The sequence below is a fragment of the Chionomys nivalis genome, chromosome 10, assembly GCF_950005125.1.
Source record: "Chionomys nivalis chromosome 10, mChiNiv1.1, whole genome shotgun sequence".
In the NCBI taxonomy this organism is placed as follows: Eukaryota; Metazoa; Chordata; class Mammalia; order Rodentia; family Cricetidae; genus Chionomys; species Chionomys nivalis.
The window spans coordinates 26,066,774-26,175,184 of NC_080095.1; the positions used below are offsets into that span (position 1 = coordinate 26,066,774).

General features: G+C 48.2%; 2 protein-coding genes across 3 annotated transcripts; one reads left to right on the forward strand and one right to left on the reverse strand.

Moving 5' to 3' along the window:
* The first annotated feature begins 605 nt into the window (after positions 1 to 605).
* On the forward strand, positions 606 to 23,039 carry Gpr68 (G protein-coupled receptor 68). 2 transcript variants are annotated; one of them, XM_057783262.1, is made up of 2 exons: positions 606 to 836; positions 20,492 to 23,039. In XM_057783262.1, exon 2 carries the CDS (start codon positions 20,586 to 20,588, stop codon positions 21,711 to 21,713), a length of 1,128 nt encoding a protein of 375 aa, XP_057639245.1. In that variant the 5' UTR covers positions 606 to 836; positions 20,492 to 20,585; the 3' UTR covers positions 21,714 to 23,039. The 2 variants fall into 2 exon arrangements, with proteins under 2 accessions (XP_057639245.1, XP_057639244.1); XM_057783261.1 differs by lacking the exon at positions 606 to 836 and adding an exon at positions 11,430 to 11,868.
* Positions 23,040 to 27,754: 4,715 nt separating this feature from the next.
* Dglucy (D-glutamate cyclase) lies at positions 27,755 to 105,410 on the reverse strand. Its single transcript, XM_057783260.1, has 13 exons — positions 105,234 to 105,410; positions 75,887 to 76,012; positions 69,690 to 69,840; positions 66,876 to 67,074; positions 62,953 to 63,103; positions 61,696 to 61,818; positions 58,428 to 58,628; positions 51,712 to 51,972; positions 49,160 to 49,259; positions 46,505 to 46,653; positions 43,972 to 44,091; positions 35,236 to 35,387; positions 27,755 to 28,654 (listed from the first exon to the last, which is right to left on the reverse strand). The coding sequence occupies exons 2-13, from the start codon at positions 75,984 to 75,986 to the stop codon at positions 28,505 to 28,507; spliced, it is 1,857 nt and encodes a 618-aa protein (XP_057639243.1). The 5' UTR covers positions 75,987 to 76,012; positions 105,234 to 105,410; the 3' UTR covers positions 27,755 to 28,504.
* Positions 105,411 to 108,411: the final 3,001 nt, after the last annotated feature.

The window sequence follows — 108,411 nt, forward strand, 5'->3', positions numbered from 1 at the left end:
TTCATTAAATAGCTGTGTGGCGTTGGGCAAGCTATTTGACCTCTCGGTGCTTCAATACCTCCTCATATAAACGAGAAAAATAGTAGCGTTTGTTTAGAGTCAATCAAATCAACATGTTTAGCTGCTTATAGCAATGCGAGCTGTGACTATTGTTATTAGTATTATTTGGGAGCATGTAGGGCCAAGGACATTAAGTTTTCCTTGATGTCTCCATAAAACCAGGGAAGGTCATTCATGAAGTCCCTGGCCACCCCTGCTGGCTCCGGGAGCACCAGCTCTGGGATCCAGGAGGCCAGATTTAGGGCGCATAGAGAAAGGCTCAGATATGTGACACCCACCACATTTACTGAGTGGCCACTAATGTGCCACTCATGTTGGAGACAGAAGGTGAACACAGAAAGGCTACTGCGCTCTTCACCCTTCTCCCGGCTTCCCATGTTGGATTTCAAGCGCGCCTGGCTGTGCCTGTAGTCGAAGAAGTCCCCTAGCTCTTCACTAGCGAGGCTTCCTTGGCAGAGTGAGTCTCTAGGTCAGGATGCTGGCTGGAGGAGGGTGGGGGATGCTGCACCTCCGGGACCGGCGCGCGCTCTGGCCACCTCGGCCCTTCTAGCAGGCGCCTCGCCTGTGGCCTGCGGTCAGTGTGAACTGCAGGGCGTGGGCCGGCAGGTCTGGCTATGCCTGAAGGGGGTTAGGAGCTGGAGGAATCTCGCACAACGTGGCCCAGGCTGGCTAGGAGTAAGAGACCTGTGTGCCTGCAGGACTCCCCGACCTCTCCGGGCGGCGAGTGTAGGGCGCCGGAAGACAGCAGGACCGCGTCCCAGACTGTCGCCGCGCAGGTACGTGTCCCCCGCGAGCCAAGCTCCTTCTTTTTGCCACGGTCTCGGGTGGCTTGCGCGCCAGGACCGGGAGAAGCGCGTGGAGGGGGGCGGGGGGGCCTGCGGCTGGGTTGTGGGTCCTGCCCCGGAGCGCACACCGCGGGGTCAGGCGTGCAACCGCTTCCCGGCGATAGATGCGGGTGCGCCCGCGCGCAGACGCGAGTACACGGCAGAGGCGGGCACACCCCCAAACAGTATCGTCGTGCGGTGGACCCGCAGAACTGACTGTGACCGGATGGTGTCTGCTTTGGAGTGCTGGCGCCTCCCGGTCCTCTCCTAGGTCGGGTATCTCCTTATGCGGTCGCCGCTGGGTTTAGCAGCCGCCCCCGCGGCTGGCTCCGTGGCCACCTGGTAATTTCTTCACCCGCAAAAAGAGTGTGAGACCCTTAACCCTTTATTTCCCCAGCTCTGGTGATCCAGAAATTGCACTGGGGTCCTTTCCCAGAAACTGTGTCCCTTCTTCCGGCAGATTCTGGTTACATCTTATACTGAGACCCAAACAGTTACCATGTCCTCACCTTCCACTCAAGGGAGGGGGAAGCTGGCCCACCGCCAGTCAGCAGGAGCAGTACCAGCGCTTGCTGGTCTGAACCCCCAGATCCCCTCTGGAAATCAAATAATCCAGAGAGAAATCTGTGTCCCAGGTCCTGTGTCTGGATGAAGGGATGGGTGGACAAAAGCGAAGCAAACACCAAGGGAAGCAAGCTTTCTGGGGCTCAGCACTGATTTAAAAGGACAATGTCTTGATGCCAATGTGCCCAAATGGCTGTGGGCATGTCTTGCTGTGAAGGGGGGCGGGATACCTGTGGGTGGATGAATCAACCCTAGAGGTTAGTGAGGTGACATGCGGCAGTCGATCTTGTTGGAAACGACACAAATCTGAGATAACAGACAAAGCTATGACTTGCTTCATTCCTCCCGCCCCCACCTCCATCTCCACCTCTCAATACAGAGGTGAGTGTCAAAGAGCGAGAGGGGAAATTCCCGAGCCCAGCGGGCAATGCCAAGCGGCCAAAATATGGAAGGGAGTCGTCTGCCCAGTTCCGGAACTTCACCGCTTCTTTCTGAGCCACCTCTTCTGTTCGTTGGAGTTCTGGGCTCCTCCTCCTCTTTCTTATTCTTCCTGTTCACCCTTTCTCCCCTACCTGCTCCCCAGAGGGCTGCATGATTGCAACGCACATCTCCAGTCCAAAACACCCTCATTTTAAGCTTCAGTGGGCCTCTCAGAGAATGGACATGCCACTGGAGTTCTTTCTAGTGTGGTGATGGGACCACACAAGCTCTGACCTCCGAGGTGTAGAGACCAAAGCTGATACCCAGCCCCCTCCCCTGCTGCACTTTCTAGGGACTAGAGTCATAACAGTTAAGTCAGAAGGACAATTAAACTGGGCTCTCTGGGGCTCTCAGCATTGAAACTCCTGTTTCAGCTGCTGACCTCAATGGATATTCTTTTTCTTTCCGAACCCTTGTGTTTTGCAGGGAAAACAGAGATGATAATACCCTTGCGTCAGAGTCCATACAAATATTAAAATTATATAGCCATGCACGGAGCCCAGTCCATGGTAGACCCTAAGGAGATTTAGGAGACAGTGATACTAACAACATTCCCGCTAGTCACTGGAGCAGAGCAAACCGCAAACTCAGCTAGGAACTGCGAATGGGAGGAAGAGGCGGTCAGTCAGGCTGTGACCTTAGTAGGTCAGCTACACTCCAGTGGGTGGCTCCTCATCTAGGAGAATATGGGCAGCGGATAGGATAGGAAGTGTGTGTGTGTGTGTGTGTGTGTGGCGGGGGGAGTTAGGTAGTTTGGGGTGGATCCAGGAGGAGTTGGGGGAGGGGGGAAGAGTAGAAGCGAATGCGACCAAAATACGGTGGATGAAATTCTCAAAGAATTTCGTTATGTATTTTTAAAGAAATAAGAAAACAAAAAAGATACTCAGAACATTTGTTTATGTTGCTCAAAAGACTGTGATTAAGGAAGGGCTCAGAGGCGATCTCTGTCAGTCAGCGGGATGGCCCCTCTGCAATGGAGTCGCAAACTTGTATAGCAGGAGTCTGGACCCAGCTGTCAACTGGAGGTTCATCTGGGGCTGTCAGCTCTTATCTTGATTGGTGAGCTCCCTCCAGTACTTAAGTTTCAGTTAACCACTACCTCCAGAGATAGGGAGTAGGAACTGTCTGTCCCCTTAGACTGGACCCCGAAGCTAGAATAGTATTGCTTCCACTTAACTCCATTGGCCAGGCTATCACAGAGCCCAGCAGGATCCAGAGGGGCTCCTACTCCTTGCCAGATGAGTGTTAAATTGCAGCCACCTTAGAGTCACCACAAGTCTTCTCTCCTCTTTCCTTCCCTTCTCCTTCTTCCCCTCTTCCCCACCCCCACTCCCCTCTGTCTTTCCAGGTCTGATGTAGCCCAAGCTGGTCTCTGTACCAGGTTTTTTCTTTTTGGGCCACCACCCAGCTCCTAGATTATGACACGGAGACTTAATATTAATTATGAATGTTCGGCCTTATCTTAGCTCTTATTTTAATGTTTCTCTTTATCTATTTTTGCCTCAGGGCTTTCTTCCTTTCTTTCCTGCTATCTCTGTGTCTGGCTGGTGGCTGTCTGACTTCTGGCCTTGGGCTTGTCCTTCTTTCTCCTCGTTCTCTTCTTTTTTTCTCTCTCTCTCTCTTTTTTCCTCTGCCCACCAACCTTGCCTATCCCTCTCCTGCCTAGCTATTGGCCAGTCAGGTTTTTGTTTTTTTCTTTATTAAACTAGCTAGTGCCTTAGGCAAGGCGAAACAAATGCAACACATCTTTACATCATTAAACAAATTTAGCACAAACAAATATAACACATCTTTCCATCGTTAACAAAGGCAGCAGAAACAAATGGAACACGCGTTCACATAGATGAAGTAATATTCTGTGACGTAAACAAGTGGAGCACATCTTTGCCTACTCAAAATAATACTCCACAACAGGTCTCAAACTAGCTGTGTGATAACCTTGGGCTTCTGACCCTCTCTGGTCTATGCCTTCCCAGCACTGAGGTTACAGGTGTAGGAGCCGTGCTTGGTTTTATTCAGGGTTAAGGACCGAACCCAGGGTGTGTATTACTAGCTGATCTTTCTACCTACTGAGTCAGATCTCCAGCCTCCCTCCCTCCCTCCCTCCCTCCCTCCCTCCCTCCCTCCCTCCCTCCCTCCCTCCCTCCCTCCCTCCCGCCCTTCCTCTCTCCCTCTCTCCCTTCCGGGTGCTGTGAGTTGATCATCTTGTGCAAAGATGAAGGATCTCTTCCAGGTAAGGACCAGCAGTGTCACAAAAGCGCATGTCCAAGACACCATAGGAATCAGTGTCTCTGGTCTTGAGTCAGGACTGAGGGGGGTGAGCATCCTATGTGTTGGTTTCCAGCATCTGTTTCTCAGGAAGTCTCCAAGGCATCAGTCCCCACCTCTGGCAACCTCATGCTTTCAAAATCAAGCGGAAGAAGATAAAGAGTAACCTAGATTTGGGAAAAGAGAATTTAGCAGATGGCCCTAGGTCAAGTACGATGAACATCTTTATGGCTCCCAATCCCCGGGAGAAGTCTCGCTGATTTCAGGAGGCTGCAGCTGGGCTTGGATGACTGTTGTCAGACATTTATTGGATCATTAATTGATGGCCTAGAGCTCTCAGGATGGGTAGGCAGGAAGTGTAGGGGGAGGGTTGCAGCAGACTTGGGTTACCATGGCAACCTTAAGGCCTGGCGTTCCTCTGGCCAGAAGCTAGAAGGATGCTCAGACAGATTTCAACTCCTCAAACCACAGACCCTCCTGGCTTGAAGTCGGGTTGGGTGACAGGCTTCTGCTGTGATTCATAGTCACCAAGATTCAACCCTCCACACCTTTAGAATAGACTCACGCTCTTCCTGTTCCCTCATCCTGTCTCCCCCTACTCCCCATTTGTTAGCTTCTAACCTCGGTTTTGGCCACGTACATCGGACTTCAGGCAGGCTGCAGAAGAAAGGCCCACAGTCGCTTATTCACGCAAACTCTTGACGGAGTTGGTGTACATTTTCCTCGGTGGAAAACGAAATGGACCCAGGTCCTCCTTCTTCAAAAGGGAGGTGGGAGGCCGTGGGTAGAGCTCAGAGGTAGAGGTCAGAGGCCTAGCGTGCAAGGGGTTGTGGTGTCAGGGCCCAGCAGTACACAGGAAACGAAGGAGGATGTGGGCACCCAGAAGTCACCCCGTACAGTCCCAGGAATGGCACTGGCAGTCATGAAACATATTGAACTTGGGCTTCATCATGAATCCAGCACTGTCGCTTCTCAGCTGTGTGACCCTGCGTCTCACTTAGGTGACACAGCTGGAATGAGCGTGTCTTCCCCACAGGGTCACAGCCTGTGAAAGGTCCGGCACCTTGCACCTGGTTGTAGCTCAAGGCACGCAAGCACCCGTCCCGTGTACCCGTAACTTGCACTCGCCTGTCATTGGAATCCCTGCCACACCTTTTTCTGTGTGAGGGGCCCTGGCCCAGCTCTTACAGTCATAATGGGAGAACAGGCTCACCTCTAGAGTCACAGCTCAGTCAGAAAGGACAAAGCAGTCCCAGAGAAGGGTGGAGTGAATGGTGTAGGAGCGGACGGGAAATTGGTTTGGCCTCTGGGCTCGGGAAGGGCTGCATGGAGAAGCTGGTATTGAAGCTCCACCAGGAAGCTTAGGTATATGGCATACCCACCCAGGGGAACTGCTGAGACACAGCCTCCCAGATTCCATCCCTTAAAGAGTGTGTGTGTGTGTGTGTGTGTGTGTGTGTGTGTGTGCGGACATGTGTGTGTGGTGTGTTCAGAGCTGGAGTTACAGGTTGTGAGGAAGGAACATACACTCCCCACTCATAATACTAAAGCCTACTGACCAGAGGATTGAAAGAGAGGCCAGTTATATTACAGCCTTGCAAAGCTGGGCACCAACCCAAAGGAGTAAGTGACCAGTGTGCCAATCGAGGGTAGAGAAGAGGTTTAATAACCTGAACAGGGCTGCTTTCCTCCTTGTCCTCAGTGGCTGAGCAATGGGGCGGGTACAGACTAACATGTCACCTGTCACTTACCCTTGTCTGTTTCTCAGTGAGGGCCCTAGTGGGTTTAGCACATTTCGCAGCCTGCTTGCTTGCTTGATTTGTTTGCTTGTTTATTTATTTTTTTCAGCTTTTCAGGGATGTGACCTCTGTAAGTCATGAGGAAATCCTGGCTGTTGATAATTTTCTACTCTAAATGTCTAGTTCGGGTTGGGGTACTGAGACTTGCCGCCATTAGCAGGGAGCCGAGCTTTCTGTGTATATGTTTCTGGGCCTCAAGATACTTTGGTTTTGAAAATGGACCCTATTATTTTTCTTGCACAGCTATTTATGAATATCCAGCTTTTGCTGTTTCTGTTATTGTTTTTTTCATTCAAAAATATTTATTTTTATTTTATGTGTATGGTTGTTTTGCTTGATTGTATGTGGGTACACCAGTTGTATGCTTGGTGCCCTTTGGAGGCCAGAAAAGGGTATCAGATCCCCCGGAACTGGAGTTGCAGATGGTTGTAGGAGTTGAATCTGGGTCATCTGGAAGAGCAGTCATTGCTTTTAAGTGCTGAGGGCCCAGGGTTGTTTTGGTTCGTTTGTTCATTTCTTTGTTTGTTATTTGAGACAAGGTCTCACTATGTAGTTCAGGCTTCCTGAAACTCACTGTTAGACCAGTGGCCTCACACTCACAGAGATCCATGTGTATGTGCCTCCCAAATTCTGGGATTAAAGGCATGCACTGTCATGCCCAGCAAGATGCTTGCCTTGTTGCATGGGTTCTGGGATTCAAACTCTGCTCCTTACGATTGCACAGCAAGTGCTCTCAACTACTGGGCATCTCTCCAGACCCTTAAGAGATTCTGAGTCTGAGTCCAGGTCAGGGCACACAGGGGTTGCTGATACAAGTGTCCTCAAGGTCAACAGTAGTGCTTTTGAATACCTGGGAAACAGGGTGGCCTTCAAGACTGGGGAGAAGAATACGGAGATGGGGGTAAGGAGTATTGGGGGAAGAGGAACAGAAGTTGGGGAAGGGGTGACTTAAATGTTGGGTCACCCAGCACAGGGTGCTGAGAGACTGAAGAGTCTCCTCCCCTTCCCTCTCCAAAACTCTGCTGCTGCTCAGGGCACAGCTCAAGCTTGCCTCCACCCAGAGGCCCCATCCTATATGTACATTGATGCGCTGGTCCATGTGGCCTTGTTTTACAGCTTTAGACCTTGTCCTGATTGGGGTAGGGATAGAGGGAAACATCTAGGTCTCTTTTCTTCTTTTCCCCAACCCAGATGTCGAGTTCCTCACAAAGTATTACCTTTGCAGAGAATTAAGTTCATAAGCACCAATTAAGAGAATTAAGGAACCAAGGTTGCTGCTAAACTGATCTTAAAATAGAGACTTTTTTGGGCCAATTGAGTGGACCCCGTTTGTCATAAGGGTCCCTGAAAGTGGAGAAGGAGGGAGGAGAGAGAATCCATGCTGACAGGAACAAACAAAATAATGAAGCAAGAGCGTTCGGTTACATGACAAGTTCTGGGAGTGGAAAGTTGCCCACAGCCTAGCGATGTTGGAAGCTTCTAGAAGCTGAAAAATGAGGTGATCTCTTTGAACTCCCCCTCAGAAGGAATACAACCTGGAGAACAGACTGATTTTAATCCACTAAAATCCATATCAGACTCGGACCTCCAGAACTGTAAGATGAGAATTTGTTTTAAAGCAACTCCATGGCAATCTGCTTCAGGAGCAATGGGACCAGGAAAGCCCTGGTCTAAAGTCTTATGTGGAGTCAAATGCCTGTGTTCAAATCCTAGCTAATGTGCTCTCCAGTTATGTAGCCCTGAGCAGACTGGTTTCTGTCTGAGTCTCATTTCCCTCATCTATAAAGCCGGGATGACCCCGTAGCATAGAGTTGATATAAGAATGAAATCAGGCGTTGTAGTGCCCACCATTAACCTCAGCACTTAGGAGACAAAGGCAGACATGCAGATATATGTGAGTTCAAGGTCAGTCTAATCTGCATGGTGAGTTCCAGAACAGTTAGCTGTCCCTGTCTCAAAAGAAGAAAGAAAAGAAAAGAAGAAATAGAGCATACAAGCTGTCTCAGCGGGAAAGGTACTTGCTAGGCGAATCTGGCGACAGAGTTCAGTCACTGGAATAGATGTGAAGATGGAAGAAGAAAATCACCACCACGGAGTTATCTTCTGACCTCCACCCATGCACCGTGGTACATGTGCCTATGCATGCACACAGTATTTTTTCTTAAGCTTAAAACCAGAGCATGCATTGGTGGACAGCCACATCATCGGTGGCTAGTATAGATATTGAGGTCCTCCAGGTTCTTCCAGAACCCTCAAGGAGGTGTTGGTGCTGGACACATTGGGAACTGAAGAGTCTTAATCTTTGGAGCCATCCTTAATACACACCTGGCACCTATTGAGCCCATGGCACCACCAGGAATCTAGGTGACCTACGCAGAGTCTCCTTGGCTACAAGCATGAGCTCGTTAACACACAGCTACTGAAGACACAATCCAGGAAAGGCTCCCTGCAGCCAAACTGCAGATGGCTAATTACAGGCATTGCTTACATTGCCAGGACTCCCGGGGAGCCCCTCAGATCCTCCATCCTTGTTAGCTTCAAATTAGGGAGTAATTTGAGTTCCTCCAAACCCTGATGGTAATACACAGTGTTCCATCACCATTTCCCAAGTCAGTCTGCCCAGTTTCTGCCTTGACTTGCCTCATCAGATGGAGGGATGGGAAGTTCTAACTCCAGGCTTAGTATCATCAATCTGTCAGTCCATCATCATCATCACCATCATCATCATCACCATCATCATCACCATCATCATCATCACCATCATCATCATCACCATCACCATCATCATCATCACCATCATCATCATCACCATCATCATCATCATCACCATCATCATCATCATCACCATCATCACCATCACCATCATCATCATCACCATCACCACCACCACCACCACCACCACCATCATCATCATCATCATCATCATCATCATCATCATCATCATCATCATCATCTCACTGGCTCTTTTTCAGGACTTACTAAGTGCCAGGCATTTTCCTGGGTCTCATCGTCTCCGAGCTTCACGAAGTTGTAGACTATGATTCTCAAGGTTTCAGGACGTGGAAGTGCTCACCTTGACCTCCAGGTCTGGGTCAGAGCCTGTGCTCCTCCCTCTTGAGCTGGCCTCTGAGTGGCTGTAGTGTTCGTTACTCCCTTGGTGCTGGAGACCTTACGAGTAGACCCCAGGGGGCTATTTATCCTGCCTCTCAGCTGCCTGGATTCCTGGGGAGATGGTGGGTAACTCAAGGTCTTGTGACCTAGGATTCTCTCTCGGAGCAGACTTCTGCATCGAAGCAAATGGCAGCCAGTAGCTTCCAAAGCAGTCAAGGAAGGCTCACAACTCTTCAGGGGCAAGCCCAGAAGCAGGTGTCTTTGCTATGACAGGATAAGGACAGTCAGGGCTCAGTCCAGTGGGGTCCATGGACGGCAGTCACTGCCACCTGGCTGGTATAGTGCAGTGATGTGGCAATGCTTGTCTGTAATCCCAGCGTTTCCACCTTTGAGCAGCAGGATCATGAGTCCAGGGCCACTTTGGGCTTACATAGTTTCAGGTTGAGTTACATAGGAGACTGTGTCTTTAAACCTAAGTGGGGTGGGGTGGAAGGACCTGGTCCTATTCAGTTCCATCCTCCTATCCCACCCTGCCCTGGGCAGTAGCTGGTTCTCTTTGGCTAAAGGGCAGAATCCTGCAGGTAGATACAGGGCGATACTTTTCTTGACATTACAGCACTGTGTGACAGGCTTGTGTTTTTATAGAACTGTAGGTTTTATTGAAGTTTGTAAAGAGCAGGAGATTATGGGGCTTCTAGGATTCCTGAGACCACTGTAGTATCACTGCTGAAGGAAAAAAAATCCCAGCACCTAGCAATGGCTCTATTTTCTCTTCCTACATGGGCATGACAGAGGACGTAGACTAAGGAATCCTTCTACCAATGTGTCTGAGGCTTGCTGGGTTTGCTGGGGTGCCTATTCCAGGTGAAGATTTGTGCATTGGCTAGCAGAGGTCAGGACAGTTTTCTGTCCCTGGTGTGTGCCTTCACTGGTTCCTGAAGGTGTGCAAGGTAAAGGTGTGGGTGCAGTGTCTGTGTGTCCTGTTAAGCTGGGCCACCCTGGAAGGGAGGTGCTCTCTGCGACCTGGGGGTGGTCAGGGAGTCTTATACTCTCCCCTTCTCCATGTGACATCATGGAAAGACAAGTACACTCTAGACCCCAGGCGTGACATCCGGTGCTGGCAGATGGCGGCCCCAGAACAAGTGGCCGTCTTCCTGTAACATAAGATCTCCAGCTAGCCGCTGATGCAGGTGACAGCTGATAAAGGCCCGTTACGTGCTGGCATTTCTTGGAAGGATCCTCGGCTAACACTGTCCAAGAGCAGCTTGTTCTCTGGACAAGATAGGTCCCCTACATCACAGTGATATCGTGTCCCTTGGGCCCTCTCTGCGTGGTGTGCCCAGGCTCCAGGTATAGCTTGTGATGGGCTTCCAAGGGCCCTGCTTTGGAGGACTCTGTTGCAGCCCCTGACATCAGCGTCAAACTTCACTCACAGCCCAGTTATCCTTTAGTGGTTAGGTTCTCTCCACAGCCTCTGGGCCTCGGGGCCCCAAGTTTCCCCACTTGTAACTGAGGGGCTGGACTGGAGAACTTCCTACAGCTTGGCCTGTGTAGTATATAGTGTGCAAATGAACACAGCAAGGTTTCATGAGCGCTCCCAGGAGCAGAAGGAGTTCACGGGTGGGGTCCAGCACTTGGTTAACACTTGGGGTCACATATCCTATCCTGCCCAGGCTTTGACCCTAATACCCCAGTTCTGTGGGTCTGTGGAGCAGGTTCTATTTGCCTATCTATTTTAGTATTGACCAGGGAACTTTGCATAACACTGATGCCTGGACGATTCTGGATAGGGTATATCCATATCTGTACGTATGTATGTATGTATGTATGTATGATGTATTAATAGGCTCTGAAGTTTTCTCTGACAAGTGTGACCAGGGCTGAGACCCACTAACCCAGATATTAGTTGCCGGGAGGAAGGATTTGAGGTTATGAGTGCAGTCCCTTGTCAGTTTGTCCTTGCCTCTGATGGCCTTAAGCGAGAACCACAGTGCAGACCTGAGGGACTCCAATGAAAACCACAGGAAAGAGGTTCAATGTTCGGTGCCTCTTGGTGCCTAGCATGCACCCGAGGTGGTGACAGCTAGAAGTGGAGTGCCCGATTCTTTCTAAGCCCCCCAACCCCCAGGCATCAGTATTAATTCAAGTTCGAGTGTCTGCGGCGAGGGTGCTCCCGGACTCCACCTGCAGCATGCGGAAAGCCGAAGGGATGGAGGGTGTGTGGAGGGATCCCTGCCACCCTCATCCTCCTGCTGGCGGGCGGTTCCTCAGCAACGGCCCAGCCTGACACCAGATTGGAGTTCACATGATTCTGCCTCAGCTCGGGAATGGGCAGCCTCCAGCTGGGGATTTTCTAGATGAACCGGGAAGGTTTTCTGCAGGAATTGAGAGAGGGAGAGCTTGTCCGGGGGCAGGGTTGTCCGTGTACTGCCAAGCTGAGCTGTAGGAGTACAGCTAGTTGAGGTTTGAGGGTAGAGCTCGCTAGACGGGCTGAGTCAGAGCCGACTCTTGCTGGGTTCTTCTTCAGAGACGCGGGCTGCTGAGGCTGGACCTCACTGCTGGTTTCCCGTCAGCCCTGGCTGTAGACACCCTGCTGCCTTCCTTTGTGTTTCCAGAGGCTCCAGAAAAGCCAGGCAGTGTGGGTATGGAACTGGATAGCTTCCAAAGTGGCCCGCTTGTGGGACAGAAATCAGTCTAATAGCCCAAGACCTGTGAATAAAAAAATGAAATCGAAAATACCAGCATGCATGACAAACATCAAGGTAAGCATTGTCTGGGGGAGTTTATTTCTCAGTCCGTGTGTGTGTATGTGTGTGTACAGGGCCACACAGTCAAGTGTATTGCTTGCTATAGCTTGCTATTGTTTGGGGTCTATTTTTATTGTTGTTGTTTTTTGTTTTTTCGTTTTGTTTTGGGGTTTTTTGTTCGTTTGGTTGGTTGGTTTGGTTTTTGGTTTTTTGAGACAGGGTTTCTCTGTGTAACAGCCCTGGCTGTCCTGGAACTCACTCTTGTAGACCAGACTGGCCTTGAACTCACAGAGTTCCACCTGTCTCTGCCTCTTGAGCGCCGGTATTAAAGGTGCATGCCACCACTGTCAGGCTTTTGTTCTGGATTCAGAATCATCCTGACTTACTGTGTAAGCTTCGGGAACTAGTTCAGCCTCCCCAGGCTTCAGGTTTTGTGAAATGGGTTAGCAATACCAGCCCCACCCAACTTACAGGAATTTGGTAAGCTTTAATTGGGCTGACTTTGAAACTCTCATTGGACATTAGAAATAAGACTCGGTTATCTGTCATTGCAGGAGTGAGACTATTCGGGGGAAAGGTGACAATAGAAAGAAAGAACATTTTATTTTTGTCCTTTCCCCGGGGAAACTTCCTCTGAAGCCAGCCTTCATAGGACAGTTGGGTACCCTCATCCCTCTGGAAACAGCCCATGTAAATGTCTGGATGCTTGGTCAGCCGAGGAAAGGGAAGCAGGCATACTGGAAACAGAAGAATGAGTGCTGGGGGAGGTAGTCATTCGGGTTCCAGGAGAGATCCAACCCTCTGGAACGAGCTTCTCCTAGAGATGCCTCCTCCCTGTCAGGGCTTCATCTCTTCTGGTCGTTTAAACCCTTGGTGGCTTCGACCCTGGCTCACATGTGTGTAAGGGTCTGCCCCAGCTGTGAGTCACTTTGTGCTGTAGTTCTCAGGTTTTCAGTTAGATGGTAGAGAGCTGCTTCTCTTTTTTTCTCCACCACGGGAGACCAAGCACTGGGTGCAAAGGTAAGCTGGTGAGATAACCTCCAGGAGCAGGAGCTTAGCCCAGAGCAGAGCCTACTGGCCCCTGTAGTGGCATCTTTGAGGCATGGAAGCCAAAGCTGGTTGCTCAGTGGTGCCCCTGATCAATGGCTAGAACATAACTTGTATAGGAAAATCCAGGCTGAACTTTAAGGCCTGACCTGCATATCTCAGCTGTTGAGTCTCCAGGAGGCCAACTCACTGCCGACCCCCAGAGTTCTCATTGGTGATATAGAATGGAAATACAGAGCTGTGCTTGGCCAGGAGAGGGTTCCATGCAGTTGGAGCTAAGATTTTTTTCCACTCCCAAACACTTCTGTGTCCAACATGGTGCTTAGTTTGTGAGGATGAATTGTCTTCTGGACTCCACGTAGGTAGATTCCAATGGATAGATGGACGGATGTCTTCCGTTGGAGGCTGCTCATCCTCAGATGTTGTAGGGGTGTGAGTTGACTGTGACGGGCTCACCGTCCAGCTAAGGCAACCCCAGAGATCCCCCCTTCTCACTTTCCTATTTCCGTTAGTGACCCAGCCTCAAAATTCACACCCTTCCACCTCATCCACTCAATCGCCCCCAACCTTCTCCTTCCCCAACTGCCCCTCGCTCATCAACACATCCATCAATATATCCACCCATTTATGTATCTGCCCACTCACCTGTGTTCCCATCCATTCATCCACTCACTACCTATACATCTGCTTCCCACCCAGCAACTCAACTCACTTACCCCTCTACCTACCTATCCATCTAACAAGTCATTTTTGAGAGGCTTGAGGACCAGCCATTGAGGGACCTTTCCATTTCCTCTATCTTTCAATTTCTTTCTATTTTGTTGGCATTCTACAGAGTTTCTTGTCTCCTCTCTGGCCATGCCTGCCTCGTACTTACCTGCTCTCATGTCAAGCTGCTTTCAGTTCCCCAAAGGTACTCATTCTCTCCCTCTTGCATTTGACGGCATGCACATATTTTCCACAGGCAAAAACTCCCCGCTGTTTGGGCAGCCCTTCCTCTTTCTCTTAGCCTCAGTCTGGCTGTCACTGCTCAGAAAGACTTCCCTTTCTGCATTAGGCTACCTCCGAAGAACTCCCACAAATCCTGTGCTCTTCCTAGTTTACTTCATTGACCTGTTCTTCTCCGTGGGAATAAAATGAAGCTGGCTGTTAGAGCCAGGATATAGTGTAATGCCTTCCATACAATGAACATTCAGTGACTGTTCTAGGAAGAACGCTTGGATAATGGATATGGGTGGGTGGCTGAGTGGATGGATGGATGGATGGATGATGGATGGATGGATGGATGGATGGATGATGGATGGATGAATGGATGATGGATGGATGGATGGGTAGATGATGGATGATGGGTGTCTGGCTGGCTGGATGATAGATGGAGGGGTAGATGATGGATGGATGAATGAAAGGATGATGGATGGATAGAGGGGTGGATGATGGATGGATGGATGAAAGGATGATGGATGGATAGAGGGGTGGATGATGGATGGATGGATGAAAGGATGATGGATGGATAGAGGGGTAGATGATGGCTGGCTGGCTGATGGCTGGATGATGGATGGATAGAGGGGTGGATGATGGATGGATGAAAGGATGATGGATGGATAGAGGGGTAGATGATGGATGATGGGTGGATAGGGAAGGGATGGATGAGTAAGTGAATAGGTGGCTGGGTAGATATGGGTGAATGTTTGGACAGCCAGTGTATGACTTGGTTAGATGTGTGTTTTGAAAGATGGTGTTTCGGTGGTGAGTCACAGACATGAACCTAACTTAAGGCAGTTACACTGACTTCAGGAAGTCTTGATCAAGCCAACCTTAGGTGCTGGTGAGAGAAAGGGAGAAAGGAGCAATGCTTTCAAAAACTTAGGAGTTGAAAATTCTAGAAGTTGGCAATTAAGGCCATGAAGGAGAGGAGGGAGGAAGCTAAAGGGCATCCATTCAAGGTGAGTAACTGGGCAAGTGGGGATGTCTTTTCTAAGAACAGATTAATGGAGAAAATGTGGGACCTAGTGTGGACCCCACTGGGCTTGTCCTGTGAGGTGGCAGGGGTGGTTTATATGTAGCCTTCAGCCTAGGGGGAGTTCTGGGAGCCATCAGGCTGTAATGGGATTGGAATCATGGAAAGTGTGCATGGGCTCACAAGAGTGAAGCAACACTAAATGTATGTGTAAGAGATGCCCATGCATCCACCAGATGCTGCCTCTCATGGCAGTAATCATTGCATGTGTCTTCCTGGCTTCTGAGCTTGGAGGTTCCCCGGGGGTGGGAGCTCTGGGCTTAGAAGTTCCCTGGGGGTGGGAACTCTGGGCTTGGAGGTCCCCTGGGGGTGGGAGCTCTGGGTTTAGAGGTTCACTGGGGATGGGAGCTCTTTCTTGTTTTATCTCTTAAGTTCCCCATGTGTGTATCCTGGTCTCACTTGAACACTATACATGCTCCTCAAATACCTGTTCCATGAAACTTGGAAGTACTGGACTGTTGGACAAGTAGCTTTGTCTTAAAGAGAAACAAAAACAGGGTTGTGAAGGTGGAAGCAGAGTACAGATAGGAAACCCTAATAAAGGGCAAAACATTTGCAAGCTAAAGAGACAGCTGCAGGAACACCTGCAGTCACCATGCCATGAGGACCCCTGGAGCTACTCCCTCCAGACAGAGTCTGGAAATGCCCAGGGCCTGTGCTCCTGTTCTGCTCAAAGTTCCTGCTGGGTTTTAAGCTCCTTCTAGCAGCATCTGCTCCCTGCCTCAGGAACTCATAATGGGAGGGGTATGCTCAGAACCTGAGCCTGTGGCCTTCGAGACTCTTCTGGGACCTTGCTATTCAAAAAGTGTGATCCATGGTCCAGCAACCCTGCATCTTCTGCATCTCCTAGCAGCTCATTTGAGATGTAAAACTTTTGAGAGCTCCTTTCTCAGACCTAGCCAGTTTGGAAACTCAGGAGTATGAGAGTCTGTGGTTTCCTAAACCTCCAGTGGATTTGGATGCAGTCAGTTCAAGAACTGCTGTTCATTTTGTTCCACAGTGAACATGGGAGGTGCCTAAACCTGGCTGCAGTAGTGCTGCTTTTTAGCTCTGCAGACTTGCATATTTCTGCCTTTGGTTGCCAGAAGTAGCTCGTTGCTGGCTTAGGAAAGAGGAAGCTACAAACGTCACCCGGCCCTACCCCACCCCACACGTCCATACACTCACCACTAGTAAACAACAGACTTGGGGCCCAGTGACTATCAGGGAATTTCCAAGACCTGACAGGGCATGCCTCAAGGAGGCTTCGTCTGCTCTGATCTGGGGAAGCCTGGGCCTGTGCTCCTCCGCCCTTTTATTTTCCATTTCAGGTCCCCTTTATTCACTGAGGCAAGGTCTCTCAACCCAAATCAGGATTCCCTGCAGTAGCTGGCCAGCGTCTTCTAGGGACCCCCATCTCTGCTGCCCAAGCCTAGAGTTACAGATGGTTTGCCATGCCCACCTGGCATTTACCTGTGTTCTGGGGGTCTGAACCTTGGTACTCAAACTTGCATGACACATGTGTGAAGGTCAGAGGACAACTTGTGGGATGTGGGATTTGAACTCAGGTCGTTAAGGCCTGGTGGCAAGAGCCTTTACCAGCTGAGCCATCTCGCTGGTCCAAGTCTCCCCTTTGGAACCCGCTTTCCTCACCTGGAAAGAATGAGCAATGACTCTTACTTAGTCATTCAAGAAGTCCCTAAATAGTTCACACTGCTGGGGGACATCAGTGAGAGCTGGGAAAACCTCTGCCGTGTTGGAATTTGCATCCCTTCGGAGCCTGGCCGTCAACAGTCACACAAGTTAAATAAATGAGACGTAAATCGGAAAAGCTTGTGAAGCAATCAGTCAGGATGATGAGATGGAGACAGGTGTGTGGGTATACATGTGTGTGCAATGTGTGAGTGCACACGTGTGTGCGTGAGTGTGTATGTGTGCTGTGTGTGTGTGTGTGTATGAGGTGGGTGTCAGGAGAAGCGACAGTCCAGAGATCTCTGGCAGAGCAGGAACAGGTGCTGTGTGGGGGCGGTGCCATAGGAGGAGAACTCTAGGAAGGAGTGACCAGGCAAGATCCAGGTAGAGGGACCGAGGCACAGGAGGCTGCCATGTGGCTGTCAGGTGGGTTGGCAGGCAAGGTTAGGGGAGCTAGAATCAGGGGGGTCTGCTGGGTTGACAAGGGTGCTTGGTTTTCAGTCTAGGTGTGGGAGAAGCTGCTTCCAAGTGTGTAAATCAAGGAGATGACGGGCTGCTTCTCTGGAGAAGGGATGTGACTGACACAGAGCCTGAGCGGGAGGGCGGGGGTGGGGCTGGGTGGCAGAAGAGTTCAGGTGGAGAGGAGAGCTGCATAGAGAGCGAGCGGGCCTGGAAGGACTTCTGAGGAAAGAATATGAGTGCGGTGAGGAGAGGGGCGAGCTAGGGTAGAGGAGGGACTGGGCTTTGACTCTGCTAGGGGGAATTGGAATCCGGATGAGAGAAGAGGTGGCTTTGGACCAGACCTATTTCCTGCTCATTTAAACACGCATGAGGATTCCGGCCCCTTTATCTAGGAGAACTGAACACACAGTGGTCTACCTTGTCCCAAAGGCACACATCCAACACCTCCAGGAGATGCCTAAATTCACAGGTGGGGAGCACTGACCTCTGTTTACACTATGAGTTATCAAACATGTACGTATTTTACCCTTGATGTAGTTTAATTTGTATATTAGGAAGATGTGAGCAATAACTAGTAATAAAAAGAATAATTACAATAGTATACTGTAATGAATTTATGTGAATATGGTTTCTCTCTTTCAAAATATTGTTTTTAGACAAAATTTTACTAAGTATTTAGCCCAGGCTGGTCTTGAATTCACAATGATCCTCTCGCCTCTGCCTCATAATTGTGTAGGCCCATATTTCTATATTGTGTGGCAGCCAGGCTCTGAAGCCATAGGCCCCACCTGAGGTGGTCACATAGCCCTGCAGACAGGCTGTCACCGCCCTAACAAAGGGTCAGGATGTTGTTGCTCCTTTCTTTGTAATTTGGAAGATACCTGATAGAGATGTTAATTCAAGCCTATGTGACAGTTAGCATACACAGCAGACAGGTAGATGCAGACGTGACAAAATGTCATTCACCTGGTTACCTAGGAGACAGAATGCTGGTGTATTTCCCCACTCAGTTTATGTGTTGGTATAAAAGCTGAAAAGAAAAATTCTTCAGGATGTGAACTCAGGACTTCATGAGGGACCACTGAGACTCTTCCTCCCGATAAAGCCATGTGAGCTGTCTCTTTATTCCTGTGCCTCCACACCGGTCCAGAGAGTTTATGTTGGGGTCTGGTCGAGAGAAATAATTTATGGCCCGGGTTAGCACTGGACCCTGTCATAATTGTTGAGATTGTAGATATGTGGCCTTTAATCTCAGCACTTGGGAGGCAGAGGTAAGTGGATCTCTGTGAGTTCGAGGCCAGCCTGGTTTACAAGAGCTAGTTCCAGAACAGTTAGGGCTGTTACACAGAGAAACCCTGTCTCACAAAACTAGAGAGAGAGAGAGAGAGAGAGAGAGAGAGAGAGAGAGAGAGAAGGAGGGAGAGAGAGAGAAAGATTACAGATATGTGGATATGTACCATCATCCCCACATATGTGTATGCAATATATGTGGCAATGGTGTTTGTTTATCGTTGTTTAAGTTATTTAAGGTGACTCAAGGTGTCATTGAGATCCCCTACTTTAGCTTCTCAAGTTCAGAATACATTAATGTGCTGCACCCACCCGTCTTTTTCCCTCTACCACTGTTACCCTTGGTAACCACAGGTCAGAGCGGGTGACTGCGTAGTTAGCTGCAAGACTGAATGTAACTTCAGAGAAACTCCCGTGTTAGTCCTCAGGGACCCTGGCACGGAGCTGCAGGGTCCAGATTTCTCTGATCCCCTTCCCAGGAGTCTCTAGCTCCTTTAGCCATCTCTGCTCTGGTGGTCCCGGGCCAGGTGGGAGCCAAGGAAAGATGGGAGGTAGTGGTGGAAAGAAGGGCTGAGGTGGAAGGGGAGGCATGGCTCTGGAGAGTCTTGGGGTCTGTTGAGACTTGGTCAGGGTCTCTAAGAGGCTTCCCTTCAGGAGCCCAGCTAGCCCTCAGCTTTCTGAAGAGTGCACAAAGGCCAGTATTGATCTGCAGAAATCACAAAGCAGAGTAATTTAGAATCTTCAGTCAGGTAGACTGTAGATTCTCAAGAGGAAGGAAAGTCAGTTCTTGGCTAGGGGTAGAATGGGAAAAAATCTGAGAGACCACAGTGTTGTGTCTCCTTCCAGACGACCTCAGCATGAACACGCAGGAGGTCTGTGACAGTAAGTTTCATCACAAGGCAGCAAATACTGTACCTAAAACGACTTCTTCAAGGAAATAAAATGCCAGTTGAGCAGAGGGGATGTCACACACTATCACCCGGGCACTGAGGAGACTACATGCATGGACAAAGCTGTTCCAAAAACAATCCGACAAATAAAAAGAGGAAGAAAAGAAAAATATGATGTAGCCCCAGTGAGATTTTTCCAGCTGAGAGAGAAGGGTTGAATCAATAGAGCAGTTCAAGCCTTTACTGTTTTGATGTGTTAATTTATCAAGTACACTGGAGACAAAACATCGCATTCTACACTTAGATTGTTGTGGTCTGGAGTTCCATTTGTTAAATTCTCAACTCGGGAGGCAGAGGCAGGTGCGTCTCTGTGACTCTGAGGCCAGCCTGGTTGACAGAGAGAGAGTTCCAGGACAGCCCTAGGCTACACAGTGAGTCCCTGTCTCAACAAACAAACAAACAAACAAACAAACATTCTCGATACGATCGATATAGTCCTCTCACTACTGCAGTGAAGGAGTGAGCATCTTCGAGTCCCCCTTCGTCCTTGATAAACACTGCAGCTGCCCATCTGCCATCTGATTTGGTCCCGACGGAAGGGGGAAAGTGTTTTTAATCCCTAAATTCCAGATGAAGAAATCGAGGCTCAGAAAGTCTCACAAACTTAAGCAAGGGATTGGCTCTGCCTTGACCTTTGCTTATTTTGATCACTAGTCCAGAACCTTGCCCAAGATCCCCTGGGGAGATGAGAGAGGAGACACTTGCTGAGGGGTAGCAGGAACTCGAGTAGGGCACTGTGATGAGAAACTGGCCTTTGTTTCTTGCCAAAGCTCAGAAGGCTGTGGACTAGGGCATGTCTCTTCATATGGAGAGGTCCCTAGAGTGGCTGTGGCCTCCGTGTTGGGCCTCGTTCTACAGACCTGTAACATTCAGACTGTTATTGTGTAAGGTGATGGAGCCCTGGATACTCTCCTTTGGAGAGCCAGGCTGAGTTATGCTCCCAGGATCTCCTCTTTACCCCCTTTGCTTGCACCAAGGGACCATAAAAATAAATAAGGGACAGGGGGTAATTAGGGAAGCCAGAGATGGGGAGCCATAAGCCACACCTCGGTGTTTTGGTATATCTTGTTCAGTTGCACTGGAGCTGCTTGGGTGGCGGAGCTTCTAAATGAACACAGCAAGTGGAACGACACCTGGCACACAGGTGTTTCCGTAGACCTTAGCTGTGATTATTTAAAGCCTTTTCTGCCTTCATTTGTAGGGGTTCACCTACCGCCGGTGACTAACAGATTGGACACACTTGAGTCGCGTATAAACAAGATGGCAACAGAGAGATTGACCCCATCTCAAACTCTATGAGGGGTAAGGCCCCTTGTGGCCCAAAGATGGGGAACATCACCACAGAGAACTCCTCACTAACCTGCCCCATTGACCACACCATCCACCAGACACTGGCCCCAGTGGTCTACGTGACCGTGCTGGTGGTGGGCTTCCCAGCCAACTGCCTGTCCCTCTACTTCGGCTACCTGCAGATCAAGGCTCGGAATGAGCTGGGAGTGTACCTGTGTAACCTGACCATTGCGGATCTGTTCTACATCTGTTCCCTCCCCTTCTGGCTGCAGTACGTGCTCCAGCACGACAACTGGTCCTATGGTGACTTATCCTGCCAGGTGTGCGGCATCCTCCTCTACGAGAACATCTACATCAGCGTGGGCTTCCTCTGCTGCATCTCCATCGACCGCTACCTGGCCGTGGCCCACCCCTTCCGCTTCCACCAGTTCCGAACCCTGAAGGCTGCCGTGGGTGTCAGCGTGCTCATCTGGGTCAAGGAGCTGCTGACCAGCGTCTACTTCCTCAAGCACAAGGAAGTCATCGAGGACGAGGACCGGCACCGAGTCTGCTTTGAGCATTACCCCATCCAGGCCTGGCAGCGTGGCATCAACTACTACCGCTTCCTCGTGGGTTTCCTCTTCCCCATCTGCCTGCTGCTGGCCTCCTACCGGGGCATCCTGCGGGCTGTGCGCCGCAGCCACGGCACGCAGAAGAGCCGCAAGGACCAGATTCAGCGGCTGGTGCTCAGCACCGTGGTCATCTTCCTGGCTTGTTTCCTGCCCTACCACGTGCTGCTGCTGGTCCGCAGCCTCTGGGAGGCTAGCTGTGAGTTCGCCAAGAGCATCTTCAACATCTACCACTTCTCCCTCCTCCTCACCAGCTTCAACTGCATAGCTGACCCGGTGCTGTACTGCTTCGTCAGTGAGACCACTCACAGGGACCTAGCCCGCCTCCGAGGAACCTGCCTAGCCTTCCTTACCTGCTCCAGGACAAGCAGGACCAGGGAGGCCTACCCTCTGGGTGCCCCTGAGGCCTCTGGGAAAAGTGGGGCCCAAGGCGAGGAACCTGAATTGTTAACCAAGCTCCACTCAGCCTTCCAGACCCCTAACTCACTGGGAGTGGGAGGGTCCCCCACAGTTGGGTTGGCCTAGCTTGAGTTAGCCTTATGTGAGGCTAGGCTAGGCCTGAGCTTTCACCAACAGGCCTTGTGGTCTGGAACTTGCGTGGTGGCTGTCTCCCACATTGCCATGTACAGGTGCCTCTCCCCTCAGGAAGGAAGGAAGGAGCCGTGGTCCTGGGCCACAGTTAGGTCCCCCTGGTTCCTGGAAGCCGGGGCACTGCTGAGTGTGTGAATGAGCCCTGTCTTCCATGTCTGCTGCCGCCTGGGCTGCAGGTGGGAGAGAGTCAGAATTGTCACTCCAGGAAGTTTGCAAGGAGCAGGGCTGGGGCATGGAGGAGGGGAGCAGGAACCTGGGCGTTCGCCTGCTGAGCCTTACAGTACCACTGTCATCATGTGACACCCGTCCAAACGTGCTGTGGTCTTGTGTGACACAGGAAGCTGTATTGTCACTATGAATGCTTGAGCTCATCTCTCTAGCAAGTCTAGAGCGGAAGACTGGTTAAGGTGAAGTGTGGGTGTAAGGGCTGGGGTTCTGGTGTGGATGGGGCAGGAACAACAGCAGAGTGGCTGTCCCAGAGAAGCTCCAGGACCAGACACATCTCACTCTTACAGGGCTGGTTGAATAAATCCCCCAACCCCAAGGACTGATGACAGTTAAACCCCAGGGCTCCCTGGGGAGATGCCAAGGGCCCTTAAAAATGTCATCGTAAACCTCAAGGAAGAGGACTCGGGCCTGAGGCTGAATCCCTAGCTGAGTTCTTGACAGGGCTTTTTCTTAATTAGCTTTCCATTTCCATCTGACCAGAGTGCTAGACCCGAGAGCCTGAGGGAAGAGAGGGAGAATATAAAAATTGCAGGGTGTCCATGGCAACTGTGTGCCAAGACACTGATACCAGAGTCATGTGACTGCTGCCAGGAACTCCTACCCTTTGCCCCACACACTATAGAGCATCCAGCAGCCTTTGGGAGGAGTGTGCCAGTTTCCCAGAGTTCCTAGGTACAACTAAACTAACAAAACACACACATTGTCGTGTCTCTTGACCACAGGTTTGGGCTCGAGCTCCACTCTGGTATAAATCTTGTAGGAGAGTTGCCAGAGGGGCCTGCATGCCAGAACAACGCACACCTACCCCAGCCTAGGACCTTGTGGGGCAGTGCTGATAGCTGAGTGGTCTGCACCTTTTCATTCCGCAGTATCCCCCAACCTCGTTTTGACCTGAAATTGCGAATTCTGACTGGCTTGGACTGGAATGAGCTGAGCCTGGCCCCCTTACTATCGAGAGCTGCATTTTTGTATCGTCGCCTCTCTTCTGCTGAGTATTCCTGTGTTGGACTGTGAGGTGGATTTATGTAGTAACTTCAGTCTGGAAATAAAGCAAAATAACCAATCACAGCAGAGTTTGTGCAGTCCTTATGGGCAGGGGCCACGCCCACACCAGGGAGATCAGAGTATCCTTGGAAGACCCCAAATAGGAAGATCCAGGGGTTGACCTTGCAGAAAACTCAGGACAGCTTGGGGGTGCTACCCTTGAGCACCCGTCAAATGGTCAAGTCCGAGCCCCCGAGTGCAGGAGGGTCTTCTCTTCTGCCTTGAGGCAGGGGTCGTGCTCCAGCGCAGCACGCTGTCGCAAACGCACCCTGGAAACATCTGTGCAGGGCGTCATCACAAATCCACCCACCAGAGACTTGAGGAGAAAGCCCAGCCCTGTGGTTTGGGGAATGCCACTCCCTCTGTCTTTGACCACTTGGGACTCTGTATGTTGAGCAGCCGCCCCCACAGTGAGGGTGAGCCCCCACCAGAAGAAGGGCTTCTTGCGCTCATCTCTCTGGCATTTTCCCAGAATCGTCATCAGCCTTGTTTGGAGCCACCCACCTTGTTGGCTGGCAACCTCTTTCAGGTGGGGCAAACTCTCCACAGCGGCAGACTCAATGTTTATCCCGAAGGATTGCCCACATCCTACTGAAACACACATTTGATTTTGACCACTTAATCCCTCTGTGGGTCAGGCTCCTGGAGTTCTGGGGTGTTATGGAAGGACAGATCTCTCTTCCAAACAGACTAAGCAAGAACGCTATTAGGGATTAATACTGCTTTCTCTCCTAAGGGCTGGGAGGGAAAGTCCATCTGGTTTGGACCGAAGGTGACAGAAGCCGTTAAAATTCCTTTCCTACTTACTAGTGTTGCTTAGTATGACAAGGGCTCATCTTCCTGTTTACACACACTGGCCTGTGGGTTGGCCAGAGAAGAGTGGGAGAAAGCTCCAACCCCATCTGCTGCTTGCCGTCGGCTCGTGCATTCTAGAGGAGTCAAATCTGACCCAACTGCTTTAGGCATCTGGGGATGGGGATTTCCATTCCTGGAACTCCTCTGGTTTCCGGGTCCAGGGCTCTGGGGGAAATGGTGAGATTTCAGTTCCATTCTCTTTCAGTTAGCAACTCTCAGAGGAATACTGCTATATGGGACATTATCTGTGTTGGAGCAGAGAGGTCACAATACCCGGCATCCTCACTGCTAAGTACCTCTTCTGGGTCCCTCAGTTCACCCTCCACAGACACCAGCAGTGGCAGCTAACTCACTACTATGCAGACAAGCCAATCCGAGGACACCGTAACTCCTAAGGACCCCAACACAGAATCACTTATTACTGGCTCTGGCTGTAGCTGTAACTATTAAGGTGCAGGTGTTTGAAGACACTCCTCAGTGATGAACCTTCTAACTCAGTCAAAACTAGATTGAATTGGAGCAATAAGTAACCCCCATCCAAATCACAGTGCCGTAAAACAGGGGCAAGAGCTTATCTCATAGTTAGCCCTGGGTTCAATCCTTGGCCCCAAATAACAAAAATAAAAATAACAAACATAAATGACCAGTACAAGTTTATTTTATGTTCATAAGATGTCCAGGGAGAAGGACCTGAAGAGACGGCTTCCTCAGGAGAATGTCTCCTGTGCAAGCATGAAGATTGAGTTCAGTCTCTAAGATCCACGTTTAAAAAAAATAGCCAGGTATGGTGGCACATGCCTTTTCCCAGAACTTGGGAGGCAGAGGAAGGCTGATCTCTGTATGTTCAAAGCCAGCCTGGTCTACAAAGTGAATTCCAGGGCAGCCAGGGCAGCTACACAGTGAGATCCTGTCTCAACAAAATGAAACAAGACAAAACAAAAAAACTCTCAAAAAACAAAAAACAAAACAACAAAACTTAGCCAGGCTCTGATGCCAAGTCTGGAGTGGTAGAGACAGGTGCTAGGGGTTTGCTGGCCAGACAGTCTAGCCAGATCAGTGCAGTAGTTTGAAAGAAAATGCCCCCTCCCAAGGGAGTGGCATTATTAGGAGGGGTAGCTTGTTGGAGGAAGTGTGTCACTGTGGAGGCAGGCTTTGAGGTCTCATATATGCTCAAGCCACACTCAGTGTCTCAGACCACTTTCTGTTGCCTGCACAAAATGTAGAACTCTCAGCTACCTCTCCAGCACCAAGTCTGCCTATATGCCGCCATGTTCCACCATGACGATAATGGACAGAATCTCTGAACTGTAGCCATCCAATTAAATGTTTCCCTTTCTAAGAGTTGCTATGGTTACGGTGTCTCTTCACAGCAATAGAACCCTAACTAAGATGATCAGTGAGCTCCAGTCTTCTCAGGGAAAGACCTTAGCTCAGAAAGGAAGTGGGAAACCATTGGGGAAGGCATCCAAGGCCAACCTCTGGTCTCCACATTCATGTGCATGTGCACACGCCTACACATGTACACACACAACACACACACACACACAGAGTATTCTTAAAATTTAGTAGACAGTTGCTTTCTGGCAAGCCTTTTCCCAAGTGATGACAGATTCAAATCCGTCCATGTCCATGAATGAATTCTGTTACTGTAAAGATTGGTAGAGAGGTGTCACTGGCTTTTCCCTGACGAGTTAACCCATCTGGGCAGTTCAGAAAGTTGGGACCACTCCTAGGAAGATGTGCCCATCTTAACCCATGCTAAAGGGGTAAGAGGAGCAATTATCCCTTTAATGAGATACTGTATTTTTTCCTTCCTAGAATTCTTGTCTCTTAGTCCCAGGGAGCAACCCTGAGGTCCAGCTGGCTCTGCGCACCCTGAGTCCTGACTCAGAAAGATACAGCGCTCCTTTTTCCTCTTTCCTTTCTCTCTTTCAGGTGCTGAGTAGAGCCTACACGTTCTTTTGCTGTTCCTGCAGGCTTCCTTACTCTGTCTCTAAACCCCCACTTGCCCTGCTACCATCTAGTGTCTGCCTGCCACCATGTGGAAGACCTCCATGCCAGCTTAACTTAAATGACTTCCTCTCCCCTCATCTTTTCCATCCCCAATCCCCCAGGTACCTGCTGAGATTTACAGTTTTCCTACCACAGAGTTTTCTTTTTAAGCTCCAATAATATCATCCTCAAGTTCCCATTTGAGTCTGTGGGACAACCCAGAATTTTCCAGAAGCAGTTCCATAATTGTGGGATTTCCCCTGCCCTTCTACACAAGTAAGAGATGAAATGTAGAGAGAACCTCACATGCAATTATGGCCAAGTATGGAAGTGTTTGATAGCCCTATTACTCATACTCAATTAGCCTGATCCTCATCACACGAGTCCCAGCTGCATGGGAGGCTGGGAAATGTAGTTTTTATAAGTGACAAGCAGAGGAGAGTTGAGAGTGAGCCAATCTCATCTGAACAAAATCTACTTCAAATGTGCTGTCTGCATCAGAAGCTACATGATGTCATCTACCTTGCCCTAAGGACCACATTCCTCTGTTTCTGTACTTCTGGCAAGCGCATCACATCTCTGATGTAGAGAATACACAATTTGGTAAGAAGCCACACATTCTCCATTCTGTCTAGAGAGCAATGAACTGCATGGAGAGGCCAGTGGAAGCCATGTGTAACAGGCAGGAAGTAGTAGATGCAAGGGGCTGGGCCAACTTGGGGTTGGCATGCCAGGGGAGGCAAGAAATGAACTCAGGGGAATGCCTTTCCTAACTAAGCAACAGGATGTCAGCTGTGCAGAGGACATCAGGGACTAAAGAGCTGGCCCACTTGGATAGAGCATGCTACCTCAGCGACCCAGGCCCACCAGCTTGCTTGTGAGTGTGTCCTGTTTCCCAGGATCCCTCTCCTCAGCATCCTGGAAAGCCCACAGATTCTATTTGCCTAGCAACGGCTGGAGCCAGGTCTATATCCCACCCTGGGTGACACCACAGTTCCCTGAAGGTCATCTCTTGTTCTCCTTCACTTACTTTCAGGTGGTAGCCATCTCAGACATGAACACAGACCTTCCTCCTAAGAGCAGACATGATTAGAACAAGGTCTGAGTGGGAATTTACAGTGTGGGATGGAAAAACTTTAAAGCCAGGTCCTGGGAAGCCGAGCACCAAAAGTCCTTGAGTTAGACATTGTGAAGGGGTCTCCCCTGCCCTCCTTTGAACCTCACCTCAGATGAAAGTGCATCTGCCTGCAGGGAATGGCATTTGGGTTCCCCACTCCAAGTCTACGAGCCCTCTCTACCTTCTCTGAACTTAATTGGGTCTTAGCCTTTTTCTCAATTAGCTCAATCACCTCTCCATACAATTCTTCCCACAGCAAGCATAACTAATAACGAGTCTGTTCTTCAGCTTGCTCAGTGCTGGAGTAGAATTCTGGTATTACTATCGTAAAAGTCAAATCCACGAACATCTTCCCCAAAACACGAATCCTAAGGTTGTTGGCAGCCTTTCCGTAGTGATGGTCGTTTCTCTTGTAGCTGTCTGTCTACCTTTGTTTTTAATTGTCAGGTGTCCTCTTGATCACAGTCCCTCGTGGTGTCGAATTTGTCGTGAACAAAAATGATAACTCAAAGAGACCTGGGCAGCAAGGCTGCAGAGCCAAGGTGTGTTTGCTGGGCTGTGAGGACTCAGGTGGAGAACTGGCCCTCATTTTGAGTGTCTCCCACAAGCACAGGTTTGGACCCTAAAGACATGAACCCTGCAGGCGAGAACCCTGGCCAGAATAGCAGATGGAGAGCAGACACTAAAGTTCACACTAGAGTTACTTCTCTCTTTACATTTACACTTTATTGGAGTGTAACGTCTATACTGTGTGTTCCTTCTTCACAATGAATGTTCCCCTAAAGAACCGTACCTCACATGTTTAAAGAAACGAAACAACACTTAGTAGGCTCAGATCCCACACAAGTTGTCATCTTGATGTCAGGATGAAGCGTATAACGGGGTATGGTCAGTGGCTCAGTTTCTGCTTTTGCTGAGAAGTGTCAGGTTGGAGGTTGTGAAAGATCAGGATGAGCTCTGAGGTCTGCCTGAGCCCTGAGCAGGTCTGGCTCGTCTTTGAGCTCTACTGGCAAATATGGATTTCTTCCCACACAAAGAAGGCATAGAATCTGGCTAGGGTTGTGTAAGAAGGAGTGATTAGAACTGAGGGACAATGGGTGCGATGCCCGGAGGGACCTTGTGGGGAGATCCCCTTCAAATAGTAAATGTAATGCTGTTAGAAAAAAGCACATTTCAAAGGTATACGCATTTTGTTAGTCATGATGAGTAAAAGTCCCAGTGTTTTAACCCAACACTCCATGTGTGGGTGTGGGCATTCCAGCCTCTCTTAATTAGCCCAGGTCACGGCAATGCCTGTTCTTATGTTCTGCCCTGCAGTTAACTGTTGACGAGTTATTTCTTAAGTAGCAGGCAGAAAGATTCTCAGAGCAGACACAAGGGTGGCTTAAAGAAGCCAGGATGAGAAATGGTTAGAGCAATGGCTCTGGTAGTCCTGCCTAGACACAGGCTGACCACTGGGTAGGAAGCTGGCACACAGACAGCATGCTGGTCACTTGTGCTCTGTGGTGGCATCCACCAGCTTCTGGATCATCTCATCATGAACACCGAAGAAAGGCAGCCCATCTACTTCCATCCCCACAATGCCTGAGATTCCACTCCGGACTTGGTTCTGCACCAGGATGCCCAACATTTTTTCTTCCTGGGAGGGAAAAAAAAGGAGATGAAGAAGAAATAAAAATCAGGTGGGGGAAGGAAGAAAGGATTGCATGAATCTCTAAGTAGAGAAAGAGCTTTGGATTGAGATCTCTCCATCTCTCTCTGTCTCTGTCTCTCTGTATTTCTCTTGGTCTCTCTCCCTGCCTCTGTCTCTTTCTCTCTCCTTTTTCTTTCTTTTTTCTTCTTCCTCCTCTTTTTTTTTTAAAACAGGGTCTCTGTAACCCTGGCTGTCCTGGAACTCACTACATAGACCAGGCTGGCCTCAAACTCATAGAGAGCCACCTGCCTCTGCCTTCCAAGAGCTGGCGTTAAAGGCATGAGACACCACACCCGGGAATGTGCCTCTTTTTAAAAAGTAAAATTTGGGGTAAAAATATTAACATACTGGAAAGCTCCTTATGAAAATCCAAATTGAAAGCTTGATGTGATGGCTCACACCTGTCGTCCTAATACTTGCAAGGCTGAGGCAGGAGGATTACAGTGCATTTAAGGCCAGCCTGGATTAAGCACTGAGCTCCAGGCCAGCCTGGGCTACAGAGTGAGACCCTATCTCAAACAAGAGCAAAGGATTTAAACGGGTCAGCTGTTTCTTTGGGCTCTTACAGTCACATGACTGCATTTCACGCCCTGGCTGAGGTCTGCATGGTCCTAACACATACCTGAGGTGCAATCCTCCCACCAACCCAGTCCCTAGACATGCCGTGGGTGAGCTCCATGGGTCTGTTTGCGGCAGAAGGCCCTCCTGACACACCACTGTTATCCTCCTGAAGGGTGTGTGTGTATGTGTGTTGATGTGGGAGTGTCATTTATCTGTTGCTTTCATTGGTTAATTAATAAAGAAACTGCTTGGCCTTTGATAGGCCAGCCCTTAGGTGGGTGGAGTAGACAGAACAGAATTCTGGGAGAAAGAAAGCTGAGTTAGGCGGTCACCATAGCTCTCCTCTCTGAGATGGATGCTGGTTAAGATCTTTCCTGGTAAGCCACTTCGTGGTGTTACACAGATTACTAAATATGGGTTAATCAAGATGTGAGAATTAGCCAATAAGAGGCTAGAACTAATGGGCCAAGCAGTGTTTAAAAGAATTACAGTTTCAGTGTAATTATTTAGGGGCATAAGCTAGCCAGGCAGCCGGGAGCCGGGGCGGCAGGAATGCGGCCCGCGCTCTTACTACAGTGTGTGTCCTGGTCTGCTTTCTATTGCTGTGATTAACACCATGAGTAAGAGCAATGCAGTGGAGTAAAGGGTTTGTTTCTGCTTACAGCTCTCAGGTCATGTTCCATCGCTCAGGGGAGTCTCAGGACAGGAACTCAAGGCAGGAACCTGGAGGCCGGAACTGAGGCAGAGGCCTTGGAGGAGTGCTGCTTAGTGGTTTGTTCTCTATGGCTTGCTCAGCCTGTGTTCTTATACAACTCAGGACCATCTGCCCGGAGATGGAACCACCACATTGGCCAGGCCCTCACACATCAATCATCAATGAAGAAAATGTCCCACAGGCTTTCCTGCAGGCCAGTCTTACGGAAACATTTTCTTAGTTGAGGTTTCCCCTTCCAAGATGACCCTAGCTTGTGTCATGTTGACCACCCTCAGGAAAAAAAAATCTAACAAGCACAACACTAAATTCTGCTGCTGCTACCCCCATTTTCCACCATGGATATGGGAGCAGTTAGAGGGAGAAGAGCCACGGAGAAAATGCAGCAGGTCCCCAAGAGGACTTTGAGGTCACAGAGATCTGATGTGGCAGTGTCTTAACCGCTCTGTGTCTTGGAAATCTCTTCTGTAAGATGGGGGCGTTGTTGATATTGGTGGCAGCATGCTCTCAGAAGCTCTTGTGAGTATCAAATGAGATATTGGAGGTAAAGCATCCAATGTGGCACTCAGCACACAGTAGGGATGATCTGGTTGCCAACTACAGTGGAGAAAGCCCAGAGCTTGCTCTCCTTAACTCAGTTGCTGGTTAAGGGGTAGGGGTTGGTCCACCTCTTTTCCTTTCCCTCCCAAAATAAGGCCCCAAAGAACTAACTGTCTAAGTCACGAACGTGGCTGTCCCTGGTGAAGGCAACAGGCAGGAGGGGCCAAATCAAACACCTTCTCCTTCCTTCCTCCACCAACAAGAATGAACCAAAGAGATCTAGAGCAGAAATGTAGACATCAAAGGCTGCCACCTTCCTGGTGAGGCGGTGGCCATCCCTTCTCCATCAGTTTTCTTAAGCGCCTGCTGTGACAGTCTCTGACCCAGGGATTCACGGGTAAATTGACAGGCTCAAGCCCCCAAGGTGGTCCCAAGCTAGATGAGTGAGCAAGGACTCTATAGAGAGTCACAGCACAGAGAACATTGAACTTGGTTTACTAGGGGGAACCCAGGGAATGCTTTCTGGGAAATTATTACTATAGACTGAAGCTTTGTAACGCTTCGAATTCAAGGCTCCCAATACCATGGTATTTGAAGATGGAGTCTTTGGGGGGTAATAAGGTCATGAGGGTGGAGCTCCCATGATAAGACTAGCACCCTTATAAAAAGACGAGGGACCACCTGCTTCCTGTCTCTACCACATGAGGATACAGTGAGAGGACAGCCATCTGTAAGACAGGAAGAGCATCTCCACCAAGGCACCGACTCTACTGGAGTTAGGTTTTCGTCTCTTTAAGAGACAAGCCACGCCCACTCCCGGCGACCCCCCCCCTCCAGTCATCTTAGATCTCTCACTGTCCCCTGTGAGCGCGCGCGCGAGGGGATCTTGCAGTATTTTTAAAAACTGGCATCTTAGTGTTGGACTTCCCTGCTTCTAGAACCGTGAAACTAAGAGCCAGCTGGTGAGGTCTCCCAATCTATGGCGTTGTGTTCTAGCAACCTGCACTGACTGAGACACAGGGCAACTGATTGACATTCCAGGAAATTCAGATTAGTGAGCCGCGCCAACAGCCTTGCGGACATGCACCCCAAACTTCAAATACTTGTGACAGGGAGCTGGGGAGACGGCCCAGGCGGTAGAGTGCTTGCCATATAAACATGAGACTCCCGACCTCAGCACTCACGGAAGAGCCGGAAGGCAGAGACAGGAAATCCCTGGGACTTGCTGCCCACCCATTCTGGCTTAATTGGTGAGCTCCAGATTTAGCAAGAAACCCTGCCTCAGAAAATAAGGGGTAGAATGATTGAGGAGGACATTTGATGGTAGCCTCCTGCCTCTGCATATATGTGAGTACACATGCAAGTATACCACAGACATGTACACACATGAATATGTATATACGCGTGCGCGCGCGCGCACACACACACACACACACACACAAATACACACACACATACTGGGGGAAGTGTTGGCAAGTGTTTTCTGGAAACTATCTCCTTGTTCCTGCAGTGGCCTTTCTGTTCTACCCGTGGGTGAAGGCAGATGCTCCCCCTGTGAGAGGGAGGTCCAAGCACATTTCCACACAAGCACTTTCTCAAGAGCCCTGGCTGGGGCTACTAAGCCCCCACAGGCATTTCCCACCCTTTGTTTGGGCTCCATTCTCCCACTTTTCTCACTCATTACTCATATCCTCTCTTTAGGGGGCAACGCATGTGGCGCCATGGGGCCTTTTCCTCCCAGCACACTGCCTGCCTTCACGGTTCTCGTCCTCCTGGGACACGGAGAGGGCTGCGGGCTGCGGTGTCCTCAGGGTGAGTGTGACGAGCCAACAGGTTAGGAACTGGCTGGCACCCAGCCGCTAAGAGCCACAGGGACCGATTGCCTGGTCCCTAAGAGCTGAGCCAGTTGCCACTCCCAGCAGATTTCCGGGAAGGACCACAAGATCTAAGAGGCTAAGTGGAGGGGGCAGCTCCTCCCGGCGGCGGCGGCGGGAGCGGAGCTGGAAGCTGCAGAGCTGTCCAGGCTGAGGCGACAGTGAAGCGGGGGAGGGGGGTCGGAGGACTATAGTGGCATCGGGGGCAGGCGCGCGGATGGGATCACTGCGCTGATGGAGTCAAGGTGGATGGAGATAGAGGTCCCAGTGGGCTTAGAGGCAGGTGGTGACCTGCTAATAATTCTAGAGCATGGTGGGCTGATATGTATGGGAAAAGATGTCATTTTTAAACAAGTTGGGTTAAAAAAAATTAAATAAAAATGAGTTGCAAAGTCGGGCATACCTAGAGTTCTAAGTACTCAGGCAGTCGAGACAAGGGTTGCTTGAGTCAGGATTTCAGACCAAACAGAGAGAGAGAGAGAGAGAGAGAGAGAGAGAGAGAGAGAGAGAGAGATCCATCTGGGCGCCCATGTTACTCTGCTGTATTCCCCAAGTTTCTTCCCCAGGGGCCTGAGTCCTCGTTTCCCAGAAGGAGCCTGAGCCTGGCCCCCAGGAGCGGCTCAGCAAATGCACTTCTGCTTTTGCCTTAAAAACACGCCGTTCCATTTCCTCCTTGAAAACGAGGCATTGTTAATAACTTCTGAAAAACTGGGCATCCGTGCCAAGAGGAGAATTTTCCATCCCCAGAGGGTGAGTGTGAAGCTGTGGGGGTTGGCTGGGTGGGGTTCACACTTTGTGTTTGTGTGACTCAGAAAGCATGTGGGAGGCTGCCCCCCATGTTTTCCAGTCCAGATGCAGGAAGCATCAAGAAAGAACAGAAGGCCCTCTGGGTTTCCCAGGAAGACAAGACCATTGCCCCCATGAAAATGCCACTTGAATCTCACACCCATATCTCCCCCCATGCCTCAGCATCCTAAGGAGCTGAGAAACTTCTGGGCTACCCGTGGAAAGCCCAGAGTCAGGATCAGAGAGACCCCAGTTCCTACTTCAGCTCTGCCTCTTATTGGGTGGTCTTGATACTACCTACCAGAGCTCACCAGCTCCCTATTCTGCAGAAGTAATAATACCAACCCAGGGAGATACTGAATTCAACAGCGGGAGGAAGAGACAGAGAACCAGGGAACAGAAAATACGCAAGACAACGTGAGAAAAAGAAAAGGGACTACAGGAAAAGAACCTCTAGACATGGAGGTTTGTCGGGAACTGGGGTTCAGGGGCACCAGCTGGGAGACATTACAGTTAAACAGACACACGGCCCTAGAAACCAAGCCAGTGACCAACAGGTCTCAAGGTGTAAACACCTCAGAGAACTGGTCTGGAATCCCACTCCTCTGGCCTGCCTCAGGCCACCGCCATGAGGAACCAGGAAGACAGGCTTAGCACTGTGAGTGTAATAGGCCACTTCCAGGTAGCTCTCTCTGCTTCCTGCTTGTGGTGGAGGATGTGAGCTCTCAGCTTCCTGCTGTAGCCCCATTCCTGTAGCATGATGTAGCATGTAGCCCCCCCCCCCCCCCCGCCACCACCAGTGATGGACTCTTATTCCCCTGGAACTTTAAATCAAAGCAAATGCTTTCCTCTGTAAGTTGCCCTGATCGTGGTGTTTATGCACAGCAACCGAAAAGTAAGACACTCGCCAGGGCCCCGGACCAACTTCCTGTGTTTCAGATTCCTCATGGGGCTACCCAGCAAGAAGCCGATACTTCATCTATACCCTGGAAACCTGGTCCCACCCCTCAGAAACCACCCACAGTGGAGAGATCTGGGTTTAGAATCAGTGCTGGTGAGCAGGATGGCTCCAAGATAGTTATAGGGACTGAGGGCCGAGGGAGGGATGGCCCATCCGGCTGCCTCGTTACTAGTCAGGCTCAGCATGGAGTTCAGGGCTGGCCGCTTCCCAGGTTGCCCATGACATACCCAAGTTTCCTTAAGACATTTAAGGGTTGCTGACCTTCCTTCATCCTGGCCCACAAGATGTGTCTAGATCAGCATGCGGAATCTGTTGCACTGCATGCGGGGTTTGGTTTGCTTACCCTGAGACCCTTAGACAAGCCTATGGTAGGCCCGGAGCTTATTGCTCAGAGAAACTATGTACAGAGTTGATTTTGAAAGCTGTTTTGGGTTTCTCCCTGTGGATCCCAGGCTCAGAAGCCCTCCTCTGACATCCATCACACCTGAGCCTACAGTCCTCCCTCCAGGAGCAATCTTACACAGCCAGGGTCCAACTGAACCAGGGTCATGCCCTTCCCCCCCTGGAATTGCCCCGCCTCCATCCAGTGGATTTCTTCCTGTCTACATCCACCCACAGGACTCTTTTCCCACCTGATCCACTTCCCTACCTCAGCATGTGTGCTACCCAAGATGCTTCAGTGGCCTCACTGAGCTGTCAGTTCTGTGAAGAGAACAGAAAGGACCCCACCCCCACTCCTGGCCACAACCCAGATGATGGCTTTCATTCAGTACTGAATGGACCCACTTTGCAGACAAAACCTCATCTCTGAAGGGGAAAGAAACTTGACAAAAGTCAAACTAGGAAGGAAGGAGTGCTCCAAACAGGTCTTACGTAGGACCCAGGACCAGAAGGAGATCAAAGGGTTGTGTTATTTTGTCTGATCCAGCAGGGAGGCAGCCCCTCAAACATAGCTTTGCCTTTGACTTCATGGGTAGCAGGGTGGTTGAGGTGGTCATATGGTTTGGAACACGTAGGCCTACTTAATTCCTTAATTTACATCAAACAAGAAAGCTGCCTCTGATCCAGTGGCCTGCTACAATGTATTTATTACCTTAGGGACAGATGGCAGGGCCTGGGTCCAGCTCTGCTCCCCAGCTACCCTGGAAGACCCAATCGCCCTCCTCAGGTAACGCTCATGGATGTCACATGAGTTCAGAATGTATAGTGCACAGGCCAGGGCATAGCCTCCCCAGTTAGAAACACCTGGAATGCAAAAGAAAAGAAACCATCATAGAACTGTAGAGATCCTGTGGTCCACTGGCTGCCTCCAAGCAACAGAAGCCATCTCAAGTCACTGGCAAGGACAGGAGACACTGGGGTCACCTGGGGACTTGCTACACATTCTTGGGCCCCAGTTCAAACCTCCTGAATATGATTTATGTGACACTGTTGGGGAGCAGGTGAGTTTTAGTGAGCCCCATAGGTAAGTTTGGTTCAAGCTGGAGTTTGGGGGCTATTGCTTGAAGTTATAACCTGCTAATGACTGTTAGAGGCACTGTACCTAAAAAGCCATCTCAGAATTCCCCACAGTAAAGAACTGTCCCAAGGACTGATCTCAACCCCTTAAGGTACACAGAAGCCTGTCCCCTGGGGGATTAGTGGACAGTCCATCACGCGAGGTTTGGTCACTCCTTTATGTCTTGAAGACCATGCCTAAGTCATCCTCAGACTTCCTTTCCTAGTCTGTCAGCCAGGCCCCAGGGCTCATTCCCCAGGCTAGAGATGATTTCGTCCACCCTGCTCTGACACCTTCTTGAGTTCTCCATCCTGTCAAAGACTGATGGAGGTCTGTTTAACTCTAAATGCTGTGCTATCGTTAAGAAAGAGGGGGTGGTAAGGCAGCTCAGGGGATGAAAACTAGCTGCCGAGCTTGGTGACCTGACCCCAGTCCCAGGACTACCTACGCGGAGGAAGGAGAGAAGTGACTCCTGCAAGTTGTCCTCTGACTTTTACGCGCACACACACATGTGCGCGTATGCACACACAGCACACTAAATGATTATTTCTTTTAAAGGAAGAGGATCATCAAATTGAAGAGAGAATTGTGTGGTGTGGGAGAATTGTCTGTATTCTGTCAATCATGTTATAAATAAATGCTGATTGGCCAGGCAAAAAGTATAGGCAAAAAAAAAAAAACCAAACAGGAAGTAGAAATGATGCAATGAGAACAGGAGAATTCTGGGAAGGAGGAAGCTGATTCCTCTGACTCCTGCCCAGACCACTGAAGCAGCAGGATGTGATCTGCCCCACTGAAAAAGGTACTGAGCCACATGGCTAAAATAGATCAGAATAATGGGTTAATATAAGCTACAAGAGCTAATAAGTAGCCTGACCTAATGGGCTAATCAGCTTTATAACTTTAGAGATCTCTGTGTGATTTTCTTTGGGGCTTGCTGGCTATGGGGTACCAGGTAGGACAGAAAACCCTAACAAACAAGCCAGCCCGCTCATGTTACAATTGTGCACATAGTCAGCCTTAGGGGAAGATAATCAATCAATGAGATACTTCCAAAGGATTATGGGAACATGGAAGAGAAACCAGGTATTCTGATTGGTTCCCCAAATATTCACAGAAAAGAATCATGCCATGTGGATACTATGGTAGAATTTAGCTGGAGGTAGTGGAGCTATGGGGTGGGAGAAGCGAGGTAAACAAACAACCCCCAGTGAGCACGAAGGGACACAGCCATCCCGACCAACGAAGACTAGACGATAACTATGAGATTATATGTCAACGATCCTAAGATAGCTTTTTGCTACATATGCATATCTGAAATTGGCAAGTGCCTGTGGTCATAGCTGACAGTTATCATTGGAGGCTCTTTAGTGCTACACGAAATAGTGGTGACTTGAGTCATCAATGGTACTCTCAAGGGAAAAGAATATCCTGCTTTGGTTGAATATTTCAGTCTGCTGTCCTTTTGCATATTGTGTGACGTAGCTCCGAGAGTCCTTAAAACAAGCCCTGATGAGACATAGTGTCAATATCATTATGTGAGCAACGTAGAAACACAGACACTTAGACGCAGAGGGGTAAATGTCACACAGCAAATAAGCTGGGGACTGTGATGTAACAGGCTGTTCCTTCCAGAGCCCACATTCCTTTTCTTTTAAAAATTATTTTTAAGTGTTTAATTGTGTTAAAATCTGCATGATATAGCCGGGCAGTGGTGGTGCACACCTTTAATCCTAGCACTTGGGAGGCAGAGGCATGAGGATCTCTGTGAGTTCGAGACCAGCCTGGTCTACAAGAGCTAGTTCCAGGTCAGCCTCAAAGCTATAAAGAAACCCTGTCTCAAAAACAAACAAACAAACAACAACAACAACAAATCTGCATGACATGAATGTGAGAAAAGTAAACGGCTCCTTCACATTCTCACATCAGCCATGGAGAGTCATGTGACCGCCGAGGGCATAGGTGCCTTTCTCTGCCAGGACTGTTTTGCTGTAGCAGGTACCTCACCCAAGGTGTGTTCAATCTAATTCAGTTCTGATGCTACGGACCGTGACTGTGCCAGGTCCCACGGACTGGCCTGGGGTCTCCTCTCCTAGACTGTCTCTTCCCCATTTGACAGCAGTGACTAGCCCCACATGACTTACCTTAAGGCCTCTGACTGTACAATACATACACACACACACACACACACCAGGGTTCCTGAAAGCTCTCGCTGGATGGAATTAATTTGCTTCAACAGTAACAGGGGAAAACACACTGTTTTATTTCAGAGGATGCTATGAAAGATCCAGATGAAGAGCTAAATGGGCAAGGCACCCAGCAGGGGCCTGGAGCTCACCCTGGATACTCAGCCCACCAGAAACAGCATCTGTCTGTCTACTTGGGAGCACTCTGAACTCTGTCCTTTTTGACTTTGGTAAAGGTCTATGTAAACAGAGAGGGTGGGAACCCAGCAAGGCTGGTTTCTTTGGGATCTTCTTGACCTCTCTGTGCAACATCCTTCTTCCTGGGTAGGGAGGAGGATTCCTCTGAATTGAGTCTTGTCTTATGACCTATCAGACAAGGACTGATTGGAGAATTTCTTTGTGGCTGACTAAAAGTGGGAGTAGATTCTCACTTGAGGGAAGAGAAATTCTTGTTTCTGTGATCTGAACCTAGATCCATGGATGAAAACAAGCAAATTACCTATCTGTCTGTCTGTCTGTCAGTCCGTCCGTCCATCCATCCATCCATCCATCCATCCATCCATCCATCCATCCATCTGTCTGTCATCTATTGACCTCCCTTACCTATCTAACTTCCTATCTACTTTTCTGTCTGTCTGTCTGTCTATCATCTAAAAATATCACACTTGAATTCACCACTTTAGCCATCTTTAAGAATATAGTAATAGTGTTAAAAATATTCCCATCTCTCTTTCATCTGTCTATTATGCCTATCTAAAATATCTATGTAGCATGTTTCAGACCAGTCAAGGCTACACAGTAAGACCTTCGTTAGGTGGGGAGACAAAAGATATCTAAGAATTGTGTTCACCAATGTAATCATCTTTAAAGGTGGAGTTATATAGTGTTAAGTAGCTATTGATCTATTGATCCATTGATCTCTGATATCCAAAATATCATTTGTGAGAATATAGATGAGCAGAGTTAAGCATATTCTCATGGTACAATTCCAGAGCTCATCCCCAGTCTCTGCACAAATGCAGAAAATAAAAACATGTTTTGGAAGCTGTAATAAAGGAAAAGGCGAATTTAAGATCTTTGTTCACTGGTTTAAAATGATATAGGATGGTTATGTGCCAAGGATGAAGCTGACATGCAAGCTGAAACTGCTGACTGTGTTACGGTGGGTGACACAGCACATTTTTGCCTGCATCCATCACCCTGCACTACCTCCTTCTTAAGAGTGCCTTTGGTCTTACTATGACATCATCTTTTCAAGTAATGAAATGTAAAACCCATGCTATATTTAAGCAACAGCGGTTGCCATCGTCCCTGGATCATAGGGTACATGGTAGGGGCTGGGAGAGATGAGACGGGGATCGTGAAAGGCAGCTAATTTAAGCCCCTGCGCTGAGGCCCCCATATGAGATGAGCACACTGTAAACGTTGATCTCCTAGTCCCTAAGAAACCACTGATCTTTTCACTGTCTCCATAATTTTACGTTTTCCAGCACATCATATAGCTGGGTTCAGATCCCACAGCCTTTTTAAACTGGCTCACTCATTTAATAATACGCTCTTAAAGTTCTTTGTGTCCTTTGTGGTTTGGAGGTGGAGGTCAGAGGATCTATACTACATACGTGAATGAATGAAGCGAAAGAAGGAAAGAAAAGAGAAAAGGAGAAAGTGTGCTAATCATTGGCATGAATCTCTTCCTACTGTATCCTGACGGCCGATACGGTGTGACCCATGGCCTCTCAGTCCCACTGCCATGCCTTCTGCTCCACGATCCATAGCCCCTCCAGCTCCAGCCAAAGCAACTTCCCCCCTAAATTCCTTCTGTCAGGGATTTTGTAGCAGCGGGGGAAAGGCAACCACTACAGCACCTGTGAAATGTGCTCATTCATTTTGCGCTGACTTTTGGTCACGCTGGGAGAACTAGCATCCGGACACTGTTGAGTCTTCGAATCCATGGATGTGGGATAGCTCTGCATTTATTTAGTTCTTACTTGCTCTCCTCCAACAAGGTTTTATACTTTTCCTTATATCAATAGTAATTACATGTTGCTAGCCTTATATTTAAGTGCTGCATTTTGGGAAGTGCTAACGTAAATAGCAATGTGTTTTTAATTTCAAATCCTCTTGCAAACTGTTTGCCTATTGGAAAGAGGCACTGTCTCCTGAAGGACAGTTGTAATCTATTAATTAGTTCCAGGAGTGGTTTTTTTTTGGGGGGGGGCGTTGAGACAGGGTTTTTCCGTAGCTTTTTTGGTTCCTGTCCTGGCAGTAGCTCTTGTAGACCAGGCTGGCCTCGAACTCACAGAGATCCGCCTGCCTCTGCCTCCCGAGTGCTGGGATTAAAGGCGTGCGCCACCACTGCCAGGCTCTCCAGGAGTTTTTTGTTTGTTTTTTTCTTTCAGATTTTCCATATGGATTAACATGCCATCTGCAAAGGTACTTAATTTCTTTCTTCCCAATCCATATGCTTTTTGTTTTTTCTTCTTTTTGTCTTATTGCACTAACTAGGATTTCTAAAAGGATGCTGAAAAACTGGCGAGAAAAAACAGCCCTACCATACCATTCCTGGCTGGGCTCTTAAAAATATTTTTCTATATTTCTTGCCTTAGCATGTAATTTTTCTTCTTTAGTTTGTCAAAATCGAAAGTTATATGAATTGATTTTTGATTATTGGATCTTCCTTTTTATTTGAAATAAATCCTAACATGATATGTTTCTTTAATATGTTGTTGGGGTCTGTTGTTAACATTTTGATGAATGCTTTTTGGCTTTTTAAAAAATTACATTTATTTGTTCTTTATGTATGTATGAGTGCATGCATGTATGCAAGTGTATATTTGTGCACTTGTGTGTGTGTGCGTGTGCGCACATATGGGTCTCTAGAATCAAACGAGGTCATCAGACTTGGTGGTAAATGCTACAACTCTCTGAGCCATCTCACCAGCCCTGTTATTTTTATATTCATGTTCATGAAAGATATTGAGCTACAGCTTTCTTTATGTAGTGGCCTTGCATTGATTTTAGGATGATTAGACTCACATAGTGAATTAGAAAGTTTTCCTTTTGGCTCAATCTTCTGGAAGACACTGTAGAAAACTTACAATTTCTTCTGTAAATGTTTTAGAATTCACCAATAGACCCATCCAGGCCTTGTGCTTTCTGTTTTTGAAGAGAATTAATTTATTGGCTCAATTTCCTTAAGGACTATTTCAATTTCTTTTTGTTTGTGTATGTAGATCCATTTTATCTATATTATCAAATTTGTGGGCATACGGTTATTTCTAATAGTCCTTCCTTATCTTTTCTGTATGTTCATAGACTCTACAGAGACATCTCTTCTTTCATTTTTATAGTAATTCACGCTTTTACTCCTGTTAGTCTTAGCCTGGCTAGATTATCAGTTTTACTGATCTTTTCAAAGACTTACCTTTGGTTTTGTTGATTTTATCTATTGATTTTTTTATTTTTCAATTTCTGATAATTTTACTCTTCATTTTCTTCTGCAACATTAGTTGTAATTTGTTCTTTTTTCTACTTCCTGAAGGTGGAAAAGCTAAGATCACTGAAGTCAGTCCTTTCTTATTTTCTAATCTATGCACTCTGTGGTGGCTTGAACGAGTCATCCCTCATAGTCATCGGCATGTGACTGCTTGGTCCTCAGTTGGTGGCGCAGTTTGAGGGAGGGGCAGAAGGTGTGGCTTTGTTGGAGGAAGTACATCACTGGGGGTGGGCTTTGAGGGTAAGAAGCCTGGCCTGCTAGAGTTTGTTCTCTCTACTTTGTGCATGTGGCTCAGGACGTGAGCTCTTGATTTTCTGTTCTTACTGCCGTGCTGCTTGCTGTCATTCCCCTGTCATATGAACCCTAACCCTCTGGTGCCACGAGCCAAAATAAACAGTGTCTTCTCTACACTGTTTTGGTCTTGGCGTTTTATCACAGCAATAGAAAAGAAACTCATACAGGCGTCAGTTATATCTCGTTGAGTGAGAGCATTATTGGGTTCAGTTGTGTCCTTACAGATTTTATGCCTGCTATTATCTGTCCATCTGATACAGAAATGATAAAATATCCAGCTATAATAGTTGGCTCGTCTATTTTTTTTTCTGCAGATCTTTTCCCCTTGTGTGTGTGTTGTGTATCCACTCTAGTGTTAGATATATATACACAAAGGATTGTGATATCTTCCTCGTATATTGACCCTTTTATATTCTGGATGTGCTTTTTTGTTCCTGGTAACTTTCTTTGTTCTGAAGTCTGCTTTCTGTTGATTAGTGTTGCATAGCTTTCTTTATCTCTTTCTGTAAAACTAGACCAGTTTTGTTCCGCACTCTACTTGCTATGCGCTATAGGAACTAGGCTGAAATTTTAAAAGCATACACAGACAGACAGACAGACAGACAGGGTCACGGGGACATCCTTGAGACAAGGATGCCAAAAATAGCCACTTCATTGTGCTCAGGGGCAGCTTATATAGGGCTCTGGCCACGCCCCAGCTCTCGGGATCTTTCAGCTGCAGCCTCATCAGAACCCACTCCTCTCGTCAGGGTCTCGTGCTCAGAGCAGCTGCAGGCTGCTCAGAGCAGAGAAAAACAAGTTGTTTACAGGAAATTCCGGGTCTGGTGGTCCGCAGTCCCCAGCATCTTTCCTTTCACTCCATAGAACCAGAGCTGGGTGTCTCCTCTCCCTCACTGGAAGGTGGCCGTGGGCCGAACCTGGGTATTTCCCTTCTCTCAGGCAAGTATGGCTTTCCTCACACCACAGCAGGCTGAAGTTTCTTTTGAGGCCAGATCTTATTTAGAATAGAGCAAGATGGTAATATTTCTGAACCATTCCCTTTTTCCTAGGTTCACCACAAACAGGAGAAATTTTCCCGATATTCACTATGAGAACCTAGCTGAGTGTCCAGAAGTAAGTCCCCCCCCCCCCAAATCAAGGTGATCTTTCATATTCTCCTGGCATTGCTTTTGCTTGTTTTGAGTTTTGGGTTTTTGAGACAAGGTATTTCTGTGTAACCTTGGCTGGCTAGGAACCCTGGAACTCACTGTATACACCAGCTTCAAACACAGAGACTGGACTACCTGCACCCCCACAAGTGCTGGGTTAAAGGTGTGCACCCAGCTCCCTGGAGCAGGACTTCCAGGTTTATGCAGTGAGCCTCCAGCAACTCACCAGCAGATTTTCCATCCTAGATGGTGTTTGCTCCTTTCCAGGCTGATTCTGACCATGAAGGGGAGAGAGCCTTTTCCAGGTATCACTATTTCCAGAAACTTCTGGGGAGACTAAGAGAAAGCCAGGTTTTGAAACACCTGGACATACAAGAAAGGCTGGCTCTGAGGTTCCATGACGAAGGCAGCAACAGAAAGAACAGGGAGTCTGAGGCGGAAGTTGGCAAAAGGAGCTGCGGGAAGCCCTTCTCTTGTCCACCACGTTATAGGCACTGATCAAATGGCCTTCCTGTCACTCCTATCTGTCACCTGCCCTATTGCCCTCACACCTCTCATCACCATGTCACCTGGTCACCGTCTATCAGCTCAGGAAAGAGGTTCTTCAGCACACATCATCTCTGTTGGTGCCTAGAACCCAGAACAAAGCCTGGGCACACTGTGAATGTTAACCGAATGACTGAACGTGCCCGCCCTCCCTTGGTGCCCTCTAGAGACCCTTGGAGAGAAGGGAAGGTTGCTCTGGTGTAACGGTTATCTCGATTGTTAATCTGACTGCATTGAGAGGTGTCTGGGAAAGCAGTCAAGCACAGGTGGTCTAGAGGGTGTTTCCAGAAAAGACTGACGTGTTGGACAGCAACGGAGTGATAAAGGCCCTTCCTGAGTGTGAGCAGAACTGTCCAGTAGGGTACAAACCCAGACAGGACAAAGAAGAAGTAGCCTGCCAGGCAAACACAAGGTCTCTCGCTCTGTTTCCCGGTCACTGTAGAATAGGCAGCGTTTCCACCGCGACAGGCTGCCTGGCTACAGACCCAGGAGTAATAAAGCCAGTAGCTGTTTTCTGAACCCTTTGAGACCATGCACCCAAACCATCCTTCCTTCTTTGAAGTTGTTTCTTTCAGGTAGATGTCACAGTAATGAGAAACTGACTAACACACCTGGTCAGGCTTCAAGCCAGGTCGCTTACCCTGGGCAGCCAGGTACTCACCAGCAATGACAGCAAAGTCGGCTTCCACAGCACAGGCGATGACATCTCCGTTTCTTATGTACTTCTTCACGGCCTCCTTGACCTTGCCCATCCCAAGCTCATTGCCTCCATCACCCACTCCTGAAGGGAAGAGAAGCAGTCAATGTAGAGGCTGGGGGCAAAGTGAGCGGGGGGGGGGGGGGGCCGGATGGGAGGACAAGACAGCCCCTCCCCCACATGTCAGTGGTTGGCTCTGAATATATTTCTGACAACCAGACGTTGATTCTTCTTCATGTCTTCTAGAAACCTCGATAGTTGGGAGAGTAAGTCTGATTTTGGAGCTCACTGGAGTGGGATTCTGTCTTCTATAAAGTCCCCACATCCAGTCACAGGTGGGGTGCCTTGTGTCCTGACATGTCACCAGGGTTACTGGAAACAAGGGTCCAGTGACATCCAGTAGCCTCCACACAGTGGCTTTCCTCACTGAGTTGTACCATCTGACTGGCCAACATCCCATTGGTAGAGGCGAACTGTGTTTTAATCTAGTCGAGTGGTTCTCAGTTCTTCATGTTGTGATGACCCCCAACCATAAATTACTATGGTAACTTCGTCAGAACTGTGATTTTGCTGCTGTTGTGAATCATAACATAAACAGCTGTGTTTTCTGATGATCTTAGGCATCCCCTGTGAAAGGGTCACTTAACCCCCAAAGGGGTTGCAACCAATAGGCTTCTGCTTACGGAATGGGAAACTCATGCATGTGATTCATTTTAAACAAAACCAAGGGACATCTGGCCGATGTCTGAAACATCCTCGCTGGAAGGCACACTGCTGCAGACTGGACAGTCCGGGAGTGAGCTTAGCTGCAAGAGATCCAGTCACAGCTGCTCTGGAGAGCTAGTGTGAGGACTGCCCTAGCGCAGGAGTTGGGGCCCATGCTGCACAGCATAGTAAGGATGGCCTTTATGACTTCTTTATGCAAGGGCGTGTCCCAGAGCCTCGAGGACAGAAATGGGTATTATTGTGTTTGAGTTTCTTCCACGAGGGCTTAGGATACACAGACTAATTCTGCTAGGGCTGTGGATCTCAGCCTGTGAACTGACCCCTCTGGGGTCGCACACCCCTTTCACAGGGGTCGCATATCAGATGTCCTGCATATCAGATATTCACATTATGATTCACGACAATAACAAAATTACAGTTATGAAGTAGCAACAAAGTAATTTTATGGTTGGAGGGGTCACCATATCATGAGGATCTGTATTAAAGGGCCACAGCATATGGAGGTTGAGAACTACTATGTTAGAGGCTAGCACCCCCAGTGAACTGATGGAGATGGGGAGCTAGACCATCTCAGGCACTGGAGATCAAACTGAGCCAAAAGACGGGGACGGGTACGAGTGACTGAACACCTTCCACTAACACCCTGAGGATTTTTCTTCTCAGAACGGTTTCTGCTTTAGTGACAGCATGATTGAATGACAAAAGCGACCCAGCCCCAGGAAGTGTCAGGGGCAGTGACGTGCCAGGGAGGGCCAGGACGCATGTGGTGGGGGAGGGCACTCTTACAGCTTCCCAGGCTCCGCCTGCTAATTGCTCCTTTGGACTCTTTCATCTTGTGGGAGACACCTCCCTGCAGGCGTTGGGTCCTTTATCTGCCCAACCCAGAGGGACAGGAAGTGAGAAACCAACCCAGCCGACCACACTGCGTGCGTCCCACCCACAGCCTCTTCTGGGAAAATCTGGGGATTTGCAGAAACTTTCTAGTCAACCCAGAAGGTTTCATTCACTCCTCAAAACCTCAGAAGTCAGAGGGGACTAATGGATCTGAGAAACACTCAGAGGTTTGGAGCATAACAAGCTCAGGACGACAGGCTTTTATTACCCCAGGCCTCCTGAGGGAGGAAGGAGAGCTAGCTAGCAGCCTTTGGGGACTGGCTCAGTCCTAAAAGCAAGGTGATTCTTTGACAGTAGGGGCTGGAGGGTGCACTTTGCCCCAAATCCTGCTGGCAATGCTAATTAGCCAGGCAGTTTCAATCTCATTGAGCCTTGTTTTCTCATTGACTTCCTTCCTACCACACGGGTTTTTGAGCAGGAAAATAGAAAATAAAAAATAAAAAAACAGAAAACAGTTGTGAAAGTTCTTAGAAAAGTACAAAGTTCAGAACCCAAGCAGTATATTAGTAACAGTAATAGTTACCTCATCTCACATTTAATATACTTAAAAAGGGAAGCGCTTCTTCAGATGACACAAGACAAAATCCAGCCTGTACGATCCAAATGATACAGCATGCCTCAACTTCACTGTTGTTAATATTTCTCGATGAGTTTAATTACTTCGGAATCGGGCAGATGGAGAATGCTCTGTGTGCGTCACTTCCCTTTCTCCTAAGGGGCTGTTGCATTTCTTAATCACGGTGTCACTAGCGTCTAGACTGTTTGGGGGAAGAAAGCACTAGTGTGCATGTCCCTCTTGCCTGGCCTGCACTCGCTGGTTGATAAAAGGTGCTTAGCGCGGATGTGTTCGTGTTGAAATCTTAGTGTCCCCACTCACCAGTGGATGAGATTCCAGGAATCTTTTGTGCGGCAAGGAAAAGGTCATCGATGGGGTCAACTAAGAGCTTGATGTTCATCTTCCTGGCATTGTAGTAACTGCCGTCAGCCGCCCTCCCCGCACGCTCTATGGCCACCAGGTGGTCAAATCTGCCCAGAAGCAACGGTGGTGAGTCTTCAAGGGGACAATGGCAGCTTCGCTGGCTCTAACCGTGGTCTGCGGAACGTCCCTTGGTTTCTTGGCTCCTTTAATCCTATGCCTGGCTGAGGCCTACTTTGTGCAGGAGTGGGGGCCATCACGGGAACTGATTCACTACGTCACCGCTGGTGGAGAGACGAGCCCAGCGCTGCTGCCAGAAGCCTGAGGGGTTCCCAGCACCCCCACACAGTTGTAAAGCTGGGTCCTCTACCGCACTGACTGCACCAGAAAGAATTTCGGAGCAAGTCAAAGTAAAGACAAGTTAGCAAGTCTATTCAGGGATAGGAGACGGTGCAGATTTCAGATTTAGGTAGGGATCATTAACTCTCCTCATTCTCTCTCTCTCTCTCTCTCTCTCTCTTTCTTTCTCTCTCTCTCTCTCTCTCACACACACACACACACACACCACACCGCACACACACACACCACACATATAGACCACACATACCACAATCCAGACCTCATACACACCACACACACATTCATACCATACACACATAATACACACACACACACACACACACACACACACATATACATGAAAAGGACAGTACACATCCAGACATGGATGTAGGCTTCTCAAGAGTTAAAGCAATACTCGGGTGTTTTTATTGACAATATTCATGATATATATGATTTTTTGGCCAAATTATAGAGCTCAAAGGGTGCAATTTACAACAAGGCTTAGAGATTCAGCAACATTTAAAAGTGAAGCAAAAGATGTGAGTTTGTTTCCTAATTTCTCTTTGAGTTCCTATGCTAGGTGAAAACTGTCAGGCGGTTTCATAAGACACACTGCTTGGATGAGCTGGGGAAGGATTGCTAGGATAAACTCAAGTTTGCAAACGTCTTGACCCTGAGTAAGCGTAGCCTTTTTGTTTGTTTGGGTTTTGTGTTTCTTTCTTGAGACAAGGTCTCCCATAGCCTATGCAGCTAAGGATGACTTTGTACTTTTGTGACTATGTTTTTAAACGTATTACTACCGTTACTGTGTATGGATGGAGCGTGGATACACGCGTGCTACAGCAAATGATGTGGTGGTCAGAACACAACTTCCTTCCACCTTATGTGGATCACAGGGATCCAGTTCAGGTCATCAGGCTTGGTGTCAAACACCTTTACCTGTTGAGCCATCTTGCAGGCCCCTGAACTACTTAAAGTTACATCTTTATTATTATCAATATGTATCTGTGTCTGCATATATGTGTGTGTGTGTGTGTCGGTATATGTGTGAGTGTAAGGGCCCATAGAGTCCCAAAGAGGGCATCTGATCCCCCAGATATAAAGTGATAGGTAGCTGTGAACTGCCTCATATGGGTGCTGGGTATGAAATTTGGATTCTCTGCAAGAGCAGTAAAAGCTCTTAACACTGAACCATCTCTTCAGTCCCACATGGGAGCAGTTTAGGCTTTATCAGTTGTTTTTGTTCCTCCCTGGAAGACTCTGGAATGAGGGCTGCTTTCCTTTCCTATGTCCCTGAATTCCATCCATCCTCCTGTCCTACCCCAACACCCTTCTAACAAACAGCCACTTGGATCTTCTTCAGTTTAATAGTGTCAGAAGCTGATAGGCCAGGAGACTGATGGTCAGGGTAGCTGGGTGCCCTGGGGGTCGCTAATTCCCCAGTGCCCCACATCCAGCAGAGTGGCCAGTGGGAGGGGAACTGAGTGTTGGCTGCTATAGGCTCGTTTTGCTTCATTTCAACTTCTCATTCCCATCACAGACATTGAACAACTAGGACTGACTTTCAAAGAGGGAAAAAATGAATGGAACATAGCATGAGCTCCTTAGGAGACAGAGACAGATGAATACGGGCACAGATGCAGCAGGACAAGCTGGAGGCGAAAGCACAGAGAGCATTGCACATGGAGCGCATCTGAGTGCTGTAGTCTCGAGAGTCAGTATTGTTTCATAAGTGTCTGCTTCAGTTACACACATGGACTGATTTACAAAGCACTGTATAAGTTATAAAATCTGAAACATACTACAAAAAAGGGGTTTTCAAAATGTTTGACCACAAAACACACACACTCAGACACCCCCCCCACACACATGGGGTTTGGAGGGAGGGTTTCAAAAGAGCAGTTTCCATCGCTCTACAATGCTATTTCTGTTTTGTTTTCTAAAAGTGCCAGCTACCCCCAGTTGAAATAGTTTGACTACTGCCATGACCCCATTGTTGAGAGACTGCTAACTTCGTTTCTTATTTTGTCAGGGATGAGCTCCATCTCTCCCCTGCTGGCACGGATCTATTTCCGGACATGCTCTATGGAGCCCTAAGTAGACCCTGCTAGCCCCAACGTCATGGCTAATATAGCTCATCAGAACTCTGGCTTCCTGGGCTGGTGGCTTTCTTTTCCTCCCTAGGATAAGCTGTGCAGAAACCGTGCCAGCAAGGTGACAAGGATGTGCTCTTCCCTGCCCCCACGCACCCGATCTGGGGTTCCATATACGTACCTAGGAAACTTAGGGTCCCCATCTTTGCACAAGAATGCCTGAGCATCTTCCACTGATCCACCTCGATAGGTTAATATGGGGATTGGTGTCGTCAGAACACCTTAAGAATAAACACAAAGGGCAGCCACATCAGCTGGGATTGCACTGCGCTGTTGAAAAGCATCTTTGGGCAGTAGCGTAACCGTTATTGAGTGGTGTCCTTCCTAGAACATTTTGTTAGAACTCAGAGGATGGTAGGTTTACTTCTAGTCCTAACTAAACTCCGGAGTTAACAGGGGCTGGAGGGTTGAACTGGAGCAGTACCAACCTGGGGATGTGCGGTGTGTAGTCAACAGAAGGTCTATTCCAACGCACTGCCAGCAAGAGTCCCATGTACTCACTTAGATGCCCACAGGACAGAGTGCCAGGATTTTTACATGCATGCTATCATTTAATTTTCATAATCCTCTTCCATAAAGTGATTATTATTTCTATATTATTGAAGGGGGAAATTGATGCTCAGTGACACCAAGGAGGTTGTATGTCAGATATAGTATGTATGTGTGCATATATGTTGGTATATATATGTTGGTAGCACAACTCCAGTTCTGTCTTAGTTTAATTTCTGTTACTGAGCTAAAACACCCCTACCCAAGGCAATTTAGTAAAGAAAGGGTTAGTTCAGCTGGCAATATTAATCCACAGGCCAAATTGATCTAGATAATTCCTCAACTGAGACTCCTTTGTCAGGTGACAAAGAGACATTAAAACCAGCCATTAAATCCCTACCCCCAGATCTTACAAGTTCCCTCTCCACCTAAGCACTCCTTCAGAGGAGACCAATACCAACTGAAGCAGAGGCCCAGAGACTTGGGATCTGTACTTGTATGGTAGTGGTTTACAGAGTGAAATTGATTCTTAAAAAAATATAACACTTTGTGATTACACACATAAAACACATTATTGTAGATTATGTGGAAGACATACATGTATCCCCCCCCAAGTGAAATTCATTTGAAATTTTCATTTATCTATCTCCCAGCAGTTTGGGGATGAATCCTGGCTTTTTCACAGGTCCAGGGCAAATCTTCAAGCAGAAGGAAAGGTGGCCAACAGAGATTGCTGGGCAGTGCCCCTGGTCCCGGGACTTAGAGGCATGCGACTTTGGCTGGGCCACATGAATTTCCTGAGTACTGTTTCTGTAAAGTTATGCTCACCCACTCAGTTTGCTGGGGTGGACCCACGATGGTCTGATACCTGTCAGTTACCTGGCTGGGAGCTAGTAAAAAGTGGGTACGGACTCAAGGTCCTCCTCACTCCCCTGGCTGCACTGGTGTTGGGGTGTGGGTACCAGGAAGCCCAGGCAGACAACTGAGCCACATGTCTGAGAAAGAACACACAAGACCTCTGTCAAGACGGGTCAGGAAATGCGGCTCCCTCCTCTGAGCTAGGGTACAATCCTTACACTGAGCTTGTGCCCAAGGGAGGGGAGAAAGGTCCACGCTGTTCCCCCCCCCAAATCATTTGCTAGGTCTCAAAAACAGACTGAAATAGTTTTCACAAACAGGTCCAGTTGCTTCATTTACTTCATCCAAATGTGACAAAAGTTCTGCAGAATCCAATAAGGCAATGGTACTTCCCATGGCATCGTGCAGCCCAGACAGCCCCGAGACCCTGAGAGCCACCCAGCTGAGCTCTCAGGAAAGAGACAGGGCTCTCTCTCTCTCTCTCTCTCTCTCTGGAGAATAAATGTTAAACATAGCCACGGCACGGTGCCATGTGGCATCTGCTTTGGTCCTGGAGCAGAGTTGACATGGTTGGTCACCTGAGCCCATGGTTTCCTGGTTTCACTTGCTGATCCGTCTAGTATTTCTTAATGTCTCCATTCCTCTTGTCCTCTGGATGAGAGGCCACAGGGAGAAATCCTGGCTCCTTTGTCCCCGCTTATCCCCACAGTGGCGTCCCTGAGAGCTTTCATTGTAGAATTCACCATGTAACTGGTCTCAGCTTCCAGCTTCATAAACCAAACAACCTGTCTCTTCTCTTACAGCGTTCTGGTTGCCCTGCAACCCAGACCTGAGATGCAGGTGGTTTCCTGGGAGACAGTGCCAAGACGCTGAGGGGAGGGACAGGAGATGTGAGAAGGGGAAAGTGTGTTTTCAAGATGACTACTTTAAAAATTGGCACCTCATGTTTGCTAAGATATGTGTATCACCAAGGAGACAGGAGACTTAGCCTCCAGATCCTGCCCCTGCTAGGCTGAGGGTCACCCCCGCTGTTCTGGGTGGCATGGGTTCACATAGCTTTGATCCTTCAGGGCACTGATTGGTGGTGGGAACTGGCCACCGTGTGGACAACAGTGATTGGTTGATCACGTGGACTTCCAGGAACCTCAGTGTCTTTCTCTATAAAATGAGACCTTGTTGCTTTAACCAAGTTGTTCTGAGCTTGGAGATGAAATGCCGTATCTTGAGGACACATCCTGGGGCTGGGTAGTGGCTGGTGGAGGCCAAAACATTGATTTCCTCAGAATCCTGTTTGGGGAAACGGCTTGAACTCAGGTCACTACTCACCTTGCTTAACGGCTTCTTCAACGAGCTTCGTATGCAAGCTTAGGGCTCTCTGATCTACCACCATGGAAGTCTCCTTTCCCAGAGCCTGAAGGAAGGCGGCTAAAGCAATGGCTCCTGGCGGGCCGTCTGTCTCTTCTGGGGGCTCGTGGTTGACATGTGTGGGGAACCCAGTGGTGACTAGTATCGAGCGGGCGTGAGACAGTGACAGCGCAGCCCGCAGCAGCTCATCTTTGTGTAGCAGGTGCCTGATCCCCCGGTTCCCTAAAATCACAAAAATAAAGCAAAAGTATCTAGATTATTGTACTTAAGGTAGAAACACTGATAGTGTGGGCTGTGTGGAGTCCAGAAGTCTTATGGAGGGCTGTGGCAGGCTCAACTATTTGTAGGGTCACACTTCCATCTCTGGTCTTCTGCCTCTCCCCTCTCTCTTAGCTAGGGTGGCCATGAGACTGGCTTAGTCTCAGGGAGCGTGAGGAGACAGTACGTGCATGGCCCTGCATTTCCATGTTTCTCCAAGCACGCCTATGCTCTTCTTTGAAATGTTGATAGCTACAGCCCGATATGATGGCAGAGCCGCTGGGACCCCAAGCAGCTGGGTAGAGCTGACCCAGAACTCCCTGAAAACCTACTGTGTGCTGTTTCATGGAGGTAGCACGGCCTTCTGAGGCATTTGAGCATGGCCTGTTGAGGCTCATTTGTTAGAATAGTTTGGCGAAGCCTAGTAAGTAGAAGAATAAATAAAGAGGAAAGGAAATGGCCTACATTCACTGGGAAGTCCTCCCCACAAGCCCAAGACAAGGTCTGGGGTGCAGGTATTCCAGGAGACGGTAATACCCGAGAACACAACAGAAGATGAGATCCAAAGAACCACTAAAGGACGAGTGTGAGCCAGTTAATCCTGAGGGCAACCAGAACTCTGTCTTGCTTGAGAGTCACCAAGAAGCCACAGAGGATGCAGCCTAGAATTGCCCTACCAGAGGACCAGAGGCTACCCAGTTGTTCATTGACTTCTGTCCCCATTTGGGGGAAAGGTGGCCCATTAAGGGGTCAACTTCCTTGTACTCTGTGGTCTGTGCCTCCTATAATAGAGACGGATACAGACTGTCCTCTAGTGGAGGAGTTAAGCAAACAGGGAGCCATCCACTGTCTCTGTAGAAGAGCCCATTAGACCCAGGGGACAACTGCTAGCACCAGGCCCGGCTGCCTCAGAACAGGCCAGAGGGATGTGGAGAGGCGCTGAGCTTCACAAAGAGAATTAGGGATGCTGGGATGCTGGGTTTGGACCCCCATATGGAGGTACCACTCCAAATTGAGACAGGAACAATTCAAATGCAGGACCTGGCACATGAGAGCTGTGTGTCCTTGGTCCTGTATCTGGGTTTTCCTACATGAAAAACAAGGCGGGTAGCAAGACGGAGGGAGTCTGTGGAGACAGAAACTCCCGACTACTGGGTTGTTGAAGGGGGAACTGGAAGCTGGGGCCTGGAAGGTGATTTTTCTTCAACGTTTTACCATTCTCTCATCTGTCTCCAGCATCCCTAATAAAATAATCACAGGTATGTGTGAAATTTAGTGAGAAGGGCGCCTACTATGGCCTTGTTTGTGGTTTGCTAGTCAAATGGCGGTACTCTCACACAATGGAATGTTATGCAAACATTAAAAAGGATGTCGGGAACTGGCTGTGCTGACTCTTTCCTGTGATCCCAGCCTGAGGCAGGTGGATTGCCGAGAGTGCCAGGCTAGCCTGAGCAATAAAGAGAGACTTGTCTCAAATAGACAGACAGTATGTAGGTGTTATAGAGATCATTTCATGATATGAAAAGTCATTATAGTTTATTAAAAAGCTTATCATGGTGAGGTTCCATTACATATAGTCCTGCATGCTAAGATTTGGGACCAAACAGAATGACTTTAGTGGCAAATACAAGCCTATTAATAATTTATTGGTTGTGATGGATTCTGGTAGTTCAAAAATTATGTGTGCATTTGTATGTGTTCTTGTGCATGTATGTGTGTGTGTGTGCATGTGCATATGGAGGCCCAAGATTGATATCACGTGATCACGTGTCTTCTTTGATTGCTTATTCCATTCCATTAATTTCTTTCTTCCTCCCTTCCTTTCTTCTTTTCTTTTTTTCTTTGAGCTCACTGATTTGGCTAGGCTGACTGGCCAGTGAACCTCCAGGATCTACCTGTCTGCCTCCTTAGCTTTGGCATTCCGGGCACACACTGCTCTGCTGTCCCTCCTTCCTATACAAGCTTGGGACTGAACCCAGCTCTTCCCGCTGGTGACATGACAGGCACTTGACCAACTGAGCCATCTCCTCGGGCTCCAGGATTCTGGTCATTTTTATTGATTCTTTACTTTCGTACATTTTCTTTCTATAACTTAATTTTATTACTTAATTAGATTTTTGAGACTGGGTCAAGTTCCAATATTGAATTAATGACCCCTGTATTTAGGAGGCTGAGGCTATTTTCATGTATTTTCTGATGGTCCTACGCTGAGCACAAAATCTTGATGACAAGACAGAGAAGAATAACAGTATTTTATAAAACAAAACTGGGTGTAACGTGCTTCTTGGCTTACGATGGGCACTAAAGAGAGCGAGAGGAGCGTCTGAGCAACTGAAAGCTGTGTTCATCACACACACACACACACACACACATTTAAATATATATGATGATTTCATTACCAGCGCAAAAACATTACTATAAATCTTGTACCCTCCATATCCTCCAGACACCTCAGACACAAGTCAATGTCCTCTTAAAAATGACTGAGGGGCTCTATTAATAAGCCCAGTGAGTAATGCCCAGCTCACAGCACACTGTCGTTAATCTTACATCTGCTTATTCTAGTGGGAATTGAAATCATCTATTTTTCTTGCAGATTAAAGATAGTTTTTCACAGATGAAATCAGCACATCAGACGGTCATAAATCTGCCTCCTCTGGGGCTCACGCCTCAAGCCTTGCCCCCCGTCTGCAGGAGCGCCTACGGGAGACATTGTGTCTGACCTTTCTGCTCACCCTTACTACGGAATGGGTGAACGGAGGTGGCAGTAAATCTTCTGTCAGCTCCTTCTTTTAATCTCAAAGCTAATTTAAGAGTTAATAATTCATCTTCCCTCATGACGCTGCGTTAAGTGGGGGTGCCATCAGCTTGGGTAAGACTGCCCAGGAGGAAGGAATTATTATGGAAAAAAATTAAAATATCTACCCAAGAGAGTGCGGGAGTACTCTTTAAAAAAATAAACCCTACATGTATTCATGTGTGACTCCGTGCGCGTGTGCATGCCCATGTGTGTGTCATAGCCTGCGTGTGGAAGTCAGAGGACAACTTGCAGGAGGTGATTCTTTCCTACCACATGGGACCTGAGGATGAAATTCAGTTGTCAGCTTGCTAGCAAGTGTCTTAGCCACTGAGCCATCTCGCCCAAAACACTCCTTTTAATTGTTCAGGCAAGAATATATAGAACTCTATGTGCGCCATGAGCATGTCCTTAGTGGTGTTTTTATGGTAGGCATATATGATGAATTTACTATGTATTCATATGTAAATAATAGCCTCTAAAAATGAAAAAAACCAAGCAAAATCAATAAATTAAACAAAACCAAACATGTCCGAGAGTTTATCAGGAAGCTCAGCAATGATCATCATTCCAGCCCTGGTGGACAGAAGCAGCCATCTCTAAGATGGTCTGCTACCTTGTGTCCTTGGTTTGGCCAGCAGGGGTCATCAGGCTTCTGGGGAGGTCTGTTTCATAGCACTGCGGGGTGGGGGGTAAGTGGGGGGCAGCGGCACTGCTCTCTTTAGACAGTCTTCTGAGGCAGCTCTGTGGTTCCTGGGAGTCTCCTCTGCACTCTGGCTCATCCCTCTGTGCTCTCTGGGTCCACACTTACAGATCCCAGCATCTGACTGGGAAATGAAATCCGTGAGACTCTGGGGGAGGCCATATAAGTCCCAGACATAGCCAGATATTTGTGGCTCCCCTCCAGTTCTCAGAACACCACTCCTGAGAAGGTACAGGAGGAATGGGATATTCTAAGGAATGCTAGAGAACTTCTTAACTGTCCAGGCAAGAAAATGACACACAATTTATATTTCAGATTCTAATTTACACAGCATATACAAACCATGGCTGACAGAGTCAGTAGACAAGGGTGCAATATCTACCCCAACCACCTCTTGTGAATGTGGACTGGGTAATTCTTAACCTTATATGCTTTGTTTTCGTTTACTAACTGAAGTTAATAAAAATCTGTCTCTTAGAGACACTGGAACATTTGCTAAGATGGAACATGTATTGGCTGAAGCCCAGAGGTAACTATGGCACAGCTAATGTTGGCCATTTAGCGCAACCCTGGCAGGGAGGTGTAATTGTCTGTAGTCTTGTTGCACTGATGAGGAAACTGAGGCAGGAAGTGTCTCACGAGGGCAGGCCGTTGGACTAACTGTACTGTGGAACTGTCGGTGACACAGCGCCCTCTGCTGGCTACCTGGGATTAGACTTTCATCTCCCAGATGCAGACCCATGCAAACGAAAAAAGCTTTCAACCTTTCTCCATAGACCTCCTATCAGCAGGCTCCCTAGAAGTTCCGAGCAGCCTTGGTCCATGCTTAGAAAGCTGGCAACTAAATCAGGTGGTGTGTGGCTGTAATCCCAGCATTCAGGAGACAGAGGCAGGTGGAGCTCTGTGAGTTCAAGGTCGGCCTGGAAACTTCCAGGACAGCTGGGTTTGGCTGTTACACAGAGAAAATCATCTCGAGACAAAACAAAAACAAAAAACAAACAAAAGAAAGAAAGAAAGAAAGAAAGCTGGTGGTTTACAAGCTGAAGAAGGGCAGTTATTTCCCTGAGATACGAAATACAGTATACAGTCCTGCTGCACAAGGCTGTAGCTTAGCTGCCTGGCCCTGCCACTGGGGTCCCCAAATGAAAAGCAATCTCACACCTTTAATCCCAGCACTCGGGAGGCAGAGAAAGGAGGACCTCTGTGAGTTCGTGGCCAGCTTGGTCTACAAGAGATAGTTCCGGGGCAAGCACCAAAGCTACACAGAGAAACCCTGTCTCAAAAAAAAAAAAAAAAAAAAAAAAAAAGGAAGGAGAAGAAGAAGAAGGAGAAGGAGAAGGAGGAGGAGGAGGAGGAGGAAAGCAATCTTATGCCCCCAGCCCTGATGCCCAGTGTTTAAGACATGCATATAAACTCACTCCCTTGCTTAGTATTGGAATTTGAAAAAGCACAGCCATAAAGACAACAAAAGTCACTCATAATGTCCCTCCCTACAGACCCTGTGGTGGTTTGAATAAGAACTAAGAACGGCCCCTTTAGGCTCTTGTATTTGAATGCTTCCACATCAGGGAGTGGAACTGTTTGAAAGGATTTGAAGGATTAGAGGCGTGGTCTTCATAGAGGAGATGTGGCACTGGAGGTGGGTTTTGAGGTTTCAGAGCCCTTGTCAGCCCCCTCCTCCCAACTACTTCTCCAGCACCATGCCTGCCATACCTGCAGCCATGCTCCCCACCGTGGTGATAATGGACTAAGCCTCTGAAACTGTAAGTGAGCCCCCAATTAAATGCTTTCTTTTATAAGTGTTGTTTGGTTATGGTGCCTCTTCATAGCAATAGAACTGTGACGGAGATAGGCCCTCAGTCTCAGTGTCTTGGAGACTATTCTTCTGGTCTTTTGGGGGATCATACATGGTATAAGCTTTTAAAACTTCTTCGATTAAGTTTAAAAATTTATGTGTGTGCGCATGCATGCATGTGTGCTCACACATGCCATGCTGTGCATATGGAGATCAGGGGACATCTTGTGGAAATGTTTTTGCCTTCCAGTATGTGGGTCCTCAGGTTGTCAGTCTTGACTGTGAGGGCCGTAACCAGCTGAGTCACCTTGTAGGCCAGTGCCAGCATTTTAAGGAACTATACTGTGGAAGGTTTGGATAGTTTGCCTTTTTCATGGAAGGCTTCAGTCACTAGGTGTAAATGTTTTAATTATTTATCTATTTATTCATTATATGTATTTTGTATGTGGTATATGTAGATGTGCATGTAGATACGTGTGTGCAATGTGTGTATGGAGGCCAGAGGTCAATGTTGAGTGTCTTTCATAATCACTCACTCCTTATTTTTTGAGACAATTTTTTTTTTCTGGATTTTCGAGACAGGGTTTCTCCGTAGCTTTTGGTTCTGGTCCTGGAACTAGCTCTTGTAGACCAGGCTGGCCTCGAACTCACAGAGATCCGCCTGCCTCTGCCTCCCGAGTGCTGGGATTAAAGGCGTGCGCCACCACCACCTGGCTTTTGAGACAAATTTTTCACTGAACCTGGAGGTCATTGATTTGGCTAGGCTGGGTGACCAGGAGTGCCAGGGATCTGCCTGTTTCTTCAACCTCCAGCACACACACATACACACACACACACACACACACATACATACACACATACAGACTCACTCACACACTCACATGCACACACATACACTCACACACATACATATAAAATCACACACACTTACATACAGACTCACTCACATGCACATGTGCACACGCGTGTGCACACACATACATCCTGTGCTGGGATTACAGATATGTATTACCATGCTGGAATTTTCACATGGGTTCTCGGGTTCTGAACTCAGGCCCTCCTGTTCGAGCAGCAGCCACTTTCCCCATGGGGCGTCTCCCAAGCCGTGAACACTTTGTTCTTACCTGGGTCTATGGCGATTGTGGACTCCAGCCCTCTGATCTTTTGAACCGCAGCGGCTGACACTATGCTGTAATGCAAAGGGTCTTTGGAAATGGCGTGGACTTCTGGAACCACCTCAGGAGTCGGACAATTGGCTGGGGATACAGTGTCCGTCAGAATCTTCACCGTGCAGCCTGGAGTGCTGGTGAAAGCCAGCGGAGCCTCTGAAACACACAACAGGTGGGGCTGTGACGTCACCCCACCAAGCGCCATCCACAGTGGCGGGGGAAGATGGCCCCAGCCCCAACTCTGTCAACAGGATTCGCTATGCGTATGCTGGCACCAGCCTCAGAAGGAGCCGACTTATGGCTAGAGCAAGTTCTATGTGAACAATTGCCTCCACTTTGTTGGAAAGTGGAGGTGGGTACGGTGGAAAAGCGAGGTGCTGCCACAGCTGGAGCAGGGGCTCTTAGAGATTCTGTCCATCACAGCTGCGGATATCAGTAGGCACAGACTGAGATCAGTGTGTGAAGCCCCTCACTTTACCTTCTAGCAGACGTTAAACTGGGTCCCCTCTGTGTATGGAGAGTCTGTTTTCTCATGGCATTTCTATTTCTCTTAAAGCAGCAACACAGCCCTCCCTTGCTAGATGACGGCCCTAAGCGTACGCTAGCATCATCCTCAGCAGTGACTGCAGTGTGGCGATGCGTTCAAGTTTCAGGTGTGACTCCGCCTTTCCTGCACACATCCGTTAAGTGATAAGACAACGGCTGTGCCTTGTCTGCTCGTCCTCAGGACTCAGCGAAGTGCTGGGAACTGAGTGAGCCCTCAATAACAGTTTGCATCAGTGAGACAGGCACTGAGCCATCTCTTAGCCCTTGTGCCTAGCTTCTAGGTGCTTACTTAGTGTATCGACTTTCTCCCTGCTGCCTTCCTTGGCATCACTGTTGTCTTGGCATACTTTACCTCTACCTGGCTGTGTGCTCCTCAAGATGGGGCACCGTTGTTTCTTTGCCTTGCACATAGTAGGTGTTAAATAGATGGCAGTGTGAGATGGGTGGATGATATATTAGATTTCATAGACATTGTAACATTTCTTGGATTCAATAGAAAGCCAGAGTCAGCCAGCATCCAAAAGGAGCATCTACTGATAGACCATAAGCTTTGCATATGACCTATAGAGGGTGCGACCATTGACTCTGAGGAATGGTTACCCGTGTGTGTGTGTGTGTGTGTGTGTGTGTGTGGTGTTAGACAGCACCTAAAGTGATCACTTGAGAGCCAGGTACACACAAGAGCAGTGGGCTGAGAATGTGGCACAAGGCTTTGCTCCTGTCAGTGTGTGGGCTGTACAGCAGCGACTCCATTGTAAGAAAACTCGACACGCTGAGGTGTGAGAATGGTTCGTTGTTGTTTCTGACTGGTGATGGCGTCTCTTCTCACCCCACCACCTGTACACATCAGACCTAAGAGGGCTAGGGTGTGTTGGGATGTTCCCAGCTGTGACATCTGCTTTAGAGGCACAGTCCCTGGTGGATGGCAGGAAAGCCTGCTATGCTGGGGTATATTTACTGTCTGCGGTGGTTTGAGAGGAAATGCCCCCCCCCCAAAGGCAGTGGCACTATTGGGAGGGGTGGCCTTGTTGGAGGAAGTGTGTCGCTGTGGAGGTGGGCTTTGTGGTCTCATATATGCTCAAGCCACACCCAGTGTCTCAGACCATTTCCTGTTGCCTGCACAAAATGTAGGACTATTAGCTCCTCTTCCAGCACTGTGTCTGCCTGCATGCTGCCATGTCCACCATGATGATAACAGACTGAACCTCTTATAAAGGTTTTCCTTTATAAGAGTTGCTATGGTCATGGTGTTTCTTCATAGCAATAAAAACCCTAACTAAGATACTGCCTGTGTATGGACGTGTGCATACCTGTTTTATCCCATACCTAGAAATGACCACAAGCTCCCTGAGGACACAGCATTGCATGCCTAGCATACAGTAAGTACTTGGTGCATGAACTTTTAAATAACAGTAGAATCCCGTGGATCGTGCTGTCTATGTCTTGTCGCCATATCAGGAAGATATTCTGATAGTTTAAAACAAAACAACATTAAGCTTGACTCTTCATAGTGGAATGGCTGACCTGACCAGAATTTTCCAGTGTCTTTGACAACAGGCTGTAATGGTTAACGCTTGGTATCAGTATTTCCATCACATTCCTGTTTCTGGCCGCCAGGGGGCGCCCTCTTCCGTCTGTTCATTATAACTCTAGTTCAGCCTTTTTGTGTGCTGCAGGGTGGCGGGGGTGTGTGTGCTGATGATAATTGCTTTTAGTTCTTAATATCCATCCAACTATTGGTTGAAAATATTCAAAAGAAGATTATTTGTGCCTGGGGTGAAGACAAATAGGTTTATTTTCTTCTTGTCACTTACCCTTAAAAACACAGTATAATGGACACAGAGATGGCTCAGCAGTTAAAAGTATTTGCTGCTCTTGCAGAGGACTTGGTTACGGTTCCCAGCAGCTACGTGGCAGTTCACAACCGCCTGGAACTTCAGTTCCAGGGGATCTGATACCCTCTGCTAGCCTCCGTTCACCGCACATACACACGTGCAGGCGAAGCATTTACACACATAACATAAGTAACCCTTTAAAACTATAATAGAACATCTATTGGCATGTATACTGCATTGGAATCCCATACAGTCTAGCCTGAGTTGGAGTGCCCAGGAAGGTGGGAAATGGTTAACACTGCCTTCTTCTGGGAGAAGCTAGATTTCAGTATTGAGGGGTGTAGGGACTGGTCCTCAGCAGATACTGGAAACCGGCTTCGTTGTAAAATTCCGCTGTGTTTCTTGACTTCATCCTTTTGCTTTCAAGGCTCTACCAGTCTCAAAAAGTCAAGCTGAAGACCGGTTCTTCCATTAGATCAAGCTGTGAAACTTCAGCAGACGGAGAAGTATTTAATCAGAAGGTTCTTGCACTAAAGACCAGCTGCTATGGTGAAGCGACTCAGCCCTGGGATTAAGCGGAGAGAGTGGGAGAGACACCATAGATGCTTGGGCTTTGTTCGTGTTTGTTTGCTGGTGCTGGGAAGGGGGTGGCGAGGAGATCAATCTCAGGACCTTAGGCATGCTGGAAAAGGGCTCTAACACTGAGCTACATCCCCAACTGTAGGCCTGTGTTTTCTGAGTTTGTTTTAAAGTTATTAATCTGTAAACCTGCTTCCAAGATCTCCAGACCCACCAGGTTACATCTGAGATCAAGGCAGTTGTACCCTTGTACCCCAACATACTACAACTGATGACTGCTTCCAGGCTGGTCAGCTGTGAAGGCCAGAACACTGGGACGTCCTCGGGCCGACACTCCACGTAATTCCCATAGTCAGGCTTTGAAAGTTCCTTGATTCCCAAAAGTTCTGCAGGTGGAGAAAGAAAACAGGATTCCTCTGGTGGGTACCACATGGATGCACTGAGTTCCCCACGGATGTTTCTCTCAAAGAAACGCTAGTTGTAGCATTATCTTAGATAGAAAATGAGGAAGGAGAGGAGGGACAGGAGGAAGAGGGGGAGATCATAATGGTTAGTGGCTGAAGTTTTAGCAGATAAGGATGTTCTGTAACTTGGGGCCCATGTTGACTGGGACAGTCAGGCCTGCCATCGCCAACTGCCGGATGTGGTTTCTGGAGAGAGTCTATATCTCAGTACTGGTCTTGTAGCACAGATTCCTAACAAATCCAGCATTGTGCGTCATCTTGATAAAGACTGATTAAGTTACACAGCTGTAACCTCTGTTATCGCTACCAGCAGCCCTAGCCTGGCTGGCAGTCATTGACATGCTGCCAACAGTGCTGACGAAGACTGTAAAGACGGAGGTATCAGGCCCAGTTTACCCACGTTCGTAAGACAAGTCAGTAGGCGTCCCCTGGGTGGTCCTGAGGCTGTTCTAGGTGAGGAAGGCCAGTAGTGCTGAGAGTATTTTCATAGGATCAATTCTGTTGGTTACAGAGCTGGGCAAGTTCAAGTACACAGACCCTGGCTCTCACCCAGGCCAACCCCAAGCTCCCCTCCGGCCCTCTGGGAGCTCAAAGAAGCCTGAGAAGTATCCAGACTTTTGAACTTGGATCTGTTTATCTACTCTCAGGCTAAGTTAATACTCATGGCTTTCAGTTCAAATGTAAGCTTGAGTTTTATTTATTAATATTATTTTAGGTATGTGTGTGTGTATGTCTCTGTGTGTGTGTGATATGTGCATGAGTGTGAGCAACACTCGTGCCATGACGTGCATGTGAGATCAGAGTGCAGCTTGAAACAAAGCGTCCCCTACGACATGATCCAGGGTCATGTGAAGCTCACATTTTGAGTGCATCACAAATCCTCAAGATGAAGCTCATTGGTCTGGCAAGGTGGTGCCGTCTTAAACCAGAGGTCACCTGGCATGGACCTCTGGGACTTGCTTCAGGCTCTCACCCCTGAGACTCCCCTAAGAAAAGCATGAGCTACTAGGTGCTTCTCAGGCCCACGTTGGAATCACAACTTGGGTGGACACTGACCTGGGTCACCGATGTGGATCGGCTGTCCTTTCTGTCCTCCTATGGAGTGAGCGGCCTGCAACAGCCTTTCCAGCTTGCCCTTGGGAATGGGTCTCATTGTGACCACCAGAGGGCAGCAGAAGCCAGCGATGGTGGCACAGGGCACTGTTGTCTGACAAATCAAGGGAAAATGTAAGGGGAAGGAAAAGAAAAGGAATTAACAGAGATTTGAGGCCCAGCACTCACGGCTGGAGAGGCTGCAGGAAGCAAGACTTTTCAGCAGCTGCTACAGATACACACCTTCTAATTTCAGGAGTCACACAGATGGGGCGCTTGGTCCATAATGAGTACCCCAAAATGTGTGTGTGTGTAATTTTTTTTAATCTGTCAACATTTGATACATCTTCTAAGTTGGACAGAGTAATATTTCAACCACATAAGAGAAAATTCATGGGTGGCACGTGTCTGTAGTCCCCACAATTGAAGGGCTACGGGAGGAGAATGTAGAGTTTTAAGGTTAGCGTGGGTTACACAGTGAGATCCTGCCTTAAAACAGAAACCCATCGTGGGGGGCAAAGAGGTGAGGGGAGGAGAAGAAAATTAAACATCCCAAAGGAAATCAATACTATTTCAAATGCGCAAAAGCAGTTACCAGCGCATTCCACAGGGAAAACCGTGCTCTCCCGTGCACAGCTAAGAGGGCAGAATGGCAGGTCCACTAGGGCCGTCATTTCGGACTCTCAGTGGATAGGGTGTCTTTGAGAGTCTGAGAACTGCACTGTGCTGTGAAGCTATCTGTGGAATACTTTACCAGCCACAACGCTACAGGATCTGTCCATCCAACAGCCTTTTGTCACCGACATTTGGAACTGAAGGAAATGCTAGATTTATCAGCTGAGGTTCATAAAACGCACACACACACACACATGCACATACACATGCATGCATGTGCACACACACATGTGTACACACACGCATGCACGCACACATGCACCCACACATGCATATGCAGACACACACATGCGTACACACACGCATGCACACATGCATACACGCATGTGCACACACATGCACACACGCACATCTTCCCATCCAGTCTCATAGGTCTCTGGGTGTTTTTCAAAGACCTCAAGAAACCTGTGAAGTTCTGACAGAATCGGAGGCAGAAGGGAGCAGATAACCCCAGGCGGAGTCCCTGTCTGCTCCACTAGATTCCACAGGGGAGGCGCCTGTCCCTGGACGCCCCAGTCCTCCCTTTGCGGAGTCTGCACAGGGAGACTTGCATGACTTTCGCTTGTGACACATTTCTTCTTTCCCTGCAGTGGGGTTTAGGACAGGTTCAGGACAGAGCCAGGACCATGATCCCCTGGGACAACCTTGGCTGCCACAGACTGACTTGCTGTTACCACCCTGGTAACAGCAGGATGAGATTCTGGTGTGCTGCCAACCTGGTGTCCGTGTGACAGCGCCTGGGGCAGAGGGAGGGCACACGCAGGCTACTTGCAAAGCCAGGCAGTGCTCCTAGGGGCTGAGATGCCCCTGTCTGGTTCTATCCGGACCATCAGTCAAATTCAAGATGGCTGTACAGCAACCTCTCTCGGGATCTAAGGGCAGTGGTATGGGGTAGGGTCGCTACCATACTGAAAGCTGTGTGGTAACCATGGGGAGAGGGAACAGCGAGGTGTCGTGGATAAATGACAGTCTGTGGTTAACATCTCCTGTGGACATCTGTGCAAAGCTAAAGCAGTCATCATACCAGTCACGAGTGTGGTTTCAGCTGGCTTTAGGACTTGGACAAGTCCCTGTCTCTCACCCTCTAGGTCATGTTCTTCATTTCAAATGAGGGGCTGTGCTGATGAGTTTGAGGTTATCCCAGTTCTAACCTGCTACAAATAAATAACCTGCCAGTGGCTGGCTGGGACTCTGTCCTCACCCTTCACCGTTGCTCCTTGAAGGGCAGAGCAGACTGTGGACAATCTTGCTTCTGACCTGATGCAATCCAGACATCCCTGATAGGAGCCAGAGGGGGGCGTTGTAATAAACTGTGCTCAAGATGAAATGTCCGGTCACTGAGAGCAGGAGGCCTGGAGGCTGGCCATTGCAGAGGGGCCTGGAGGCTGGCCATTGCAGAGGGGCCTGGAGGCTGGTCATTGCACAGGGACCTGGAGGCTGGCCATTGCAGAGGGGCCTGGAGGCTGGCCATTGCAGAGGGGCCTGGAGGCTGGCCATTGCAGAGGGACCTGGAGGCTGGCCATTGCAGAGGGGCCTGGAGGCTGGCCATTGCAGAGGGGCCTGGAGGCTGGTCATTGCACAGGGACCTGGAGGCTGGTCATTGCACAGGGACCTGGAGGCTGGCCATTGCACAGGGACCTGGAGGCTGGCCATTGCACAGGGACCTACCTGGAGTCTGGCCATTGCAGAGGGACCTGGAGGCTGGTCATTGCAGAGGGACTTGGAGGCTGGTCATTGCAGAGGGACCTGGAGGCTGGTCATTGCAGAGGGACATGGAGGCTGGTCATTGCACAGGGACCCAGAGGCTGGTCATTGCAGAGGGACCTTGAGGCTGGTCATTGCAGAGGGACCTTGAGGCTGGTCATTGCAGAGGGACCTGGAGGCTGGCCATTGCACAGGGCCCTGGAGGCTGGCCATTGCTCAGGGCCCTGGAGGCTGGCCATTGCACAGGGCCCTGGAGGCTAGTCATTGCTCAGGGCCCTGGAGGCTGGTCATTGCTCAGGGCCCTGGAGGCTGGTCATTGCTCAGGGCCCTGGAGGCTGGTCATTGCTCAGGGGGTCTGGAGGCTGGTCATTGCTCAGGGGGTCTGGAGGCTGGTCATTGCAGAGGGGTCTGGAGGCTGGTCATTGCTCAGGGCCCTGGAGGCTGGCCATTGCAGAGGGCCCTGGAGGCTGGCCATTGCAGAGGGGTCTGGAGGCTGGTCATTGCACAAGGACCTGGAGGCTGGTCATTGCACAGGGACCCGGAGGCTGGTCATTGCACAGGGCCCTGGAGACTGGTCATTGCACAGGGCCCTGGAGGCTGGTCATTGCAGAGGAACCCGGAGGCTGGTCATTGCAGAGGGGTCTGGAGGCTGGCCATTGCACAAGGCCCTGGAGGCTGGTCATTGCAGAGGGACCTGGAGGCTGGTCATTGCTCAGGGGGTCTGGAGGCCACTGATAGGGTGAGCACTCAGGCCTTTCCCCATAGTATGGGGAAGGAAACAGTGGAAACAAGGACTGCTCTTCCCCGCTTGATTGGTGTCGGCAGGAAAACAGCAGGCCTGTCCCAGGAGAGGCCACCCACCCTTCTGTCTCTGTTCATCTTCAGTGCCCACATCAAAACTGGGCACCGTGACAGCCTGTGCGTGTAATTCTAGCGCTGGTGACGTGGACACAAGAGTGTCTCTAGGGCTCTCTCACCAGCCAGCCTAGCCTTAACCAGTGAACCTCAGGTCGATGGCTTGATTTGGTTCCTAAGACCCACGTGGCAGAAGAGGAGAATTGATTTCCTTAAGTTGTCCTCTAACCGCCATTTGTGCCTTGCCCTCTCCACACCCTCCCTTCTCCAAATAACTGTAACTGAACAGAAAACAAGGTTGATTGACCGTGAAGAACACAGGTTGACCTCTGGCGTGAACACATCATAGAGTCATGTGTGCACCCATGTGTGAATGTGTGTGTGTGTGCGCACGGACATATACACTCACACACTCCAAATGACTTTGATTTACTCGGCTGTAACAAACTGATCAAAAAGAGCTACACTGGATGCTACAGCCCTAGCGGAGGTGGGAGGGAGAGGGGCTGGGTCAGAGGCAATGGTTTCACCTGGAAGAACAACTGGGGGCCGACCTTAGGGCTTCTGCTTCCTGTGCCAATGTTCTCTCCACCACCGGGAAATATAACTCCATCCACATTTTCAAGCCGTTCTGCCCAGAGGTGCGGCCTTACCTTGTATGCTCCTGCGTGGCTGGGTCCTGCTGGGTCTCTTCTGGGAATCCCTGCCTGCTCCAAGGCCTCATCTATGGAGAAGCTACAGTCCATGACGAAGGTGACCATGTCCTTCAGCTGCTCTGAGAACTCTTCCAGTGAGGCCAGGATGCCTGTGCGGATGCCAAACTCATATTTCTGAAACTGTGCACAGATGGTCCTGGGGACACAAAGCGATGCTCATAGGCCCCTGGCTTTTATTTTGGTCCCCCGATGATGCACTTTTTAAAAGGTCAGTGGAAGGGCTGTCCAAGGCTAACCTGTCTAGGGGACTTGGTTTCCGCCTTGGGCTTGACTGGTATTCTCGAAGCATGACCAAACCTTTTACTGAATGACGTGGCTCCCACCTCATTGAATTTCTCGAACCTCAACACGAGATCAGTCAGACCCACAAGAATAAAATCCTGGCCTTTCTGCCCTGGAGAGAATGCTGGCAGACCCAGCCAGAGCATGGTGGCCTCAAGGAACCTCTCAGAGCTCACAGGTCAGTGTTCACAGGACCAGGCCTCCTCTCTCCATAGAGGAACTCTCCCGTGAGGTTGAAAGCCCGGTGTGGTACAAGCCTCACCTCTGCTCACCCCAGATCATTCTTCCTTTCCACTCAGGGGCCGGGGGTGGGGTTGTGGGATGGCCAGGGTGTGTGACTCCACCTTCAGATACCTGCTACACAGAGCAGCAAGTGTCTAGACAGTGGAGAGATGCAGGAAGACGAGAAACCTTCCTCTTCTACTATGCTAGACTGGATCTCGAGTGTCCCCCGAAGCCCATGGGCTGATGCATGACCCAGCCTGCGGTAGTAGTGGCAGGTCTGGACCCTTAGAAGGTGAGGACTAGTGAGGGGAAGTTTGGTCATTGGGGACATCCCCTTGAGGGACAGGACGCTACTTTCCCATTGTCTTTCTGCTTCGTGAGCCGCTTTGCCCCATCACTATGTCGTGCTGCCTTGCACAGCCCCAAGCAATAAGTCGACCATGAACTGAAGCCTCTAAAACAGCCGCCTGAAACAAGCCGCTCTGCCTTCACGATGTTTGTCTTGGGTGTTTTCTCATAGTGTTAGAAAGCACACAACTCACCAAGGGGAAGGTGTTGGGTCTTGAGGCGTAAGTAGGGGTCTATAAGCAGGATAGGAACAAAAGCACACCTAGGCAGAGGTTGCAGAATGTGCAAAGTGTGGAGGCACTGAGTGTACCATGTCTGTACCAGGATGCTCCAAGCTGGTAAACAGCTCGAGGCTACGGAATGATAATGGCAAGCCTTCTGTCTGGGGAGAAATCTGGGGGTGCCCTGAGTACCAGGAGAAACTGAGCTGGGGCCAGGTCACCACTGGTCTTGACATGGCACTGAGGCACAAACTACAGCAGGCCTTGGAGACTTTGAAATAATCACATGATCAGATGCGGACTTAGAAAAGGCCACTTTTGTGAGTGAGCAGAAGAGGGGCACGGGGGGAGGAGAGAGCGGGAGGAAGATCAGGAGAGCAGTTGCAGGGTCTAACAGTCTAGGTCAGAGAAGGTGGAGCCACAGCTAGCCTTGAAATGAAGCTAGGGCATGGTGGAGAGACATAGAGACAGGCTCTCCAGGGTCACCTATGAGGCTTTCTCTGCCATGTCCTTATGTGTGGAAATACATCTAGTATCCCTAGTGAATACCTGGCACTAGCTAGGCCCATAGATGCTAAGCCTCTATGTGTTCTTTCCCTTGTATTTCCACACCTGATGTTTGCGTTATAAATCAGATTCACAGTGATTGGAATGATATACTGTCATAAAAGTTATTTAAAACGTTGAGTTATTTATTCCTGAAATTTTCCATGCCGTATTTTTAGACACGGGTCACCCGTGGGTAACTGAAACTGTGGGGAATAAGCAGCCAGGAGCTAAGAGGGACATCTGCTGTTTAAGAGTCTGGGCAAGACAAATGGTATTTTCCTCTGGGGGTTAGTGATGCAAGCATTGTTCTTTTCTTCCTGTGCAAGGGCTTTCTGGTGGGAATGATAAAGTGACAGGTGGCAGGGCCTGTCATGGTTAATTTTAATTGTCAATTTGACACGATCTAGAATCACGTGGGAAGAGAGTCTCAGGTTGGCCTATAAGGATGTCACTGGGAGATTGAAGTGGGAGGATCCATCTCCTGTGGGTGGCACCATTCCCTAGGCAAGGGGATCCTGAGCCTCACAAGAGTGGAGAGAGGAAGAAAGCGAAGCACAGTCACGCCTGCATTAGTTTATTGCTCCTGGGCCAGGATTGGTGGGACACACCTTTAGTCCCAGCGTGCGGGGCGGGGCATGCAGAGGGAGGCGGACCTCTAGGAGTTCAAGGCCAACCTGGTCTACACAGCCAGTTCCAAGCCAACCAAGGTAGTGAGATCTTATCTTAAAAAAAAAAAAGTATTTCTCTTTTCTCTTGACTCTGGATATAATGTAACCGACTGCTTCACACCCCTGCCACCCAAGCTTCTCAGGTAGCTGTGAGCTAAAACAAACCCCTCCCTACTCTTAGTTTCTTTTGTCAGCATATTTTATCATGACAACAGGAAATGGAACAAGACACTGCCCACAGGGTTTCTCCAGGTCTGGGGCAGGGACAGGTGTGGGGTTGGCGGACAGGGTTTGGAGTAGAAAAGGTGGAGAGGGAAACTTGTATCTGAGCAGTGGTCATGTGATGCACATGCCAGAACCTGTGTGGTCCCTAAGGCTGGATCAGTGTACCTTCTAACAAAGGACTCAAACCACACCGTCTTGCCACACCTAGGTCGACAGTAGCATAGGCTTCTTACCTTCTGTCTGGAACGGCACTCAGGCGGGGCAGCACCTTCTCCAGCTCACTCTGACCCAGCAGGGGCAGAGGACCACAGTTGGCCTGGCAGAAGCTTTCAAAGGCTGGTGCTAGGGATCTGGGTAGGACCACCACACTAGCTGGTTGGAGTCCTGGGTTGGGTGGGAGATGGGACAAAGACACACTTGGTTGATGCTTGCAGACCCTTGTTTGAGATGCACAGCAAAGTGTACTTAAGTGTGCAACACAGTTGTGTATGGTGGAGGAGCACACCTACAGTCATAGTGATCAGGAGGCGGAGGCAGGAGATCAAAGGTTTGAGGTCTGCCTGGGCTACATGGTGAGAGCCTGTCTCAACAAACAAAAATAAACAAACAAACAGAAAGTATATTTTTGCACCATAAACACACCCACCTAGCAATCATCCAGATTGAGAGACAGCATGATCACCTCCTCAGAGTCCACATCCTGGCTGCTCCATCCATTATGCCACTATCCTGACTTCTAACCCATGAACCACATGACGGAACCATATACCATACATATTTTAAGTTCTAATTCTTCCTCTGATGTCGAGGGATTGACCCATATTGCATTTCATGGTAGTCTGTTCATGTGTTACGTATGGTGTGTGGTAATTCACACAATGAGAAGGGGAAGGACTTTTAACGGGTTATCACAGATGGCACCACCCTGAACATGATAGAGCATGCGTTTGGAGAGGGTACATGTGCTCTCCTATTTGACATTCACCTGAGCTTACGGTAGAAAAACCCAGTCAGCTTTACTGGACACTGCCCAGCAACTTCCCACTGTGGCTCTTCTGAGTGGTACAGCCACCCTTGCTGGGCATCTCTGGCACTTGGTGCTGCCCATCTTTTTCATTTTTGCAGTCCCGGTGGCTGTGTCAAGGCGGTCACACTGCGGCTGCCATGTGCTCTATTGGTTACTTGTCTCATTGTGTGACAAAAAGGGAGAAAGGGCATATTTTGTTCAGTTTTAGGGCATACGGCCATTGCATGGGGAGGGCGTGGTACCAGGAGGCAGCTGGTCACGTGGTGTCCACACTCAGGAGGTAGGGAGTAAAGGATTCTAGTATTCAGCTAGTTTTTCCATTTTTCATCAGTCCTGGGTCCATGGAATGACACCATATATATTTAGTACCCTAATATCTTCCTACCTCAGTGACCCAATCTAGAGAACCTTCCATAAACCTGCTCGGTTTCCATGGTAATTCTAAATATCATCAAGTTGACAGCCAGGATTTACCATCATATGTGCCTTGCCCTGCTGACTGACACGACCCAGTGCCTCTCATCTGTCTTGCTGTCTTTTGGCTAACCTTCGGCAGATGTTGACTGTCTGATCTGTGTTGCTGTCTTTTGGCTAACCTTTGGCAGATGTTGACTGTCTGTGCAGATTGATTCCTGAAGAGTGGACTCATGGTCGCAACAGGGAGGTGGGGGAAAGTCTGCGTATCATGAGCTCCTCTGAAGCAAATGACCGTCCTGGGCATGGGAAAGTTCTCTGATTTTGGACGCAGATGACTCTGATCTTGAGTCTTGACTTTCTCCCCAGCTCTGTCACCCCTGTGAAGTGACTTTTCATCTCTTGGCCTCAGTTTTCGCACCTGGAAGCTGCCACTAACAATGTCTACCTCAAAGAGACCTCCGTCAGTTGTGATCTGTCAACATCAAATCGTTGTTAAAGGAACAATGGCAGTTAAAATAGCATGCTTGACATAGCCTCTTTTTTTATAAAATTGACGAAAGAACTCAAAGGGAATATATCTGCACAATCATGGCCATCTACAGGTGGTAAGACTGAATGACTTAAATGCTTTTCTCTGGAGACACCATTCTCAGAGTTATAAAACTAAGGTTGTGGTTGGGCAGGTCCCCAAAAGTCCATAAGTTGGAACTTTGGTTCCTCGTCAATGGTTCTCAACCTCTCTAATCCTTCACTCCTTTAATACAGTTCTTCATGTTGTGGTGACCCCCAACCATAAAATTATTTCATCGCTGCTTCCTAACTATAATTTTGCTAACTTCTATGAACCGTGATGTAAATGTCTGATATGCAGGATATCCAGTATATGCCCAAAGGAGTCGTAACTCACAGGTGAAGAATCACTGTCCTGTGTGTTAGTGGGAGGTGGAGCCTACTGGGACATTTTTGGGCCATGGCTACAACCTTCTTGGAAGAGTCAATGTCTTCTCATGAGTTTTTATTCTCATGGAACTGACTCAGTCATCACAGAAGCAGTTGTTGCAAGGCGCCTCCACCATTCCTGCTTGCCCTTTGACATACAGCAACTTACCTTCTGCTTTCCATCATGAGTTAAAGCTGGATGTGGCCCCTGCTCAATTCTAGAACCAGGCTCTTGGACTCTCCAGCTTCTCAAACCATGAGCTAACAGAAACCTTTCTTTTACAAAACCTTTCTTTTATAAACCACCCACTATGCTGAATAACCTTGAGCATCACCTTGATGGGACTTAGAATCACCATGGAAACAATCATCTGGGCCTGTATGGACCGGGTAATAACTGAGGTGGGAAGACTCACCCTAAACGAGGATGGCACCATTCCACGAGCTGGGGTTCTGTAGTGAAAAAAAGTGGGCTGAGCAGCAGTATCCATCAGTCTCTACTTCCTGACTGTTGATGCCACGTGACCATGTGCCTTATGGTCCTGTCACCTGGGTCCGTGAGCCAGAGCACACCCTTCCTTCCATAGGTTGTTGCTTCTGATACGTATTTTGTTACAGCCGTGAAACAGGTAACCAACACACCCTGTCTTAGATTTTTTTAAAATGATTTATTTAACTTTATGTTCATTGGTGTGAAGGTGTCAGATCTCATGGAACTGCATTTTCAGACAGTTGTGAGCTGCCATGTGGGTGCTGGGAACTGAACCCGGGTCCTCTGGAAGAGCAGTCAGTGCTCTTAACCACTGAGCCATCTCTCCAGCCCTCTTAGATGTTTTGTTACAACAATTAAGACAGAGACCACGCTACAGTCAGAGCTGTGCTCTACTGGAGAAAGAACTTTGGAAAGAGTTTTTCTAATGGCCAGATGTGCTCCGTCAACCTGTGGACATTTCTGCTCTACAAGAACATTGGGACACTATCAGCAGGCATTTCCCGTGTGCTTACAGTGTTCCAGGTTGCTCTGTGCTGAGCGATTCGTGAACTCTTCATCATGGCGCTGTATCCACTGGAGTACAGACTCTGGGCCTTTGTGTGATGGGTCCGAGAAAAGGGGTGAAAGTAGACATGACCATCTCCTGGGAAAACCCCAGGACCAAGGACCAGCAAGCGGTGAGGCAGTGCAGCTACTCATTACCTCAAAAGTGTCTGCCTGGGTCACCAACAGGCTTTCTGAGGGTGGATGCCCCGGGCACCCCAGTAGCCCAGAAGGAGAGAGTGCCCGTGCACTTTTCAAGCAGGACACGCTTGGCTCCACAATGGCCTGCACCTGTGGGGAGGTGGCGGCAAAGCAGCCAGCTTAAAGGCCTCCTGTACCTCCATGGCCTCTTCCCTCCGAAGCCTATTGTGAGAACAAATTGGATTTTTAATGCAATAAATCAGGGAGGCATTAGGGACACAAAGCCTCTTTGTTTCCTTTTTAATTAAATGCACTTCGGGAGCTGGGTTTAGGTTTTGTTCATCTCCACTGAGGGAGATGAATAGGAGAGTCCTGAGTTGTCCCCATTAGCAGTACAATATGGAACAGAGGCCACGCGGCCCCTCTTTAGAGGGCGGTGGGCAGACCACAATTCTAGGTGAAGGTGCCTCATAGCCCACTGTGATTCACACATCCCCGGGGCTCTCAGGTTCCATTTAAGGTCATGACACTTTCTCTTTGTGGAGAGAAACTCAGTGATTAATTCTGAGTCTTTTAACCAAAAATCATTTTTTTAGCGAGAAAGAGGGGGAAGCAAACCTTCAGTGCTGTTAATCAGATGAGAAGCCGCGAACCCTGAGCCCTAGGCTGGGGTCCTCCAGCTTTTGGAGCTGCACCTCCTGATGGATCATCCTACAGACAGCAGTTGGCTTGGAAGGAGCTTAGCAGCCCACATAGCCCTCCAGAAGGCTCCTGTGGAGGAGACTGTCCCCCTTTTTTTTTTTTTTGGAAACAAGCCTGGGGAGGTCACATTAGTCGCTCACAGTGTGACTCTAGTGAGGAGCAAATCTGGGAACCACACTCTCACTGTCCACCCTGGGGGTTCAGACCCACTGCTCCCTTGAGGGTCCAGGATGCGGTCACTGTCTGGGGTGAGACTCCTGTTTGCTGAAGGTGTACAATGGCTTTGCTAGACCTTGGGAGTCTTTTGTATAAATTCTGCTTCCTGCCGTTCATGTACCAACAGGCCATCTTCATTGGCTTAGGCCTTGGCCATGTGACTTGTTTTGGCTGAGGGGACATTAGTCTGTGGTGTGGACAGTCTTGGGCCATGGCTTGCTTATACATCTTAGCGGACTGCTTTCTCTTGGAGTCCTGAGCTACCAAAAAAAGAAGACTGGCCACCATGTTGGAGAGTGTCCGAGTTTGCCTTTCTCTTGTGACAAACGCCATGACCAAAAGCAGCTTGAGAAGGAAAGGGTTAACTGGGCTTACACTTTCAGGCTACAATTCATCGTTCGGGAAAGTCAGGGCAGGAACCCAAGAACAGAAACAACTGTGGAGAAAAGCCGCTTGCTGGCTTTGTGCTCAGCTGGTTTGCTCCTATAGTCCGGACCCACCTACCTAGGGAAGAAGCTGCCCACCGTGGGCTGGGGGCCCTTGAAACAATTAGCCATCAAGAAAATACTCCATAAATGCAGCCACAGGAAATCTGATTGAGAAAATTACCCAGTTAAGGTTTCCCCCTTCCCAGATGACTCTCGGCTTCTCAAGGTAACAATGGAAGCTAGCCAGTGGACAGAGGCTCCACAGAAAGGAATTTTAGGCTTTCTGGTCCAATCACCTCATCGGTGTGAGGGAGAAGGCATCTTGGATGGTCCAACCAGATGGTACAGGCAGAGAAACTGCTTCACCAAGCCCAGCGTCTGCTGTAGACTTGTGAAATTTATAGCTCTACGCCATTACTCTTAGGGTGTTTTGCTATGCAATGATAGGTACTGATTAACCCACAAATAACAATCGAGGTCTGTCATAGCAATCTGTTAAATAAGAACTCTTGCTTTAAGCATGTTAAGCACACTACTGGTTTTTTCTTTGGTGTTTGTACCATAACCAGAGAAGTCTATAGACTACCTTTTTGATCTTTTTTCTTTTGGTGCGAGGGATAGAATCCAGGGCCTTGAGAAGAGTAGGCAAGTTCTCTACCATACTGAGCTATATCTTAAAGCCTTAAAGGTTTGTACTGTGAAATATTGGTGGGACTTAGATGAGTGACATATCACATGTCTGCATGCATGTGCATGTGTGTTTCGGGACTTTGGGAGCACTGGCTCATGCCTAGGAGACAGTGAAATTATAGGTGCCACACAGAGAGTAAGGCCATCACAGGGTAGGGAAAGTTGATCTGGAACAAGGGCAGTTTAGAAGACACGGTGGCCTGTGCCACTTTTCCCAGGGGGAAAAACAGTTTTCTTCTCCTTCTTCTTCTTTTTAGTTTTATTTTTGATTTAGGGTCTCAGTATTTAGCCAAGGCTAGCCTCAAATTCTCAGCAATCTTCCCACTCAGTGTCCAAAATGCTGGGATTACGTGCATGAGCCACCATGCTGGCATAAAAAACATTATTTTTATGGTCTGAGTCTGTGGGCAGTTCTCCATATGGAGTTTGATAAGCAAGCTGAACCGGATAGCGCTAGACCCCCCCATGGGGTTTCTACACCTCAAAACTAGTCCAAACTGTCAGAACATTCTGGGAAGTTAGATAGTGATTATACCTAACCTAATAGCATGTTTGCTCTTTTTTTCTGACCGACAGGATGTGCGTGTGTATGCATGTGCACACACACACACAGAATTTACATACGTATGCACACACACATGAGTGCACACACATATACACACATACTCAGGCACTGTAGGAATCTCAGCACTCAGGAAAGGGTGTCAGGAGGATCAAGATTTCAAGGTTATCCTCAACTGCATAATGGGTCTGGATCCAGCCTGGGCTAGTGACATGAAACCCTGTCTTAATAAAACCAAACCAACACTCAACCAAATGTCTAGTCCCACTTACCTTCAGTCATGATGGCTGTGTTTCTGATGTGTGCTGCCTTTGGTAGACGCCTTATGGCAGAGGGAAGACAGGACCTCGGGAGAAGTGAGAAGGGCACCATGACGTCCTCAAAGGTCTGCAGGGAACCTGCACAATGGAGGAAGGAAAAGGTTAGAGGTAGTTTCCCTATAGGTGCAGAGTTGGTGCAGGATGCTCTGCCCTGGGCCATCTATGGCCAGGCACTGTTGAGGATAAGTTCTTCCCCGTCGGATCTCAGTGTCCAGTGAGATCTCTAATGCCTGTGACTTCTGCATGCTCTTCTCCCAACCCTATCTCACCCCAAGGGCTTCATGTTCCACAGCAGCAGCCCAGAACCTGGTCTCTGCAGAGCAGCCAATAGGCTGGGACAGGCCTCCTCACTCTCAGAACATTCTTTGAACTACTCTTGTGGGGCAGAACCCACGGCAGCCTAATGTTCTACTTGACTTTGAACACCATTTTCTCCCTAGTACCTGGCAGACGGAGACACTTCTTAGACTCCTTCCACAGGCTACAGAGCACCCAGGACAACCCAAGCATGCAGTACATCCCAAAATTCTCTCCCTGGACAGAATAAACGCGGGAGTGGCGTTTACAGTCTCATGAAACCCCAGCTCCATTAGCTGTCGCTGTGACTTTTGATGTTCAGACCGGGGGTCTTAGAAGGTAGGGACTTGGTGTTTTGCTGTTTATACCTCCCTCTACAGTGATTTATTTGGGCTTTGGTAAAAGAATATATGTTATAAAATTTAAATACAGAATATGTTTTAAAATTACAATGAAAAGTTTAAAACTTGGGACTTGAAGCTGGGCGGTGGTGGCACATGCCTTTAATCCCCGCACTCGGGAAGCAGGTGGATTGAGAACAGCCTGGTCTACAAAGAGCTAGTTCCAGGACAGGCTCCAAAGCTACGGAGAAACCCTGTCTTGAAAAACCAAAACCAAACCAAGCCAAAACAAAAACAAACAAACCAAAAAACAACTTGGGACTTGAGCAACTACTCAGTTGGTAAAGTGCTTTGCCGTGTAATATGAGTTTGGATCTCCAGCACCCACGCAAAGATCTGTGCACACCAGAGTGGGCTTGAAAGTGTGTGTAGCACTCAGGAGGTAGAGAGAAGAGGAACCCTGGGGCTCGAGTCAGTCTAACCAAGCAGTGAGCTCCGGGTCCAGTGAGAGACCTTGTCTAGGAAAACAAGGTGGAGAATTATTGGGGAAGATGCCCAGCCTCTAACCTCGATGCACCATGTGCGTCCACAACCCCCAAGCATGTGTGAATACGTATGAACACATACACTGCATACGAAGCTTAAAAATTATTTTTTAAAATAGAAATGATCTCAAAGCTGTAGGAAACTATGCCTAGAAGAAATCTTATAAGTTGATTTCTTACGTGGCCCTGAGTGTTCAGCTGGGTTAGCTAGCAGCACCCACCTCTGGCCCATGTCCTTTTTATTCAGATAGGCCAAGTACCTGGCATAAAAAACACAAAAGCAAGCCGGGCGGTGGTGGTGCACGCTTTTAATCCCAGCACTCAGGAGGCAGAGACAGGCGATCTCTGTGAGTTCAAGGCCAGCCTGGTCTACAAGAGCTAGTTCCAGGACAGGAATCAAAAGCTACAGAGGAAACCCTGTCTCGAAAAATCAAAAAAACAAAACAAAACAAAACCAAACCAAACCAAAAAATAACCCCCAAAAAACCAAAACCAAAAACAAAACAAAAAACACAAAAGCAAGTGTTTGCTGGATGACTGGCTGGTTGCAGAAGGGAAGCACGCGTGGTTTGAGAGCAGCGTTAGAGTGAGGAGTTTAGACAAGCCTGATTTTCCACAACTATTTCTATCGAAAGAGACACACTCAGTGAGATTCAAAACCACCAATTTGTGTTTTCAACTCCAGCCAATCTCCTAGGTAGAAAACCATGTAAGTAAGCTTCAGGTCTAATTTAGGAAAGATTTGCACTTGTATAGAATCCCAAATAAACAAAAGAACAAGATCGCGCTAGGAAGAAGAGAGGTGCATTTAAAACCGACTGGAGTGCTTGGATTCAATAGCTGCAAACAAACAGGGCACAGAGGAGAGAACAGTCAGTCCAGGCTGGGGTTGGGAGCCCACAGGGTCAGGTGAGGTTGGATTCCAGGCCCCAGTGGAAGGCAAAGCTGAGGCTCTGGCAGGTTGAACCAGCGCTTGTCTCCTGGGCCGGCAGGTCAGACATGGGCTCATGCAGCCAGTCTGCAGCTGAATCCTAGATGTCTGAGCTTCCCAGAGACCCTGCAGGGGACTTAGCACCTCCATCTGGCTCTGAGTAAAGGCCAAAGGCAGAAGTATTCTGCAGTGGCATGGGAGACGGCAGCCAGAGTCTCTGGTCTCAGGTCCACGCGAAGCTGGAGGATGAAAGTCTGTGCACCAAACCCCACTGAAGTGAGACCCCCATGAGACCAGGCAGTGAAAGCTGGGTCAGAAATCAGTGATAGGCCTTAGTCGGGCTCCTGAGGGATGCTGCCTTCCTTCTCCTTATTTATCTAGTGTGTAAATAGAAAGATAAGCAGATCCTCAACTGACCTCCCAACACAGAAATAAATATGGGTAGGTAGAAACCTGTCCTGTGAAAAGCAAGCCGCGTGAGTGCTGTGTGTGCATGCTCAGTTGGAAGGACAAAAACAGTGTCCTATCTGGCATCTAACTTCCTATCTTCTGGGTTATTCCCTAAATAGAGTTTAAACTGTCTACCCACAACAAATGATAGCAGCTGCCACCATTTCTGGGCACCCACTGTGTGCCAGGCCCCATCTATTGGCTATTTGCAATAACCTTCCAAGAAAGGTACTAAAGGTTAAACTCAGTGTAGACAAGGAAGCAGAGGCTAAGGGAGGTCCACAAAGTTACGTAAAGTCCCATAATTAATGGGTACAGACATAATATAATTCAAACCAGGTAAAGTTAATGTGTTAATGGTAGCTACCTACCCAATCTATGTATTGGGTATGATCTGTGTAATCATTCATCTACCCATCCATCCATCCATCCATCCATCCATCCTCCATCCATCCATCTATCCATCATCCATCCATCCATCCATCCATCCATCCATCCATCCATCCTCCATCCATCCATCCATCATCCATCCATCCATCCATCCATCCATCCATCATCCAGCCATCCATCCATCTATCCATCCTCCATCCATCCATCCATCCATCCATCCATCCATCCATCCATCCATCCTTCCATGGTACTAAGAATCTGTGCATCTTAGCAACAACACAAACCATTCCCTTATTAACCACAACGTGATTGCAGGGCCAGAGTCTATATGTTTCTTCGAGAACGGAATACAAAACTCCTTTGGCTTTCCGTCATGACCCTTGGTGAACTCACGGCTGGGTGCCACTGCTGAGGAAGATATTTTCTTCCTTGGTATCTTCCTCTAGAAGTGAGAGGAGACAAGATTAAAACAGTGAGTCTGGGCTGAGTTCCAAGAAGCCACTTTCCTATCAAGAGCTCTCTTTTTCCCTTTAGAGAAGAACAAATCATCAAATCATAAATACTATTATTCCCTGGCATCAGCAATGCCAATAATGGGCCCCAAAGACAAATGTCCTCTCATCAGTGTCTGCCACACCCAAAGTCCAGAGTAAAAATATCCGGTCCACCCCTATGGTGCATGGCTGAAATTCCACCTTCACAGAGCCAGCCCTTTGCTTAATTCAAGCAATTCAATTCTAGGGATGCATCCTAAAATATTTTCAGATAGCGAATAAAATCCCAGAGTATGTGGCAGTGGTGTTTGTCCTATAGATAATGTAGAGACCACTAAGTTAATGGAACACACCCAGGGCTGATTATGTTGGAGATTATGTATACAGTTGTCCTTGTCTTTTTTCCCTTTGTTATAGCAAAATACCTAAAACTTTGAATAGAAGTTTAGTAGTCAGGCATGTTGGCATGTATCTTTGGTCTCAGCATTTAGGAGCCTGAGACAGGAGGGTTGCCAAGGCTAGACTGGGCTACATAATAAGTTTGAGGCAAGGCTTGGCTATGTAGTCAGACATTCTCTCTCTCTCTCTCTCTCAAAAAAAAAAAAAAAAAGCAAAGTAAATGCAATCTAAGTTTATTTAACTGGAATCCCAGGACCTTGCATTGGCATCTACTGAGGACTTTTCTGATGCCCTCGGACAGGACAGAGGGTATCAGTCACATACATGGTGGGGCAGAGATGTGGTGAGACAGAGAAAGTGTGCTAGCTCAAGTCTCTCTTTCTTTTCTTGTGAAGCCACTAACACTACCATGGTGGCCTAATTACTTCATAAAGGTCCTATCTTCAAATACCATTAACACATAATCTGGAAGATTAAATGCTCAGTTTGTCAACTCTGAAGGGTAATGTAGTTTTATTTTGTTGCTGTGATAAAATTCCCTGACAAGAGGCAATTTAGGGAGAGAAAAGGGCTTATAATTCCAGGTTATAGTCCATTATTGCTGGTAAACCACAGAGGCGGGAGCTTGAGACGTCTGGTCAACCACATCCACAGTCAAGAGCCAAGAGATATGAATGCACTTATGTTGCCTACTTGCTGCTAAGATAGCTTTCTTCATTCATACAGTTTGTGTTCCAGCTTAGGGAATGGTTCCATCCACAGTGAACTCAGTCAATTAAAGATCAAGGCAACCCCCACAGACATGCCCACACACCAGTCTGATATAAATAACTCTCCAACTGGGACTCTTTCCAGTTGATTGTAGACAAACTGACATTTAAAACTAACTAGCAGCTAGTCATGGCAACGCATGCCTTTAATCCCAACACTGGGAGGCAGAGGCAGATGGATTTATGAGTTCGATGCCAGCCTAATCTACAGAGTAAGTTACAAGAAAGCCATGGCTACACAGAGGAACCCTGTCTCAAAAAAAAAACCCATTAAAAAGCCCCCAATAATTTTAAAGAACAAACAAACACACAACTAAATAGCATAGGGCACATATTCAAACCAGATCCAGACAAGGAAATCTAGATTACTTAACTAGTTTTTTAAATGAGCTAGCTCTTTAAAAATTTTTTATGTTTGTTATTTATTTGTGTGTGCATGCATATACACATGGATTGGACTCATTGTTGGATATGACAGCAAACACCCTTAGCTTCTGAGTTGTCTTGAGAGTTCTAAAACTAGGCATCTCTTTGTGCCTCATCTGAGACAACTTCTCCAACATATGAAGGAAACAAGGCTGTTCAAATCCATACAGACCAGCTCTGGGAGGGTGGCCATGGAGGTGACAGGGAAAGGAGCTTAAAGCAGGAGTCCTACATGTGGAGAGGGTGATGTGTTTCCATGCATCCTTAGGTCTGTCCTGGCCTCCATTCACTCTTAAGCCCCCTCCTCAACCAACTCCAGGGAGCCAGAGACTCTCAAGAGGGCCTTTCCTTCTCATCCAAAAGTCTCACATTCTCTCTCTCTCTCTCTCTCTCTCTCTCTCTCTCTCTCTCTCTCTGTCTCTCTTTCTTGGCAGGGTTTCTCTGTGTAACAGTCCTGGCAGTCCTGGAATTCTGAGATTCACATCTACCCATTCATCCATTAATACATCTATCATCCACCTGCTTAGCCACACATCTGTTCAAACACTCATCCATCTATACATCCATTCACCCACCCACTCAATCATCCATCCATCATCCATCGTCCATCCATCCATCCATCCATCCATCCATCCATCCATCCATCCATCATCCAGCCATCCATCTATCATCATCGATCCATCATCCATCGTCCATCCATCCATCCATCCATCCATCCATCCATCCATCCATCCATATATCTATCATCCAGCCATCCATCTATCATCATCGATCCATCATCCATCGTCCATCCATCCATCCATCCATCCATCCATCATCCATCATCCATCATCTATCATCATCCATCGATCCATCCATCCATCATCCATCCATCATCTATCGTCATCCATCCATCCATCCATCCATCCATCCATCCATCCATCCATCCAACTGAGAGCAAGTTGGATTCTCAACCTAGCTGCACACTTATGGGGGAATCACTCACCTCTCCTTGTCTGTTTGACCTTCAAGTCACAGACTACCAATAGTATGATCCTCATAGCTGTGCTCAGACCTAATGAGTGAGCGCATGTGTGCTTCTTGGGTCACTTCCTGGCCTGGTTCCCATTTAGCCTTGTAGAAGCATTGTCTCCATTCGTTACTCTGTGTGCTGGAGACACTGTGGTAATACGACAGCCACAACCTACGCCCTTAGGGATTCACCATCCAGGAGACAGACATTAAACACATAATTACCATCATGCCTGTCTCCTGTGGAGAGGAAAAGAGTAAACAGTTAACTGCAATATAATGCACTTAGCATTCCTAGGCTAAAGGACGAGAGCTAGAAAAGAAGCAGAGTCCAAACTGAGGAGTAGGGGGTTGCTTGAGTAAAAATGAAAGACCTTTTCAGTCTGGACAGAAGGGACAGTAGTAGGGAAACTCAGGGAGGGACCCAATTTTCTGTGCATCCATATGTGACACAGGGAGGGGGTGGTAAGAGCAGGGGCACCAACAACAGTACCCAGCACAGGAAGCACTTTAAAAGGGGGATGGGTACCGAAAGCATCATTCACTAGGACCCCTGAGAGGAGGCAGCCAGAGAGGCAGGCGGCAGGCCTTGGGGCTGAGCAGCTCACGGCAGCACGTGTTTCACAGAGAAACCAGTGGTTCACGGAGGTCAAGAACTACACAGTACAGCAAGGCTTCATTGGGACATTGCATACCATACCACCTCATTCTGCTCTGTCAGCAACAAACACAGAGGACTCTTATATTGATGTAGGACTGGATCTGGGACCTCGAGGACTCTTATATTGATGTAGGACTGGATCTGGGACCTCGAGGGTCCCACACAAAAGCTAGAACATGCAGTCTGTTTCCGGGATGCTCAAGCTGACCTAGAAGACTTGTTTACAAGAACTCAGAGTTTGCAGTGTTACAAAATGCCATTTCTAGTTTCCACAGCTGTCCCCTGGACCAGTTCCCCAGAGTCCCTCTACGTGATAGCGAGAGAACAGAACGAGTAGGTGTTCAGACCTTGTCTCTACTCATTAATTTCTGTGGTGGGAGTTGTTCAGTGTTTGCCAAGAGAGTTGCTGGTGGTAGCCTAAATACAACTGCAAATTTGCAAAATAAATGTTGCTGTAAGGAAGAAGGCATCCTAACTGTGCAAACATTTCATTAAATATGTCATGACAATAACAAGACAAAAGAGGGGGTAAATGCTGGCAGTCATAATTAGCATTTGTTTATTGACTAGGTCAGCTTCAAGTGCTCCCGATATGAAAAGAATTGTTAACAAATGAATATTTCCCATCAAGAGGAACAGTGGCTCCTTCACCTTCCCTTTGATAAAGGATTCAGTCCTAAAGCCTTTGGGTGGAACAAAGAGAGGTAGGAGCCAAAAGTCAGAGCAGGGGACAGAAAGTCATAGTGGCCCAAAGCAGGTTCTCAGTTCCATGGGAGTGAGAATGCGCTCCTGTGGTGGTGTTGGGTGTTGCCCAGACCTGGCCTGCAAGGGTGAGAGTCTACACAGCCTGAAAGGGCAGCTCTGTGCAGAAGGAGATGGTGGCGAGGGAAGATTTTGGTTATATCTAAAAATTCAGCATGTTAGAATCCTAAGAACTTTGTTTCTCTTCTGGGAGGCACAACATGGCAAGGAAAAAATTGTAACAAATCCTGGAACTTCTGAATTGCATCAGGAGATATTCATTCCACATGGGCATAGTGGGCATCACTGCCTAGAATTGAATGTTTGCTTTATGACCGGAACTCATTTCTATAGCTCTGGCTAGCTTAAAACTCAGTATGTAGATCAGGCTGGCCGCAAACACACAGAGGTCTGCCTGCCTCTGCCTCTCAAATGCTGGAATTAGATTAGTGCTCGGCAGAACTAGATTTTAAAGATTGTAGGTCTGTGTGTGTGGAGCGTGTATCTCTTAACTCTGCCTGGGGGCAGGCAGTACCTCGCAGGAGGAATGAGTCCATCTGATGATGAATGAATTGCTGGACTTAGGACACCTTTTACTGTTAAAATGAATTGAGATTCCTTGGGGGAATTCATGCTGAGAAAGGATGGCCTCTTCTAGAGGATTCTGGTTTAATGTCCAGCACTTACATGGTGGTCACAACAGTCTATAACTCCAATTCCCAGAGGATTTGACATTCTTTTCTGGTTTCTCTAGGCACCAGGTCCACATGTGGTACAAAATCAAGTAGAGGTGTTTAATGACACAGCTCTATACATATAAACATGGCAAAATGGGAAAGTTTATTCAATGTATGTTTTATTTATAATGGTTGGTGTTGTCAGCTTGATAGAATCTAGAATTATCCATGAGACAAGCCTCTGAGCACACCTGTCAGGACTATCTAGGTTAAGGATAGCTCCTAAGAATGTCTGTCTCTTGATTGTGTTAATAGATGTAGAAAGACTCATTTTAATTGTGGGCAGGACCATTCTCTGGTCAGTGGGTCTTGGATTGTATAACACAGAGAAAGCAGCTGAACCCTTGGGTTCACTGTGCTCTGTTGCTGGCTGCAGATGTGATGTGACCGGATGCTTCAAGCTCCTTGAGTCGCCACTGTCATGGACTGATATAAACCCTTCCTCCCTCCTGTGACTTTTGTCAAGCTATTTATCCCACAATGGGAAAAGAAACCCAGGAAATCATACTAAAATCATTGAAATGAAAGTTTAAGAAATGCAATCTGTCGTTGCGATTGCTGGGGGCAAGGAAGCTGTAGGATGATCCTGAAATATCTTTTCCAGAAAGCAAAAGTGTGTTCAAAGAATAATGAGACATTCAGAAGGAACACAGGGTGAACTCTCATTGGTCACATTGAGGGGAGAGGGAGCCTTGAAACAATGAATAGTGGGCCTGGAGAGATGGCTCTGCACTCAAGAGCCCTGGCTGCTCTCCTTGAGGACCCGGGTTTGATTTCCAGCACACACTTACAGCTGTCTGTCACTCCACTTCCCAGGTGACCTGTCCCACTTTTTTTTTTGACTTCCATAGGCACCAGGTCCACTTGTGGTGCACAGACATAAAACACCCATACACATATAATAAATAAACATTTAAAATAATGATGGGAATATGGGTTAGAGATGCGGCTCAGCAGGTAAGGACACTTGCCTCCAAGCCTGACAATCTGATCTTGAACCCCAGGGCCAACATGGTGGAATAAGAGCATCAACTCTGACCTCTGCACATACACCGTGTACACAAATCAATCAATCAATTAATCAATTAATAAAATGTAATAAAAAAGAAATAATGATAGGACCAGTTTATAACTCACTAACAGAGGAACCTGTATATCATACAGATATTAAATAATTCATTGAAGATTGGGGAATGCTGTGAAATAACCCAGGGATTCTGAGGTTGCCGTTCTTAGACTTTTTGTCATTTTGTGACTCTTTCAAAATCTTAACACAATGAGAAGAAATAAACCATGGTAAAATTAAATTGTGGGTAAACAAAACGTGGAGTATGTAAACAGTGGGGTAGCTCTCATCCTCCATGACACACGCTCTAGCAGACAACGCCTGAAGGCATTATCTTAACTGAAGCAAGCCAGACACGGAAAGACAGACGTTGTGAGAGTCCACTCACACGAGGGACCCTGATCAGTCAAGTTCACAGACACAGCAGAGAGTGGGAGCTGCCAGGGGCTGGCAGTGGAGACGGTGGGCAGTTAGTGTTTGGAGCGTCAGGTTGAGAAGACAGAAATTGTTTCAGGAAAAGAAGGTGGTGATAACTTAATGACACTGCTCAATGCGCATAAAAATGTCAAAAACAGTACAATTTCATGCAAGAAATATTTTACTAAGGAAGTTAAAACTTAAAATTTAAAAATGCATATTTAAAAACGGTAATTGTGACAGCTAATATTGGACATTCATGTAAAAGTTCGGTAGAGAATTCCTTCAGACTCTTGTGGGCCTTGATCAGCCGTGGGGTTCCTCTCCCGAACCTTTCTTGGGAAAGGAAGGTTTTGTGTGGAGGTTTCATGTAGCCAGACCTTCAATGTATGACTCTGAAAACCTGGCCGAACTGTCTGCCAACATGACCGTGAATGCCCGTGCTGAGAGTCCCAGGACATCGAGGGAGCATCGGGGAGCAGGTCCTTCACAGTGGATGGGCCGTGAGCCACCTAGCCAAGTAGAGTAACCCGACCAAGGGGCAGAGCTCCAAGGCAGGACTGCTCTGGGCAAGAAAAGCATCCCTCTGCTTCAGAGTTGGCTTGGCCTGTGAAACTAGAGCACGCGTGTTTACTTATTTAATATGGAGTTTCTGTAATGGCTCCATCAGAACACATTCCTGTAACCACGAAATAAGACCCAGGAATCCGCATGGTGTCCAAGTGCAGATGCTGCCAGTGGTCAGTGCCAAGTCACATGGTCCCTTGGGGGAGTCCTAAGTTAAGCCAGACGGTTGGTTACTTTAATGATGTCTAGCTAGCTTCGCACTGCCTACTTTAATGGGATGACCTACAAGCCAAGGCTACCATACACATCACTTCTAGACTGGAGGGGTTGGAGGCTTCAAACACCCCCATTGCTGGGACAGGGCTTCAGTGACAAGGAGTCAGATGCCACGCGTGCCAGGACAGATATTCCCTTAGCATCTTCCAGTACTATAATTTTCACAATTTCTAACTATTTATGCAACTGCTCATGAAATTGACTATGCTACTAATTAAAAAAAAAACACCTCCTTTGTTAGGGGCATGTACATGCTTCTTTAATTGAAAGCAAAATGAATTTTACTTGGTTTGCACTTCGTCTTAGAACCATACCTTAGTCCAGGATTGCTTTGGCCCCACCCCTGAAGAAGTGTGTCACTCAAGAGCACTGACATATGAAAGGAAATGTTCAGAATATACAGATTGCAGTGTCTTCTAACGGAAATAGAACAGAAACAATAACACGCTTTAATCCTCTTATGCTCGGTCCAGTCACTCTAAGGCAGTTAGGTTCGAATGATGTGTTTATCCAGGGGTTACATTTTGGAAGAGTATGCAGAATCCAGACAAAGGAGAGCAGAGCTTGACCAGGTTCGTCTGTGCACACATCCACAGCCTTGCAGATTCGGTTACATAAGAGCCATGCCATGGCTCCAGCTATTGTTCCAAAGACTCTGAGTCCACTAAAGCTGTGTCCAAAAATAGTTGAGTCTAGGCCTCCCTGTGCTCCAGTGAGGCTTCACAGACTTAAGCGCCAGTCTTAAGGAGGATCACTCCTACCCCGCCTGGCTTCCTGGCTTGGATCTTCTGACATTACGTTTTATGAGTATCCCTGAGCACCAAATGTTCAGTACTCAGTCCCCGCCCTAAATTTGTTATTATCCAGCGTGAACCCAGTGACAGTTCTATATCCAGGCAGGACCTAGACACCTGGTCACAACTGTGGGAAGAGGAGGTCTCGTAAGATTTGTTTTAAGGTGACTATCAAGCAAGATGGCCGTGCTGAAGAAAAGTCAGGTTCCTTAAATGGGTTCCCTGGGAAGACTCAGAGATGCTCTCTCTGGGAGGGACGGAGCACTCTCGGGCCCTGGGACAACTCCAGAAAGACAGTAAGAAGCCTCCAGGGCCCACTCCCAGTGTGCAGCTGGCAGCTGCAGGGGCAAGTCCCTGGCTTTCCCTGGTGCATCTCCATGGGAACAGCTCAGCAGCCCCGTGCTGGGAGGTGCACTCCATCTATTTCTATGGCTCCTATCACCATGGCACCTACTTGCTCTGAAAAAACACAGCTAAAAACGGAACATAAAAAAGAGGGGGGCAATTCACTTCCCCACAGCCACCGTCTCCTGACGCAGCTGTCATACCTGTGATTGCTCTCACGGGCCTTTCCAGTTCAAGGTTCGGGTTTTGCTGTCTGTGTTCTTAAGCGTGTAAGGCTCACACCCTCTGCATCAGCCCGTGGCTGATGTGGCAGGGGTCTGGAAGACTCCCACTCCCCAGAGGAACTCAAGCAAAGTGGCATGTTCAGGAAAGAAGTGGGGAGTGAGGAAGAGGAGCCGTGATGCCAGTATGCACGGGTGTGCAAGGAAGGACCTTATGTGCTTATTCCAGTAAAGAGGACCACGAGCTTTCCTGGGAATATGATTTCTCTTCAGGGAAAGAGACTCAAGGCCAAATCACTCACTGGAAGATTTTCCTCAAGTTTGCTTTGAAACAAAGTACTTAGCTCACAGTCTGGAGTCAGACAGAACGAGAGTTCAAACCCCAACTCATCCATTTGCTAGTCATTCAAGATGGATGGGCACCTTTTCAGAGAGATAAAAGAGTATACCTCACAGGGACAAGCTGCCTGCTGCGACCTCAGCTTCCTTGGCTTTCTCATCTATAAAAGGGGAGAATAATAACACCTGTCTCAAGGGGGCTTTGCGGCAGTTCTGGGAGGAAAGCTTCAAGCACCAAAAGAGCTCTCATGTACGGCCGATGACGATACCTGTTAGGGACGAGGGTATGAGAAGTGGAGCATGGCTGTTACAGGATGCTCAGTGGCTGCCTGTCTAACTCTCCCAGGTTTGACTTCCATCCTTAGTCCCCTGGAGCAGGTACAAATGAGGCCCCAGTTTAGACCCTACCCTCGTCAGCGTCTCTGTGCACAGGACATGCTCAAGCTTCAGAGTAGGTGACAACGCCTGGCTGCTTGATGTGTGATACACACTACAAGGTAATCCTCAAGGGCTGGGCCAGATCCCACCCTGGCTCCCTGCATGTGGATGGTATAGTCAGCAGTCTTGAGGGATCTCAACCCCTCTTTCCCATTTATCGACCGAGTGACTCTATCATTTGTTTTCCAATTCTTCCTCATCTCCCAGTCTATGAAGTGGGGTCACAGTTGTGTCTCAGGGACATGCGGTCTATTACAAGAGGAAGTAGAAAGTACAATAAGAAAAGGCCTTTTGCTCGGAGTCAGTATCCAGTTGACTCTCTGTGACTGTGAGCGCCCTTCTCTTTATCTCTGCACTGAAAAGTTTAAGGCAGGGTAAACATTGCAAGAAGTGAGTAAGGCCTAGGCCTTTATGACGTGAGGAGAGAGGCCTGTTTCCTGAGCATGCCGGCGAACTCTCCTGTGAATCTCCCAGCTCGCACCAGGCACTGCCAACGCCCATCCTCTCTACCAGGCTCTGCAACTCACTCTCAAGAACAAAGGACAGTCTGCAGCAGTCACACAGCCTGCAGCTGCTGTCATATGCAGCGTCCTCCTTCCTGTCAGTATTAACTGACGACTCAGCAGTTAATACTGCAGTTTCCAGCACCTGCATGGCGGGTCACAACCATCTGCCATTCTAGATCCAGAGGATCTGATGCCCTCTTCTGATATCTGTGGTTCCTGTATATATACACGTGGGGCACATAAACTCATCTAGGCACATACACATGCATGAAATAATAAATAAATCTTAAAAAACAACTCCCCATATCGTGATCATTCTGGTCAATTCTGTAAGAAGCCTGGATTTCCATGTGGGGGATCCACATGCTTCTAAGGAACCAGACTCTAGTTAAGACTCTAAGGATAGAAAATGTGATTTAGGCTATCAACTTGCACGCAGGAGTTGGTGAATGTAGTCTAGGCTGGTCCAATTGGAACAGAGGTTCTCAACCCTTCCTCCAACAGACCCCTATCTCCAAAAATATTTACATTACGATTTATAACAGTAGCAAAATTACAGTTAGAAAGTAGCAACAAAGATAATTTTGTGATTGGGGTCACCACAATATGAGGAACTATATTAAAGGGTAACAGCATTAAGAAGGTCGAGAACCACTGAATTAGAATGAACGACTCTTAGGTCGTCCCATGTTAGAAAAAAATTAGTTTGGGCTGTGAGTTCAAAGCATGGATCTGGTCCAGCCAATTTACCATGCTACGTTTCACATGCGACAATTTACATGCTAAGTATAAAATAGCCTAGAGAGGGAAACCTTGGAAAAAGATGCAGCTAGAGCCGTGACGTTATTGTGAATACCCAGATAGCCCTACCACTGAATCGGCTAGTTCTCTGACTGAGTGTGCGTGTTCAATGTTTAATGCAATTCAAGGAGCTTTTCTGTCATGATGCAAATGGGACACCGCTTCCTTCCTGCAGGTCCAGGCTCCTCAGGACATTAGAACCCAACTCCAACATCAATTCTGCTGCCTTTCTCAATTTCATTTCCTTCCTCATTCCATAACCTCAGTGTGTCATTAGTAAGTGCCTTCCAAGTACTTGATCCTAACAATAAAATTCACCGAGGAGCTGTGAGATGATCTGGTGGCTAAAATATTGGCAACACAAGCAGGAGGACCTGAGTTCAGATCCCCAGCACCTAAGTAAAAAGCCAGGCACGGTGGCACACAATTGCGGTCCCGGAGCTGGGATGCAGGTCTCAGTGGTGTGCTGGTTAGCCAGTCTAGCCAAATGAACAAGCGCCAGATACAGCGAGAGACCTGGTCCTTGTCTCAGGAAACAAGGTGGAGGGAAGTGGAGGAAGACACCTCCAGGCACCATGCACTTGTGTGTGTGTGCACAACCTCCTGACCACATGGACACACGAGTACATACACACACACACACACACACCTCAGTGAGGATGGAGACTGGCAGTGCCTCCAGTTGTCTTCTGAGGACTCTGAAGCCCCAAACGAACTGAAACATTTCCTTTACAACTACGCATTTAAAGTTTGTGAAGGTCAGATTTAGAAAGTAGCCCTCGTGACTTGTAGGCTTCTTTTGCTAAATGTATGTTGTATGTGTATTTGCAAATGTGTGGGGGGTGCACACACATGTGTACATGTCGTGTGGAGACCAGAGGTCACTTCTGGTGTCTTCCTCGATTGCTTTCTATACCATCACCACCACATCCTCCTCCTCCACTCTGTGTATTTTTGTCTCCATCTCATCATTTATCGAATAAATGTATAATCCCAACACCTCCCTGGGTTGTCAGGAGATTAAATTATCAAAGTCAGACAGCCCAGAAGCAATGCCAGGCCTGGTCTTATCCTGTCAGATCAGATGTCTTGTGTTGAGCACAGGCCAGTGCCTGGCCCTCATATGCATGTGTCTTCCCTGACGCATGGGCAATGGCCAGCCTTTCCCAGGAGCCAACCTAAACTATGGAAGCTCAAGAGAACGTGGGCCACCGGGTGGGGAGAAGTTTTCATCTCATTCCTTGCCAAGCACGGGTTCGCTCCTGAAAATTCATGGTGGTTCTGCAAGTGTTTGCCGCTGGAGCCGCTTTGTTTCCCATCCAAGTTCACTGTGTTTAGATGGCAGCTAAGCCTTTTTCCTTTGGTCTCTGCCTGGCCAGCCACGGACACTTCGAGATGTGACAGCTGGGACATCAGGTTTGACTTATTAAAAAAACAGAAAGGGATTTGCCAGGAGCCCAGTGTGTATTTTCAGTAAAGGTAGGAAATGGTTCCTCGGAACATTTGCCAGCATCTTGAGGGCAATAGAAACCCAGCACCCAGGAGGAAGATGCGGGAGGGTCAGGAATTCAAGGTCATCAGTGAACACAGCGAGCTCTATTTGAGGCCAGAGAGAAACACATAAAACCCTGTTTCAAAAACATCCAAAACCATGGCCTGGCAAGATGGTTCAGCTGGTAAAGATGCTTGCTCTGCAAGCCGAGACTTGAGATTTTTCAAGAAACCCAAGCAAAGGGAGGAGAGAAATGATCCTGCTAAAGTTGTTATCTTACTCGCCTGCACACATATAAACACACACAAGCAAACAAAATCAAAGTATCAGCATGTGTTTGCTCCAGAGTCTTTGTTAGCAAGGGGAAAAGTTACACCTCTTTAGGCAAGCTCAACGAACTGTACTCATGGGGTTTAGGTGGAGATACCTAGCCCTAAGGGAAAGAAAGAAATGAGGTATGTTTCCATTTCATAGCCCCTTTAGCCTTAAATACAAATAACAAGGCTTAGATCTTTTAAAAAGTATATGTGTGTGTGTGTGTGTGTGTATGTTTTTGAGGCAAGGTTTACTCCTGTGTAGCCCAGGCTAACCTCAAACTCATGCTCCTTCTGCCACAGCCTTTTGGAGTGCTGGCATATTGGCTGTGCACCATCATGCCTGGCTTCCAGCCCAGAGGGTTTCTGTGGTTGAGTACTCCCATCTCTCTGGGAGAAGCATTTCAGTTTCTCTTTACGAGAAGCACTGTTTTCGAAGTGTGTCTCTGCCCGAATCGGAATCTTGGAGCAGCTGCTAAACGTGTGCATTTCTGGATCCAGGCCATTTTTGCAGTGTGAATCACAGAGAAATGCATAGCATTAACAGCATGTTTAGGGGCTGGGGAGACGGCCCAGTGGGCAAAGGGTTGGCTGCAAAAGCGTGATGGCCTGAGTTTGAATCCCCAATTTTTTACCTGTAAACCTGGGCACAGTAGAGTGTGTTTATAATCCCCATGTTCTTATGGTGCCAGTGGTTCTCAGCCTTCCTAGTGCTGCGGCCCTTTAATACAGTTCCTCATGCTGTGGTGATTCTCAACCATAAAATTATTTTTGTTGCTACTTCATAACTGTAATTTTGTTACTGTTATCAATTGTAATGAAAGTATCTATGTTTTCTGATGGTCTTATAACTCCTATAAAAGGGTCGTTTGATCCCACTGGGGTCAAGACCCACAGGTTGAGAACCTCTGCTGTAGCTGGAGATGGAGGATGAAGATGGGAGAATCCCTGAAAGCCAGATAGCCTGATATATGCCATGGCGAACTACAAAAGAGAGACCCTGACTCAATCAAGGTAGAAATGGGGACAAACACCCGAGGTTGTCCTTAAATACTCACACTCACACACAAGAATGCACACACACTCACACACAAGAATGGACACCACACACACACACACTCACACACAGGAGTGGACACCATACACACACACACACTCACACACAAGAATGGATATACAGACACACACACATACTTTCTCTCTCTCGGTTTAGAAACCCCATACATTTAGATAAGATGAAAGTGGACTAAACTCCAAGATGCAGATCTGCTCGTACCCTTATGGACCTTTGGCCTCTTTGGACCTCAACATTATCACCTGGGTAAAGGGCACCCGAGTGGCTGTGAGGAGCAGGCTGTGCTCTTTCCCACTTGCTACAGAACAATGCCATTCTGGCTGGCTGTCCTTGCCTTTAGTCACCCCATTGTGTGTAAAGCCGCAATCTCCTCTGAGCTCACCCCCCATGCATGTAGGCACTGAGGCAGAAGGACTCCTCATCTCATTTGTGGAGGTACACAACCACCACCTGTCTAGCACGGCCATGAGGTGCAAGATGATAAATAATCTATTTGTACTAATAAAAATGTATGACCTTTGAACTTACTGAATTCGATTAGAGAGCACAGGCTTATGAAAACCATAACAGTAGGGAGGGCTCGGGAGATAACGTAGCTGTAATATGCCTCCTGGTAAGCACAAGACCTGAGGTCGATCCCCCAAGACCCACACAAAGCCGGGTATGCTGGCACACACTTGTAATCCCAGCGCTGGGAAGGTAGAGACAGGAGGATTCCCTGGGGCTCACCTGGGGGCTACCCTAGCCTATTTGGAGAGTTTCAGTCCAGTGACAAATCTTACCTCAAAAAAAAAAAAAAAAAAAAGTGCACAGTGCCAGAGGAATGACACTTGAGATTGTCCCCTGGCTTTCGCCTCCATGTACATACACACAAACATACATGAATACACACACACACACAAACATGCATATACACACAAACATACCGATATACACATATATACACAAACAAGTATATACACAGAAACATCCATACACACAGAAATATCTACACACACACATTCATACACACACAAACAACAATACACACACAAACATTCATACACACATCCATACACACAAACAAGCATACACACACATATACACACAAACAAGCATACACACAAAGATACATACACACATAGACACACAAACAAGGATACACACACGAACATGCATCCATACATACACACACACACACTCATGAGCTACACCCCGATTAATGAATGGTGCAATCTACACACCTGAAACGTCTAGCAGGAAGGACACCTCACCAAGGCACACACCAGTGAGTCATCAGACCTCTTGGCGCGTACATCACAAGATCACCAGGTGATAAACCTGTGACCCTATGTCCAGGCTGACACCCAGCAATGATTTCCCGGCTTAATGCTTCACTTCAGAAACCACCCATCAGGGGGTAGGCATTCCAGACAGCCCTGAACCTGAGTTCCTAGCTCCTTATCTGGCTGCCCGGAGAAACTTAGCATTCGTTCCTGGCTCTCTTGCTCCAGCACAGCCCAATCAAGTGCTGTAGCTGCTTTTAGTTTCCTGCTTACTAGAGTCCTTAGGGTCAAAGCCTGGACCAAGGAAGCCCTAAAAAGCAAGGCTTGACGACCCGCCCTCGGTCCGCCACTGAGGAGGAGAGTGATAGAAGCAGAGAAGGGGTTTGCTCATTGCGGCCATACTGGGAAGAAGACCGTATAAAGGGGATCAGTGACCCTCCAAGTCCATCTTTGGGTCCTGACATGACGTTTAAGTTTAAATGGGGCAATAAGAGGTGTGAATAAGTAAGTAGTTCTGACGAGGTGCTGTCTAGGCTCCTGGCACAGGGTTTGGGGTCTGTCCTGTAAGGTGGAGTTAGCACTGTGAAAAAGCTCTTCTGGGGCACATGCTCCCCTGAGGCTGGCATCAGGGCCCGGCCTTTTCCTTCTCCAATGAGAGACTCCTACAGAAACCCCAGTTCCTTGGGGTTCATTGTCTAACAGTCAGTAGTATCTCTTCAAAATCCCTTCACTCCGGTTAGGATGGTTATACTTTCTCAGCCTCTCTATAATTCGGGACTTGCTGGCCAGCCAGTCAGGGTCCCAGGTCCCAGTGAGAGACCCTGTCACAAATCTCTGTGTGGGGCTCGCTAGATAGCACAGCAAACAAAGTTCCCTGCCACCAAGCTTGACAACCTGAGTTTGATCCCTAGGGTCCACGTGTTGAGAAGAGAGAACCAACTCCTGAAAGTTGTCCTCTGCCTTCCACACACATGCCGTGGCATGTGTACACACAAATAAATACATCAGAAGCGTGATAAAAATCCTTCTCGGCATGTAACAGCCCCTCTGGACTACCACACATCACACGCCACATCGCAAACACCAGAAATGTGTTAGCTAGAAGTTCTGGAGGCGGGAGCTCTAAATCTGAGTCAGCCGAACCACACACCCTCTGCAGGCTTCTGGGACATTCCTTTCTGACCTGTTCCAGCTTTGGTATCTTGTAAAATTCTAGTCTTCTAATGATTAGTGGTAAATGAAAGTGAAATTGACTTGCATGGGTTGATTTTATGTCTAAAATTTTTCTGAATTCTATTATGAACTTGGATAATTTAGTCATAGATGATATTGGGTATTCTCTGCAATCATAGTTTCTTCTATGCGGTGACAGAAATGACTACTGGTGGCCCCTGCTTACACGGTCTTTGCAAATAACAATTTCAAAGACATGGAATATGATTTCCCTGCAGCTACAAATAGAGTGATTGATTCCATGGGTCATGTGGCCATCCCTTGACCAAAAAACCCATAGTCCTGTGATTGAGGGCACAGCTCAGTGGTAGAACTCTTGCTTAGCATTCGGGAAGCTCTGGGTTCAATCCCCAGCACTGGGCAGGGGTGGGGGCACTCCATGCTCATGAGGAGGGGGACAGGTTATTTTGGTTGACCACCTAGATCTGAAATAGACTGACAGCCACACTAGGGATGGGGAAGGAGAGTCTTAAAACCTTCCTAGACATTGCCATTTGGACTTTAGATCACTCAGTTGACCCACAGTGATTTCATCTCAAGAGTCTTTATGTCATTATATCGATCAACAAATACTCATTTTCTGTGCAGACAGAAAAGACAAGGAATAGAAGAAGCATAAAGGTCTGGGCCTGTGAAGAGAGTGAGCCCTAAGCCAGGACAGCCTGAGGCCACCAAAGCACAGACAGTATACACAGACATAAACCTAAGAAAACACATGAAATCCCATTATGGAGAACTTTAGTAAAAGTTCTTAAAGAAGAACAAATGGAGACAAAGTTCTGTTCATGACAGAAAGACTTGGTATCATGAATATGTTACTTTTCTCTAAATTGGCACAAACATTCTGGACATTTTCAACCAAAGTCTATCAAGTGTGCATGCATTCACATGCATGTGTGTGTGTGTGCTGTATATGTGTGTGTTTGTGTTTATTCACATATGTATACAGGCACATGTAGACATGAAGGCCAGAGGACAATGTTGAGTAACATCTCTCAGCCCCATCTGGCACTCACCGAATAGCCAAGCTGGCTGGCTGGCCATTGGGCTCCAGAGATCCATCTGTCTATGCCTTCTCAGGAGTGCGATTACATGCACCCATTTTTTTTTTCCCTATGGGTTGGGGCTTGAACTCAGGTACTCATGCTTGCGCAGAAACACTCTACCAACAAAGCAATCTTGCTAGCTTAGAAATATCTTATGATTTTATTTTAAAAGAACCCAACAAACCAATTCAAATTTATTTTTGAGATGGGGTCCTTCTATGTGGCCAGGCTGGCCTTAAACTCATGGACTTGGGTGATTCTCTTTCTTCAGTCTCTTGAGTTGACGAGACTACAAGTGTGTGCCACTATGCCTGGCTCTGATTCCAAAATGCGTATGGAAGAGCAAAGGGCCAGGAAAGATCATATCATTTCTAGACAACAACAACAAAACCCCAGACATGTGTTTTAGGAGGCACATCCTCTATTAGATCTCAAGATTAGTGAAACCACAGTGATTAAGAATGAGCAATATAAACTCCCACCACTCAGCTACAACAAATGAATAACCCAATTAAACCATGAGCAAGGAGCTTAAATAAACCTTTCTCCAAAAGAAATGGACAAACCAATGAGCTATTGTAAGAAGCTGGCATTCTGAACCATCACAGAGACCAAATCAAACCACAAGGATCTAATCGGGAGTCTATTGAGAGAAACAGAGGCAAAAGCAGAGATACGGGTTGGCTGAGATTTCGAGAAAGGCAAACCCCTGAACATTCCTGCTGTGAATGTGAAATGGTGGATCCTCCTTGAAGATCAAATGGCTCTTCCTCAAACAAACTAGACGGCGAGTGGCCGTGTATCCAGCAAGCCCATGTCAGGAATGTGCCCAAAGGATGGATGGCAGGAAATTCACTGCCTTTTCATTCGCCCAGGTTCTTGGCAGCATCATTCACTATGGCCCAGATGCAGAAGCAACCCAAATAATCCTGATGGATGACAAATGAATCACATGTATACTCCTAACACGATACCGTCCAAAAAGGAGCGAAATTCTTGCGCATGCTGTAATATAGATGTGAAGGCATCATGATAGCTACTACAAATGAGGCCAGATATAAGACAAATATTTTATGATTCTATTTATGTGAAGTATCCAGATGAGTTAAATTCACAAAGATAACCGGGAGGTGGTGGTGCACACCTTTAATCCCAGCACTCAGGAGGCAGAGGCAGGCAGATCTCTGTGGGTTCAAGGCCAGCCTGGTCTACAAGAGCTAGTTCCAGGTCAGGCTTTTAAAAAGCTACAGAGAAACCTTATCTTGAAAAACAAAACAAAACAAAATTCACAAAGATAGTAAGTGCATGAGAGTTGTGGTTCCCAGTATCTGGTAAAGGGACAGTGATAAGGGAGAGCTTTAGTCTGAGATGGGGAAAAAGTCCTGGACCAGGATGATGGTGTTGGCTGCAAAATAATATGGATAACTCAATGCCTCTCAACTTCACACTGAAAATTGTTAGCGTGTTGAATTGTACGGTCAGTAACTGCCAGGTTACAAAGTAGCTGGAATCTCTGTTATGAAATCTGGTGTCAATACTCAAATACTCATGTGCAGACAGGCTATAAATGGAAAAGACTTCGAAAGAGAAGGAAGAGATAGCTAGATAGTATGTGCGGACCACTTCTGCAGCCTGTTCTACAAGAAAATAGCATTCTTGGGGCTGGGGAGATGACTCAGTTGGTTAACTACTTGCCTGAGCAAGATCCCCAACACCCGTGAAAAAAGCTGAGCATGGCAGCGTGTTAGCAATCTCAGAGAGGGGAGACTGAGATAAGAGAATTCCTGGGACTCGCTGGCCAGCCATTGGTGAGTCTCAGGACCCAGTGAGAGACCCTGCCTCAAAACACGATGTGGACTACCTGAGGCAGACCTGGCTTCCATGAACACCTGCACACACACACACACACACACACACACACACACACACACCTGTGGAAACACTTATACACACACAAATAAAATTAAATTAAAAAAGAAAAAGAGATGCTCCTCAGTCTCCTCTGTCCTAGCCGGCCTTCTGGAAGGTGGGGAAAAGCTCATCGTTCTGCCTAGAGCCAGTTAACAAACTTAACCAAGAACCAGACAATCACATTTCAGGCCTGCAAAAGCCTAATTCCCTGTCCTAGGTTCCCAGTGTAAGCAAAGGCAGGGAGAAGGACAGCATAGCTGGGGACAGCACAGAAACCAGGAGGCCTTCCTCCCCAGCTCCCCCCAGCCCCAGCAGTGCCTGCCCTGCACTCAAACAACAGCCCACTGGAGACAGCAGAGGGCCAGATGGATCAGCCCCGCCCAACCCTCAGCTCCGCATGTCCAGGGCAGAGGCCAAGAATCTGCAGTGCACAGCGAGGCTAGGAAATGAGCCAGGAGACAGGGCAAGGACAGAGTCCAGATTCCGGGGTGTGACCTGCCGAGGCTTGTGGCTATGCTTGACAGTCCTTGGAGTTTTCAGAAAATGAACTCTTCTGTCACTATGTAAGAGTGTCAGAGAGTCATCTTGCCTGAGAGACCTCAGCTAAGCCACCTACGGTAAATGATTGTTCAACTACCAGAGGCCAACCTCAGATTTCTCTACTTCTGCCTGAGAACAGAAGCTAGAGCTGACAGTCTCTGGAGGGGACACGCTCACTGATGCCCCCCTGAGAGCAATGATAAGGGAAGTCTCTTGGAGAGCACTGTCTGGCATCCTCTGGTTGATGAAGGAACTCATATTTTTCAGTAGATACTAACAGGTTCCTTGTCAGGCCTCTGCAATAGACCAGTCTGTGAGTGACAGCAGCATGTCCTTTCCCCCGCCCTCCACCACCAAATGCAACTAGATTTCATCACAGTCTCCTATTCTTCTCTATGTTAAATGCTGCATGTATTTGTATTTGTCTTTTTTTTTATTGTTGTTTTGTTTTTCAAGACAGGGGTTTTTCTGTGTAGCTTTGGAACTCGCTCTGTAGACCAGGCTGGCCTTGAATTCACAGAGATGCACTTGCCTCTGCCTCCCGAATGCTGGAATTAAAGGCGTGCACCACCACCGCCTAGTATTTGTCATTAGTAACTAATTGGAGTGATTAAGAACAAAAGTCATTCCTGACCAAGAAGAATACCTGCCAGCTAACTTTGTAACCTGGACCAGGTTGGACAGCACAGTTCCAAAGTTGTTTGCCTAGAAAAGGTGGGTGCTGGGCAGTCAAGGAGTGGTGCTTGGGAACCACTTATTTCTTTCTGTATCGTAGTGGGTCGATTTCCCCAAGGAAACAACCGAGCCTGAGTTCCTGGTCCCTGTGAGCATGACCTTCTATGGAAAAAAAGGGTGTCTGTTGATATAATTATATGAAGAGTCTTGAAATGAGATTCCTGTGGGCAACCGAGTGGCCCGAAGTCCAGTGGCAATGTCTATGAAGAAAGAGTTGACAAAGAGCAGGAGAAACACAAAAGGGGTGGCCTGTGACAGGGGAAGAAGTGGGGGTGAGGGCCTAAGCCAGGACAGCAAGGACAGTCTGGAGCCACCAAAGTCAGGACAGGTCAGAAAGACTGTTCCAGAAGACCGCAGAGGGTATGTGGTTTTGCCGACTCTCAGGTTTGGAGCTCCTGCCTTCCAGAGCGTCTGGCTGGCATACTGCTGGTGTTTGTGGTATAGCATGTGATACCTGGAACCCCAAAGAAGATGTTACACATCAGAGAGTTCTAAAAATAACTTTATAATATTTTTATTTGTGTGTGTGTGTGTACATGTTTGTACATATGTGTACTTGCCACAGCACATGTGTGAAAGTCAGAGGTCAACTTCAGGAGTTGGTTCTCTCCTTCCACCACGTAGGTCCTAGGGATCAAACTCAGGTTTACAGGCTTGGTGGCTGGCACCTTTGCCCTCTGAGACATCTTGCCAACTCCACCCAAAAGGTTTAAGACTGTCCTTTCCATCCCTGGTGGGGCTGTTATTTCAGTATGTATTTCAGACCTGGATGATCAATCAAAATGACCCTTCCTCGTGAATACAATGTGTTCCACGGCCAGGATTGAGCCCAGGGTTTCCTGCATGCTGAGCATGCTGCCTCTAGCTGTATACACAGCCCCAGAATTACATTAGAAGGGATGGTCACGTGACTCCCGGAGTCACTCTATGTGTAGCGGCAGGGAAATAATATTCCATGTCTTTGAAATTGGTATCTGCAAAACCCACATAAGCAGGGGCCACCTGTGGTCATTTCTATCACCCTATGACCTTGGGACACAGCTGACCCAAGGAAGGAGCCAATGGGGAAAGAAAAACCTAGGGTGAAAAGGGAAAGGCATGGCCATGAGAGAGAGGACGATGGGTAGAAGGGGTTCCAGGAGAGATGAGGCAGCCCCGGGCAGGATCCCCTCTCCCTAGCATGTGAAAGATAAAAGGAGGAAAGAAGTTGGGGTGATTGTCAGGGTGGGCCTTGGTACCTCAAATTTCCTTCATCTTCAGTGCTGTTCAGGTGTGTCAATACCTGATCTATTCTGTGCCGTTGACCATGAGGTTTGAGAAAGGAGTGAGGGAAAAGAACAGTCAGGAGGAGACGGCGATGTCTAAGGACAGGGAACTATCTAGGGACAGCTGGAAGGCTTTCTAGGCAGCCTTAGGGACCAGGCTGTTAACAGTTCAAGAAACAAATGGGTAGCCAAGTTCCTCCAGCATTGTTAGCACCCTTGGAGAAGGGGCAGAGCAGAGGCTGTCCAGATGAGGGGCCTACCTGGAGGAGTTTGGACCGAAGGGTAAGTAGACAAAAGTGAGTAGAGGAGGCTGCAGAAGAGAGAAGAAAAATGACCACCACGGTCACATGGAACCCTGCCCTTCATTCAAGAGATATCACTAGTTCAGGTGCTTTGCGGAGCGGTACATGCGTCACTCGGTATATGCAACCGATTCCATCTTCCTGAAACGTGACAAGCTGCAGATGAGGTAATGATGGGAAGAGCTGCAATGTGAAGGGTCAGGCAGACAAGGTTCAAATCAGCCCCACTGGTTTTCTTTCTGAGATGACTTTTTTTTTTGGTCTACAAAATATAAAAGCTCCATGTTCTGTAGAGCACTTCGGGGTGAAAGGAGAAGACTGACAACGAGCCTCTGGAACTCTGCTAGGTCCAAGCTCACGATTCAGTACCTTAACTTAGGCATTTGGTAGGTGTCCGGTGCCTAGGCAGCACTAAGTACATGCGCTCCCTTGGTTTGATGCTAACGCTGTTCATCGAGCATTTCTCCGGCCCTGGGCTACGCTCTCCTGAGGTATTTGCGTTCACTTCTAGTCTTAGTTCTGGACAACGAGAGCAGAACGCTGATCTCTTCATTCCTTCGCGTCGCACTGAGCCAAATTAAGCTATTTCTTGACTTACTGACTTCAGGTAAGTATAGAGTGAGCTCTAGAATGACAGAGGATCAGGCCCTCATTACTGCCCTTCCCACTACCACACAAGTGAGCTGGTATGCTCCAGCTTTCTATTACTCTAACAAATACCCAGGATAGATGAATTTAAACAGAGGAAAGGTTTATCTTGGATGGCAGTTTCAAACGTTTCAGAGGGGTTCTCCTCGGGCTGAGTAGGGGCAGAACATCATGTCAGGAGTATACGACAGGAAAAGCACCCCCCTCAGAGTGGACGGAAAACAAAGAACAAGCGAAGTGATCAGAGCCAAATATTCCCTCCAGAGGAATGCCTGCAGTGACCTAACCGCCTCCCACCAGGCCTGACCTCTTCAAACTTCCACACCTCCCCAGTACCACAGGCCTGTGACCAAGCCTTTGACACATGGACCACTGGGGACACTTATGTAACCATACCACCTCACTTGCTGAACCTTGTAGAGAACCCCTGGTGAGATGTGGAGATGTTTCCTCTACGACAGAGACAAAGATGGACCCCCAAGGCAACAGAAGGATAGATAACCTTTCTTCACCAGCCACCAAAGATCCAAGATCACAAAGAACAGTGTCTCTATCGAGACAAGGGAAGTTGCTAGTAGACCGGAAAAACAACCATACTTCAAACAGAGCGCAGTGCCGCTGTTGCTGGGATGTCCGGGCACAGAGGACACAGGCTGAACAACTGTGGACGGCCTGACCCGCCAGTAGGAGGCAATCTCACTGTTGCTAGGGGTGTTCGCCTCAAATCCTGGAGCCAAGAGCTAGCCCTAGATTTTCTAAAGGAAAACCTGGAGGTAAAACAGGCCCTCATCAGGCACAAAGCAGAACCCAGGTGGGATAACAGTTTCAAATTCAATTCCAAGGGACATGTCTATGGGAACGAAATGCTGGGAGGAACAAGGCAGAGTCAGAGAGATGTCATGGGGCCGCCGCCGAGATAGACGCATCTAGCTAATAATGTCCTTCCCCAAAGTCCAGATGAAGTTGGAGCTGGGTGGTATTTACTGAAAGCCTACCGCATGTCAGACATTATTGGGGGGCCCAACCTGAAGCCTAAGCCTTGTATCCCGGAATGAGATGGTATCCCCATTTCCTGTGTTTCAGAGCATCTCTCTGTACAGGTCCACGCAGTCAGAAAGACGAGGTTCAGAGTCAGCAAGATGGTCTTGCAGGTCAAGGCCCTTGCCATGCAAGCCCTACAACTTGGCTCAGTCCCCAGAACATACACAAAGTTGTCCTCTGACCTGCACAGGACACTGTGACACATGCCTGCACACATGCAATGATTTCAATTAAAAAAAAAATTAAAGAAGATAGGGTTAATTTTCCAGAGACCTATGCCTGGATGTTAACCATTGCAAGTCATTTAGTGTTTCTACAAGGCAGTTTTCACCAACAGAGCGTGTGAGAACCAAACTCCTGGCCTCGTGGAAGGATAACATAGGTTTACGAATGTTGAAGAAAAGCTTTGGGAGATGTAAAGTGAGACACGAGAGATAAACTGCTTTAAGGCGGGACTGGAAAACCCTTAAGGCTCAAATAATGAAATGCAGTCTGTTTTTTTTTTTAAAAAAATGCAAATACCATCTAGCAATTTGGCAGATATCCTAGAAAGGCTGTGAGATCTGTCAAGGAGAGGGTACATTTGGTTTTGTGCATCTGTCATCCTTAACTGAAGAAGGGAGATGGAACTGAAATTAACAGAAAGGGTTCAGACCTATGTGCTTAGTGTGTGCTTGCGTGTGTGTGTGTGTGCGTGTGTGTTCAGACCTATGTGCTTAGTGTGTGCTTGCGTGTGTGCGTACACACACACACGTGCTCAATAGAAAGGAATCCTTGTTAGAAAGCCTAGGAACAACAGAAGTCTGCCATAGCCATGGGAACTTGGCAGGCATGGAAACAGGTGTGGCCCAAGGAATTCGAAGGCTCCCGAATCAAGTGAACTGGGGCCTTCAGCTGCTCTGCTGATGTAGGAGCCCTGCGTCTGCAGAGCTTTCAGATACGCTTGTGAAATTCTCCGAATTTCCTTGTTTGCTCACATGGATACATCATACCAGGTCAAGAGCCACCCGTTGACCTCCAGGAATTCAGTCCCCAAGCCAGAAAGAGCAGCTGATTCTTTAAGGCTGTGATGATGTGGGCCACCATTGAAGGCTTGGTTCCCAGTGCAGCCGGGATGGGCCTTTGGGAAGGATACGGCATCATGTGGGCTCTGACCTCATCGGTGGGCTTTTGGGAGATGGTAGGAACCACAGAAAGAGGGGTTGCTTTGGAGGAAGTTGGTAGGTGAGGGGTTCCCAGGAAGGGCAGTTTTGTCTTTAGCCCCTTCCTCTCTTCCTCTCTTTGCTTCCTGGCTGCTATGAGTTGAGCTGCTTTCCTCCTACCAGGCTTCAGCCGTGCTGAAAGGCCTCGCCTTATCCTGAAATCAATCAGGTCAAAGGACTATGGAGAGAACGAAACCTTTGAAATCATACGCCCAAGTAAACTTCCTTAAAGTCATTAATCTCACGCATTTTGTCACAACAACGGAAAGCTAACACACACATTCTTCACTGTAAGTATCTACAATCCCAGCGTAGCTTTCAGTTACTTCCACCCTGCTCGTCTTTCTGCCTCAGTTTCCCTCCATCCTTCTAGTGGAGCCTGCTGTCCTTCTGTTTCTTGCTCCGGGTTTCAATTCCCCTTCCTTTGATAGGGCTTAGCTACTTTGAAGGTACAGTGCTCCGCCCCTCCCCTCTGTGCCAGTCAATACCAGCATGCTGCTTCCTGCCAATGTACTTTCTGCTTGCTGCCCTCCCTCACACATGGGTGGCTTTTCCATACATGCTCATGAAGCCAGTAGATGACAGTCACCTCTAGGTTAGTCGCACAGAAAGGAGGAAGACAGCAGACAGGCATGGGCACTTCAGAGAAGAGATTCCCCAGACCCGCAGCTCTGCCTCCTGCCCTGGGCTACATGCGGATCTGTAGCATGCTGCCACAGTCACCTGTGCCAAGCCAGCCTTGGCTCCCCCAACAGGGACAGAAGCAAGCTGACTCTCAGCATGCGTTTCTCTCACCTGTAGCTTTCATTTCTCAAAGGCAGAGGGAGGGACCGCCTAGCCCTGTGGTCATAGGGCCAACAATCCTAGGACCGTGTCAGTCAGGACAGCCCCCCTCTCAGGTCACCCCTCAAGTCCCTGCCATGGGCTTCGTTCCCGCCTCCCTAGTGGGCTCAGGCCCAAAGTTGACAGACACCCAAAGCTGGTGATTTCAGGTTCCCCTTCTTTGCCCTCATGAGCTCCTGGGGTTCTCAAGGACAGGAAGACCTTGAAGCATTCCCACAACTCAGGGTCCCAGGTGTCAGGAGCTGAGACTTGACTTTTCAAGGGGAGGCCCAGCTGGATTCCAGCAGGGAGTTCATTAATTGGTTTTGGCCTGCAGTCCCCTGGAGCAGCGTCCTCAAACCCTTGGGCTCCTTAGGGAGGGTGGGGAAGGGTGTGTGGAAGTTGCCTAGGACAGAGAACTGTGTCGTGTTCCCTGATGACTTACTGTTGGTTTGAGACGTCTGGACTAGACTGACACACAGTTCGTCCCTTTGTTTCCTCAGCCTTGCAGAATGAGCTTCCTTCTGAAAGGCTTAAAGATCCCTTTGCTTCAGCTCACGGGAGCATCTGGGGGCTGGCTGCTGCCGCCACCACTGCCACTGGCTTGTTCTGCCCAGCTCAGGCTTGGTCTACATGCCTGGGCCGGCCCCAGGCACCGCAGCCTGCTACAGCTTCGCTCCTGCAGCCAATGCTTGCAAGGCCTGTACTGGGGTGGTGGCTTCCATGGCAGGATGCCAGTCGGACTTCTTAAAGCTACAGAGTGGCTGGTGACTGGAAGAGCCCTCGAAGGCCAGTTCCCTTTGCATGAGTTTCTTGCCTTCCCTGGACAGCAGGGATGCATAAAGCAGGGACATGGCCACCATCCCCTATGAGAATGAAAAATCCTGATGTAGCGGGGTAGCAGGGTAGCAGTTCCAGAGAACCTAATGCACGGACCTCGGGGCACACACTGTTCACCGAAGAGTTTCACAACCACCCTGGTGATTCCAGCGTGAATCCAGACTCTGGGATTGCCATCTGTGCCATCTGAAGATCAGAGGGCACTGGGTCATTTGGGGTACAGGTGACAATGCAGGTCCTGATCCGGGAGTCAGGCTTCTGTGGACCCTAGCTGCAGGCCCTGGGGCTGTGCTGGGCTAGGCAGGGAACAGCGCAAAGCCCAGGTGGGTTGCTCTCCAGCATTCAGGGTCCTCCTCACTCATCGGAGGCTTAGCTGAGGTAACAGGAATACAATGCCAGGTCAGTCTCCAGCACTCGGAAAATGCTGGAAGGACACCGGCAGGGCCTGCGATTTTTTTTTCCTAGATGCCTCCTGTGAGGGAGGAACAGGTTCTGCTCCCTTGCTCCAAAGCTATGAGGACTTCCCTGCAGACCCAGCACTAATCACAACCATGCAAGGTTCTTCAGCAGATGGTCCCAGTCTGCCCCTGCGGCTTCAGCTTCCCTATTTTTCGTGAGCCTCATACCCTGCCCCAGCACAAACCACACACTAATGTGCATTACAAGTCCTTTTGGTGCCAGGCGTGGTATGTCTCTCCCTGGGCCAGTTTTCCAATTCTTTTTCTCTGGCTGGTTAGCTTCTCTCCCTCCTGGGGAGGTTGGCACAGGTGTGCCTCGCCCTTTGCTCCGTTAAGGCAGTGAGAAGGCACCATCTGTACCCTGCAAACAGACTCTCACTGGGCATTGAATCGACTGGCACCTGATCTTAGCCTTCCCAGTCTTTAGGACCGTGAGGAATACATTTCTGCTGTTCACAAGCCATCCAGCTTGTGGTATTTTGTTATAGCAACCTGAATAAACAAAGACAAGGGCATTGTGCTGAGTGAAATTAGCCAGCGAAATAAGGAGACGGGATCTATAATGCTACCTATAACGAAGAACCTGGATCAGGCAAAGCCACTGGGACAAAGCAAACCAGTAGAAAGCAAGGGGCGGCTGAGGAAAAGTTAAGGCTTCTGGAGGTGGACAGTGGGGATGGTTGGGAGGTGCTCTGGATGCACCTAATGCCGCTAAACTGTAAATCTGAAGCAGTTAAGTTACCATCTCAAGAAAACACTCCGTCAGAGATCTAAACTGTAAGAACACTCCTAACCTGAGCCCTCAGGAGAAGACAGTTTGCAAATAAGCAAACCTCCAAGGCCTGAGGCATGCCCTTTTCATTTTTTTTTTTTTTTAGAGGCTTAAAGATGCGATTCAGACCCCAGAAAGCAAAACTGTGTGGCTGACCAGAGATGCAAAGAATGCCAAACATTTACAATTGGATTCTTCGGTGGATGTGATGTAGGCGAAAGTGCCAAGAGAGAGAAATAGCTCAACACCCAGTGTCAGAATGCACTCTGCAAGAGAAGCAATTGCCTACGTCAAAGAACTTAGAGGCACAGTTGAGTTTGCCCCAAGTCTTCCTGTGAAAGATAGCAGCGCATTGAAATCTGGTAACAGCTGTATCCTCACCCTCTAAAGGTTAGGTTAGAAGGGACTCAATGGGTGGTGGAATTCAAGACTTTCCCCCTCAAAGGTGTTTCCCAACCTAATTAGATAGGAAGCTTCTAGAAGCAATGATCTCTGCCTATGGTGTTCTGGGCTAGAAGTTTGCTTCCCTCCAAATTCCTGTGTGGAAATCTTCACTAATCTTCAATGCAATGGAATTTGGGGGTAGTACTTAGGGTTAGATGAGGTCATGAGGGCGGGACCCTTCTCTGATGGTGTTAGTGCCGTTACGAGGAAATACCAGAGAGCTTCCCTTCTTCGCCATATGAGCACCATACACCCACCACCGCCACCGCCACCACCAATCCCAGTCCACTATACACTGTGCCCACTATATACTGTGATTTTCTTCTGTCTCCAGGCTTTCCCAACCAGCAGTCAGTTCCTCCAGTGACAGTGTTACCCTAGGGCCAAAGCCGAGGGCAGGGCAGGACTTCCTGTACCCACCCTGTAAACCTTCCTGCTTTCCCAGTGCCTGGTAGCACCTGCCAGCCCCTCTTCACTTCCCTTTGGGACTTATAGGGTGGCTAAGCAGCCTGTCCCCAGTCCTGGGAACACAGCAGCTCTTGAGTCCCTTCTGATGTCAGAGCCAAGGAGATAATGGTTCTTGCTGGAACAGGGTCCTTCCTGCCCCAATGGGAGAATATGTGTTTGTACAAGAAAGCTTGTGTGTAAGGGACCCAGAGTTTGCCATTTTCAAAAGTTCATTTCTTAGCCACAAATAATGCCACTGTCACAGTAGCACTTCCTGTTTTTCACAAATTAGTCATAGTAAAAACAGAAGGAAGCAAGAGGCTGGCAGTTACCGAGTCTGGCTGCGGGAGAATGCTGAGTTCTGTATGGTGGAGGGCAGCAGAGGCCTGAAGAAGGCACGGGGTGCCAGCTTCCTTCTGTACCCGCTTCTGGCCCGGTGCCTCAGGCTCAGTCTGCTCGGCCTGTTTCCTGCGCGCCCTTTGCTCTCTGCCCTCTCTCTTTTCCTAGCTCTCTACCGCTTCCATGGCAGTCATCCCCAAATGTTGTTTCATTATATCACTTATTTGCTCAAGATCCTTCAGTGGCCTTTGTGCTGACCACAGAGTAAAGTCTAAAGACTCAGCCAGCCCTTCCTCCAGGGACTCTGGCCACGCCTGCTCAGA

Coding starts and splice junctions, on each gene's coding strand:
- Gpr68 (XM_057783262.1), top strand. CDS start 20,586: ATGAGGGGTAAGGCCCCTTGTGGCCCAAAGATGGGGAACATCACCACA.
- Dglucy (XM_057783260.1), bottom strand. CDS start 75,986: ATGGTGCCCTTCTCACTTCTCCCGAGGTCCTGTCTTCCCTCTGCCATA. Junction 69,841..75,886: donor CACAGCCATCATGACTGAAG/GTAAGTGGGACT, acceptor CACCCAACCCAG/GACTCCAACCAGCTAGTGTG. Junction 44,092..46,504: donor TCCTGGAATCTCATCCACTG/GTGAGTGGGGAC, acceptor TCTTCCCTTCAG/GAGTGGGTGATGGAGGCAAT.